The sequence below is a fragment of the Chiloscyllium punctatum genome, chromosome 9 (assembly GCF_047496795.1).
Source record: "Chiloscyllium punctatum isolate Juve2018m chromosome 9, sChiPun1.3, whole genome shotgun sequence".
Taxonomy (NCBI): Eukaryota; Metazoa; Chordata; class Chondrichthyes; order Orectolobiformes; family Hemiscylliidae; genus Chiloscyllium; species Chiloscyllium punctatum.
The window spans coordinates 65,645,802-65,789,980 of record NC_092747.1 but is presented as its reverse complement, the minus strand read 5'-3'; the positions used below and the strand labels follow the sequence as shown (position 1 = coordinate 65,789,980).

Genomic DNA, 144,179 nt, shown 5'->3' with positions numbered 1-144,179 from the left:
AAGAACTGTGTCTATGTATCATAAGATATTAATGATTGTAAAATACTGGTGACATTAATATGATTATATAGCATTAAAACAATTATTTTTGTAACATTTAATTGCATCAATCACTGGTTTGACAATGATACCAACTTATCCATGGTCTTTGCAAATCTGCTGCTTTCTTCCCTTAAAGCCATGCCCCTCATTGAGTATTATCAACAAAATTCAAGATGTGCTTATTTTTCAGGATGTGCTTACATAAATGGAAAATAAAAGAAGTCCCAATTCAAATCCTTGGAGCACAAACTGCTACATCCTGCTAATGTGAGAAATATATTATTTATCACTATCTTGCTTTCTCTGTGACTTCTAAAGATTTCAAGCCAATTCATTGTTAATTATTCAATATATACCATGCGAACCTGACTACACATTAGTGCAAAGGATGACAGTAAATTTCTTGCCCTAGTTTGTTGCATCATGTCAGCATAGATTGGGAATTGATTTATGTTAAGAGTATTGTCATGCAATTACTGTACTTTTGTTCTGCTATCATTTTCAAGACTGTGTAGAGTACAATTATAGATAAACTGTCAAACACTTTAGAAATGAACATTATTTTTTATGTTAAAAATAGACATCATGTACCAAGTTATTGGTCAATTAAAGAAACACAGAAGCCTATTGATCTAATTTTTTAAAATAATCTACTTATATGGCTAAGATTTATTTCTAAAATCAGTGTAAGTTAAGGTAAATGTCTTCATTGAAATACTATTCTTGACTTCTCAATAATTGTCAACTTTAGATATGTTAAAAAGAATAGATAAATATTTAAGTACCACCGAGATATATATTATATTTTTGGGCAAAATCTACTATCACTGTTTATATTACGGTATAGCTAAACCATGTGGGATGCCTTGGATAGATTCTCTGTCACTAACCCTTCTTATTGGCTAGATTCTCTACCATTAATCCTTCTTATTGGATAGATTCTCTATCACTAATTCTTCTTATTTGTCTAATCTATTGATGCCAATTTTTGCAGAGAAAGATAGGCTCGCTCTTGATGAACATTATTTTATTACATTGTACTTAATAGCTAGTCGCATTACATCTCAGAATGTGATTATCTCCCATGAGATATTTCATAATTAAGAGCTACGTTAGATGTAGAACAATTGTTATAACGTAACATGCTGAACACCGGTTAATTCTTCCCATTATATCCTGGTGGGTTGTGTTTATCTTGTAAAGTCAGTTAACCCTTTCAGGTCCTAACTGTCAATTCAACAACTTATAGCTGATTTAGACATTTATAACATTATTGGTGACATAAATGCATAATTGCTATGTTCTGGAATGATACTTTTCTCCTTTATAGCTGACATTGTCCTTGATGGATTCTGGATGAACAAACCAGTCAATCCAGTCTTGGTCATTCCTTCCAGAGATGTTTTGTATCATTCCTTTCAAAGATTTTTAATTCAGAACACTGAAAAAATTTGGGAATTGATAAAGAGAAATGAAGTTTGAATAAAGGAGATTTCATTTTGCTGCTGCCAAAAGAAACATTAATACTCCTCCTGATCTTTCACAAACTTCTTTTGAAATTTTTCCTTCAGCAACCGTACACACCCCTTTTATTTTGGTTAAACCATTCAACAATGCCTACCAGTTGGTGTGCATGATGGAGGCTGCAATACTTGGTACTTTAGAATTACAACCACATTCAAGCCAGTGGATACCTGAATATCGAGAATGCTGGAGAAACTCCGGGTCTGGCAGCATCTGTGAAGAGAAAAACAGAGTTAACATCTCAAGTCTATATATTCTTCAAAACTACATTTCAGCATTGGGAGTATTTTGCCTTTACTCACGACTCAGATATTTGTTGGTGGGAACAGGGTGGTTCATATTGTGCTGCCATTTCAATTTTACTCATTTTAATTCCAACTCATTAGAAGAACCCAATCAATTGAATAAAACCTAATAAAATAGAGCCTAATAAAATGGATGACAGCAAATGATTTTTCAATAAAAACATGGCATTTATATACTTGTGAATTTGTTTCCCTTGTGTTCTTTAGTGAGTATCTGTTTTTCTGTTAAATTGCAAACAAATTGGAAATGTGCCTGAGTCTTGATGGTCTCCGTAAAATGCTTCAGCCACATCTGCACAACTGTTCTTCTTATGCTGCCAACTACAGGGATTACAAGAGATTTTTTGGTGGAAAGCATGTGAACTCAAATGGCAACTGTTTCTTAAGGTGGCTTTTCAAAATAATCTTGAAAATTAGAAAAAAATTTTTTTTTTTGCTTTATTCAACACCAATACATGACCTCATGTTACCTTATATACAAGCAAGCAGTCAGGTTGTAATCTTTCTTTTCAAGCACCCAGTGTCAGCATCAAGAATTTCCAGATTAGGTTTATTAGACGTACTTTAACGTCCTACTCAGTCCCAACTTCAGAAAAAAAACTCTTATTTCTCCAGTAGTATCTTCCCCTTCCTGTACCAACAATCCTGGTGCTTCTGTGTGACTTTCTCAAATTATTACCAAAGCAGTATAATCTTAGTGATGTAAATATATACCTGTTTAAAGTTGTATTTGGGTGGTTTACTTTGTTTAATTCTGGAACTAGAAAGGGAGTATTTTCATCTCATCAATTCATAACATATTCAAACCAAATCGTGGAAGGAAAACCAATGTCCCTCCAATATGTAGGAATGCAACTCAAGAGTCAAAATTCCACATTTCTAATGCTATACCATCTTAACAGAATCTAACCAAGACTGGTTCTGTCAGCGCCTCACCCACACTGATCCTGTCAAGATTGACTGAAACTGATCCTTGCAATGTCTGCTCCAGGTTGGCTCAGACTGTTCCTACAAATTGTATATTCCAGGTGCAGAGTCAACATTCAAAAATGGCTCACAAGCACCAAACTTGATTCATTTGTTCAATCTGACATAGTTCTGTTTTTCCATGATTGCCAAACATTTGCCAACATGATAAAGGTTCTTAACATTTAAGCTGCCAAGGATAAATGACAGAGATCTGAACACAGCATATTCGTCAAATTTCTATCATTTTGAAATTCTGAAAATCATCCAATAGCTTGATTTTTTTATCTCTAGATGATGATGCAAAGTACTTAAAATTGTAAATGGATGTAGGATATGTAAGTGTTAACACTCTGATGAAAACAACACAATTATTCTTCTTTCTTCTAAAAAGAAGTATTGATAGAGAACTCTTCAGGGCAAGAAATTATGTAGTTGAATAGCAATGGGTAAGAGCAAGCAAGTAAAAGGTCTAAAAACTCAACAGTAATGTTTGTGAGATGAAAATGGAAGGCGTCAGCTTGATTTTTTTCTACTTAGTTTTTGCAGTATTTGGCTGAATGCCTTTAGCATTCAATTCAGTCTGGTTTTCGCTTTTCTCTTGCCCAGTGGGTTGCCAACAAAAGATCACAAGCTCCATAGGCAGATCTACATTATTAAAGCTGGTGTGAAAAATCTCACTCCATTCAGCTCAATAGAATTACCAACATTTGAATTATTAATAATCAGAGAGAAACATGAGAAACCTTTTTTTTTAACCATGAATTACGTTCAATTTTTATAAAAATCTTGTCCTGGAGGTCACCATAAAATGCATGGCTTCTTATAGAAGGTTTTTCTAAATTACAGGTTCTCTAATATGGAATATAGAAAAACTGCTGAAGGTACTCAGCAGTTCAGGTAGCATCTGTGGTGTCAGAGTTAACATTTCAGGTCAAGTTGACCTTTTATCAGAACTGAAGTAAGGTAAGATTATAATAGATTTTGAGCTGATGAAATTGGAATGGATAAGAAGAACAACCTGTGGTGGGCAGAAAACATTAAATAAAATATTTTGTGGTGCAAAGAGTCATAACGGGCCACTCAGAAGAGCCCATTACTAATAACATATCACAATACACGCCAGAAAAGGCATGCATTGCTATGTGTTATTCATCAAAATGCAACATGAAGGCATAAGGAGAGAAATTAGAGAAGACTAACCCACTTTTAAAAAAAGAATATTATAGAGGCAGAGATTAAGATTTTAAATTGATGAGGTGCTGTTCACTGAACTCGCATTGAGCTTGCTTCACTGGAATTTGTAGCAGACCCTGGAAAGAAAGCTCAATGAGAGAGCAATGTGGACATGACAAGTGACAGGAAGCTTGGCGTTGTGCTTGTGACTTTCAGTCTATATCTTTGTGATTTTTTAAAAATCAGTTTCTCGCATTGTATTTTGCTTTATAATAGATTTGTCTCATTGAGTAACAGGGGTTTCGTTCACGAATCAGCATGAAAGGTAAATGATCAAGTTTCTGATACTTTGGATGCTATTATGATTCCAAAGGGTGCCTTAAAGTCTTAGTGATCACCATCTGTAGTGGAAATTTGAGGCCTAAAAAAATCATTACTTTAAAAACAAAATGAATGTTACAGTTACAATGTCAGCTAATACTATCGGGTTTATGCTGACTTCCATGCATACTGATTCATTATATGCCAATTTAGACAGCACACACTTGCAGTTATCTTGGCAGTTTTTCAGTACTGGGATGACTGCCATCAATATGTTGCCAAAAAGTAAACTTTTTAAAAGTACACTCTGATCTCTTGTAAATATTGCACATTAAATATTCACTCTGTTGTGTTGTTAGTAACATATAATCATGAAAAGATGATATTACTATTTTTGATTTCTGACATGCTTGACCTTGGTTAAGCTGCTTTAAGAAAAGAATGTTACCCACCTTTGTTGGAACATTGGTCTGGCTGTGTGAACAGCTCTTCTTAAAGGGAAAAGAAAAAGGTCTTTTAGGTTTTTGTCAATGACTACAAGATCTGGAGCATATGGTTCATTTGGAAACTTGCAGCTATGACTTCCTTCAATTTTAGTTTTATGAAGTTATTCAAATCCAGTATATGGGAGAAGAGTTTGGGCCTGGAGGCAGGAAGGGAATTTAATTTGATGAGAAAGTTGTGTACCAGAATGATCCCACATTCCCATTTCTACCTGGATTAATTTCTACTTGGGAATACTCAAGACCTACATTTCCACCTGTGCTGAGACCTCCTCATTCTTGATTCCAATGCAACCAAAAGTCAACTGGCTACCAATCAGATGCCAGCTTTCCAGCAAAATCTGGTGGGTTTTCACAACTTGACAGACCATGGATTTCTCTCCTCCAATTTGTCTTGCTTTTAGACTTAGTCTGAAAACACGGAGATACCAGAACTCATATCTGTAATTGAAACAGAAGTTTTGTAAAACAGTCTGAGAAATATGGGTCAAGCTTCCTCAGATTAATCTATTCAACTGTAATCTGGATTTGGGTGATCTAATTAATAATCCTCTATTCCTCTTACTTCTACACATGTAGATATGTAAACTGAATAATTTAGTTTCATGAGCAGAAGTTTGTGTTACATACAGGAGAGGGGTGACAGGATTGCTCTTTTTGTTCCACATCTCAATCAACTATTATCAGATGTGCTTAAAAAAAAAGTGCTCCAATCCTTTGAGGGAGGATGTGTTCAAATTAAAAAGAAAACATTCATTTACTCAAAACCTAAAGTGTAAGTGCAACAGCATTCCTTCACTTATTATAATAACATCCACACACAAAAATAGATGTGGCATGCACTTAGATTAATGAGAAAAGTCCAAAATGTCAATGGAAACATTGCTATCTCCGGATTTCACCTTCTTATGATAAAGTGGTTTTCTTCATGCCCATTTTTACGAAATTTCAATTTTCAGACATCAAGTATGGCCAGGCGCTACTGTTTAAGAAGGGTGGTAAGGACAAGCCAGGGAACTACAGACCGGTGAGCCTGACGTCGGTGGTGGGCAAGTTGTTGGAGGGAATCCTGAGGACAGGATGTACATATATTTGGAAAGGCAAGGACTGATTGGTTAGGCCACTGTTGGAATATTGCATGCAATTCTGGTCTCCTTCCTATCGGAAAGATGTTGTGAAACTTGAACAGGTTCAGAAAAGGTTTACAAGGATGTTGCCAGGGTCAGAGGATTTGAGCTATAGGGAGAGGCTGAACAGGCTGGGGCTGTTTTCCCTGGAGTGTCGGAGGCTGAAGGGTAACCTATAAAGGTTTACAAAATTATGAGGGACATGGATAGGATAAATAGACAAAATCTTTTCCCTGGGCTTGGGGAGTCCAGAACTAGAGGGCATAGATTTAGAGTGAGAGGGGATAAATATAAAAGAGATCTAAGGGGCAACGTTTTCACTCAGAGGGTGGTACGTGTATGGGATCAGCTGCCAGAGGATGTGATGGAGGCTGGTACAATTGCAACATTTGGATGTTGCCAAAGAGGCATTTGGATGGGTTTATGAATAGGAAGGATTTGGAGGGATATGAGCCGGATGCTGGCAAGTGGGACTAGGTTGAGTTGGGATATCTGGTCGGCATGGATGGGTGGACCGAAGGGTCTGTTTCCATGTTGTACATCTCTATGACTATGACTCTATGACTATAACTGTTATATGTCAGTTTGTGCAACAATTAGACAAGGGGAACTGTTAAGTCCACAAGTTGCTTTCTAATATCTTTTCAAAAAAATGTCCCCAAAGGTCATATATACTTTAATAACTTCCCAGAGGCCTGTTCACATATGAGTCAGTCCCCGGCTGTACAGAAATCACTGAAGGTTGCCTGACACCAGCCACATCACTCTCCAATCCAGTGGTCGTATTGTCAAAAGTAAATTGCCACATTTTATGCTGATTGTCCAAAAAAAAGTAAAATGTCCGGCTTCTTCATAAGCTCACACTCATGGGCAGAATACTTGATTGGCCAAATATGAAACTTGTGAACTTGACAAAGGAGGAATATTCTCAGAGATAAAAGAACTTATGTAAGCCAGTAAAACATTGTTAATAGGTAGCTTACTCAAATCAAAGCAATTTAGCACTGATTGTAAAAATATTATTTTATTGTGTGGATTTTTCTATTGTTAGCTGCCTGTGAAGACTAAGGTATCACATCACCATCGATTGTTCATGGCCAGAATTAACACTACTATATGGACAAGGATCATTTAGTAGTGAATGTGATTTAAGGAATCAAACTGGACAATGTGACTCCCAGTGTAACCATTCCAACATTCATTTCTTGTAATGCGTTGGATGTGGCAGACAATTTTGGCTGCCAGCAAGTTTACTCCTTTGAATGCAACACGTTATGAAGGTTATGATACAAATATCTCACTTAAAACAATACTAAAAAGGAAAAATATGAAAAGATGCAAGGCAAGGTCAGGAAGTATTAGAATTAACAGATAAAGAGCATGCATTTATATGATTTGGAGTTGCTGGTGTTGGACTGGGGTGTACAAAGTTAAAAATCACACAACACCAGGTTATAGTCCAGCAGGTTTATTTGGAAGCACTAGCTTTCAGAAAGCTAGTGCATCCAAATAAACCTGTTGGACTATAACCTGGTGTTATGTGATTTTTAATTCTGCATTTATATAGCATGCTTATGAGCTTAGGATGACTCAAAGTGCTTTATAGCCAACAAATAAGTTTGGTAGTATCATCACTGAGATAATAACTAGATAGTCTGGCTTAGTGATGTTGCTTGAGGGATGAATACTGGCCACAAATCACAGAACCTCCCTGTTGTACTGCTCAATAATGCAATAGAATCTTTCATGTTTTTCTGAGAAGAGTTCAAACTTTCATCTAAATTTGTAGACAGCATCCTGTTGAAGAGATAAAGAAATAGAATGGTGATGTACACTTTTTTTTCAATTTATAGATGCACTGCTTAATTGCTTTTTGTCAAATATCAGAAAAGAAGGCAACTGGATGAGAATGCATTGTCTTAATGCCTGTTATCTATTGTGAATAACATTTGTCTTGTATGTTTCTGACTGTTAAACAATGGAATTCACTAGCTCTGGGCAGTTTGACAATGTGTTAAAATAGCTTATTTGTCTTTGTTTTCATTGATCTGGCTGTGCCAGATTATGTCCATGTCAACTTCACCATTCTCTTTTCTGGATAATCAGTTTGCAGCTGCAAAGTATTTTCTGATGTTCATGTTGTTGTTCTTATTCTTCTGCTTCAGTTTATTGATCCAATGAGTATTTTTTTCTTTCTACTCATTCTCATTTTGTGTTTTTCATATTCTTTTAAAATTGTTGCATAATAGTTTTATTTCCTTTCACCGTGATTGTTTATGTCTTATTGATAGGGTCAGGAGCCCTCTGGAACATTCATTAATCTTTGGGAAGTCTGCTTAACTGTCATTGTCACTCTTGTCTTTCAAACTGCCTTGCTATGAGTTTAGTTTTTAAGCTTTTGACTTTATCCAGCACTATAAAACTTAACATTTCATTTTCTTTTCCCACATTGATTGCACCAACATCAGACAATTTAGTTCAAAACAATCTCTCACAATTGCAAGAAAGCTTCGAATGCTTTCTATGTGTGTTTTCATTGTAGCTTTATGATAAACATGAGGGAATGTGTTGCCTTTTTAACTCAGTAGTTTGAACATTTGCAACAAAAATGAAAGAAATAAGTCTTAAATTTTCTTGTGTTATATAAATGCAAAAATAACCAAATTAATTAAAATGTTTATTGAGTTTATACGTTTATTTAAATATTCTTAGTTAAGATTCATTAGATGGTTAGTTTGTTTAATATTGCAGACATTGCTAACTGTGTTGTATTCTGAATTATTGTTCTAAGGATTTGGACATCATTGGCAAAGCCAACATACTTATCCAACATTAGTTGTTCTTGTTCCTTGATATTGAACACATAGCTGGCAATCACCTGTTAATCATGATTATTTAATGCACATTGAGCCCAGAGTTATAGCACAAATTCCGCACTCTAGCCCATAACTTGTTTGAAGACATCTGTGACAATTCGTTGCTTTGTATTTAAGCTAACCAATTAAAATATTGCAAATCAGTTAAAATTGTAAGTATATTCGTAGGGACAGTTGAAACCACCTTCCGAAGTTACTAGTTGCTTGTTTGAAAAGTGACATATACACATTTAACCTGAGTAATTATTTCTCAGAACATTTAATAACCACTTACTTGTGCCTCAATAATGATGCAGTAAACAATTTTAAACTTTATCGTAATGTTTCTTGATGAAGATTTTCAAGGGAAAAGGAGATGCTTTAGACATTATAAATGTATAATGAACTGTAGTAATAATAAAAAGCATAAAGCTCTATATTTGGACTTTGACTAGTGAATAGAGGGCCTGCAGGGGGTATGAGCAATGAACCAGAATGAATGTTGGAACTATGGGTAACCTGCTGAATTCCTCGGGTCACAAAGCAATTTACAGAAGTCATCTAATGTCATTAAGTTTATATCCAGACAGATTTGGACCCCATGGTCTATGATGCCCTGCTGATAGCAATATTAATAATGTAGTTACAGTCAGCAGGAGACAAGGAAAATGCAGAAAGTACAAAATACATCCTGAAAAACATGATGAAAGGAAGTATTCTAAAAGATGTTAGGTGGTCTCTTGCATAGCTTTATGACTTGTACAATTGTGAGGGACTTGTGAAGCTAGCCAGCCAATAACTACCATTTCAGGCATTCTCTGTGGGATATCCATTACTTTGCGTGTTGTCTTTTAGTTTAGCCACCAGCTGTTAAAGAACAGGTTGTGAAAATAAAAATAGGCAGTAGGTAGTCTGAAGCTAAGGATAGTCCTTTCCCATGTTAGGCTCTTGATTCTTTATTAAACTTTGGGCTGGAATTTTTTGAAACCTATTCAATGTGGCAACAAGACATAAATCATCCACTGAGCTTTGAAACAAGTTGAAAATATCACTCTGCAATGCTGAAAGCTTGTTGTATTATTGCACTCAACATGTTCGTCATGACAATGAGCTAAACAGAGAAACGTCGGTGAGATGGAAACCTGAATGTTAAATTCCTTACTAAACCTAAAAGGCTTCTTGCATAATTTTCCTCTTTAAACATATACATTTTCTATCTCTTCTGTATTTCCATACTGTGTGGCTGTCCATACAAAACATGAACAATGCATCATAAAACTATCCTGTATGAAGTATAGCAGTAAGTACTTGGTAAATCTTCAGGATTAGTAAGCACCATTTTTAAATTTCTAATGATTTCTTAGAAAAACACCCTTAATACTCTTTTACTAAGGAGATTAAATAGGTGGAGTAGAATCCATAATAGATGGATTAGGAGAAGCTTGATAGATCTGATTTTTTTTCTTGTTCTTTGCTTTTTTTATTTTGCTATCAAATGGCCTTTAAGGCAATTTAAATTTTGAATGCCCCATACTCCTAAAACAAATGGCATGAAATACGTGTAGATGATACTAAATAGAGATATCAAAATGAGTTTGATAGAAAGTTTACAAGAAAATCTGGTGAATATTTTATAACATTCTTTTGATAAAAGCAATTTTGCTATAAAGGCTGCATTTGACTCTTCATTGTTGAGTAGGGGATTGAATGATCCATGTCCTGAATGATAATGAAATTGCAGGTTTTAGACGAAGGAGACCATATGATTTCTTTGTTGAAATTATCTGAATCAGAATTATATTTTAAGCACAGAAGAAATTAATTATACAGGTGTGTAGTAAATGGTGCGCATGATAATGAATAGAGGTGGATGAATATTTGCTGCAGTAAAAGTCACCAAAAGTTCTCAATTTACTTTCCTCCACTCACCCTTACATCTTTCAGATAGACAGCATTTAAGTGAACTCTGACAATTGTTTCCAGATCCCCAATGAAATCAATGGCATTTTTTTGGACTATGTGATCGAGCAGTTTCAGAATCTGACAGTGATTTACTTCAGCCCAGTTGAGTGTGATTTTCTCTGATCTCGTTCTCGCCAATAAAATTTAAACATTTCCTTTGGTAATGTGTAAGGACAAATCCTCAAACTGACTGTATTACTGAACATTCAAATCAGTAGAAAGCACCACTTCCCCTATGTACATTCTTAATACAATTCTTGAGGGTTGCTACATAATGTCACTCAACTGATTCTGATACACACTTGCATGTATCAATGAAACCACAACTCTGGTGTCCGCCTCCGTTCTTACCAGTTTACCATTCAGTAATGGAATGGTCCAGTACTGCTTGGTGTCACCAGCAATGGCCAACATATTTAATAACAGCTCCTCTTTGGATTGAGTTTGAGCTATGCTCATGCCCTTTCTGTATTGTATAGATTTTCTTAGTACTCTTTAGGTTTCTGTATTTCTGCTGTATGTCTTTATGCTTCTTCCTCAAACACTGCCATTCAATGGGTCTTTTATTTTGCTGTTTCTGAATATAGCTTCTTTTTATCAGCAAATTTCTGCTCCATGACCTTTTTTTATGCTGATGACAGTTTTGAGTTAGTGCTTATCTCTCAGCTGCCATTTTGTGAACTCTCTTAGCCAACGTTTTGTGAACTCTTCCAATTGACGTCTTGTGAACTCTCATGCTCAAGTTTAATTGGTTGCTGCTTCAATCGAGACTGCTTTTTCTAGTGCTTTCTTTAAATCTAGGTTCCTTTCTGTCTGCAATCTCCTCTGAATTGCTTCACATTTTAAACCGCGCACCAGTCTGTCTCCGATAGCATCTGAACCTTTCAGCAATCACCAGTCGTTTTGGTGAAAACTGGTTCTGTAGGATTCCTATTATCTCTAAAGTTTCAGAACTGGCTTCTCTGGCCATACCAGACTATTCAGGAAATTTAAATTTCTCCTCCCCTACAATACTCAAGTATGGAGGGATAAGCATATCTCTTTCAATTTTGTTGGCTTGAACAAAATAATAGAATCTCTCTGAGCTGGAGTTCCAACTCTCTGTACTTTCATCAGATGGTCTTAAGCACTAAAATTTTATTTTTTTGTTTAGAAATGGAAGGGGCCTGAGTAGCACAATATTATTGTGTATTACATGATATAACAAGATATTCCTGAGACTGCCTGTTTCTTTCCGAGACTACACCTCTGGCTTAAGACATTTCCCTCCTTGTTGGATACTCATTACTCACAGTGTTCCTTCAAGGTGGAGCATATGGTGAGTGAACTTCTTCTATACTCTTGATGAATTCCATTTAATTCCCTCACTGACTGTACCTGCTTCAGTGTAATGATGGTGTCTTTTGATTTATTTTTTCCTTTTTATTGAAGTGCCTCTGAGATCTTTAGTTGGGACCACCATATTTTTTGACAAATCTGTGGATTGGCCCAGTGGCACCCAAATCAGTTTTTATCCTTGTCTGGTTTTCCCCCTTATGTATTATGCTTCAAGAAGGACCAGGAGGTCAAAGTGTTAACCCACAACAAGAGATGTTTATTACAGAGATGTTCACACTGCAAGCAGCAAGGTTAGACTAAGCTACCTCTTGCCCAAAATGACTGATGATATCATCATGATGTCACTGATCAGAGTCTCAAAGTGACAGTACACTATACTTGGAGAAAGTGAGGAATTCAGATGCTGGAGATTGGAGTCAAAAAGTGTGGGGCTGGAAAAGCACAGCCGATCAGGCAGCATCTGAGCAGCGGGAGGGTTGACATTTCGGGCAAAAGCCCTTCATCAGGAATGTGAGGGTGAGGTGCAGGAAGTGGAGGAAATGCGTTAGAGTACACTATACTTACCAAATACACAAGGGGGCTGAGAGATACGTGGCAGAGGAGTGGGGCAGGGTTAGGTAGCATGCAAGGCAATATGTGGATAAAAGTGGAGGGTGTTGGTGATAAGTTGGAGCAGAGGGTCGAGCAGATAGGTGGGAAGGAATGTGGCAGTGGAGGAGGCCCAGGACTTGCATGTCCTAAGCAGAGTGGGAGGGAGAGTTGAAGTGGTTGGCCACAGGGTGGTGGGGTTGTTGGGTGAATGTGTCCCGGAGGTGTTCCTTGAATTGTTCCATGAGTTGATATCCTATCTCCCTAGTGTAGAGGAGCCCATGCTGGGAGCAACAGACACAATAGGTGAGGTGTTTTTTGTGCAAGAAAATCTCTGCCAGATGTGGAGGATCCTTTGGGGCCTTGGATGGAGGTGAGGGGGGAGGTATGGGCACAAGTTTTACAGCTCTTGCAGTGGAAAGTGAAGGTGCTAAGAGTGGACAGTGGATTGTTGGGGCGTGAGGACCTAATGAGGGAATCACGGAGGGAATGGTCTCTGCGGAATGCTGATAAGGGTGGGGAGGGAAACATATCTCTGATGGTGGGGTCTGACTGTAGGTGGTGGATGATGCATTGTATCCGGAGACGGTGGGGTGGAAGGTGAGGACTGTTGGGGGGGGGGGGGGGGGGGGGGCGAGGTTCTATCCTTGCTGTGGTTGGAGGGATAGGGTTTAAGGGCAGAGGTGCAGGAAGTGCAAAAGCCCTAAAATCAGGAATGTGGGGGTGAGGTCAGGAAGTGCAGGAGATGTGCTGGAATACTCTATACTTACCAAATACACACCATCCCTCCTCCTGCACATCTGTGATTTATGAAATGACAACATTTATAATACTTAAAATTATGTACATAACAGTCAGTGAGTTAATTGTTCCAGATGATATTGATGTCTCAGGCCTCTCTTTGTTTTTCTCTTTGACATTAACCTCTGGTGTTTTAGGTGTAATAGGAACATGACCTGTTGTCGTTTCCTGAGATAACTGAGCATTCAGAAGTTCACACAATGTTGTTATATTATCCACTAAGGTAATTTCTCCCTCAGATGCCCATGTTACTGTCCATTCTCAGGTATATCCAAGTCTCTACTTGGTACTGTTATTGGTCGATCTTCAAAAAATGTTGTCTCTGGCACATTTTGTATCGTTGCCAAGAGTTTATCTGTTTGTCTTCTAAATGCTTCATTATCTCTTATCTGTGTGGGACCATTCCAGTCTGAGCTACAATGACCGCTAAATAGTATAATTCCTCATCGACATTTCTTGACTTTTTTGGAGTATGCAGTGTTTGCCAATGATACAATTAAGAAATAATGTGATTGGACACTTAACGTGACCGCCCGTGATATTGTCAAATGCACAACAGGAAGCAGTGCTTCTGAAGAAGCTTAATAGTTTCAAACTTCCATGATCTATCTTGGGGCATGGCATCACATTATCGAGATCAGTGGGAAATATTAGATTCCTAAGACCAGTACAGAGATCAATCAGGGAGGTGGTAGTCAGAGAAGGTGGGGATGGAGACCTCAGGCCGAGTTGGAGAACAGATTGCACAGATCCAGTTCTTGCTCCATGCTAGGCCTTGCAGCTGATCCCATCCAAGGGATGTTCCAAAGAAACATTGAAATTATGACAAGAACTGTGCACTTCAAAACTGACTTGGAAACCATAGCTATCACATCTTTCAGGTGCAGAGACAGCATGCAGTGCAACAGCCTCACCTGATAGTGAGTGTGAAATTTGTAGGTAGAAGCATTGTATCAAATTGAAACAGGAGTGGTTGTGTTAACCATTGTGTTTTCCCATGAGCATCTTGTTGAGGGTAGTAGCCAATTGCTGTTTCTTTGTGGGCTGAATATCCCTCATCATCAAACTCTTTCTATTCATTCTCAATTACACTTGTTATAGCTTGGTGTTTCTGACTTGATCAATAATCCAGTGGAAACAAAGAAGATGAGAATATAAGTGGTGTGAGGTCAAATGTATTAGGAGATATCCAGTTATCTTTGTAAAGTATAGATTTTGGCCATTATGAGCGGCACATTACAAGGTTGACTTTTTAAGATCTGGAGACATTGGAAGAAAGTGAGGACTGCAGATGCTGGAGATCAGAGTTGATATTGTGGTGCTGGAAAAGCACAGGAGGTCAGGCAGCACCCGAGGAGCAGGAAAATCGATGTTTTGGGCATAAGCCCTTCATCAGGTATAAGGTTTCCTGATGAAGGGCTTATGCCTGAAACATCGATTCTCCTGCTCCTTGGATGTTGCCTGACCTGCTGTGCTTTTCTATCTGGAGATATTGACTTTGTTCCAAATTCTTAAGCTGCATTGGAACTTAGGACTGTTTGAATAGCAGGGAGTCAGATGCCCTGTTACTCTCCTACACCTTTTTTTTTCTCTTTGTTTCTTCGACAGAAACATGAATGGGCAGGGAGCAGAGGGATACAGATCCTTGGAAAATAGACAACAGGTTTAGACAGAGGATCTGGATCAGCATAGGCTTGGAGGACCGAAAGCACTGTTCCTGTGCTGTAATGTTCTTTGTTCTTTTTTATGAAAACTCATGCCAGCCATCTCCAATTGATCGACATCATGTCTCTCTAGCAAAACTCTCATTTAGTATAACTCTGGGAGAACTGCCCTTATCACTAGGGGAGAAGAGGATAGGATACACATGGAGATTGCCAATTTCAGCAATAAAAATGTTTGCCTTCAAGTATGAGCAGCCATAAGCCATCCTTAAACCTGCCAGTGTTGTTGACATTGGAATGGCTAACAAAAATATCTCTAACCTCGTTTCAAAAATGGATGCTGTTGAGTTAGAGAAGACTCAGAGGATGCAGCTTGTTTTTATTCTCACCAAGTACAGGATGACTTTCAGCCAAGATGGTGATGAAATTGTGTATTGTGACATGATAAATCACAGGATTGTGACTAAAGATAACTGTCCAGAAAAGATTCCTTACTGCCGGATCCCTCTGCGTCACTGGAAGGGACTCCAAAATTCACTGCATAAGTCCAAGGTGTCCTCCAAGAGAGGTCAAGTCCATACACCTCCCTCATAGCCCTCAAGAGGAAGAAAAAAAGAAAAATGATGATCTGCATCAATTATCAGGCACTCAACACAGAGACTAATAAAGATGTTCACCCTCTAATGAGGATTGAGAAAGCATTGCAAGTTCTCAAAGGTGCAAAGTGTTTTTGTGGTCTTGATTTGGCCCATGTTTCTAACCAGTATTGATCACTGAACAAAACATTGAAAGGACATTGGTCCGAATAGAAGCCTGGAGACTACAAATACATAGATATAATGCCCTTGCTAGTTTGATGTGTGTAATGCATAAAACCTTTGACAACCTTAATTGTTAGTCCTTCCTCATGTACTTGGATGCTGTACTCATCTTTGGCTCTGTATTTGCAAAACAAGACACCATTTTAGGCCACCTGTCACAGTTTAATTTGAAACTCAAATCACCGAATTTTCAGTATTTTGTTATCAAGGAAGGCATTACTTGAGTTTCTTTGGTCTAGCTGGTTACTACAGGAGGTTTGTGCAAGGCTCTGAACAGTTGATTGATTTAATCCACAATTTGCTGAGAAAATCAGGAAATGCTGCATAATTCTTTTGAGATGGCCTCCTTGAGGCATGATACCTCATGGAGCATCACAAGGTGTTGGACACCAGCATGTGAGGATTCCTTTTGCACCCTCAAACAGAAGCTTGTCTTAGCATTCCTGACTACCTAGCTTCCAACTGGAAATTGATGACAGTTTCCTTATCCCAAAAACAGTGCTGTCAAAGATTCAAGGGCAGAGAAGAATGTTTTAACTTTTGCCAGACAGAGACTCAAATCAAATGAGAGAAGTGTAAAGAATTACTCTCATGAAACTCAAACTGAGGTGGGCTATTTCCCAGAGGTTTAGAGACATTTTGATCAGTGCTGGGTTTGATGTGATTACAGATCACAATCACTCAGCTACTTTTAACCATCTGCCAAGCTTGGAGCAACACAGACTCAATGAATTTGCACAGCTTTGTTTCCAGATCTGGTACAGATCAGGCAAAAGGAATACAAATGCTGATGCTGTTACCCCTGCTAATTGGTGTGAGCTGTGTCAAAGTCAAAGTCAGCATTCTGAGCCCGATCCCCTGTCACTAAATTCTGCAGAGAGTCACTGATGTATTGATGTGAGATACAAATGAGATCCAGACAGGCAGAATCTGGTGCAACTTCATCTTTGTTGTCCTCCTTTGAGATAGATGGCAGATAGCTTCAACTGATTAATGTGGACATTGGGAGATTGCACCATTATAGAAGGGCCAACATCTTCTAACCCAGTGCCAGCATTTGTGGGAATCAAAGAAGAGTTGAGGTGATGGAAGGAGGTCAGAGAGGAGGATGGAGTCCTCTATTGGTGGTTCATGACACAGAGAGAGGTGAAGGACACAATCATCCTGACAGCCTCAAGTGTCAGTGTTGATAGCACCAAATTATAGAAAATCAACTGTCCTGACCAGACAGTAGTGTTCCTGGTGTAAAAACAGAAATTTCTGGAAAAACCCGGGAGATCTGATAGAATCACTGGACCCAAACAGTTAACTCTGCTTTCTCTCCACAGATGCTGCCAGACCTGCTGAGGTTTTTCCAGAAATTTCTGTTTTTGTTTCTGATTTCCAGCACCTGCAGTTCTTTCAACATTTTTATTGAGTGGTGATACTGATCTGGGAGACGTGTTCATACCAATGATTACTGCTAAAATTGTGATTGATTTATTTTGGCCAAAGCAGGGAAATGACTTCACCCTAGCATCCTGGTCACCAAAAGACATCTTGAGGTCCATGTAATGGATTTTACAGTTCTTCCTCCTGTAATTTTACTCCTGTAGTAACAGGACTGAGCACATTCTTACACTCACAGATATCTTCAGCAAGTTCACGCAGGCCATTTCTGTGATCAAAGATCTCAACTATAGCCTGAATGCTGGTGCATGATTAGTTTGTACATTTGGTGTTGGATGTCAGATTTACCATGATCAGGAGAGCAAGATCCTACAGGAGCTTTGTAAGGACTATGACTTTGCAAAGAGCCATACAATCTACTATCATCCAGAACATAATAAGCAGTGCAAACAGTTCAACTGTACTCTGCACAATTGTCTGTGGACTTTGCCTCATGAACATAAACAGAGGTGGTCCGAGTGTCTTTTGGAGATGGTAAGTGATTATAATAGTACCCTGTGCTCATCAATGCACTGTTCTCCCCATTATCCCTTCATTGGACAAGACGCAGGCCTTCCCATGGATGATCTCCTTGGGTTCACCAGATCTTGTCATGGAAATGGCCAGGTCAATGAACAGATAGCCGAGCATCACATGAGGCTAAGCCAATCATTTATGATGGCACCAAGAGTACTGAGAGACAAACACTGAAAAGAAAACATTGACCAATCTCAAGTCTGACAGGTCTGACCTTCTAAGTGGGCCAAAAGTATACCTCTGAAATTGGAATATCAGGTTTTGGAGTAGGATAGAGGATGTGTGGAACTCTAAACCCCAAAGGGTCATCATGTAGCAGGTGCCCATACCTATGTTATTGAATTTATAGGTGAAGCACAGTCCCAGAAGATATTCCATAGAAGGGAATTGTTTGCAGACAGAGGTCTGGTGGATGATGTGGGGGCAAGCAGCTCACACAGCCATCTTTTGGAATCTGAAGGGCTGATGCATATTAGTTTGAATATAGCAAAGTTATCTCTGTGAATGGTGGAGTAATCAATGTGTTATGGTATGCAGCCTGTGTGGCCTCCTCCTTATCTGGGAAAGGACAGTGGAATCATCTGCTGGGAATTAAAGCAACTAGTCATTGATCAAATGATTCATGATCGTCCTAGCCAACAATATTGGTGATTCACCCACAGAGACTGGATTCCTTAGAAGCTAACAGATAAGAAACTGAGAAGGTCTTCTTTGAGGAATAGGTGGCAATGGGGAGTTAGGGCAACTTGAGTTGTTGAATGGCTTTTCTCTGGAAAAAAAGGGATGGGTGTGGCGGGCATAGGAACGATGATGGGAAGATGGAGCAGAGAGATAAAGGATTCCTTAACACAAAGTAAACCACATTCCTTATAAATGCTTCCATACTGTAACCACTTCCTTGTTTATCCCTAATTCTCCTTCATGTTTACAGTGACTTGATACCAGTGAGATAAAAAATCCTGCTTCATGCTCTTTGGGCTGTTTGTATGTTCAGTTCTCATGTTACAATCATATTGCTGCTTTTGAGAATTTTCTGTGTGCAAATTAGCTATTGCATTTCCTATGTTAGAACAATGGGTACATTTCAGAAATACTTAATTGACTGTATGTGTTTCAGATATCCAGTTATCATGAAAGGAGCAAGTCTTTCTTTTTGAAAAACTAGTTGCTTCAGCAACATTGCCTGATCAAGCAAGTGATGCTATTTCAGGAGCCTCAGAAACAAATGACAGAGGTGTTCTGTGCTGCCACAGAAAGACAACATTTTTATTTGTAGCACTTCTGTCAAAGTCAGACAACCTGTACCATCCCTTTAATATAAATGGTTGATAAAATAGAACAGAACATAGGCCTGATCACAGTACAAATTAATAACATAATACACCATAGAAATCTTCTAATTCCCCATTTAACAGAGAAAATATTCGAGTTGCTCAGTCATTCCTATTGTTACCATTGATCAAACACTGTTGAATGCATGGCGAATGAATCAAGGCATGAGCTATTACTCTCTAGAAACAAACAGTTCCATTAATTGGCATGTTTATTGGTAATAACTGCACTGCTGCTTAAACGTTTACCCTGTGAAATAACCTGCTGTGAAACAAATCTTAAAACATGGCACTGACTTTCATTCATGGTATTTTAAATTGTTACATCAGAAGAGATTTTTCATCGCATGCAGAATCAGACTTATTTTTGTGGCTTTGTTTATTGTAGGTAGAACTGATATTTACCAAGCCAGAATCTGCCAGGCAGTTAGGCATTGGTATACAAACTAACACTATTACCATAAAAATGATGATAAACCTTTAGCAATTGGAATACGTGCAGCTTTTGTTCTTCCACACAGATGTTGCTGCCGATATCTCTCTGTTACAGCTACAACTCCATGTGATGCATTCATATTTAAATAAACTGGGATAAAGAAACTGATTTATTTTAGAGATAAACTTAGTGCATTATTGTATTTCTGACACTGTCAGCTTAGATTAAATTGTCTGCCAGGTTTATTTACCAATTTTTGGGGAATGACAATGGACCATCCATGAATGCCCCACAAGGGAGTGGACAACAGTATATAAGCTTCCAAAAGGTGGAATAAATTGACATTAAAGAAAGCAGAAAAATAAAGAATTTAATTATTTTAAAGCCTTTTGTTGTATCAAGGTGTATGCATCCAAAGTAGCTAACAATGAAGCATGATTTTAGCATATCCCACCATGGTGATGTCATATGGAGCTCAGTTTTGGATCTTGAAGAAGGAAGACCTAATATCTGGTTCTTCCTCATTGTCTCTATAATTATGTCTATCACATCAGTATAAGTTAGATGTTGTTGATTTTATGCAATAAATTCCATCTTGTTGAAGAAACAAGCCTTTCTCACTGGACTATCAAATGCTCTCCTCTACCAGACCAAGCAAGGCCTGTTGAGTTATAGCATGAAAAAGAATGGTGGTAGTAAATCTAATAGATACCTCATACAACATGATCATCTAACAACCTGGTAGCAAGTGATGCAGACAGCATTTAGCTGTCTCCTACAAACACTATTAGAGATAAACAAAAAACTGCTGATGTTGGCATCCAAGGTAGACAAGCTGAAGGCTGGAAGAACATAGCAAGCTAGGCAGCATCAGGAGGTGAAGAAGTTGACACTTTAGGTGTAACCCTTCTTCAGGGCTGGGGGTGGGTATCAGGGGAGCAGCAAATAAAGGGGGGGGAGGGTGTTGGGTGGGGAGACGAGCAGGGTGGTGAGGTGGGGATAGGTGAGCACAGGTCGAGGGTAAGATCTGGTTGCTCAATGGGAAGTATGAACCTGGTTTTTTTAGATTAGATTAGATTACTTACAGTGTGGAAACAGGCCCTTCGGCCCAACAAGTCCACACCGCCCCGCCGAAGCGCAACCCACCCATACCCCTACATCTATATCTACATCTACCCCTTACCTAATGCTATGGACAATTTAGCATGGCCAATTCACCTGCCCTGCACATCTTTGGACTGTGGGAGGAAACCGGAGCACCTGGAGGAAACCCACGCAGACACAGGGAGAATGTGCAAACTCCACACAGTCAGTCGCCTGAGGCGGGAATTGAACCCGGGTCTCTGGCGCTGTGAGGCAGCAGTGCTAACCACTGTGCCACCGTGGATACTGCATTGAGAATGGAACTGAGGGGAAGGGGCTGGAAAGGGAGTTGGGGAATGGGACAGTAGATTATTTGAAATTGGAGAACTCAATGTTGTGTCCTCTAGGCTGTTGGCTGCCCAAGCGGGAGATGAGGTGTTGTTCCTCCAATTTATGGTCTGATTCACTGTGGCAATGAAGGAGGCCGAGGATGGTCTTGTCGGAAAGGGAGTGGGAAGGGGAATTAAAATGAGCAGTGACTGGGAATTCAGGTTGGCCCTGTGGGCCTGGCTGAGATGCTCGACAAAATGTTCCCTAAGTTCATGTTTGGTCTCACCGATGTACAGAAGACCATATCGGGAGCACCAGATACAGTAAACTATGTTGGAGGAGAGGCAGGTGAACCTCTGTCTCACCTGGATGGACTGTATGGGGCCCTAAATGGAGGTGAGGGTGGTGGTGTCCCAGCAGGTTTTGCATCTTTTACTGTTGCAGGGGAAGATCCCTGGGGGTTCAGGGTTTGGTGGAGAAAGTGGCGTGAACCAAGGATTGGCAAAGGGAACAGTCCTTGTGAAAGGCAGAGAGGGGTAGGGAGGAGAAGATGTTCCTGGTGGTAGGGTCTAACTGGAGTTGGCGGAAGTGTTTAAGGCTGATATGTTGGATGCAGAGACTGATGAGATGGTAGGTGAGGAAACGAGTAGTATAAGTCTGTTTGTGCAAACAGCAGCTTGAAGAGGCTGAGCAGTCTACAGCCCTAAGAAGAGACCTTTGTGGCAAGATTCAATAATACAGCGTCGACAGTTGATGATAAAAACACTGGAGAGATGTGCAGCAGCCAGTGTGAGCTAGGAACTCCATGGAAAATGAGAGCACAGGTCACATCAAGGTAATTGCAGGCTGCATTGACTCCAGGTGATCTGTAAGAGCAGTCCTCTGGCAAAGTTTAGGCAGCAAGTGAGTGGATATCGCAACTCTGATTTAAGTTGAAATCTCAGATAGGCAAAGGACATTTTTAAAACAAAACTCCTCATAGTTTACAGGTTGGAAAATCAGGAAGTACGTGATGTATTTACAGCTCAGGTTGAGCATTGCTACCATAGGAAGTTGACATCACAATGTGTAGCAATTGTAATAGACCATGAAAGGAATTTAAGTTGAGGTCATAGACCTGGAAAATATCAAAAATAGAATTAAACTGGTAAAGGGCCAATTTAGAAGCATAAGCAGAATGGAAGAAGAAATTTATAGATTATTCAGACTGCAGATCAATGACCTAAACCATGGTAAAGTTGGGAGCATCAATTTAAACAACACATGGAACATTAGCATAATCAGGGAAAAGCCATGAAAGTATGGGATTATTAGTTAGTGGCAAGAAGATTGGGATTCTTTTGGTAAAGCCATTAAGAGAATGGGAATTATTATTAAAGCTACACGTACCTGAATTTATTTAGTAAGGCTACTATGGAAATGGGGATTTTTTATTAAGGCTGTGATGAGTGGACTTCATCTTGAGAAGCATCAGAAAAGTTGGGAATCATCCATTTCACTCGCAGAAAGTGGGAAATCTCCATTTTGACCACAAAACTTTGGGAATTTCTTCCAATACAGAAATATACTGCAGTAGTGTTGCGAAACCACAGAATTAAGTCTTTGATACAAGGATAATAACATCATTTGATGACACGGCAGCAGAAAGAATATTGCCAGAAACATTAAATTTCAGAAATGGGCCAAATAGAATGCAAAATTGGATATCTTGATGAAAACAGAAATGCATCCAAGCTAGATACTGAATCAGAAGTTGAACAAATTAATATGTTTCTATACAGAATAGCAAGTATTGCTGATGATGTTATATCTCACTGAGATCTAAAACAAGCAACAGAATCGCAAAAATCTCTATCCTTAATTATGGGGGCAGCCTAACACATCAATACAAAAGGAAAGGCTGAAGCATTTGCAACTGTCTTCAACCAGAAGTGCCAAGTGGATGATGCAGCCCAGTCTCCTCTAAATGTCTCCAGCATCACAAATGTCAATCTTTAGCCAATTTGATTCACTCCACATGATATCAATAAATGGCTGAAAGCATTGGATACTATAAAGGCACTAGTCTGTAACAACTTTTCAGCAATGGTATTGCAGAGGTGTGCTCAATAATTTGCTGTGCATCTAGCCAAGGTGGTTCACTGCAGCTACAATACTAACATTTACCCAACAATGTGGAAAATTGTCCAAGTATATCCTGCACACAAAAAGAAGGACAAATCCAACCTGGCCAATTACTGCCCCAGCAGTCTACATTCAATCATCAATAAAGTGAAGGAAGGAGTGATCAACAATACTAACAATTGGTACATGCTTAGTAATAACCTCCTCACAATCATTTAGTTTGGCTTCTGACCTTATTGCAGCTTTGGCTCGAATATGGACAAATGATCTGAATTCCAGAGATGAGGTGAGAGTGACAGCCTTTGACCTCAAGGCTGGATTTTCATCAAGCATGACATGAAATAACTTGAGCAAAACTTGAATAAATTTGAATCAGGGAAACACTCTCCACTAGTTTGAATCATACATAGCCCAAAGGAAAATGATTATGGTTATTGAAAGTCAGTCACCTCAACTGCTTTATGTATCAGGAGTAGATAGAGCAACTACTGCATATGGAATGAGCAGCCAGGGGAAGTGGTTGAGGCAGGTACATTAACAACATTTAAAAGGCATTTGGACAAATTTACGGATAGGAAAGGTTTAGAAGGATATGGGCCAAGAGCAGGGAAATAGGGTTAGTGTGGACGGACATTTTGGTCAGCATGGACCAGTTTTGGCTGATGGACCTGTCTCCATGCTGTAGGACTCTGTGACTCTATCTCTCACAAGACATATAGGAAGGCAGATACTATTATGGCTTTGCACATTTGAGTTTGGTTGTAAGATTTTTCCAGGGGTAAATGCTTTAGCAATTCTGTTTGTCTCTTCACTAACAATTCTAGACTTTGTGCTTCTGAGATAAGTAAATTTAACCACAGCTTTTAGGGTTGTATCATTGGTAGTTGTAGAAGATGGTGTGGGTTGAATTTAATGTTGATTGGTGGACAATCTTCTTTTAGCTGATTGTTAGCCCATAGTATTTCTTCTTTATACATTACCTGCATTGTTTGGTAATGTGTGGGTTATTACTAAAGAAGTGCATTTTGGGATATAACTGGATGTGTGCCAAGGTATTGGTGACGTGTGCAAATATGAAATACCTCCAAGTGAATTTGATTGCACTTGGAGAAGGATTGCACTTGGCCTGCCTCACTCTCTTGGTCTCGCATGACCATTCTTGGTGACTACAACAGTCGAGGCAACTGGAGATACGGTCAACTGCAGTGGATGATCTGCTTCTGTGCCCATGCCAATGAGCTTTACAGCTGTCCATCCATTTGTGCTGCAATGCATTCAGTAACAGTAGGGATTATCATTCTTCAAGACAATTCTTTTTGTACACATGGAAAAGGACATTTGGAGATTGTCATTCTTCCTCCACATTGACGTCAGTCTGCATGCTACCCTTACATGGTTATCCTGCAAACTGATAGTGTTACTGAGCATTGTCACAAGCAAATAATAAGAGGCATAGGTAAGAGCTGGGTTTATGTGTAGGGCAAGGTTAACCATCAAGCTATGAAGTAAGGTGCAGCAGAAGGGGCTCCATTCATAGGTAATCATATTTTCTTCATGTTAGTGAGGCCACCAACGCATTTCACCAGATGCAACCTGCCATATCTGATTAAAATTTTAAACTCTGATGAAGTAAATAAATTGATTCCTGTTAGTTTAAAACTTCCACTCAATTGAGTCAGAATGTCATCAAATGAAGGCAAGAGTGACTGAAAGATTATCTACAATATAAAACAGGGTTTAAGGAAACCCACTCTGGCAGAAGGAATGATAAGGAGTGTTACAGGGGTCTGTGAGGGGGCCGCATATACTTAGCAAATGCTTAAAAATTTTAACTGAAAGTGTGAAATTCCGTTGCTGAAATTTAATGATGTTAATTTGGAGGAAGGTTTATAGACAATAACGTGGTAAAATGCAGGAAGATATACAGAAGCAGATTACAAATTGGACACAAAAGTGCCATGTTAAATTTAATACAGCAGAATTATAGATTATTTTTGTTTGAGAAATAAAAATTCCACGTTCATTGTAAGATTAAAACATAAAAGGGGAAGAGGAGAATAGAGATCTGGAAATACAGACTGATGAGGCCATAAAAAGTGCAGAGTAGGTACTGATGATTTTCAAGAAGATACAAAAGCACTGCTGTATTCATTTGGAATCATGGTTAGACGACATTTGGAATACTCTGTTCTTTCTGTCGACCAAAAAGAGAACATTGAAGAACTAGAAAAAACGCAAAATAGATTTAAAAGTTGCTGCCAAAAGTGAGAGATGCAGCAATCGACAAACCTTGAGTAGATGGAGGCTCTTTTCTCTGGAAAAGATACTCAGTGAAGATCTGAAAGCAATCATTAACATTATAAAGGGGTTCAATAGGATGTGGAGAAACCAGTCCCACTTCGGGATGAATGCAGAAGAAGTGGGCATAAATGCAAAATTGGTGAAATTAATGAGCTAATAGATGAAATAAAGAATTTTGGTGGATTTATTTACATGGACATTAGTGAAAAGCGGTAACTCACGACCACACAGTATGGTGGAAGTAGCTGGCATTGATGTATTTACAGGAGAACTAAAGTATATGAAGGAGACTAGAGGATTAAGCTAAGAAGGGCACAGGATAGAAAAGTTCTTAGAATGAGTGGAAATTTGTGTGGAATATAAACACCCATATGGACTGATTATGCAATAGTTTGATTTTGTTGTTACTTTCTTTGATATATGATCTTATCCATATAAAACACTAGAGGCAGCTTTAAGTAAAATCTTTAAGTCTAAATTTAGAACCTCTCACTATTAACATTGAATAGAAAACATTTTTCCTTGGTTGCTGGTAACCCTGTTATTTAGTCTGTTAATTATCTTTAACTTAATATTAAATGAAGTGATAATCTGTCAAAAATAAATTCATATGGATCACCATTAGTTCACTGGTTATTGCCGGCCAATTAATGTTTGGAATTCGAAAGCAAATACTTCAGGCCAACTAATGCAGCCTAGAATAAATTTGTATAAAGTAAGTATTTATATAAATGTTTTGGATGAGAATATTGGAGACGTGGTTAGTGAGTTTGCAGATGGCACCAAGTGAAGAAGGTTATATAAGATTACAAAAACTTGTTGATCAATTCGGACAATGGGCTGAGGAGTAGCAGATGGAGTTTAATCTGAATAAATGTGAGGTATATAATTTTGATATTATAAACTTATACAATTAATGGTAACGCCTTGGGAACAGAGTGACCTAAGAGTTCATGTACATAAGTCTTTGAGATTTGCTTCACAGGGTAGTGAAGAAGCCATTTAGCACCTTGCCTTCATTGCTGAGAACTTTGAATATAAGAGTTGGGATGTCATGTTGATGTTGTACAGGAAGTTGGTGAGGCCTCTTCTGAAAACTGTACAGTTTTGGTTGCCTTTTTATAGGACGGATATTATTAAACTGGAGAGGGTTCAGAAAAGATTTACCAGAATATTAAATAAAAGCCAAAGGAACTGTGAATGCTGTAAATCAGAGACAAAAACAGAAGCTGCTGGAAAAGCTCAGCAGGTCAGGCAGCAACTGTGAAGAGAAATCAAAGCTAACATTTCTGGTCCCGTGACCCATTCTATCTTCTGCATATAAAATGACATTTTCCTAGCTACCATCAGTTCTGGGGAAGTGTCAATGGACCCGAAATATTAAGTTTGATTTCTCTTCACAGATGCTGCCAGACCTGCTCAGATTTTCTGGCAACTTCTGTTTTTGTTTATCAGGTTGTTGCTGGGAATGAAGAGTTTGAGCTATAAAAGACTGGGGTTTTTTTCACTGGAGTGTTGGTGGTTGAGAGGTGACCTAACTAAGGTTTATAAAATCATGATGGGCATAGATAAGCAAATGACAAGGGTCTTTTTGCTAGGGTGGAGAGTTCAAAAGCAGGCGTCATATTTTTTTAGGTGAGAGGAGGAAGATTTAAAAAGGACATGAGGGAAATCCTTTTTGCACAGAAAGTGATTCGTATGTGAAATGAACTACCAGAGAAGGTGGTGGATGTGGGAACAATTACAACATTTAAAAGATATTTGGATAAGATCATGAATAAGAAAGGTTTGGAGGGCCAATCGCAGGCAGGTGGGATTAGTTTCCATGCTGTGTGACTCTATGCTCAACTTGCTCTAAGCTTGCCAGAGATTTTCTTCAATATTCAATATACAAACTTGAATTATTTGAAAAAAAAACATCATTACCTAAAGCATTGCACAAAAAACAGCTTACTAAAACCAGCTTCACTGCACAATACTAAACAGTAACAATAGGGAATCAGACAAGAGGCAGATTTTTATAACGAAGGCAACCTTAAACTTTAGGACTAAAGTGATGTCTGGCCATTGGAACGCAATGAAAAACAAATGCAGTATTGCCCTTCCCCCATGCATTCAACTTCATTCCGTTATCCCATACAGGATGAAATAAGGAATAATCTCCTTCCTCTGGTGTGTGGTCTGTTTTCTGCAGCTTCATGCAGACAGTACAGAGACACAGGGTCAGGGGATCAACAGAATACTAATAAGAAAGCTGATTGATTAAAGTGTCAGCTGAATAATGTGTTAGTTAATTAATGACTTCTGCCAGTTTAAAGGGCCCTTTTAAAGGAAGCTCCCGGTCTCACCACTCCTATTTTTGGAAGAAACCACCCCCGTAATACCAAGTTTTCCAAACAACTACAGAAGACTTCAAAGGCAAACATGACCACTGTTGTGTTTGGGCTGATTCATTCTTTCTTTTGCAGAGCAGCCAAGCTTGATTCCAAGGTTTAAAAATAGAAGAACATTATTGGACTGTTCTAGAATGAAACTTTAAGGAAAAATGCAATGTTTGTTTTAGTATTTTATTTGGTAATTTTAAAAAGTGAAGTATTATTTGAACCTGAATTTAAACATCAATCATGAACTATTGTGTAATGAATGAAAATACGGACAAAAATAAAAATCATCCACTATTAGTGACAATAACAATCCGCTATAGTGACAAAATCATCCACTATTGGTGACAATAACCCATTACCAAAAATTGCAGCAAAACATGTTGGAAAAGAACAATGCAAGTGGAAAAGGACATTTCTGGTCATATTATGAAAATTATCATGAACTAATTTTGAATATAGTACATCTAGGTTTGGTTTTGCATTGACTTTTCTTTATAATGCTGCATTCTGGTATTCTTTTTCCGTATTAAAAAAAGACCGAACAAAGTCTGCTCATTCTGAGGTGAAATTTAAAAGTTATATTGCTCTCTAAATTAGAGTGCAGTACAAGGCATGAAATACTGCTGCCGTAAGTGGTAGAACTAACAAACAGATTTCAACAGTATTCTATTTTCAGTTCTTATTGATACATATTGTCAGTTAAGAATTTCTCCTTTTAGCAGTTTGATCCATCACTAACTTGTACAATTAGAATGAATACAAAATCCAAGAGGCTACCTTTTCAAGATGAGTTTGAAACAAAACACATCAAATTGATAGAGAAATTTTGTATAACTTACTAAGTGAAAGCATATGACATGTCTAGTTACTGATTTATTGGTGACCTTATAGAGGTTTATAAGATCATGAGAGGCATGGATAGGATAAATAGGCAAGATCTTTTCCCTGGGGTGGGGGATTCCAGGACTAGAGGGCATAAATTTCAAGTGAGAGGGGAAAGGTATAAAAGGGACCTAAGGGGCAACCTTTTCATGGAGAGGGTGGTGTGAGTATGGAATCAGCTGCCAGAGAAAGTGATGGAGGTTGGTAGGATTACAACATTTAAAAGGCATCTGGATGGGTATATGAATAGGAAGGATTTAGAGGGATATGGGCCAAATGCTAGCAAATGGGACTAGATTACGATAGGTTATCTGGGCGGCATGGATGAGTTGGACCAAAGGGTCTGTTTCCATGCTGTACATCTTTGTGGCTGTATTGATTGCCACTATTTTCATCAATGTAAAAAACAATTTCTTCCCAGAACATCCCTACATTATCACCATATCTTTAGCTCTTCTTTTCATTCTTCCCTTTTTATCATGTACTGCTATTGGACTTTAAATCCTGAAGTTGACCCAATACAATATCTGCCAGGTGAAAATGCAGTTGAATAGGGAGCAGAAATTTTCATTTCTCTGCTAACCTTGCAGGGTGACTGTCAACAAATGTTGAGTTTCTAGCAAATCTTGAGAGATAATGAATATATATATATAATTTTTAAAACATTAAGGGATGTTTTTAAATGGTAATGAACATATTAATTTGTGTTACTTAAATGAGTTTAGAGGACCAAGATGAAAGATCAAAATCACACACCCCTCATACTGAACTCAATGGACTTGACAAGGCATATTCCTGCTCCTAAATTCTATGTTAATACTTGGAATTCATTGATCCTTGTAGTCTATGCAGTAAGCTTCAAAGAGAAATATGTGTGGACTCTCACGGTGTGCTATTTCTGTCAGGTGTCTTATGGGCAGCCATAGAGAAAAATCTATTACTTTCTCTTCATTTGGTAAACCTGTTTCATTGTAAAATTATATTTTAACATACTAAAGGTGCTATATGAATGTAATTTGCTGTGATGGCTGCATCATAACAAATTAATAGAAGTAAGAATAATCCTCATTATTTCTTAAGTAATCTTTTAAAAATTAAATTACAGTCTACTAAAAGGAGGTAAAAGCACTATATAAAGATTACACTGGAGAAACAAGTTAATATAAAGAGATAAATCAAAATAAATAAGTATTAAATGGAGCGAAAGTGAAAGAGTTTAGGAAATATAAAGAATAAAATAAAGCAAAGAGTTTGCTAACATATAATTTAAGGGAGATAAACAGGAATTAAAAGAGAAGCCTGTCTGGTTATAGAGTCATATAATCATAGACATGTACAGCTTTGGTCCAACTCGTCCATGCCGGCCAGGTAGCTGCTTTGTTATTCATCTGAAAACCTGTGCTGACCTAATGAGTTTATTATACTTCGTTCAAGATTGCAAAAGGGATCCTTGAGTAATCGGAAGTTGTAGCCACAATCAACATTTCCTCTAAGGTGCACAGCTGCTTACGGACACAGCAGCTCTAACATTCTGCATTTGGTGACTGGCATTCTGATTAAGATCACAGCAGATTTGGAAAGTCACTGCCACACACAGAATTCAGAGACCTGAACAAAAGAAAAGGAAGTAGAGGGAAATCTTGCCAAATCCAAAACTTTCCGTGTGGCTCTGCTACAAATGACAATTTCTTCCTTGGTATTCCAATAACGACATATAGGTGCTCTCCACTATGTACCAGCAACACTTTCACATCACATTAGAAATTAGAAGCTAACTTTTTTTCTCTTTATTTCCACTAAATTCTGTCCCTCTTCCAGGAAGCAGCTCATTCTTTATCTTCATAGAGCTCTTTAAATAAGAAAGTTATGCTTTAGTTATATTCCTTCCATATTTTCTGATTTATCTTACCATGCACAGCATTATACCTGGCCTCCTGCAAGTGGAGTCCCAACTGGATGAGCTGACCTTTGAATTTCTAACAGGGTCAGTAACCTCCAATTCTTAATCTGCATAAGTATTGGCTTGCTTCATTATACTAGCAGAGTGGGGTCTAAGGAATCTTCAGAGGTATCAAGAAAGTAATGTTCCTTTAACTTAAAGGATTAAACTGAGGAAAAAATTATTCCATTATAAATGACCACGATATAAGGATTGTTTGTCTCAAGATGTTATTCAGATATTTCTCTTGTATGAAGGTGTCAACCCTTAGTTACATAGATAAGTAGGATTTTGTTCAGCTTAGCTCACAACTGACATATAGGTTCCAAATGCTTTAGTTTTATTCAATTGAACTCAGTGTTCCATAACATAGGTGCCTAGTGTGCAATGGCATTCCCATTGTTACAGTTCACTTGATCCACCACTCAGCATTGACCTAATTAAAAGTTTTGCCAATATCTGTCATTTTTTAATGACAGTTTTTGAACTATCACCTTTGAATTGTTTAATTTGCCTACTCTGAGCAAAAATGAAACATTTCCTAACTATAAGAAAGAAATGAGCCAAGTGCTGGCAAATGGGACTAGATAAGGTTAAAATATCTGAACCAGGATATTCTGTAGTGAGGGGATTGTACAATCTGCACCCATGATGCATTGTCAATTTGAATTTTGACGGAGACCAGTAGTGGCTATAGTTGGGATACAGGGGCCCAATGAAAAAGTGAAACTGGACAGGGACTTAGAGTAATTTCAGGTAGTTTACACAGACATAAAGGAGGTAAGGTACTGTCTTTGGAATGGGTGGATGTCCCTAATGGTCACTGAGGTGGACAAATGAGTACCTTCTCCTCTTTTTGTCCAAAGATGAAAAGTCATGAACAAAGTGATGAGCTTTGAAAATCACTATAAAAAATATTACGACTTATGACATTCTTTTTTAGCAACTAACTTACTGCACATAGTTTAAAAATTATTCGCCTCTGTGCTGTTACATTTTGCCATTAAACAGTTCATCTTGGCAGTATCACATTCGTAACTATACAGTTAAAGGTACTTAACAGGCAGGAGGAGATCCATCTCTCTTCCGAATGAAAGTTAGTTCTGCTACTTTTAATCTGTTGTGAATTGTATGAAATCCCTATCTCATTTATTTTTATAGCTTTCGTTAAAAGATGGCACAACTGGTTCTGTCAGCGTAATGTTGTTAAGAAGCTGTTATTTTCCAACAGTCCCTTGGCCAAATGTCAATCAAGTTGAAATCCTGGCACAACTCTTTTTCACATGTGACTTCAATAGATCCTAATTCTCTTATTTAGAATCAGAAATCATGTAGTCAATATTCTATCAGCTTTTAAACACACCTGTCAGGGTGAAAGGGAAGGCTGGTAGGTACAGGGAATTCGATGATTAAGAAATTGAGGGTTTGGTTAAGAAAAAGAAGGAAGCATATGTCAGGTATAGACAGGATAGATCGAGTGAATCCTTAGAAGATTATAAAGAAAGTAGGAGTATACTAAAGAGGGAAATCAGGAGGGCAAAACAGGGACATGAGATAGCTTTGGCATATAGAATGAAGGAGAATCCAAAGGGTTTTTACAAATATATTAAGGACAAAAAGGTAACTAGGGAGAGAATAGGGCCCCTCAAAGATCAACAAGGCAGCCTTTGCGTGGAGCCACAGAAAATGGGGGAGATAGAAAATGAATATTTTGCATCAGTATTTATTATGGAAAAGGATATGGAAGATATAGACTGTAGGGAAATAGATGGTGACATCTTGCAAAATGTCCAAATTACAGAGGAGGAAGTGATGGATGTCTTGAAAAGGTTAAAAGTGGATAAGTCCCAGGGCCTGATCAGATTTACCCATCGATATCAGGTGTATCATTGATAGTCACTGGTGCCACTGTTTAAGAAGGGCGGTAAAGACAAGCCAGGGAACTATAGACAGGTGAGCCTGACCTTGTTGGTGGGCAAGTTGTTGGAGGGAATCCTGAGGGACAGAATGTATATGTATTTGGATAGGCAAGGACTGATTTGGGATAGTCAACATGGCTTTGTGTGTGGGAAATCATGTCTCACAAACTTGATTGAGTTTTTTGAAGAAGTAACAAAGAAGCTTGATGAGGGCAGAGCAGTAGATGTGATCTATTTGAACTTCAGTAAGGCATTCGAAAAGGTTCTCCATGGGAGACAGATTAGCAAGGTTAGATCTCATGGAATACAGGGAGAACTAGCCATTTGGATACAGAACTGGCTCAAAGGTAGAAGACAGAGGGTGGTGGTGGAGAGTTGTTTTTCAGACTGGAGGCCTATGACCAATGGAGTGCCACAAGGACCGGTGCTGGGTCCTCTACTTTTTTTCATTTACATAAATGATTTGGATGCGAGCATAAGAGGTACAGCTAGTAAATTTGCAGATGACACCAAAACTGGAGGTGTAGTGGACAGTGAAGAGGGTTACCTCAGATTACAACAGGATCTGGACCTGTTGGGTTGAGATGTGGCAGATGTGCCCTTTGCCTACTCTGAGCAAAAATGAAACATTTCCTAACTATAAGAAAGAAATGAGCCAAGTGCTGGCAAATGGGACTAGATAAGGTTAAAATATCTGATGGGCCAATGGGTTGAGAAGTGGCAGATGGAGTTTAATTCTGATAAATGCGAGGTGCTGCATTTTGGGAAAGCAAATCTTAGCAGGATTTATACACTTAATGGTAAGGTCTTACGGAGTGTTGCTAAAGAAAGAGACCTTGGAGTGTAGGTTCATAGCTCCTTGAAAGTGGAGTCGCAGGTAGATAGGATAGTGAAGAAGGCGTTTGGTATGCTTTCCTTTATTGGTCAGAGTATTGAGTACAGGAGTTGGGAGGTCATGTTGCGGCTGTACAGGACATTGGCTACGCCACTGTTGGAATATTGCGTGCAATTCTGGTCTCCTTCCTATCAGAAAGATGTTGTGAAACTTGAAAGAATTCAGAAAAGATTTACAAGGATGTTGCCAGGGTTGGAGGATCTGAGCTACAGGGAGAAGCTGAACAGTCTGGGGCTGTTTTCCCTGGAGCGTCGGAGGCTGAGGGGTGACCTTGTAGAGGTTTACAAAATTATGAGGGGCATGGATAGGATAAATAGACAAAGTATTTTCCCTGGTATCGGGGAGTCCAGAACTAGAGGGCATAGGTTTAGGGTGAGAGGGGAAAGATATAAAAGAGACCTAAGGGGCAGAGGGTGGTATGTGTATGGAATGAGCTGCCAGAGGATGTGGTGGAGGCTGGTAGAATTGCAACATTTAAGAGACATTTGGATGGGTATATTAATAGGAAGGGTTTGGAGGGATATGGGCCGGGTGCTGGCAGGTGGGACTAGATTGGGTTGGGATATCTGGTCGGCATGGATGGGTAGTAATATCTGAATTACTCTTGGTACCACAAGCTAGTGACAATAGGAATAGAAGGATAGATGAATGTGTGGCTGAGGAACTGGTACAGGGAGAAGGATTCTCATTTTTGGATCATTGGAATCTCCTCTGGGGTAAAAGTGACATGTATAAGAAGGACGGATTGTACCTGAATTGGAAGGGTAATATAACTGGCGGGCAAATTTGCTACATCTGCTCTAGAGGATTTAAACTAGCATGGTTGGGGGTTGGGTGGGGTGGTGGGGATGCTGGGAGATAATGAGGAAAGAAATCAGCCTGAGGCTGGTACAGTTGACAAAAGGAGTCCAAACAAACCACATCACTCCCATCTCCCTCCTCATTTATCCACTTCTTATCACCTCTATTATTTACAGTCTTGAAAAGTTCCAGTACATTTGTGATTTCCCTTCCATGAGTTCATGGAGATTCTGTCACTGTTTTATACGTTTTCTACTATGAAATTGTTTGAAATAGACTTGAACATTTTCCCTACTACCAATTTCAGGTTGACTGGTCTGTAATTCTCAATTTTCTCTCTACCTGCTGTTTTTTTAAAATAGTGTGATTACATAAACTATCCGCAAATCCGTGGGAACTGTTCAGAGTCTATCGAATCTTGAAAAATGGCCACCAATACATCCATTGTTCCAGGGACATTTCCTTAAGTACTCTGGGGTGTAGATTATTGGTCTTTGGGATTTATTAGTCTTTAATCCCTTCAATATCCCAACACCATTTCCTTCCTAATATTGATTCCCTTCAGTTCCTCTCTCTCATTAAACCCTGTCCTCCTTTGTGAATTCAGTACCAAAATATTGGTTTGTTCACTTTGTTCACTGTTATAACTAAACTTTTTCAAAGTGTACAAGATCTATATTTAATCATAATTAATAATAATAATAATAATAATAGTAATTTATTGTGATATGTATTTATGAAAATACAGTAAAATGTGTAAAAGTTGCCATTAGCTGGTGCCACTTTAATAGCGTCAAAGTCTGAGGGGTGACCATATAGAGGTTTATAAAATCATGAGAGGCATGGGTAAGGTAAATAGACAAGGCCTTTTTCCTGGGTTGGAGGAGTTCAAAATGAGAGGGCATAAAGTTAGGGTGAGAGGGGAAAGATTTAAAAGGGACCTAATGGGCAACCTTTTCATGCCAAGAGTGGTATGTGTATGGAATGAGTTGCCAGAGGAAGTGATGGAGGCTAGTACAACTTCAACATTTTAAAGGCATCTGGATGGATATATGAATATGAAAGGTTTAGAGGGATATGGGCCAAGTGTCGGCAAATGAGACTAGATTAATTTAGGATATCTGGTCAGCATGGAACAGTTGGACCAAAGAGTCTGTTTCTGTGTTGTACATCTCTATGACTCTATGACTCTCCGACATCAATTACAAAAAGAAGTAAGTCATACAAAGTTAGGACAAATTTCATCTTGATTTCCTAAGTGGCTACGGGATGCCGCCACATTCTCAGCCAGGAAAGCTGTCCCTGAGGCCACAACACCATGGAGGAAGCATGTTGAACAGCGCCCGCTCCTAACTGGACCCAGAATATCCCCTCTGCCAAAGCCGCCTCATCGGTTCCAATACTGCAGCCATCACCATAGTCAGGAAAGTATTCTAAGTCTTGAGAGCCAAGGCCCACCTCAACTTCCGAGAACCAATTGGCCAACCACATTAATTTCCAAGGATCAAGAGATCTTTCACTTGAAAGATGATTCACTTCGTTGCTGTTGAAAACACCACCAAAACGTCATGGGAATCTTCATTCTCTGTCTTCATCAATCTGTTTCTCTTCACATACTGATGGAAGGTTTTACAGTCAGTTTGTATATTTCCTGCAAGCTTACATTCATATTCTATTCTATGCTTCTTAATCAATCCCTTTGCTTTACTTTCCTGAAACCTAAATTCTCCCAATCCTCAGATCTTGTGCATTTTTCAGCCAATTTGTATGCTCCCTCACTGGATCTAATATTATTCCTAATTTCCCGAGTTAGCTATGGTCAGGCCCCCTTTCCTGTTTTAATTTTATGTGAGGTAGAAATGAATAATTGTTGCAGTTCCACCATGCACTCTTTAAATGTTTGCCATTGTCAATCCACCATTATGTTTTCAAGAAAGTTTACCAAATTATCACAGCTAGCTTGCACCTCATGCTACCGTAGTTTCCTTTGTTTAGAATCAGGATCCTAGTCTCAGAATCAACTACATTACTGTCCATCTTAATGAAGACTTTTATCATATTATGGTCACTCTTCCCCAAAGGACCTCGCATAGCGAGATTGCAAAATATTTCTTTCCAATTACACAATGCCTGGTATAGGATGGCTTAGTTTTCAAAATTGTTTCTTAATATATTGATCCAGAAAACCATCTCATTTACACTACAGGAATCATTCCTTTACAGAATTGTTACTTATTTGTTTTGCATAATCTAAATGCAGATTTAAGGTCACCTATAATCACAATTGTATCTTTATTGCTTGCATCTCAAATTTCCTGTTTGATACCTTCCTCAAAGTTAGCACTCCAGTTTTGGGGTCTATACCCACAGTATCAATATTAATTGTAGCCAATTCATTTTGACTTACAGTACTGAGTGGACTTTTCCCAGCATAGGCAATGGTGATAAATAAGGAAAAATATGGTAAGGATAAAAAAATCTGATCCTCTATATTGAGAAAAAGGGTGTTTCCCTAGACCTTTAAAAGACCAGTGAAGAATCTCACTAATAAAGAGTTGAGCACTTTGGAATTAAGTTTTCCAATACCTGAACAAAATGGACATGTGTGAATCACTTCAGAACAATATGGTAAATATGGAATGATGAAACTTTCGATTGCAAAACAAAGTGATTCTGCCATCATGATTTTATAGCAAGACAAGACAGGTCTCTTTCCTTGAGTGGAAAGAGACCTATCTGGAACTATTTGTGCCTAATGTGTCTCATTGGCATGCAGTTTTCTATCCTCTCATGCTCTAGATAGAAACTAGACAATAACAATTCCCAACATGAATTGACTATGTTTGGCCTGACTAAGCTGTGTACCTAGGTTCCAAGGGTTTAAGTGGGGAGATATTGAAGTTGATAAAATGGTATGGTTAGGAATGTGGGGAAGATCGAATTGATGGGGTTGTGTGGGAGGGTGAGAAAGAAAGGAATATAAATGTTGCAGGCATTGCATGGTTTGAGAGTCTGAGCCTGCAACACACAGTAAACCATGACTGGTGTTGACTTCTATCCTGTTCCAAATCACAAATGCGCACTGGAAATTGAAATGCTTGAGTATGCAGAGTAATTTTTTTCCCTTTGAGAGCAGGGGTTCACTTTTGTATGATGTGAAGCCCTTCAAAGTACAATAGCATTAAACATACGCCTACACAATACTGGCAAAAAACATTTGTTATCACATAATACTGGACATGGAACTCACACATTGTGCTACTGTGCCAACTAAACGTCTTGGCCACAAGCACTCTTGACCACATCCTTTATTTTTACTTTCAATTCTAGTAATGACTGTCTGACACAAGCATTGTTTTACAGTCTAGAAAAATTGATCTTAGCAAAATTGCCACACTAGCAATCACCTTCAAGGGCTCCAAAGCCTGTGCAATGTTTAGGAGCTACTCACTTCACACCTTGGGCCATACAAGGTGTCCACATCATTGTTTTATATGTAATGCTGCCTTTTCTGGGCACTGTGGGGTCAGACTTGGGAGGAAGAAGTGCTTGTTATTACTGCCACATACATAATCTGCTACTGCATGTGAATCAAAAGTGTTGAGCAACATATGTCTGAACCAAGCTTCCTCTTTGGGGGCCTCCATGTATCAATATTTGGAGGGGTCTGTTCAAATCTTATTTGTATGTGTAGCAACTGCTGAATGATCACATTTTGAAGAGCTGCTTTGTTTTGATGTCCACTTTGGCTCATTGGAATCTTCCCCAATAGATCCAAACACAGAAGCTGTGATCACTCCTGTTGCCGTGGATCTATTCAACCATTGGTCAAACAATTTCAGCCTTCTTAACATGTACATTTAAATCTATGTTTTTGTTATTAGTCTTTGTTACCTATTGAATGGCATTCATATCAAGGGGGAAGAAGACAAAAAAAAATTACTATCATAAAGGATGTCTCAGTGGTTAGCACTGCTGCCTCATAGCACCAGAGACCTGGGTTTGATTTCAGTCTCAGGTGACTGACTGTGTGGAGTTTGCACGTTCTCCCTGTGTCTACATGGGTTTCCTTTGGGTTCTCCGGTTTCTTCCCACTGTCCAAAGATATGCAGATCAGGTGAATTGGTCACGCTAAATTGCCCATAATGTTAGATGCATTAGTCAGAGGGAAATGGGTCTGGGAGGGTTACTCTTCAGAACGTCAGTGTAGACCTGTTGGGCCGAAGGACCTATTTCCAAACTGTAGTGAATCTAATCGAAAATAAAATCAGACAGAGTCAGCATGGCTTCACAAAGGGTTATAATTAAGCTTAAATAAGAAGGCAAATAGAATGTTCAGACCCTAAGATATAAAAGCATAAGTAGGCCATTCAGCCCATGTCTCTCCAATGCAGGTTCACCATCTACATGACACAAGCCAGCAACTTGCTGCAATTCTGTCCATTGCCCAGATGGATGTAGCTTCAACAGTAAGAAGCTTGACATCATTTAGACAAAGTAGCCTACCTACTTACTCAACCTTTAGTTTTTCTGTGTATGTGCATTATGAATGTGGCAATGGTAGTCCTACAAAGAGGCAACATGTGCTGTGGATATACTTTTGAGTCTAACTACAACCCTATCCATTCCATTTGTTGTTAGAACTAAGTCAGTGGACTGACAAAATACAGAAACATCTGAAAGACACACAGCATATTATGATTTAATGTGCAGGAAGCTGGATTTATCACTTTTAGGGAATGGAAGTCTTTCCCACTAATATCAATAAGCAAGGCTTCCGTATAGTCTGGTTGCCACATTATACGAAGGACATAATTGTGTTAGAGTAAGTAAAGAGGAGATTTACAAGAATGTTGTCATGGCTTGAAAATCGCAAATATGCGGAAAGTTTGGATAGGCCATAAGACTGCAAGACATAGGAGCAGAATTGGGCCATTTGGCCAATTGAGTCTGCGTCACCATTTGATCATGGCTAACATTTTTTTCTACCCCATTCTCCTACCTTCTCCTGTAAATCTTGATCCTTTACTGATCAAGAGCCTATGCAGGCAAATGTTGTTTCCTTTAGAACAGAGGAACATAAAGTGTGACCTAATTGAGGATTACAAACTGATGGGGGACTTGGATAGAATGTACAGGGACCCAGTTCCCCAGGCACAGAGGTCAATTACTAAATGGTAGGATTTAAGGTTATTGGTAGAAAGATTAGAGGATGCATGAGAAACTTTTCTTACCTAGAGGGCAGCGAGTGTCTGGATTGCTGCCCAATTTGGCAGTTGAGGCAGAAACCCTCAACTCATTTAAAAGAAACCTGGATCTGCATCTGAAGTGCTGTAACTTTTAAGGGTATGAACCAAGTGGCAAGTGGGAGGACAATGGATAGCTAATTTATCCAGCTGACATAGGCATGATGCACTGAATGGTCTCTTTCTCTGTGCTGGAACTTTCCTATGACCTTATGGTTAGAATCAGAAATGCAACTCATGTTTCAATGAATAAGCCCCACAAACCTGAAGAAAATAAAATGTATTAGTTTGGAAACATTGTACAAACTTAACTACCCTATTGCATCTTGCTTGTAGACTTGGTTGCAGCTGTCAAAACACATTCAAAGTTTGATAACTGCAACATAATTTCTTGACAAATGGACTGCTGGAGACATAGAGGTGGGATGAACAGCATGGAAGCAGAGCTTTCAAATCAACTCATCCATGCTGACCAGGTATCCTAGATTAATCTAGTCCAATTTGCCAACATTTGGCTTACATCCCTCTAAACCCTTCCTATTCATATATGCATCCAGATGCCTTTTAAATGTTCTAAATGTACCAGTTTCCACAACTTCCTCTGGCAGCTCATCCTGTACAAGCATCACCCTCAGCATGAAAAAGTTGTTCCTTATGTCCTTTTTAAATCTTTCCCCTCTCACCCTAAATCTGTGCCCTCTAGTTTTGAACTCCCCTAACCTGGAGAGAAGACCTTGACGATTCACCTTGTCCATGCTCCTCCTGATCTTATAAAACTCCATAAGGCCACACACATGTTGTGAAGTGTCATTGATCACCATATTTCATCAGTAGGTTTTGGTGATTGGCACCCTGGTGAATTCCATGAAGGATGTTGTCTGTACTCTGTTGTGTTTTTAGAGGTGTTGTTGCCAGCACTCTGGTTTCACGAACATTACTATAACAGGGTAACCCGTGTGTTTCAGAATTACTTCTGCAAGGGCTGTGTTACTTTTTAGGCATTTACTTTTGGAACATTGGAGGGAGTATTGGCTTGAGCACCATGCCTCTGTTTTATCTATCGTCTGGGAATGCTCAAGTACCCAATCACAAATAATAAATTGACCAGGAAGATTTCATAAACAGAAAATCACAATTCTGATATTCATTTTATTACTGGCGTTTCAGGACGTTAAGTTATGGGTAGCCACCACAACCGCACTTGACAAGTGGTGCTGACATTGCTCCCCAATTTCACTTCATTTATTTGTTAAAATCATAAAGTTACTGGATCGGCATATTTGATTTTATTTATTTGATTTATTTACTGTCACGTGTGAAGGGAATCTGAGACCACTATCATCGCTGTCGCGCCCAGATATACTGTATTGGAGTTTCCGATAATGTCTTGGAGCGTGGATTGGAACACCAAAGTACTTGAAATCCCAACATATGTCTCGCGAAAAAGGGTTGATGCAGCCAAAAGTGGGCTGCGGACGTTCATTAAGTGGCTGTGTGAAGAAAGAGTGTGAGAGAGAAACCCACAAAATGTCTCACCTGTTGATGTGAAAGGGGCTTCATACATCAACCCTTCAGAGGTTGGGTGGGGAGGACACACCAGAATTTGGGGGGGGGGGGGGGGGTGGAGGGGGAAGGGAGGCGGTGCACATCAAAACCGACTGGACTGTGATCTCTTGTTACTGCAAAAGTGGAACTCACAGCCCCTTGCTCTTTAACAAGTCATTTCCCCAGAGACACCGCAGAAGTGTTTATGTATTTCTTTTCCAAGAATTCACAGGAAGTTGAGAAAAAAAGTTCCAACTCAATTGGAATGTGCCAGTCGTGCTGAAAGTTCTCATGTGTATCAGCCTAGGTTGAGTGTTATTGTGCCGTGAAGGTCACAGTCAAAGGAATATCCTTTAGCTACCTCGTAACAACGTCAAAGAACTATCGCACTCTGAACTGCTGGAAGTCAACTAGGTAAAAGTCAGACAAAAGGAAACAGGACAAGAAAACTACGCACTCTCTCCTCACCCTGAATGCTGGAATTCATTCCCCATCAAAAGGAATCAATACTACTAAATCTGAAACAAATCTGCAAAACTAAGGATCATATTCAACTATCAATGTCAATTCTACCTACAATCTCCACTGCAACAGCCACAATATTCAACTATCTGCTCTCCACAATTCCGAGACTGATCAGCATAACATTTCTTTTTACCTGTTATTTCTATTCTGCATTTAGTATTTTATGTCCGTATGTCTTCTTGCATTTAGTAATTAATAAACTCATTTTTTTGTTACTTCAAGGAAGCCTGGTTAAATAGTAAATTTAAATTGTAAGCTAATTTGGGTATGTAAGAAAGTTATCCAAGGGAAAGGATCCATTTTTATATTAACCCCATTGTGACCAACTGAGTGGTGAAGGAAGGAGAAATAATTACCCCTCCTCATCCGCGGGTTTAATTATTTGGGGGTATCCCGTTTGGAACTGTAATAAATTGGGGAACCTTGTCTGGGGGCCTGGGTATAAAATTAAGCTCACGGGCAAGAAACATTGGTCCGAAATAGTGTTTTCACCCTCTTCACTCATGCAAATTTTGTATACTTTTCCGGTCGTGATCCCTGCCTGACCCATGTAATTTTGGGCTTTTTAAAAAAAAAGTCTATGTGTAGTGTTGAGCTGAAGGTTTACAAATGCAACTAAATATTTTACTCTTTCTCAAGGCACACCATAAACCCTGTGTAGTCGTTAAGATCAATGAAGTATCCTGATGTAGATTCAAAATGTAATTACAATTGATCATTGATATAATGAACTTCTCTCTATTTCCTATTTTAGATTGACTTTTTCACACTTTTTCTTTAAACATATCAGATATGCTGTTTGCTCTCCTTCTTAACCAAAGCTCACGTACTTGGCCATGTCAGCTGTTCAGTAAAGCAACATTTTTGTTCGACATGTTTTCTGGAATTAGTTCATCAACAATCGCAATCTGAATTTCTGCGCAATGATTTTCCCTAAAAATATCAATTAGCACCAAAGTTCATTTAAATTGGTTAAATAAACTTTTAACAATCGGATCATAATTTTATGTGGTTGCCTGTTTTATACAATAACTCAAATCAATGTTCTTGAAAAGTCGATTCCCTCATTAACAGAAATCTCTCAGAATCAGTTATGTCCTAAACATTTTAATATTGACCAATGTAAAACTGTCACAGAGGGGGCAGATGACCAGGGCTGCATACTATAACCTGAAATACTTGGTTTGCTTAATAAAATGTGCATGGCTGGGAAGGGTGGTTCGAATTGATAACAATTGATACTGATAAAAGAGGAGGTGGTTTAAACTTTGTACCTGCGGGTAACTATCAAGGATGCCTATGTCCTTAAATGATGTCGCTAGTCGCTTAATAGCGCGTTTTTTCTGAATTGGAAAACTTCAAGCCTCCTGTAGCATTTGGCAGTTGTCTATAAGTGTCAGCCACCTCTGGCCCACCAAAACAATAGAGAGTGTACTTTGAATTTAAAAACAGCCAAAATGTCAGATATTTCTCTGATGATGTCATTTTCATTGGACCAAATTGATGGGAAACCACTAAGGCACCAGAAAGTGGCAAGGACGTGTTTGACATAGTCAACAACATAAAGAAAGAATTTATTTACACTGCGGTTAAATAAATATTCGAAACATAGGCTAAACTCTCGATTGGTACTCCCAGCAGTTTCTCTGAAACAATATTTATTTATTACTGAAAAAAGCCCTGATAATCCATACCTATACATATCGATTATGTTCAACGTTCGCGTTTAGTTTAAATTAATATTGTATATTGATCGATGTTAAACCGATGGTTATATTTTAGCCAACCTTGTCACAAATAACATACTCTAAAGAAAATCCTCAATGTAAACGGGATCCCAAAAATTGCTCATAAAATCGTTCTTTGTACTGAAAAGAAGCGCGTTTTATACTGTTGCTAAGGTTCTTATTGTTTTCTCTCGCGGTTTTTGTGTTGGAAGGTCAGCCTTTCTATGAGGCTCTTTCAGTAGCTTCGCTGTATTGGGCTGAGATAATTAGATCAGTGCTATCAGTTTCACTGTCCTTTTTCTCGCTATTATTTACATAAGAAAGCAAGTTTATGCTGGTTGCAGTTTTCCATTAAATGCTCCACTTTTTCCACAGTGAATGATTCAGTACATCACCTTGCCATGTCCTGGCAAGGATACCCAGACTCTTGGGAAAAACAAATCGCTGCTGTCTCCTAACTAGAACTGTTTACATAATGTTATCACCCAAAGGAGAGTGTCCACTGGGCATGCCATAGCCGTCGGGCGATTAGATCACATTTACAGGATTTCGCCCAGCACACAACAGAAAATGAGCATTAAAAATGACAGCAACCGCACTTTAACACCATGCACATGGCATTCAAATCCAGCGTGTTCCAGTATTTTGTATAAATTGAAAATTAAGTGAAAAAAGAAAACGTTTAAGGTCAAATTTCTTTCTGGCAGATTGAGCTCGAACTGGACATTTCCTTTAATTTAATAGCTCCAGAAGCTTTTTCAGTTAAATCGACTGTTCATTATTTAGCACCATTTACGAAGCTGTGTGGTGAGTTTTAATGAATCCTTGGCACAAAGCGTCCTTTCAGACGAGGGAAGAATAGACTCTATTTAGACCCTTACGGTTGTACGTCAAAGGCTAACCATAATACTTGTCAAGCTGGGAAAAATTCCCACTGATATGGGAATGTGTATTTTGAGCCTGCGGCTAAGGAATCGACTCTTAAGAAATAGCAGGTATGCAGACTTCCAATCTGCAACACAGTGGCACCTGCTGAAGGTAACAGCGAGCAGGAGGCTAACACTTGACACGGTCTTGAGTATTGCCCACACCTTTCTGATAAACTTGGAATCGGATGTTCTCATTCCCCGAATACTGTTGCCTGAAATTTATTTAAAGTTGTCTTGACAATAATAAAAACTATTCTCCTGAACTTTGCAATGCCTACCAAATGCAAGAGGATGTTATTTTAAATGTACTTTACCAGTTCCTTTTTTTTGACATATTAGTAACTGGCTTCCAATAATTATTTGTTAACAATTATTAGGACGCATTCGTCACCGTCACGATACTTTTAGTGAATAGAAATTGCTTTCAATTGCATCAGAGGTGTGGTGTGATTTTATAAGTTTGTTTAGAACTGAACACACCCTAATATTGTATTTTGGGAGAATTTACGAGGCAATTCCGAGAAAGTGCAGAGAGGGGGAGTGATTCAAGACAGACTGAGAGAACACTGAAATTTTCATAAATTGTCACAAAGCACCACCCCCCCCCCCCCCCCACTCTATCCCACCCAAGCATTGAAGAGTAATTTAGAATACGGGGACGTCCAAAATTAATATTTTACATATAAAGCCAATCTATTTTGACTCGAGCCGCTTTATTTTCTCTGCTCCCGAGGCTGAAGTTTGGTGGTGCTGAACTTTATACTGCAGTAATGAAGTGCTTCTTCAAACCGTGTCCAACCTCCTTAAGCTGTCCGATTTAATGAATTCACAGCTCTATAATAGGATCTGAGTCGCTTTTGACTCACTGATTCGAGTGACGGGAAACGGATATTCTTTGCAGCCGGAGCCTATAGCGAAGCACATTCATTAAAACACTGTTCACAGGGTTGGGGCGGGGACGGCTGAGACCATGCGATGATGTATTGCTCAGTTTCTTTGGAACAATCTTTAAGGGAGTGAACAGCGGGCTGGATTGAGGCTGGAGAGAGCGCGGCGGTTTCCCAAGGATTTGCTTGTGCTTTTGCCCTCCTCGGGGCCTTGGGCTGAAGTGAGTGAGAGCCGGTGCATGCTCACGTTGGAGCACTTCCCCGCAGCGGTTCCTGGAGGATGAGCTGGAAAACCTAGCACTGGGCCACTGCTAACACCGGGAGGCAAAGGGCGCGGGAGATGGCTGTGCAGGCTGCCATCATGAATCCTCACTTCATCCATTTCTGCTTCCCCGGTTCCTCGGTGGAGTACGAGGTGGAGAGTGCTTACAGCGGGGCCCTGCTGGGAGAGGTGGGCAGCTCCGGGGAGTTGAAGGAAACCACCAGCGCCCTCCTCAACTTCATCGACTCAGCCTCCAGCAACATCAAGCTGGCTTTAGACAAGCCGGTCAAATCCAAGCGGAAAGTCAACCACAGAAAGTATTTGCAGAAGCAGATTAAGAGGTGCACCGGGATGATCTCCGGCGGCAGTACCAGTTCAGGAGGGGGCCAGGAGGCGGCTAGTAAGAGACAAGTGTCTCTGTCCTCCTCCTCCTCCAGCGGCGGCGGTAGTACCGGCCATTTCCAGTGCAAGCCGCCGCCCAAGAAGGACGCCTCCCAGTCAAGCCTCCAAAGCAAGTCCCTGGCGGCGCTGTTTGACTCGGTCCGGGATCTCCGGCGATCGGCGGCGGGTGACCGGGCCCTGGTGGCGGCTGCAGCCGCCGGGAGCAGCAGGAAGGTCCCGCTGAGGAACCGCAACTTGCCGCCGTCTTTCTTCACCGAGCCGGCCAACGTGAAGATCACCTCCACCTCCGGGATGTCCCTCAAGGACCTGGAGAGGGGCAACCCCGAGGCCGCCGAGTTCTTCGAGCTGCTCGGGCCGGATTACAGCAACATGATCTCCGGGCAGGAGCCCTTCCTGGGCTCGGCTCTGCGGATCCAGCCGGAAGGCAACTGCGAGCTCGCCTCGTACGATTCATACCGCGGCCTGGGCTCCCTGGGCGGCAGCTTGGCCCACTTCCCGGAGCCCTGGCTCCCCTGCAGCGCCGCCAAGAAGAGCCCCACTGGCGGCTGCACCCTCGCCGTTAGCGAAGGGGCTCGGACACTGCCCGTACAGACACCGTTATATCCCAACAACCAAGCCGTAAACTCTTCACCCATGGAGGAGCCCCCGGTCAGTCTAGCCAGCTTCCCGCAGTTTTTCCCGGAATGTTCACTCCCGCAGGTCCCCTACGAATACAGCCCGGGATATAACTGCAGCAGACAAAACTTCCCGAGTCTTTAATCATCCCCGTTTTCCAGTCACTACAAAGTCTCTTGAACTGGGCTCCGTTGTATTTGACCAGTATTACAGGTGAATTGTTCAGAAAGGGAGATCGGTAAAAGGCCCTTTTTTTTGTACTTTCCAATACGAATCCGCAATGTGCATTCACTCGAGCTATACCTTACTTTAGAATTAAGGCACGGTGCGTTCAATTCCGTCGCGACGAAGATGACACTTTTCCACTGTGTTTTACACGAGGGGACCAGCTAATAGCGAGTATCCTGGTTGCTAACATATTTTAGGGCAAACACAATGGCTGGTTATTATTCCGTGTTAGTTTAGATCACGAAATCGTGTAAAATGTGAGCAGGCGTGCTGTAATGGGGTATGAAGCTTGTGCTGAATTGCAAAACGGGTCCTTCCAACTTCCAATGTTGCATGAAAGTCGACAAGAAAAATAATCTTTTACTTCAAGTTTGGCGTTGTTGTCTTTCAAACGGTGTTTAGATGCAATTGCACTTTGTGGATTGAAAGATTTGACTAAGTCTGTATTTGATTCAGCGAACAGTTCTGTACGTGACAACGGACGACAAGTCCCGCACTGCCAGTACACAAACATAATAATAAGGTATATTGTAGTCAAAAAATCTGTTTAAAAGGATATAATTTTGAACGTGTACACCAAAACATCGGGTAGCTAAACCCAACCTGCTGCGTTAGATTAATGGATACTAAGGAAATGCGACACAGTTAACATTGAACCATAATTGCATTTGGTTTTGGAACAAATAAACGTTTTTAGAATTTGTTTTGTATAGTTATGGAAGGCCCACTCTGTTAATGTAAAACATCCGTATTAACCGTCAATATTTTGTTTGTCTATGTCTCGGTTTCCATTTTATAAATCTAAATTCCTGGCACCCTGCTGACAACAATATTAGTTTGCCGATGTTATCTTTGTTCAGTCCCCAAAGAGACAAACAACTCTGTCAAGAATTGTTCACCAGGATATTCATCTTCTCCTCGTACCTGCTGTGATTTGGTCTTAGTGTCCTGTCTTTTTAGAAACCCCCTGATCTGTGTTACTTCGCGCGAAAGATACTAATTCCAGCTACGTCTCGAGTGAAAGGTCAACAGACAAAATAAAGCTGGTCTTTATTTTCGGAAACCATCTGGTCTAGTTTGAAGTTTGTTTTCTTTTCCCGAGTGGTGAAGGTGGCGGGGGATGTGGAGAAAAGTCAGAAAAAAAACTCGAGGAAATGACAAACCTGGTGGTGAAAAGATAATTCCCTACGTTTCCCAGGCACTGCTCTGTATTATCCAACAAACAACTTTTGGTTAAGTAATGCTCGCCAATCAGATTGTCCAAATGCAGCTTCTTCAATATTTTCGTTTCTACTATGATCTTTCCTTTTTGTGGTGTGACCCTAACTATATAACAAAACAATGCATTTACATGTTTATCTCTGGGGGGAGAAGGGAGGGGGAAGAAAAAGGAACTCATGCCTGTACATTGTCCCACAAAGATTTATCAATGACCCTGAACTGTGTTAAAGACTTTATAAAGTTATGTAGGCATTGCCCACTAACAAAGCTGGTTTTCTGCATAAGTCATATGTCTTCACCAGAAAGCATCCAGCTTAACCAAAACAACAAACAAAATTACAAGTAAAGACTAATTATTGAAATTTCACCATGTGTCCATAAAATAACCTACAATCCCATTTGAGGCCAAATACGAAATTTTGAAAGATAATTTTAAGCATTATAAAACTTTATTTATGATACTGGAAAGGAGTTAGACTGAAAAAAAATTAAGTTAAATCCCTATTTGGCTTAACATCAATGATTGGATTTTTGTTTTGTTTTATGGAAAGGAACATGAATTTGGTTTCTTGGATGTCTCACTTTTCAAGCAAATAGTCTTTGCAAGATGTTGCAGAACATTACTGACATTAGTGCAATATTGCAATGTATTTAAAACATGGTACATATCTTCATTCTTTTGCTAATTTTCTCCTTTGTCATATTTTAAAACTTCATCAATTAGATTGTGAAATCCAAAATGTATCAATGGTTGATTGGCATCACCTTGAAAAATGACAAGTCCTGTTAAAACTTATTTAACAGTTTCATTTTGTACTTCCTAAAGAATGGTTTTGATCATTGAATTATACTTGAGGATTTTTTGTTTTCTCCAGGAATGTTCATTTACTTAAGTTAGGCTTTTCATGAGAAATCCACTTTATTCATCACCATTAGTATCCAAACTGCTGACACATTCTGGACAAATCCCCAATGTTCTGTTAATGACTAAAGCTTGCTACAAAACATCTTCCATTGCCCTCTGTAAAGTCAGTACTTTCCTTGGTGTGGTTGCTTCCAAGTTATATAGCTTTTTTTTTAAATGCTGCTGAATATTGCTATCTAATATTGCAGCATTCTGAAAAAAGATTTATGAGGGGAATAAAATGTTTACCAGGCAATGTGGCATATGGTGAACGAATGACATTAAATTCCCACGTAATACAAATTAAATTAATTGCAAGGAGGCAGTGAAAAACTCATTTTCCCAGACAATGCAGTTGTTACAGCAAAGAGAAGCATCCCCCTCTTGCATACCAAAACCATGCCCCCATTGCTACACTATTTTTGTTTTAGTTTCATCTCAGCAGTTTTGTAAAAAAGAAAGTTGAACTTCATTTTTGGAAATGCAGCTTTGAGTTCTTATGTTTATAAACAAACACCAAATTATTTTTAAGACTGTATGGGAGTTTTAAAACACTGGAAATATTAACCAGAATAACACCTACCAATAGCAGAATGTTCAGGATTGCCGTTACGTGCAACTCTGCCAAGATTGGAGTTAAGTTTTAATGAGATTCTAGTCTAGAAAATAATTTTCCATCAGTGCCAAAAAGATTAACAGCAGGCATACAGAAATTATTAAAATGAAAGGAAAAATGAGACCCAGCTTGAATGAGTACCTAAATAGAAAAGGTTTGAAATTTAGCTTTCCAATTAATAATTGCCTCTTGTTGGTATAGAAAAAAAGCTGTTCTTCCTTTGAATGCTTGTGCTTGGGGCAAGTCATGACTTGATGAATCCCAAATTCCATTGGAACATTATGACTCTGATGTTAACAACAGTAACTTCACCTATGCATTCATCAATACCTTCACGATAGCTTTATTATTTTTGGAGAACAAACTAACATATTTGCACATCAATTTTGCAAGAAACTGCCATAACCTTGATCCTTAATTTTTATTACTCCCTGTTAAAATTCAATTAGAGTTCACACCTTCATGTCACCGCAATACTAAAATACATTTCAGTTTTCATTGTAATTGCATTTAGTGCATTTTGATCAATTCATACTTTGTTCCTCCATCCCCATAGGATATTTAAATTACCTTTCATCCACCTGCCCCCCCTCCCCCACTATGATTTTAAAGCCCTTTTTCCTCTAACAACCTGCCTGGGCATACTTCCATTTCAAATCAGCAAAAGGTGTCTGGAATGTAGTGTGGGAGATTGGAAGGCAAAGTTAACATTTAGATGCTATGTGCTAGCACAGGGCAGAAAAAGCTGTTAGGAATTCATCTGTGTTTTGTGACTTAAGTGTTTAGAGAATTTGTATCACCTGGAAGGAAATCAACCTAAAGTGAAACTCAAGGGAGAGGATGTGACCCAAGTATAAGCTGGCTCCACTTTTATCCATAAACTGGGAAATAATAAAAGTAGGAGGTAATTTTAGTTAATTACTTTTATTCCTTTCATTTCTCATTGTTACTCTGCATCCAGATGTCCCAAACCATTATTTTTCCCTTTGGTGGCTCCAGGAAGAAATCTTCAAAGTATTTCTATAGTTTATTTTCTAATTTTAGTGCAGAAAGTGCATCCAACAAATGTACATCAGTTTCACAATCAATATTTTAGGCATTCAATTTTCAATTCAAAATTCTTGTCCGGATGTAAGGATATGAACAAAGAGCTACTGAGTATATTGTCTATCCTTCGTGGGAACCAGTGTTTGACTAATTTATAGGCATTCTTTGAAGAAGTAACAAGCAGGGCAGATAATGTAGAACTAGGAGACATAATGTATCTGGATTTCCAACAGTTTTTAAATAAGGTGGCACATAAATAATTTCTGCCAAAGAAGAGCTCATTGTGTTTGAGTAGCTATTAATTTGCATAGATGATTAGTTCACATGAAACACAGCCTGTTAAATTATCATTTTTGGCTTGCCAATCTATAGCTAGTAGAGTGGCTCGGGGATCACTGGTAGAGCCTCAACTATTTAAAATCCGTGTTAAATACTTGGACGAAGGGACTGAGTGTGTAATTGCTAGTTTTTCAAATTAACCCATATAATTTGGAAATCAAGTTCTGAAGAAGTCATAAAAAGAATATATATATAATATACATAAGGTGAATGAGTGGGCAAACATTAGGCAGATGAGCATACTATGGAAAAAAAATGTAGCTTGTTCACTTTGGCTAGAAAAGTAGAATATTACTTATGCGGAGAGAAATTGCAAAAATCTGTGATACAGAGGGAACTGTATGTTGTTATATACAAATCACCGGAATACAGGAACAATAGGCAAATAGAAGGCAAATAGAACACTAGTCTGAAATGCAACTGGGATGGACTATAAAAGATGAGAAGTTCTGATATAATTGTACCGGGCTTAGTAAGAATCTATCACTTAGCTGATTCATCGGATTGTCTTGTAAGGTAGATTTGAGCAGGTTAGTTAGTTAGTTGATACATGGAAAGCCATCTTCTTGAAATGCATGGGGGTGAGGGGGGCCTTAGCAAAGTGGGAGGATGTTTCCTCTTCTTAAAGCTAACGGATACACTTTTAAACTATGGGAGCTTCCATTTAAGTCAGATAATGAACAGGCATTTCTTCTCTCAGATGGTTATTAGACTTTGAAATTCTTAAGCCCAGAAAGCAGAGGATGCTAGGGCATTGAATACATTTACGACTGGCTTAGATAGTTTTTTGATTGACGAGGAAAGCAGGAAAATGGAGTGAAAATCGCATTCAGATCTGCCATGATTTTAATTTTAAATCCTTTTCTTATGATCTTTTGGCCTGTCACTTTTGCCTGTTGTATACTAACAATTTTAATGCCTTGGTAAATGTGGCATTTGGAATACCGCTGTACAGTGCTTGTACAGGTGCCACAACATCTCAAAAACAAAGGCTCAAAGTTATGGAATGGGTTGGGAAATGAATGGATAGGTCTACATTAGTAGTGGTGCCACTTCGATAAACCTAGCAATTAACAAAAATTTCGTAAGCACTCTGACTGCATTTATCATCATTCTTTGTCTGACAGCAACACCTATTCTTCAAACATGAACAATAATAACACTGGGATTGTGCCACCAAATTTGAAACTTGGCTGATCCCAGAAAAATGAGAGTTTGAGTGATAGGTCAGACAACACTGTTGGAAATCCATGTTAATATGTCAGGAGAGTTTCATAGACTGAAGAATCTTAAACCACAGCAACTGAAGCAAATAGGGAGTGGATGCTGTTAAATCTGCTTCAGTAGGTTTACGGTACAATTTTCCTGGGCTTTCTGCCATTCACTCAAATCAGGAATAGCTTATCTCTCCTCTTATAAACAGATTGACAGAAATTTGCCAATGGTTTCTAGTTGTCAAAGGCTATATTACCCTACAATCTGTAATGTCATGGCATAGCATATCTCCTACTCTATCATTACCCACCCATTCAAGGGTTCAATCTAGTTCAGTGAAGAGTGCAGCAGGAAGGAATGGCAGGAGGATAATCAGGCAGTGTTAAAAGTGAAGCTACAACAGAGGATTATTTGTAAGTCAAAAGCAGGATCAGCAAGTGATAGATGGAGTGAAACTTTACCAGAATAAAAAGCTTGATGATGCTGGATAACTAAACAAATCACTGGAACAGCGGTCTCTGTGAATATCCCTCTTCTCATCATGGGGTGCTCAGCACATCAGTGCAGAAAATAATGCTGAAAAATTGCAATAATCTTCAGCCAGAAGTGTTGAGTGGATGATCAATATTGGCCTCCTCCAGTGGTCCCTAACATCACAGAGGCCAGTCTATAGTTAATTTGGTTTAGTCTATATAGTATCAAGTAATAGCTGAAAACACAGGAAAGTACAAAGGCTATGGGATCTAACGGTATTCTAGTACTGAAGATTTGTCTTCTTTAGTCTTCCAGAATTATATGAAACTCTAGCCAATCTGTTGCAGCACAGTTACAACTCTGGCATCTACCCTGCAATGTGAAAAATTGTCCAGGTATGTCCTGTCCAAAAGAAAAGGACCAATTCACCGCAGCCAATTACCATCCTATCACTCTACTCTCAGCAATATGCTGGAAGCTGTCATTAACAGTGCAATTAAGCAGCATTTACTCAACATTAACCTGCTCATTGATGCACAGTTTGGGTCCTGCCAGACCTAGTCAGCCCCTGGTCTCACTATGACCTTGGTCCAAAAGAGCTGAAAAGAAAGTGGTTACACTCTAGAAGGGAAGGGAAAGTGATAGGCCTTGACATCAAGGAAGATTTGACTGAGTATGGTATGAAGGAACCTTGGCGTGGCTGGAGTAAATGGTATTCAGAACAAAAGTCTTGCAGGTTGGAGTCATACAGAGCACAAAGAAGATGGCATAATTGTTGGTGGTTAATCATCATGGGGCATCATTGTTGGAGTTTCTCAGATAGTGTCCTAATTCCAAACATCTTCAACTGCTTTCTAAATGACCTTCCTCCATCTTAAGATTAGGTTAGGGATGTTTGCTGATGAGGCTGATGAATTTTAGCACCATGGGTAACTCTTCAGATACTGATGTAGTCATTTGGACTTGTGCTAATGAGTGGCAAGAAACATTCACACCACATAAGTGCTAAGTGATGACTATCATCATCGAGACAGAATCCAACCATGGCACATTGACATTTCTGGAGGTTACCATTGACAAGAAACTGAACTGGTTCAGCCATATAAATTATGTGGCTATAAGAGTAGGTCAGAATCTGGTAATTTTATGGACAGTAACTCATCACCTGACTCCTCAAATCCTGTTTACCAACTACAAGGATATTAGGGACGATGTTCCATTGTGCTATTTTGTTTATCAGCAGAATTTCTAACTTCCTGATTAGTTATTTATGAGAAATACGCCTTATCATGGGGGCTTTTAAGCCACATTCAATCTAATGGGGGAAGGGGAATTGTACGTGAAACCACAGCAGTCTCAGCAAATCAGCAACAACAGAAGCTCCACCTAACAAATGGAAATAAAAGGTGTTGTTTGGGGAATGTAAGCATTGCTCATAGGAGCTCAAATTTAAAATAGCGGATCTACAGATCTGCCGCTTTTCTGGATCTCTGAAGAGTGTTGTATTAGGAAGCTATTACTTACCATCAGGCTTTTCTAGATGCCTGTTGTCTATTGCACCACACTGCCATGCTATCCCTGTGGCTCTGAAGATCATTATAGTCTTTAATTTCTTTGCCAATGCTAGGATGTTACAGGGGGTGATCATCTACATGTCTCAGCCTATCATGCATAACTACAGTAAACAGATCAGCATTGCAGACGCAACTTGCATTTATGGCTTTGGGCCAGAATTTGCACCTAACAACAGCACTTGCTATTCATTGCACTTATAGCTGTCCACTGACTTTTTGTAGATTTTTACACATTGATTTATGGCTGTGAGTATCAAAAATAACAAAGTGTCCTCTATGGGGGATATGGAAACAGGGCACAAGCAAAGTCGTGTCTCATCTAGGTGGTGCCAGTTAAAATATTTAATTCAATAATAAATCATGCATAGAAAGCAAAACAAATAGTAGTAAAGGAACATTTAAAGAGTGCCAAAGGGGATGGAATGAAAAATTAACAAAAATGTAATTTCGATATTAATTATCTCACCAGCAGAGCTTATTATCTGGAAGAATAAGACTTCAATGCAAACATTTTAAGACGTTAAACAGTGAAACAGTTGTTCAGCTGTAAGTTATGACTTACCATATTGTGAAAAATGCACTTTCATTTTAATAGACAAGCCCTACCTTTCTTCTGCTGCATTTACTGTATATTAGCATGTATACCTAATAAAATCATGATCTTCCATGTATGTGAATGCTGAGTCTCTTGATGAGGTACTAATGTAGTGAAATTTGTGTGGAAGATATTTGTACTTACTGATTTTCACTTTTGGCTAATTGGGCTGTAGAGAGAGACATTGAATGGGAAGCATGAACTTTGTTTAAAGAATCAGGTTCCAAGAGGGATCTCAAAGCAATGAGAAATCCATGCAAGAAATTCCATAGTGTAGGGCCTGTCGAGCTGAATGTTGCTGATGGAAAGAAAGGGGCGATATACAATGGTCAGAGTTTTGGAAATACAAAGATCTCAGGAACTTGTAGAGCCACGACTGTTCTTGTCGTGGTATGATTCTTCCCACCAAATTACACCTTTGCCTGTCCATATACCTCACTGGTGTCTGTCCCTTCTTTAAACATCCCACCTTATTGGGAACACATGTATCTAGAAACAGAGGGCAGCTAGTTAGCCTCTTGAACCTTTTCTGTCATGCTATGGGGTGAATGCTTATCTATGACCTAATGCCATATATCAACCTTTGCCCCATATCCTTTAATACCCCTGGACAACAAAAATCTATTGGTCTCAGATTTAAAATGAATAATTTATTTTACAATCAGTTATATTTCATTCCTAGGCTTGCCTTACCTTATAATCATGTATCCATGATTGTTAACTTACCATACTAAGTTTAAATTGTAATTCATTTATTTTTTGTCTCATGTGCACAGCACTTCTATAATTAGTGCTTATTTGGATCAGACACTCTGACCTATCTTGGCTGATACAGTACTGAAATTCAGAGAAAGAGCTTGACATTACAGAGGCACTGGATGTTGGATGTTATGGGTGTCAAAGAAAACATGTCTACTGTCACTGTACATGCGAAACGTGATTTTGAATCTTGTTGGCAGTGGGCAGCATGTAGATGTGAAATAAGAGGGGGCAAAAGATAAGTCCTTAGAGAAGTCGAATAGGGGTGGAAATGGATATTATTATAGAAGATATTCTGGATATCATTGAATACATAAAGGTGGAACCAGGCAAACACTGACCCTTGTACCTAAATAAATGAAGAGAGACAACACCTTCCTAATTGATAATAAGGATCAATATGAGGGAGGTCAGCATTTTTCACCAGTGGCTGGCTTCTCTCACATCCAACGCATCTATACACCTTTTTTAATTCATTAATGGGATGAGGGCATCATTGGCTAGACCAGCATTTATTGCCCATCCTTTGACAGTTAACCACATTGTTGAGGGTCTCGAGTCACGTGTCGGCCTGACCAGGTTAGGATGGCAATTTCCTTCCCTAAAGGGCACAATGGGTAATAAGGTCATAGTCATCATTAGTTTCTTAATTCCAGATTTTTATTGAATTCAAATTCTATCATCTGCCACAGCACATTTTGAATCTGGATTAACAGTACTATGATAATACCATTAAGCCATCACTTCCCCTGTTGTCAATTAGTCGGGGGGAAAGTGAGGACTGCAGATGCTGGAGATCACAGCTGAAAATGTGTTGCTAGAAAGGCGCAGCAGGTCAGGCAACAGGTCAGGTGCAGCTGCATGACCTGCTATGCCTTACTAGAAACTAGTCAACATATTCGTGAATACAGAAGGTAATGTGTACATATTTGCCGAGACAACTAATGATGCTTCCACCTGTCATATCCAATATATAACTCATCCAAAATGTGACAATTTGCTTCTCCTATTAGTACTCCCTTTGCCTTTTGCTCTGGTGCACCTTTACCATCTGTTCCACTTGCTCCTCTTTTTTTCTACAGCTTAAATCCATCTTTTGCCCAGCCATCTTCGGGAAGAGCCACATTCCACTTGAAATGTGAATAATGTTTTGGTCTCCACAAGTGTTACTAGACCTGTTGAGTTTCTGTGGCATTTCTGTTTCGATAGCTGAGAAAGAAGTGTTGCTTACATATGTGGTGCATAACAGTCTTCCTCAACACCACCGAACTAGAACAATGCAGGATTGATCCAAGTAATAGAACTACCAAAACTTATAATGAAGAACACCAGAGGGTTCCCAAACATTGATTCATGTATCTGGACTGATGTGAAGCTATCTCTAATATGCTTGACAGGTACTGGTATGCTATGTCCTTCACAATCTAGCCATTGGAGCACAGAGGCTCAGTGGTTAGCATTGCTGCCTCAGAGTGCCAGGAACCCAGATTTGATTCCTTGGATGACTGTCTAGTGTTGAGTTTGCACATTCACCCCATGTCTGCGTGGATTTCCTCCGGATGATCTGGTTTCCTCTCACACTCCAAAGATATGCAGTTTAGATGAATTGGCCATGGTAAATGTACAGGCTTAGTGGATTAGCAATGGGAAACGCAGGGTTGTATGTCTGTGAGTCTGGATGGGATGCTATTTGAAGGATTAGTGTGGACTCAATGGGCCAAATGTTCTGCTTCCACTGTAGGGATTCTATAATAGAAATGGCTATATTTAGAGAAGGCAGGACAACATTGGTAATCACTGAATACATGGCTCAATGCTTGGAAGAAGTAGGCGAAAGATGGCTACCTCAATACCTTGCAACCAGAAATGACCAAAGTAGTTAAAATCACAGTGATTTTGCAAACTGGTTTTTTTTATGCAGAACAGGGAAGTTCTATCGGTATTTATTCCACAACCAACATCACTAACACTCATTATCTGGTCATTTTCCTATTTCTGTTTTGTGGTACCTTACTGTACACAATTGGTTTTCACAGTTCCGACGTTACAACAGTAACCACACCTTGAAAAAGTAATCAATCTTTTGTAAAGCACTTTGGGAAGTCCTGCAGTTTTGAAAAGTGTCACATAAATGCAGGTGTTTTTATTCATTCTGTTTAAACTCTTTGTTAACTTTGCCTCTTCTGATTTTGGGATTGTGTCTAAGATTATGTCAAAGAATTTGTGGGAATTTAATAACTGTAAAAATTATTTAATATTCATGTTTTTTAGAACCTTGAAATGCTCTCAAATCTCACCATCCCATTCTCTGAGAAGCAGTACAAACATTTCCAGATTTTTTTTCATTTCTTATAGCTCAAGTGTTTAATCTTTGTTACAGCATCTTGCTTGCCTTCTTTAATGCTATTATACATTAGGGAGATGACTTCAAGAAGTCATTTGTAAAAAAAACATAATACACTTGTAATTACTGATCCTACTACCATTTGTAAATTTCCTTTTTCCATTCTTATTTCTTTGTATTTAGGAAAACAGTATCACACTTGCTATTTGCCACTTGAGTCCTCAACCTGTTCAGTTCCACTTGTTCCCAATTCATTACAGCTCTTCCTCACCCACTTATGAATTACAGACCACTGGAGATATAAGTATAAAAGGCAGTTGGATTAATTTATTGTATTAATTTTGTTTCCAGCTCCACCATGTTGGTTTCATTTCTCTAGGTCCTTTACTTTTTTCTCATTAAATGTTTCTCTAATTTCCTTTGGAACATTGTGATCATTTAGCTTCTGCTCCCAGCTTCTGTGTGACAGCAAGTGTAATGTCTTCCCTCAAACATTCTAGCAGAAAAATGTAAAAGTTCCGGATCCATTGTTACTGATGCAATACATAATCATGTACCGTTCGCCCTCAAAATCTAGGTCTAACATATAATGATTGGCTGAGGATCCTGGGATTGTATTCATTAGAGTTTAGAAGGTTGAGGAGAGATCTAATAGAAACTTACAAGATAATGCATGGCTTAGAAAGGGTGGATGCTGAGAAATTGTTTCCGTTAGGCGGGGAGACGAGGACCCGTGGGCACTTAAAATTAGAATGGGTCAATTTAGAATGGAAACGAGGAGACATTTCTTCAGCCAGGGAGTGGTGGGCCTGTGGAATTCATTGTCATGGAGTATAGTGGAGGCAGGACATTGGGTGTCTTCAAGGCAGAAATTGATAAATTCTTGATCTCGCAGGAAATAAGGGCTATGGGGAGAGAGAGGGTAAATGGAATTGTAATGCCCATCAGCCATGATTAAATGGTGGAGTGAACTTGGTGGGCCGAATGGCCTTGTTTCCACTCCTTTGTCTTATGGTCTTATGGTCTTATGTGTTGTGCTTCAAGACTTGTAATTTGACCAATTGAATTGCATCCAAAATACCTGGCACTTGTCCCTAAAACAAGAAAAAGTTAGGGTCTAGGTTATCTTTTAGATTAGATTACTTACAGTGTGGAAACAGGCCCTTCGGCCCAACAAGTCCACACCAACCCGCTGAAGCGTAACCCACCCAGTCCCCTACATTTACCCCTTTACCTAACACTACGGGCAATTTAGCATGGCCAATTCACCTGACCCGCACATCTTTGGACTGTGGGAGGAAACTGGAGCACCTGGAGGAAACCCACGCAGACACGGGGAGAATGTGCAAACTCCACACAGTCAGTGTCGGGAATTGAAGCTGTGAGGCAGCAGTGCTAACCACCGTGCCGCTTCTTAATATATTTTGAGGGGGTTAGGTCAGTCCCATTACTACAGGAGTCAACAACTGTAAAATCCATTGCAAGGACCTCAAGAAGTCTCTTGTCCACCAGGGATCCCATACATCTTTGCTGCTTGGTCAAAATACATGTCTCACAATTTCAGTGGTAATCATCAATATGGGCAGGCTTCCCAGACTAGTAACTCCACTGTCAGAGCAGGGCACTTGATCTTCTGTCATTTAATGTCCTGATTGTTCATGGACTGCTACCAACAGTGACACTTGAAGCTGTTGGAAAGGGTGTGTTGCTTCACCTCTCTTCCCTTGTCATGAATTGGCTGATAGAGGATTACATCTTCCTGACTCCTTTCTATCACCTCAGCTGTTTTTGTGCCTGTTGGGACTCCCTCAACAGCTGGCACTGCATTGTGTGGATGTTGGGCCTTCCAATAATGGTGCAACCTACCAATATCCACATTAATCAACTGAAATTTTGAGATCCTCTTTCAAGATAATTTTCAAAGGTAAAATCATACCAGGCTCTACATATATGGATGTGGTGTTTGGACCTCACTCATAAATACCTTGGTGATAGTCCGCTGAATCTTAGTCCAAATGTCCCAGTTCATCGGGGAGGGATTGCTGCCTTTGATTTCAGGCATGAGAAAGGGCATGTCAACCACAGCCCCTTCCAGACAGGCAGGGGCTGGATCCCTCCTGTGGTTGGTCTAAACACATCAGTATTCCTTTTGCCTGATCTATACTGGATTTGGAATTGAAACAGCATGTGTTCAATGGCCCATTAGGTCATTAGGAATGTTTGAAAGTAGCCGAGTAGGTTCTGGTGTGTAATCACTTACAAACTTTCCAATGATTTGAATGTCTATGAATGTCCAGGAAATAACCCATTTCAAAATGAACAGCTTGAATCCATACTGGAGCAATATTCCATATTCCTCTTATTCAGCTCGAGACTCTACCTGAGAGAGATGATTGTTCTTTTCTGGTCTTGAACCTGTGACAGGCTAATGAAACTGGCATCAGTTTCCAGTATGAAAATAAATGGGAATCTGGTTAGCCAAGGACAGGTATGAAGCTATCCTCTGTTTGAGGGTGCAAAAGAGTCTTCACATGCTTCCAACCCCTGTGATGCTGTGTGAAATATCACATCTCAAACATCATTTCCCACTCCTTATCAAATAATAGAGAGGGATGGCCAACTGTGCACACCCTTGCATAAAACTCCTGTCATAGCCAGCGAGACCAAGAAGCCCACAGAGGTCCCTTCTCATCTTAGGCCAAGACTGATCCTCCAATGCTTGGACTTTCTCATTGTCATGTGCAATGCCTTGCTTGGTACCATGCTTTACTCTAGAAAAGTTGGCACTTCTCTGGTTTGACTTTCAAGTTAAATCACAACCAGAGGGTCGAAGACTGTACCTAGTTTTACAAGGATCTCCTTGAATGTTGAACAAAGGTGAGTATGTCATCTAGATAAACGAGGTGGGATTGGAAACTAAGGGTGCCAAAAACTTTATCCATTGCATTTGTGAAACTATGAAGGGGGCTTCTTAAAATTCAAATGGCATTTTTATGCATTCATAAAGTCCCCACATTACTTTTCAGAATACTGTTTCATTCAATGATGGGTAGCTGGTTATAACTGTGGGCCAAGTCGAGACTCCAGAAACACTTTGCACCTATGAGAACTTTCAAAGTTGCATTAATCACAAAGTCATAGAGTTGTGCAGCACGGAAACAGATCCTTCAGTCTAACTTGTCCAAGCTGACCAGATACCCTAAATTAATCTAGATCCATTTGCCAGCATTTGGACAATATCCCTCTAAACCCTTTCTATTTATGTACCCATCCAGATGCATTTTAAATGTTGTAATTTTACCAGCCTCAACAATTTCCTCTGGCAGCTCATTCCATACATGCACCACTCTCTGCTTGAGAAAGTTACCCTTTAGGTCCTTTTTATATCTTTCCCCTCTCATCTTAAACTTATGCCCTCTAGTTTTGGACTCCTCTACCCAGGGGAGTCCAAAAGATTTTGGCTATTCACCTTATCCATGCCCCTCATGATTTTATAAACCTCAATAAGGTTACCCCTCAGCCTCTGAAGCTCCAGGGAAAACAGCTCTAGCCTATTCAACCTTTCCCTATAGTTCAAAGCCTCCAACTCTAGCGACACTGTTGTAAATCATTTCCTCACCCTTTTGAGTTTAATATCTTTTTTATAGCAGGGAGACCAGAACTGAATGCAGCATTCCAAAAACAGCCGAACCAATGTCCCATACAGTTGCAACATGACCTCTCAACTCCTATACTCAATGCTCTGACCAATAAAGGAAAGCATAGCAAACGCCTCCTTCACTATCCTGTCTACCTGCGACTTTACTTTCAATTACTATGAACCTGCACTCCAAGGTCTCTTTATTTAGCAACACTCCCCAGGACGTTACCATTAAGTGCATAAGTCCTGTCCTGATTTGCCTTTCCAAAATGCAGCACCTCATATTTGTCTAAATTAACTCTATCTGTCACTCCTTGGTCCATTGGCCCATCTGATGAAGGTCCCATTGCACTCTGAGGTAACCTTAATCACTGACCACTACACCACCTATTTTGGTGTCATCTGCAAAATTTCTAACCATGCCTCCAATGCTCACATCCAAATCATTTATATAAATGACAAAACACAATGGAGCTAGTAGTGAATCTTGTGGTACACTGCTGATCACAGGCCTCCAGTCTGAAAAACAACCCTCCACCGCCACCCTTTGGCTCCGACCTTTAAGTTAGTTTTGTATCCAAATGGTAGCTCTCCCTGGATTCTACATGATCTAACCTTGCTAACTAATCTTTCACGCGGAACCTTCTTGAACACCTTGTTTAAGTCCATATAGCCAATGTCCACTGTTCTGCCCTCATCAAACTTCTTTGTCACTTCTTCAAAAAACTCAATCAAGTTGGTGAGATGCAATTTCCCATGCACAAAGCCATTTCGACTACCCATAATCAGCCCTTGCCTTTCCAAATACACCCTATCCCTCATAGTCCCGTCCGACAATTAACCTACCACTAATGTCAGACTCACTGGTCTATAGTTCCCTGGCTTTTCCTTACCACCTTTATTAAAAAACGTTACCATATTAGCCACCCTCCAGTCTCCACCTCATCCGTTGCTTTTGATGATACAAAAATCTCAGTGAGGGGCCCAGCAATCACTTCCCTAGCTTCCCATAAAGGTCTGGGGTATACTTAATCAGATCCTGGGGATTTATTCACCTTTATGCATCTTAAGACGTTCAGCACCTCCTCTGTAATATAGATACTTTTCAAGATATCACTGTTTATTTCTTCAAGTTCTCTCACTCCCAAATCCTTCTCCACAGTAAATACTGATGCAAAACACTCAATTATTATCTCCCCCATCACCTGCGGTTCCACATGTAGGCAGCCTTGTTGATGTTTAAGGGCCCTATTCTCTCCTTAGTTACTCTTTTGCCCTTAACATATTTGTAGAATCTTTTTTGATTCTCATGTCTATTTGTCAAAGTTTTCTTATGACCCCTTTTTGCCCTTCTGATTTCCCTCATGAATATAATCCTACTGCAATTATACTCCTCAAGGGATTCACTCTACCATATGCCTCCTTCTTGACCAGACCCTCAACTTCTCTAGTCATCCAGCATGCTCTACACCTACCAGCCTTGTCCATCACACTAACAGGAACATACTACTTTTTTTTTTAGATTACTTTAGATTACTTAGATTACTTACAGTGTGGAAACAGGCCCTCCGGCCCAACAAGTCCACACCGCCCCGCCGAAGCGTAACCCACCCATACCCCTACATCTACATCTACCCCTTACCTAACACTACGGGCAATTTAGCATGGCCAATTCACCTGACCTGCACATCTTTGGACTGTGGGAGGAAACCGGAGCACCCGGAGGAAACCCACGCAGACACGGGGAGAACGTGCAGACTCCACACAGTCAGTCGCCTGAGGCGGGAATTGAACCCGGGTCTCCGGCGCTGCGAGGCAGCAGTGCTAACCACTGTGCCACCGTGCCGCCCCTACTTCTGGACTCTTGTTATCTTACTTTTGAAGGCCCCCCATATTCCAACCAGCCCTTTGTCTGTGAATAGCCTCTCCCAAGCAATTTCTGAAAGTTGTTGTCAAACTATCAAAATAGGCTTTACTCCAGTTTATAACTTTAATTTTTAGATCAGGTCTATCCTTTTACATAACTATTTTAAAACGAGTAGAATTATGATTACTGGCCCCAAAGTGCTACCCTACTGACACCTCAGTCACTTGCCCAGCCTTATTTCCCAAAAAGCTCAAGTTTTTCTCCTCTGCTAGTAAGTACATCCACATACTGAAAAAGGAAGTTTTATTGTACAAACTTCACAAATTCCTCTCCATCCAAACCCTTAACATTATGGCAGTCCCAGACTATGTTTGGAAAGTTAAAATCCCCTATTAATACAACTCTAGAATTCTTACAAATATCTGAGATCTTCTGACAGATTTGCTTCTTAATTTCCCACTGACTATTGGGGGCCTATACTGCAATTTCGTATTTCTCAGTTCCACCAAAGTAACTTCAAAGGGCGTACTCTCCGGACCTCCCTAACGACAGCCATAATTTTATCCCTAACCAAATATACCACTCTCTCTCCTATCTTGCCTCCCTTTCCATCCCTCCTATAGTATCTATACCCTGTAACATTAAGCTGCCAGTCCTGCCCTTCCCTGAGCTACGTTTCTATAATAGCCATGAAATCTCAGTCCAATGTTCCCAACCATGCCCTAGGTCATCTTAACTGTCAGGCTTCTTGTATTGAAATAAATGAGTTTAATTCTGAGTTTTTTGAAAAGTTTTGTAGCTCATGTTGTGGACGATTCATAAATTCATTCGCCGAGCTGGTGTGTTGTCCCGCAGACGTTTCGTCTTCTTGCTTGGTAACATTGTCAGTGCAGTTTCAATAGGGTGTTGGTGGTCTGTCCTGCCTAGTGTTTATGTGTCTCTGTTTTTTAGTACTTTCGGTTTAGTGTCTGAGTGGTTTGCAGATGGGGTCCAGTTCAATGTGTCTATTGAGTTTTTAGTACTTACGGTTCTGTGTCTGAGTGATTTGTATGTGGGTTCCGGTTCAGTGTGTTTATTGATTGAGTTCCAGTTGGAGTGCCAAGCTTTAAGGAATTTCCTCACGTGTTTCTGTTGTGCTTGTATTAGGATGGTTACATTGTCCCAGTTGAATTCATATCCTTCATTGTCTGTGTGGTTGGAAATGAGAGAGTACGGGTCATGACTGGTAGTGGTGAGCTGATATTTGTGCACTCGTATGGTCAGTTCTTTTCCTATTTTGCAGGGTAACTTGTAAATGATGTTGGTCCTGTTGGATGTGGAGGTGTAGGATCTTTAATCTTTGTGAGGAGTTGGTGAAAGGTGTTCACTGGTTTCTGGGCCATTAAGATTCCCAGGGATCTGAGTAATTGGGTCGTTATTTCTGATATGTCTTTGATGTACGGTATGGTCACCATCATGTCTTGTCATGTAGTATTTTCTTCTTTAGGTTTCTGGCATAAGTACCCACAAACGAAGCTGTATTAGAACACTATACAAATGGGCAAGGACATACTGCTGCAATCCAAAACTCCAGAAGGCAGAACAGGAACACCTATTCAAGGGATTTAAATGAAGCAGGTACTCCAAGAGCACTATCCTCCAGTACTTAAACAACAAACCTAAAGAAGAAAATACTACATGACCAGACACGATAGTGACCATACATCAAAGACATATCAGAAATAACTGTCAGACTATATAGACCCTTAGAAATCTTAGTGGCTCACAAACCAGTGAACACCTTTCATCAGCCCCTCACAAAGGTTAAGGAACTGACACCCACATCTAACAGGACAGACTTTATCTACAAGATATCCTGCGAGGACTGTGAAAAACTTTACATTGGATAAACAGGATAAAAACTGACTATACAAGAGCACTGTACCTGTTTGTATTCTGTAGCAATTTGTTCCAGATGTCTCTTCAACTTGTGGTCTATAGCCCTGTTCGCACCAATAGTTACCTCCCTGATGGTTACCCCTTTCCAGGTCTCAGAAATACAATCATTCATCATGATCTAGATAATGTGATCCCATGCCTCAAAGAAAGATCACTGGGATTTGTGACATTTCAACCTCCTCAACTTTATCTGAATGTTCTTTTTCCTCACTGTTGCTGGGTGGTTCTTCAGTATCCTGTCCCTGGTGCACCAGCTTCACCAACTCCTGCATAGGTTCAGGTTACCATGAAGGACTCTCCTTTTCAATTTCTTACCTCACCTGAAGTGTAGTGACCCTGAGGTCAAATCACCATGAGTCATCTCTCTCTAATGATAAAGCAGCCCTATGGTCTGTTAAGACTATGGTGATTTTATCTTACCATTTGCTCCATCTCAGCACCTGTTAATCTTGTCCATCATGAAATAATGCTTTTGCAGTGGAAGTCTGCCTACTGTGCCATAAAAGTAACAAGAAACTTTAACACACAAACGGGTCAAAGATCATGAAGCAGGAATTCTTTATTCTGCTGGCATCAGGTCATTGCAAACGTGAAGGGAAATTAAATTTAAAAAAAGGATTTCCAGTATTTACTTGGAATGAAGCCTATGGTTTACTTTGAGTTGAAGATTCCTTTTACTGTCTGCTTCTTCTGCTCCCAAGTAACCTTTTCCCTCTCAAGTCAGTCCAGCTGTCTTCCCTCAACATCGCCATCTCCTGTTGGAGATCCTAGCTGAATTGCTTGAGCTCTCCCGCTTACCACTCCTCAGCGTTGCCACTGCTGCTGGAGATCCTGGTACACACATTTTCCATTGCTTCAACTTTGTCCCTGTAATAGAATGTCCCAAAGCTCAGCACAGTCTTCTGTTGCTGAATCATTATCCTTGAACACATGCATCATCTTTAACATGCCCGAAACGTCGATTCTCCTGCTCCTTGGATGCTACCTGACCTGCTGCGCTTTACCAGCAACACATTTTCAGCTCTGATCTCCAGCATCTGCAGTCCTCACTTTTTCCTATCATCGTTAACATTTCAGGTTTGGTATTTTCTCAGCATTGAAAGCTGAAAGATGAACAACATCTTAATTAGACTGAAACAAAGTGTTTAAGTGAATTGCAGACAGAGAAAATAAAGCAAATACTTGGAGGAAATAGCATGGGAATAGTCAACTCACTAGATAAGCATACGATTCTTAAATGACTGGAAATTCTTTATATCATGGGGTTGGTTCATTTTTATGTTTGCAAATCCAGACTACAATATACCATACACTTCTGAAAATACATAAATGCCACTAAAAGAACATTTATTTACAAGATATTAAGTTATTAAGATTGTTAACAGGCCAATAGACTGAGATTTTATGTTGCTCATGCCTTTTCTGGTTGATGTATGGCAAAAACATTTGGAAGGGACTATGCCATTTATATGGAGGTTTTGTTCAGGTGAATAAAAAGGCTGAAAACAGGTGTATGGCTGACTTTAGCAGAGCAGTCTGCTGGAGAAAGTGGAAAGTTTTATCAGAGTTGTACGTCACTTCAGTAATCGTTTTGAGCTATCACTGGGAGGTATTGTCAGGAAGGGCACCCAAAGCCTGGTGTAAAGTGAGTTTCCTACACCACTATATCGGAACCTGGAATCAATGTCCTAATGTCAAATCTGAGGGATGTTCCCTTTCCAGTGAGGAGGAGAGGAGAAGGAGCAGGCAATCTGGGCAAAGACATGTCTGTCCTGTGCTCCTGGAGATTGTGTAACCTGTTGCTGAGTGAGCATCTGTAAAAGGGGCACAACAATAGCAGGCAGTCAGAGGGAAGAGAATGCATTATCTGCCAACATAAAAACACAGAAAAGGATGGTACACATTGAAATGTTAAAGTGCCAGTGACTGTGAGGACCCAGTCTTTCCAGGGAGAGCATTACATCAAGCTGCAACCTGCTGACTGGGGAGAGTGCAAAAATTGTCTTGTTGGTCACCAGATTCCTATAGGATTGTAAGTCACATGATTTGCATAGTCCTGCATTTGTTGTTGCAAAAAATACGACTGCAGTCTGTGGAAATCTGTGGAATGAGCTGAAAAGGGAGTACAACAAGAGCCATCTTTCTACTGTTGGTTTGCTCAAAATGAGAGTCCACCTTTTGAACAGTCAGTGCTTTTTGACACTCTCCTTCTCGGGTGTCACTTATTGTCATAGCATGCTATGATTTGCACAACCTGGAAAAGGAGGAGAGTGGGTGAAGTCTCATTCTCTGATGGAGGTTCTGAGGTGGAGCCTGATGAAGAGGAGGATAAATCATGTCGGCCAGCTAATAATGGGAAAATTTAATGAGAAATCTGTAACTTGATTAATAAGGCAATCTTGACTACAATCACCTTCTCTTGGTATCACCCACTCACCTGCACCAGGCTGTCTCTGTATATGCCAGTGTAGAGAAGCCAAATAAAGCCTCTGTGAATGGCTCACATTAACTGAAATTCCCATAAGAGCATATAGTCAATCTAGATCATAATCTTCAGAGTATAAAAATTAAGCACTGACACAGCCAGAGCCAAATGTTCAAAGAAAGTTATTTATTGCCTAAATAAATGGCAAAAGAAATTTTAAACTCAAACAAAACTAAGCAATCACTTTGTACCCCATCTGTGATGATCATGTTTCTTTCTTAAAACTTTTCCAGGCACTATGGCATGATGCTCTCTCCTGTGTTGGGCTGAAGCCAAAAAGGCCCCAACATGGTACAGTAATCACGTTCTGGACAGTGGCATTTTGAGGTCATCATGTCAATGGCAGAGAGGCAGAAGTGTGTCTACCTGCTGCAGGAGTGCATTGAGTGGTAGCCACCAATGGTGAAATAATGGAAATAATATTCAATAGACAGAGCTAAGTAATCCTTCAGCAAAAAGATCTGTAGTCCTTCCACGTCCAGTCGTGAATGGTAGTGGAAAGTTAAGCGGCTAATGCAAGGTGATAGCTACACAAATATGCTAGTCCTCACTGATGGACTGCACAGCACATGCTGCAAAAGATAACACCTGTAGCATCTTTAGCCACAACTGCTGAGATGACCAAGCTTTTGCTCATCAGCTCTAATAGCTCTTTAAATGGTTTGGCATTATATTTGTCTTATGATGTACCTATGGAACATCTGGGATGTTTTATTATGTCAATGGTGCTACATAAACATAAGCTGTTGTTGTAGTCATAAAAGGCCGCAATAGCAACTTGAAGTAATGAAGACTCAGCACAAAATCCCTTGACTTGTGACTTCCCACATTTCCTTTATCATTGAAATTAATTGCTTAGACTGTTTCAGTGAATCAGAATGTTTCTACGTGCAATTAATATCAACCATGATCCAACCAATTTGAAATGGTCGACTGGTCAATCAGGTACTGCAGCGAAGCCATCAGCACTGGTTTGCTGCATATTTAAAATGTCACTCCTGTCTTGTCGCTGCTACACATTCGGTTCCTTTAAACCATGCCAGCTACCCAACTATCCAAATCTACTACTATCTCCAATGTGAACCTCAAACAGCTGCTGCTGCTTTCCATTCACCTAGTGTCCTCAATGTTACCTCGTGGCACACTCTCCGCACTGGCTGCAATCTTCCTTTTCAATCCCTGTCTTGTCATTGATGCCCAGCTTCATCTCCTGAACTATGAGTTTTCTGATTAACCTGTTCAAGGACATTGTCACACCACCTCTGCAGCAAGTGGGACTTGAAGCCAGGCCTCCTGCTCCAAGGGTAGGGACACTATTCCTGTGCTGTATGAGGGTCATACCTAGAACATACCTTTTAGCTTTTTTAAAATGTTTAGCCTATTTTCCTATCAACCTGCTTAGGGATGTTATTGCATACCTCTGGAGCAGATGGGACTTTAACCCTAGTCTCCCAATCTAGGGGCAGCAACATACCACTGCCCCACAAGAGCCCTCTTCCTGACCTCCTACTGTTCCCTAACTCATTCTCCTCACCTACCGCTACTTTGTAACTCCTTCAAACTGTTACAGTCTTCCAGAGGTTAACTAGAAAGTTAACCTAAGTCCCTTAACTGTTCTTCTGGACATAGAAAATCTGGAGCCACTATTCATTGAAAAATAGGGAATTCATTCAGTACCATGTCCAACATTAATACTTCAGCTAAAACAAATTCATCATCATTGCATTGTTATTTGTGGCATTTGCTTAAATGGGTGCCAGGTGGTGTTTGAGGGGATGGGTAAGGTATATGGTAGCAGGTGGAAGGATGAAAGTATAAAGTGGCAGATGGGTAAAAGGATAAGGTGTAAGGAGGGCAGGTGAGTGGGGTATGGTGAGGTGAGGTGAGAATGCAAGGTGGCAGATGGGTAAGGGTTTGGGGGTCAGGTGTTTGAGGGGTTAGGCCGGTTCAGGAGGTTAGATCAGTGGGGTTGTATATCAGTGATGGGGTTTGTTGGTTGGCAGAATAGTCTGACAAGTCAAAGTGTAGTCGGGTGAAGTCAGAGGGATTGGGTCTGTGGGGTATGTGAGGTGTAGGTAGGTTGAGGGGGTACCCAGGTCAGGTCAGATTGGAGTGGGTTGGTTTCATGGGTCTGGGATGTGATAAGGGTGTCGTGTTTGATGGGGTAGGGTTGGAGCAATAATAGTGGGGTTAGAGTGGTCTTGCAGTTAGTCATGAGGGTTAATGGGGCTGATATCAGTTGTATCATTAACGAGCGGTTAGAACTGGTTTAAATTCTGCTAACATTTCCTGGGTAACTATCTAAGCAGGTAAATTATCCTCTCTGATGTCTCTTAGTCTAACTCCGAATTGGAAATGTTTTGCAGGACGTTCCAGATGCGCCGGAATTTGGCTACTCTTTTGGGGTATGTTCTATCTCTGATTTTGTAGACCGGAAGATCTTGGCTATTATTTTAGCTCCAGTCTTCGGAGATTGTTTTAAATGCTTTGCTGCCTTTTTAACATTGTTTGAATACTCTTTGCCTTCCAAACAACATACTAAATTTCAAAAATTTTCATTTGGGTTTCAAAATCAACACAAATTGATATAATTGCTGGGATATCATTGTACAATTCACTTGATGCTGTCCAGGTAATAATTTATATCAGAATAGCACCATCTAGTGCTCAATAGCTATGGCTGCCTAGTTATTGATTATCATCAAGACAGCGATTTGTAGGTTTTCGGATACCTAAAGAAATCAAAGGGTATTGAGCAAGTCTAGGAAGGGTCATTTGAAGTATATGATGAAGCAGGACCTCACTGAAGTTATGAATGGCTTATTCCTGTTCCCTATTATTATGTTCTTAGATTTGTCTTCTGTCAAAAAGCTGATTTGGAGACGCCAGTGTTGGACTGGGGTGTACAAAGTTAAAAATCACACAACACCAGGTTATAGTCCAAGAGGTTTATTTGGAAGCACACTAGCTTTCGGAGCACTACTGAAATGTAACTGAAATTTCAGTTACATCACACTGTAAACTTTTGCTATAGATTCCGTGTCTTACAATCGTATTTTCCACAACCACCTGATGAAGGAGCAGCCATCTGAAAGCTAGTGTGCTTCCAAATAAACCTGTTGGATTATAACCTGGTGTTGTGTGATTTTTAACTGTCTAAAAACTGTGGCTTTAAACCCACTTCGCAAATGAGCTGCAAAAGCAGATTGTTCCTCCACATGAAGTCAAATACCACATGATTAAAATATGTAAAGAAAAAATAACAAGTATGAATTGTGCTCAAAGAAATTCTTTTTAGTAATAGGGTAAGGTATGTTTATAAAATATAGGAACCAAAGTAGACTATTCAGTGTCTTGAGCCTGAGCTGCAAAATAAATCCTTAAATTCTAAAATAACAGTAACATGAAATCACCACACGGTAGTTCACAGAGATGTGATCAGGTAATTACTGACACCAGAGTCAAAGAAAGAAATATTATGAGGGATGACCAAAGCTTTGTTAAAGGTACGTTATAGAGAAGATTTTGAAAGAGGAAAATGATACAGAGAATAGGAGAGACTTAGAGAGGGAATTCTGCAGTATAGGGTGGAGATAGCTGAAGGCACAATTAGAGGAGGAAGTGAGTGCAAAATGGACAAGGCTAGAATTACAGTAATGCAGATTTCTTCAAGCATTTTCATATTGGAAGAGATCACAGGGAGGGACCAAAGTCATGAACAGATTTGAACATGCGATTGAAAATTTGAAAATCGTTGTAGTGTGGAAAGCAGAGTTCTAATATAAAAAATAATGACATCATGGTTGAACAGAACATACTGTGGGTTGGGATACAGGCAGCAGGGTTTTTCAATGACCTTAAGTTAATGGCAATTTTAAAAGTTGAATCCACTTTAAGGAAAATGGAACTGGAAGTGACCATGAAGATGTCAATTGTTGGAAATACACAATTGGCTCAATAATGCTTTTTTAGGGAAGAAAAGGAAATCTGTCTTCGTTACATAATTTTGTCTAATAACGACTCTAGTTCCAGATCAAAGTGGTTGCCTATGAGATATCTACTGAAGTGACCTAGTATACAATTCAGTTGTGCTAAACTGATATAAATACAGACAGCAGCACTTTAAGAAGAAATACTAACATTACGTTTTCAGAGCAACTGAGGATGCTGATCTTGCCAGTAACGTCTTCATTCTGAGATTGAATTGAAAAAAAGTCTCTCAGTGAGTGAGTTATATCATAATATATCACTGTAGGCTATCAACTTTGTTCTACAATGGGGCAAACATATAGATCCACTGTCAAATGTGGATCTTCAATCAGATGATGAAGATGATGCAGAACCTTCAATCAAGGCTCTCAGCAATTGTTCATTGAATACATCTTCAGCTAAATAATTTTGTTACTTCTCTTGCATTACTTTTGTTCCAGTGTTCAACAAACTACTTCCAGTAAAGAGAACAATGAAATGCATGCCAGGACATCGAAAGGTCAACGATAACTATAGGAAAAATCTGCACATTAGCATTAAAAATGATTTTATCATTTTACTAGCTAACTATAATGCAGGCAGATCAATTAGCACAAAAATGTGAAACCATACTACTAGATTTAAATGATCGCTTACTTTTCTTCTCCCCATAGGACAGTTTCATTTTGAAAAAATTGAATGCTGCTGAAACTGAAATGAGGGTTCAGAAGATTCTTGTGCTTGGTGACTTATAGGAGCATAATGAAATAACAGAAAGCCAAATTTCACTTTGATGAAATCATCAAGTCATTGCTTGAGTTGGGCATTGATGAGTTAGTTAGGGAGCAAACAGTCGATGCTCTCAGCAAAAGCCAACTCACATGGCAACTAAAGACCTGTTTTGAGCAACTGCCACCTTGCTCATATGCGGCGAATGTAACTGATCAAATATTTTGCCACAACTGCAGACATTTTCATACAACTGTAGCCAGCTGATCAGAAAGACATGACGTCACAATGACACAGAGTGCAGAATGAAGATCAGTCATTCTCCCAACAACAGATCAGCAACAATGATTACCATGGCAACACCACTTGCTGTGTGAATGCATTCCTTAAAAAAGGAATTCAAGTGTCTTTGTGAGAAATTTGTGCCAGCCATTAAACATACATCAGAGCAGTGACCAGCAAAGGAGAAGTAAGAAGGGGTACATTAGGTAGCTAGACAGCGGCCATAACTCACACATGGGTTTACTGAACATGATGCTTCAGTAAAGATGATTGCTGGAGGACAAGTTTTACCCCTTGAAGAAATGGCTTGTGGTGCCAGTGAGGATTCCTAGGACAGAGGTAGAGATACAATGATAGTCAATATACAGCCAGGGCCACCATTGACAGACACTTGGTCTCCAGAAGACGGGATTTGTAAGCAACTATAGATCAGGAGGAACACAAGACGGGATTTTTAAGCAACTATAGATCAGGAGGAACACAGCAGTCCACTCCATCCAGGTCCCTTATGGTTATTCTGATTTATGCGACAATCTAGTACTGCAGAGGGGGATGCTTCTGGTGGAAAAAAAAACTAAAAGAGATGAATCTACCACTGCATTGAGATCCATAAGATCTTGGGGGAATCACCACACAGAGAAATTCAAGGGCCTGTAAGACAGTGCTGTAAGAAACAAACTCAATAAAATTTTAGACGAGACCACCAAAACTTGAAACAAGGCAATTTATTCTATGATCTTGCAAGAAAGGGCATCAAATGCAGAAGCAAATGAGCAAATTAGAACTTAGGTTAGTGTACAGTTATACCCTTTGAGCTGAGTGAGGTCCTAATTACCCAATCTCTCTTACTGTACCAGACCACTGCCCAGCTGCGCTCCACCCTTATTACTTCCCCCTTCCCCAGGTTGGCAACCTTCCTCTCTGTAAATGCTGACACATACATTTATTTTGTCAAGATCTGGTTTAACATTTTGTATCAGTTCTGCTGGTACATTCCATCCTCGGACATTTCATTCACTTGTATCATTTTGTATAGCTCAAGCATTTCGGTTATCTCAGCTTTTTGCTGAAAGCATAATTTTACAAAAAGAACTTTTTGTTATAGTAATTACACACCAAAGTTAGTATTTAATTAACCACAATTATACACTGAAAAGTCCCTAAATACCTGCAGGGTTAATAGTTCTCTTGCTGTATCCCTTTTCTGTATGCTTTTTCTATATCTGCAAAAACAACACTTTACCCCATTTCTAACAGTGCCTAGATACCTGCAAGAAAGCTGAGCCTTATGACTGCAGAGGTCTCAATAGGTCACATACTTGGGACCTCAGGACAACATTTACTCTGATTACATTTCTGCTATCATAAGTTCAGACTTGGAGGTATTTACTGAAGATTGTATAATTTTCAGCACCATTCATGAGTCATCAGATACTAAAGCAATTGTACCCACATGGAGCAAGACCTGGGTGACATCCAGGCTTGACCAAGAAGTGACAAATAACATTTGTGTCACACAAATGCATCGTAAATGACCATCTCAAACAAAAGAGATGTGGATGACACTATGGCTTTAAGAGGTGCATTTAGTTCTAGTTCCATTTACGAAGAGAGGTTGAGACAGATGTGATAAGCAGTCTGTTAGCAACCAATAAAGCTTGTGAGGCCTTGTGTTTTTTCTAAAAAATGGAACAATAAAAGTATCATGAAGGTCTTCTACAGAGCTAGAATTTTAGTTTAACTTCCAGTAGTTGCTGGGTTCTTGAATCTGGATGTAAAAGTTGTTAAACCTTTTTTTGTTACAGCTAAGAGCTTGAGTTCTGTTCCTGCTGTGAGAATTGCATGTGAGACAATCTGTTTTACTGAATTTGCCTTTGCTGAGCTCTGATGAAGAGTCATCTATACTCAAAATGTTAGCTTAGTCCCTCTCCATGGATGTTGCCTGAGCTGTTATGATTTCCAGAATTTTTTTGTTTTCAGTACAGATTCCAGCTCCTAGCAATTTGCTGCTACCTTGCCTTTGCCAAGGGTGTGTTTATGGTATGTTACTATATTGGAACACTTATTGTTTAGCAGTTGAATAATTTTTAATTCTGTTAGGTTTTCCAATAGAGATACATTATTCCTATTTTTCTTTCTTTTGTTTATATTTTAACAATAGTGTAAGAAGAAAGTGTGTTTTGTTTCACGCCTGGTAGTTTGATGAATCAAATTGCACCCAGAACACAACACCTTATATTTGCCTTTAAAATGAGACAAATTTGGTGTCTAAGCTATCTTCTTAATATACTTTGTGGGTGTTGGGGGTGGGGAAGTTGCTCTAGTCCATAATAAACTGGGGGCTCTTGTTGGCATCAAAAACTCAAATTCCAAGTTGGGTTTAGGATTTCTTTCTCCTTTATTCATTCACAGGATGAGGGTGTCACTGGCTAGACAACATTTATTACCCAGAGGGCAATTAAGAATTGACAACATTTTTGTGGGTCTGAAGTCACATGTGGACCAGACCAAGTAAGGATGGCAGTTTCCTTCCCTAAAGGATATGAGTGAATTGGATGTGTTTTTCCTGAGAATTGACAATGAATTCAGGTCATCATTGGAACAAGCCAGATGTTTATCGAATGCAAATTCCACCATCTGCCATGCTAAGGATTTGAATCTGTGTCCCCAGAACCTTGTCTGGGTCTCTGGATTAACAATCTGCCATTTTACCACTAGGCCATTGCCTCCTGATGATCATTGAACTCAAAGAAAGTAAGTGGTGAGTGTTGGTGCTCGCTTTTTGGGTGTTACATTAGTTTGGTTTGAAAAGGGTGTGCCTTGTGTAGTGATGATTCTTTCAGTCACTAAGAGTTTCCTGGGGGTAGAAGACATCACTTCGGGGGTTTTACAGAAAGTGAGCAAGGCAAAACGTTTGGTATTGGCAGACAAGCTGGAACTAGGGTTGCCTGTGTGAAAAGGGCAGCAACAATTTGACATTTACGATTGCCAGAAATGCCATCAGAATGATTAGGTTAGATTACTTACTTACAGTGTGGAAACAGGCCCTTCGGCCCAACAAGTCCACACCGACCCGTCAAAGCGCACCCACCCAGACCCCTACATTTACCCCTGCACCTAACACTAGGGGCAATTTAGCATGGCCAATTCACCTAACCTGCACATTTTTGGACTGTGGGAGGAAACCAGAGCACCCGCAGGAACCCACACAGACACAGGGAGCATGTGCAAACTCCACACATTCAGTCGCCTGAGGCAGGAATTGAACCCAGGTCTCTTGCGCTGTGAGGCAGCAGTGCTAACCACTGTGCCACCATGCCACCCATATGAATCTTTGGAATCTTTGGAAATGGCTAAAATTCAATTGCAAATGAAGCAGCTTGAATTAGAGGCAGAAAGAAAAATCGAAAAGGAAATGAATCTGTTTGAATTACAATTGAAAGCAGAAGAAAAAGAAAAGGAAAGGAAGACCCTAGTAGAAGAAAGGAAGAAATAGAGGGTTTTTGAACTTCAGAGGTTGGAACTGAAAACTCAAGGTCAACCTAAAATGACAGAGGTAGAGGTGAATGGTAGGAGTAGTGATGAGGACAGTGATGGAGAGCAATCCCCTCACCAAAGATCTGATAGGGATCTGTTTAACTATGTTCAAGTGTTGCCCAACTTCGATGAGAAAGACATGGAAGCCTTTTTCATTTCATTGGAGAAAGTGGCTAAACAAATGAAATGGCTGGTGACCAAGTGGATATCATTGATCCAAACAAAGTTGATGGGTAGAGCTAATGAGGTATTTGCATCATTATCAGATGAAGTATGGGGGATTATGAGGAGATGAATAAAACCCTTTTACTTGCATATAAGATAGTACCAGAAGCCTACAGACAACATTTTAGGAATCTAAGGAGGAACCTGGTCAAATGTACTTTGGGTTTGAAAGGATCAAACAAAGTAACTTTGATAGGTTGATAAGTACACTGAAAATGAATGAGACATACAACTCTTTAAAGAGACGATTATTTTAGAGGAGTTCAAAAATTCACTTCCTGAAATGGTGAAGACTCATGTGGAAGAGCAAAGAGTTAAAACTGCAAGATTAGCAATGAAAATGGCAGATGATTATGAGTTGGTTCACAAATCAAAGCTGGGTTCCAACATCAATTTCAGTCTGTGAGGGATAGAAATTGGGGAAAAGAGAAATCCTCAGTTGGTAAGGGAAAAGGAGATCTCATTGAAGGTAGTAAAGATAGTTTACCAGAGGGTAAAGAGGAAACCAATGAAGGATAAAGAGAAGTAAAAAAGCTCATTTGTTTTCACTGTAATACAGTAGTCTATATCAAGTTACAGTGTTGATGGTTTAGAAAAAGCGCTGGGAAGATGGAGGTGGAAAAACAAGACAAGCCCGTGAGGTTTGGTGAAGTGGTAAAAGAAAGTAGAGTGGAAGCTAAAAACTGTAAAAGAATGTATACACTGATCAGGGATTGGTTAATAATAAAGTATGAGATCTTTTAAAAGAATTTACTTATGTGGGTAATATTTATTCACGTATGCCAGGAGAAGCAGGCAAAGAAATTAACATTTTAGGCGATACAGGAGAAAGTCAATCTTTGATGATGAGAGGTGAGGAGTATTGTCAGAAAAGGTGGTAATATGTGGAATTCATGGTGAGAAGAGCAGTGTTTAAAGTGCAGTTGGAAAGTTCAGTGAAAAGTGGTGAAGAGTTGATCGGAATAATAGAGAGATTCTTGGATCTGGAAATACAGTTTGTCCTTGGTAATGATATAGCTGGATCCCAGGTGGGGCTCATGGCTGCTCTAAATGAAAATCCAGTGGAAAATCAGGCAACTGATGTGTTATAGGAAGTATATCCTGGGATTCAGCCACAGATGGAAGCAAGAGGAGAAATCAAAGAATAAAAATAAGGAATTTGAAGTTCAATTGTCAGAAACTATGATTGATCAAATGGTTGAGAAAAAAAAAGCAAGAACAGATGGAGGACGAAGTGGATATTTTTATTTCAGAGACGGGAGCTGAATTACATCAGCAAGATGAAAGCTACAGCAGTTGGATCAAACAGCATACACAGAAGTGGAATCTGAGTGTATCCCAGAATGTTACTATCTTAAAAATGAAATCTTGATGAGGAAATGGAGACTATTGCATATTTAAGCAGATGAAAAATGGGCAGAGGTTCATCAAGTTGTATTAACGGTGGGTTTCAGAAAGGGGGTGTTGCGGGTAGCACATAAATTACTAGTAGGAGGTCATTTGGAAGTAAAGAAAACTCAAGCCAAAACACAAAGCCTTTTTTTTTGGCCTGGACTGCATAAATATCTGGTTGAAGTTTGCCAGACATGTCAATGTCAGGTAATTTGAAAACTTCGCACAGTGATAAAAGTAGCACCCTTAATACCCTTCCTGCATTTGAGGAATCTTTTACAAGAGTCTTAACTTATTGTGTAGGACCCCTACATAAAAGAAAAGGTTGGAATCAGTATTTGTTAACCATAATGGATGTATCTACAGGATTTCCAGAGGCCATTTCATTACTTGGTATCACAGCTAAAAGAAATGCAAAAGATCTACTCAAAGTTTTTACTCGATATGGACTACCTACAGAGACAGGTAGAACAATCAGATCAAGGATCAAATTTTACATCAAAATTATTCAAAGAATTTATGGATATCTTGGTAATACAACAATTCAAATCCACTATATACCATCCAGAATTGCAGGGAGCATTACAATGATGTAACATCAAACTTTAAAGAGCATGTTGAGGGCTTATAGTCAAAACTATCCAGAGGATTGGGATAAAGGAATTCCATGTGTACTTCTTGCATTTATGGGTGCACTTAATTAATCTACCAAATCTAGTCCATTTGAATTATGTTTTGGGAATGAGGTGAGAGGACCACTGAAATTAATTAAGGGGAAATTGGTGAGTCAGAGTTCAGAGACCAAACATTTGGACTATGTGTCAAATTTTAGGGATAGATTACATTGAGTGATAGAGTTGACTAGATAGCATTTAAAAGTAACATAGCATGTGATGAAACAGGAAGCAGACAATAAATCAAAAATTCACAGTTTTGCTCATGGAGGTAAAGTGTTAGTGTTATTTCCAGTTGTAGGTGAACCTTTAAAGTTAGAGTTTAGTGGGCCTTATCACTTCAAAAGGAAATTGAGTGAGGTGAATTATTTGATAAGAATGCCAGATAGGAAGAAATCTCACAGAGTGTGTCATGTAAATATGCTCAAAAGGCCTTTTGATTGGGAAGGAAAGCAAGAGGAGAATGTGTTACTGTTTACAACACAGAGTGAAGAGCCAAGTTCAGATGATTCTGAATTGGATATTCCACAAATTAAATTGGACAATGAGGAAGTTCTGTAAGGTGGAGCAAAAATCCTCACCAGCTTGTGGATATACCCTGGGCTAAAACCCTCTGAACTTCGGACATAAGTTTGTGGAAAGTACATTGGGCTAAAATTCACTGAACATTTGGACTCAAGAAGCTATGGGCCTCAATGAAACAGGGAAGGCTGTCAGATTGGGTAACACGCCAGCCCACGTTCAGCTGTCTAGAACAGAGGTTAGCTTATAAAACTGAGGGAAGACTTCCATTTGAGTCACAGCTTAAATGATGGAAGTCAGACTGCAGAACAAAACAATTTCAGACCTTCTGGAGCCTATAGAGGTACAAAGCCATTCAGCTTTCAATCAGTGTTTGGGCACAGGAATACTGAACAGTCCACACCATTGTGCTACATGTAAACCTGTTTTGCCTTTGGCTGAAAGAGCTTTCACACTACTAGTTAAACTTTTAATGAACAGCTATTCAAGGGAAATACTGGACATTAAAAAAAATCATTTACAACCCATCCAGTAATCAGGAAGCTCATTCAGCCCTGAAAGGAGGAACAATAGCCTGGCAATTGAAACCTGGTGGGAGATAAATGGCCTGCAATTGGATACAACAAGGGGAGCCCCGATCTCTAAACCAGAGGGAGGAAAGAAAGAAGACATGCCGATTCCAGCCACATGATCCTTGCAACCACTGAATACCACCCACCAACCATGAATGTTCACCTGACAACTGAAGGTGACCGAAAGCCTCTGGTGAGCTAAGACACCGACTGGAGTAGCACCAGCAACATCCACCACCATCCAGGATAACAGAAACATCTGCACTCATGGTATGTAGCAGAGTCCAGCTATGGCAAGAGACTACTGACAAGAGCAAGCCAAGCCTGTATTCTATTCCATGGGTAAGCTCAAGGTTAACAAGACCCTCTGTCCCAGCTTGGTTAGTTAAGATGGGGATGGTGGGTTTTGGGGCTCAAGCTGCAGGACAGTCCCAGGGAAAAGCAGCAGGATAGGGCTCTGAGATTAGCGAATTTTGTTTTCTTCTCTCTTTATCTCTTTCTCTCTTTTCTCTGTTACCCAACAGTTAGCAAATACTCATTGTGATTTTAAATCCACGGTATCAAGTTTGGGCTGCAAGGGTTGACTGGGGTTCAAGTTAACTGTCGGTCAAATCTCAGACATCCGATTTAGACCTATAAAAGAGGGGTTTTGAAATATTAACTTTTCCCTATTGCTGCACAAATATTCAATTTGCTTATTATCAATAAAATTAGAGTTTCCTTTGCTGCTGAAGCATCTGCCTCCTGTGTTTCCAACCACACCACATTCTGCTACATAAGCCCAGTGTGAGAACCAGGGAGTTGGTGTACAATAAGCCAGGTAGTACTCTCTACAGTTCTTAAAATTTGGGATCAATTAATGAGTTATCTTTCAGACGAAAATTGAAATGGCTGAAAGAGTTATTACAATCACATGGGGAGATATGCAGAAATAAGCTGGAAGTACTAATCTTAACTACACATAGAGTCAAGGAGATGTACAGCATAGAAACAAAGCCTTCTGTCAACTCGTCCATGCAGACCAAATACCCCAACCTAATCTAGTCCCACTTGCCAGCACCCTGCCCATATCCCTCCAAACCTTTCCAATTCATATACCCATTTAAATGTTGCAATTGTACTAGCCTCCATCACTTCTTCTGGCAGCTCATTCTATACGTGTACCACCCTCTTTGCCCCTTAGTCTCTTTTAAATCTTTCCTCTCTCACCCTAAACCTATGGCCTCCAGTTCTGGACTCCCCCACCCCAGGGAAAAGACTTGTCTATTTATCCTTTCCATGCTTGTCATGATTTTATAAACCTCTATACGGTCACTCCTCAGCCTCCGACGCTCCAGGGAAAACAACCCCAGCCTATTCAACCTCTCCCTCTAGCACAAATCCTTCAGCCCTGGCAATAATGTTGTAAATCTTTTCTGAATCCTTTCAAGTTTCACAACATCCTTCCAATAGGAAGGAAACCAGAATTGCATGCAATATTCCAAAAGTGGCCAAACCAAGATTTAGGTATAGAATATAATGTTCCAATTAAGCAACATTCTTATAGACTTAACACTGTAAAGTTGGCATAGGTTCATAACGAGCATGAAATCACGCTCAGAGATGACAATCAAAATGAGTTGTAGGGAATGGAGATTACCCATTGAAATGGTGCCAAAACGTAATGGTACCCAACGATTTCTGAGGAGGGAGGTGTGATGATACTATGGCTTTAGGAGGTGTACTTTGTCCTAGGTTGTTTTATGAAGAGACATTGAGACAGGAGTGACGAGTTGTCTGTTCCAAGCCAATAAAATAAACAACAATATGAGGCCTTGGGTTTTTTTTAAGTTGGAATGATAGATGCAGCAGGGGTGGGGTCAAGTTCCCAGTGAAACAGGATTTTAGTTTAACTTTCAATGTTGCTGGTGTCTTGAAACCAGATGTGGAAGCTGTTCTCTTCTGTTACAGTTAAAAGCTTGGGTTCTCTGCATGCTGTTAGAATTGCATGTGAGACAATCAACTTTTCTGAATTTGCTTTTTCTGAGAGTGTGTTTATGGGATGTTACTATATCAGAACAGTTGCTGTTTAGTAGTTAAATAATCTCCAATTCTGTCAAGTTTTCCAATAGAGTTAAGTTATTCCAATTCTTCTTTCTGTTTGTATTTTAGCTATAATGTAAGAATAAAGTATGTTTTGCATCAAACCTGGTAGTTTGACCAATCAAATTGCATCCATAACACAAAACTTTACACTTGCCTTTAAAAATAAGAAAATGTTGGGGCCGAGCCTACTTCTTAATACATTTTGAGGGGTTTGGTCTGGTCTATAACAGTGAATCTAACCATTTATCCTTAGTGTTAAGTGCATTACCATATTTGAAATCCCCACTATCAACAAGGTTACAATTGACAAAAACTGGACTGCACAAACTATATAAACACTGTGACTTTAAGGGCAGGTCAGAGGCTAGGAATCTTGCGGCAAATAACTCAGCTCCTGTCTCCCAAACACCATTTACACCCCTCCACTATTTACAAAGCACAAAGCAAAGTGTGATTGAATACTCTCCACTTGCCTGGATGGTGCAGCTCCAATAACATTCAACACGCCATACAGACCAAAGCAGCTGCTTGAATAGTACCCTATCCATAAGGATTGCCTCTCAACCTTCTATACTCCAGAAGGCAAATCCCAGCTTATCCAGTCCTTGTTTATAACTCAAACCTTCCCTGTCCAGCAACATCCTGATAAATCTCTTCTGAACCCTCTCCAGCTTAATAATACGTTTCCTATAACTGGACGACCGGAACTAGACACAGTATTGCAGCTGTACAAAACTCTGGTGCGACTGCACTTGGAGCATTGCTTGCAGTTCTCGTCACATTATAGGAAGGAGGTGAAAGCTTTGGAAAGGGTTCAGAAGAGATTTACTAGGATGTTGCCTGGTATGGAGGGAAGGTCTAACGAGGAAAGCTTGAGGGACTTGAGGCTGTTTTCATTAGAGATGAGAAGGTTGAGAGGTGACTTAATTGAGATGTATAAGATAATCAGAGGGTTAGAAAGGGTGGACAGTGAGAGCCTTTTCCCTAGGATGGTGATGGCTAGCATGAGGGGCCATAGCTTCAGATTGAGGGGTGATAGATGTAGGACAGATGTCAGAGGTAATTTCTTTACTCAGAGAGTAGTTAGGGGCATAGAACACACTGCTTGCAACAGTTGCAGACTTGCCAACTTTACGGACATTTAAATAGTCATTGGAAAGGCATGTGGATGAGAATGGTGTAGTGTAGGTTAGATGGGCTTTCAGATTGTTTTCACAGGGTGGCTCAACATTGAGGACCAAAGGGCCTGTACTGCACTGTAATGTTCTATGTTCTCTATTCCAAGAGTCCTCACCAATGTCCTCAACATGACTTCTCAATTCCTGTAATCAAAGAACTGAGCAATGAGGGCAAGCATGCCAAATGTCTTTTTAACTCCCCTGTCAATACATAATGCAAACTTCAAAGAATAATGTCCATGAACCCCAAGGTTTCTCTGTTCTACAACTACACGACCCAAAGCCCTAACATTAATTGTATAAGCCCTATCCTTGTTTGTTGTATCAAAATGTAATACTTCGCATTTATCCAGACTGAACTCCATCTGCCATTTTTCAGCCCCTTGACCCATTTGGTCAAGATCCCGTTGTATTCTTCGAAAATCACGAGGGACTATGTCAGAGTGCCTTCACAGTCACTGATTCAAAATTCTGGACATCCATATGATGAGCACTATGATGAGCTACAAACTCAGTCCACCTCTGTACCTCCCATGGATAACAGCAGTTCAACAATGCAACTCGTCACCATCTTCTCAAGAGCAATTCGAGATAGACAATGAATGACAGCATAGCACATGATGCCCACATCATGAATTTGTAATGGGGAATTGAGAAGCTTAATATTTAATTCATATCTGTATTCACTGAAGAAGATACAAGAAATCTCTCAGAATTAGAGATTTAAGGGACTAGGGAGAATGAGGGACTGAAAGCAATCAATATTAATAAGAAGGTTATGTCAGTTAAATTAATAGGACTGAAGATTAACAGGTCTCTGGGATCTATTATGCTAGATCACCGAGTGTTGAAAGAAATAGCTGTGGAAATAATGGATGCATTGGCAAGCATCTTGAAATGTTTAATAGAGTCTGGAATGATTGCTGCATATTAAAAGGAAACAAATATCACCTCACTCTGAGTAGAGAGGAAGAGTGAAAATAGGGAACTACAGAGCTATTAGCCTCACACCTGTAGTACAGGACCTTCCGCCCTCAATATTGCGCCACCCTGTGAAACCAATCTGAAGGATATCTAACCTACATCGTTCCATTCTTGGCCATACACCTATCCAATGACCATTTAAATATTAGAATTTGTAACAAATCATGTAATAAATGGATGCTTGAATAATAAAGATCTGATTGATCACAGTCAGAAAGGAAATTATGTTTGATGACCCTGTTAAATTATTTGGCAATGTTACTAACAACAGTTGATAAAGGGGGAGTTAGTGAATATGGTATACTTAGATTATCAGAAAATGTTTGTTAAAGTTCCCCAAAGGAGACTGGTTAACAAAATTAAAGTACATGGAAAAAGAGGTAATGTACTGGCATGGATTAAGGCTTGGCCAAAATATTGAAATCAGATAGCAGGAAGAAATGGAGCAACCTTAAAATGGCAGCCTCTAACCCATAGGGTATTGCAAGCATCAGTACTTGGGCCCAAGCTGTTTGAAGGCCAACATTCATGTGCAGCAAGCTAGTGGGAAGGCTAATGGTATGTTAAATTTGACCATAAGAGGATTTCAGCACAAGAATAGCAAAGTTTCAACTGTATAGAAACTTAATCGATTATACCTTCGTGCAGTTTTGGTCTCCCTACCTCAGAAAGGATATTATTGTCAGAGATGAGCTGTAGCAACTGTTCACCAGATGTATTTCTAAGATGGCAGGACTCTCCTATGAAGAGAGAGTGGACAAACTGTGTTTGAACTCTCTACCTTTTCAAAGAATGAAAGATGGCATCAAATTGAAACCTACGACATACTTAAAGTGATAGTCAAGATACAATGTTTTCCTTTGTTGGTGAATCAAGAACCAGAAAATATAATTTAAACGTAAGAGGGAAGCCACATAGCACATGGATGAAGAGGATTTCTTTACTCAGAGGGTAGTGAATCTTTGGAATTTTCTCAGAAAACTGTGGAAGCTCAGTGATTGATATGTTTAAAGTAGAGATTGACACATTTCTAAATGTCTGAGACATAAAGGGATGTTAGGAATAATGTAGGAAAAGGTCTTTGAAGTGGATAATCAGCTGTGATTGGACTAAATGGCAGAGGACGATGGGCTGAATGGCCTACTCCTGCTGTGTGAAGAAAGGTTATCAGGATATGCAGGAATATTTAATTGAAGTTAAAATCAAATTAGATCAACCATGAACTTATTGAATGGCGGAGCAGATTCGAAGTGCTGAGTGGTCTATGCTTGTTCCTTGTTTGTGTGTTCATATGTTCCTAACTGGGTGGCATAGCCTCCGAATACGATGCTAATAATTTATAATGATGAGGAGAAACTTGTTTGCTAAAGCAGCTGTGAATAATTTTCTACCTAACTGAGTCATGGATTTGCCATCACTAAGTATAGTTAAGATGACATCAACAACTTTTTGACCTGTTAGGAAATCAAGGGTCATAGAGCCAATTAGTAATACTAAGTCATTCAATTCAGTCCTAGCTGATCGTGAGGAGATGGAGGGAAACTGGAGTTGAGACAAAGGTCAGCTGTAATCACATTGAATGGCAGAAGAATGTTGAGTACTGCATGGTTCGAGGGTTGGTTAGCTCAATTAGCTGGATAGCTGATTTGTAGATTCAGAATAATGGCACTTTGCTAACTCAATTTCCATACTGGTTGGGATACCAAGAAAGACTCTTCTCCTCAACCTCTACCCTTGTCTGAGGTGTGCTGACCCTCACATTAAACCACCACCAGTTGTCTCTCTCTAATAAGATAGCAGCCCTAAGATCTGGTAAAACTATGCAACTTCATTATTTTACTCCTACTTCTTATGTTCTTGCTTTCAGAACATGCTCTATCCAGAATACATCTCACCTTTAAGCTGTATTTTTATTTCTGAAGTACATTATTAAATAGAATAGGCTGTTCATTGTGTCAAATTTATCATGTTGCTTTATTCCAGAAGAGGATACTCCGTAATCCAAGATGGAGGATGGGAATATTTGAGGCTGTTAGAGCTGGATATTTTTGGGTATTTTCAACGTTGGAGTTGATTTCCTCAAAGTTTTCGAGAAGTAATTACCCAGGAATAGTAAGAAAGGAGTTCAGTCTGAGACTGGTGCAGTTGGGAAAAGGAGTAAGTCAAACAGTCAGGGACAGAGCAGGAAGCAAGGTAGAATTTATCTGCATTTATTTCAATGTGAGAGGTCTGACAGGTAAGGCAGATGGGTAAAAATAAGAACTGCAAATGCTGGCAACCAGATTCTAGATTAAAGTGGTGCTGGAAAAACACAGCAGTTCAGGCAGCATCCGAGGAGCAGGAAAATCGATGTTTCGGGCGAAAGCCCTTCATCGGGAATAGAAGCAGAGTGCCTGCAAGGTGGAGAGATAAATGAGAGGAAGGTGAGGGTGGGGAAGTAAGGCAGATGAACTAAGGGCATAGTTGGGAACATGGGACTGGGATATCAGGGTGATTACAGAAATGTGGCTCAAGGATGGAAAGGACTGGCAGCTTAGTATTCCAGGATAAAAATGTTATAGAAAGGATAGAAATGGAGGCAAAAGAGGAGGGGTGTGGCATTTTTGATCAGGGATAACATTATGGCAGTACTTAGGGAGAATATTCCTGGGAGTACGTCCAGGGAAGTTATTTAGGTGGAACTAAAAGGTGGAAAAATAAGAAAGGGATTATCACCTTATTGGGATTGTACTGTAGACCCTCCAATTGTCAGCAGGAAAGTAAGAAGCAAATTTGTAAGGAGATCTCAATTATCTGTAAGAATAGTAGGGTGGTAATGGGGAGGGGATTTTAACTTTCTAAGCATAGACTGTGACTGCTGTAGTGTTGGCCGCTTGATTGGAGAGTAATTTGTGAAGTATGTACAAGAAAATTTTCTGATTCTGTATGTGGATGTACCCACTAGAGAAGGTACAAAACTTTGGAAAGAAGGTTGGGCAGGTGACGGAGATGATAGTGGGGGAGCACTTTGGGGCTGGAGAAGGATAGACCAGATCTAAAAGTTAGGATTCTAAATTGGATGAAGGCCAATTTTGATGGTATTAGGCAAGAACTATCAAAAGTTGATTGGGGTTAGATATTTGTGGATAAAGGCACGGCTGATAAGTGGGAAGCCTTCAAAAGTGAGATAACAAGATTCCAGAGACAGTACATTCCTGTTAGAGTGGAAGGCAAGGCTGGTAGTTGTAGGGAGTACTGGATGATGAGAGAAATTAAGTTTTTGGTAAAGAAAAGGAAGGAAGCATATGTCAGGTGTAGACAGTAGGGAGTGAGTGAATCCCTAGAAGAGTATAAAGGCAATAGAAGTATACTTCAGAAGGAAATCAGGAGGTCAAAAAGGGGACATGAGATAGCTTTGGTAAATAGGATTAAGGAGAATCCAAAGGTATTCTACAAATACATTAAGAACAAAAGGGTAATTAGGGAGACAATAGGGCCCCTTATAGATCAGCAAGGCTGCCTATGTGTGGAACTGCAGGCGATGGGGGAAATACCAAATGAAAATTTCACATCAGTGTTTACTGTGGAGAAGGTTAGGGAAGCTAGAGAACTTGGGGAATTCAATAGAAACATTTTGAAAAATGTCCATATTACAAAGTTAAAAATCATGCAACACCAGCTTATAGTCCAACAGGTTTATTCGGAAGTACAAGCTTTTGGAGCTAGCTAGTGGAGTAGGATCTTAGGACTCAGAATTTATAGCAAAAAAATCATAGTGTCATGCGCTGATGCAATGTATTGAACAAACCTATATTGCTGTTAAGTTCTTCATCTTTTACAATGGGCTGCAGGCTTTGATTAATTATTTCATGTTATCTCGGGAATGTGACTTGGAAGAAGTTCTGGGATTTACATATAAATGGAGTAGGATCATAGGACACAGAATGTATAGCAAAAGATCACAGTGTCAATACTGGTGCAATGTATTGAACAAACCTAGGTTGCTGTTAAGTCCTTCATCTTTTACAATGGGCTGCAGGTTTCGATTCATTAATTCAAGTTATCTCGGGAATGTGACTTGGAAGAAGTTCTGGGATTTACATATCGATGAATTGAAACCTGCAGCCCATTCTCAAAGATGAAAAACTTAACAGCAATCTAGGTTTGTTCAATATATTTCATCAGTTTATGACACTTCTGAAATAAATTCTATGTCCTATGATCCTACTCCACTAGCTACCTGATGAAGGAGCAGTGCTCCGAAAGCTTATCCTTCTAAATAAACCTGTTCAACTATAACCTGGTATTGTGTGATTTTTAACTTTGTCTACCCCAGGCCAACACTGCCATTTCCACTTCATATTACAGAGGAGGAGATGCTGAATGTCTTCAAATGCACAAAGGCAGATAAATCCCCAGAATCTGATTGGGTGTACCCTAGAACTTTGTGGGAATTAAAATTAGAATCCTGATAGTGTTGGAACAGGCCCTTCAGCCCAACAAGTCCACACTGAGCCTCCGAACAGTAACCCACCCAGACCCATTTCCTTACATTTAACCCCTGACTAATGCATCTAAACTACACATCCTTGAATACTTTGGATAATTTAGCTTAGTCAATTCACCTATTGTGCACATCTTTGAATTGTGACAGGAAGCCGGAGCACCCAGTGGAAACCCACGCAGACACAGGGAGAATGTGCAAACTCCACACAGACAGTTGCCCAAGGCAGGAATCGTGTCTGAGTCCCCGGTGCTGTGAAGCAGCAGTGTGAACCACTGAGCCACCATGCCCCCCAAGGAAGCTAGGGAAGTAACTGCTGGGCTGCTTGTTGAGATATTTGTATCATCGATAGCCAAATGTGACGTGCCAGAAGTCTGATGATTAACTAATGTAGTGCCACTATTTAAGAAAGGTGGAGAGAAAAAGCAAGGGAAGAATAGATCCGCAAGACTGACATCAGTGATGGGCAAGTTGGTGGAGGGGACCCTGAGGGATGGGATGTACATGTATTTGGAAAGGCAAGACTGTTTAGGGATAGTCAATGTGGCTTTAGCATGAGAAATCATGTCTCACTAATTTAATTGAGTTGTTTTAGGAAGTAACAAAGAGGATTGATGAAGGCAGAGCAGTGAATGTGATCTATATGGACTTCAGTAAGGCGTTCAACAAGGTTCTGGTTAGCAAGGTTTGCAAGGGCCGCACGGTGGCTAGCACTGCTGCCTCACGGTGACAGAGACCAGAGTCCGATTCCAGCCTCAGGCAACTGTCTGTGTGGAGTTGGCACATTCTCCCCATGTTTATGTGGGTTTCCTCCCACAATCCAAAGGTGTGCAGATTTGGTGAATTGGCTGTGCTAATTTGCCCATTGTGTTCAGGGATGTGTAGGTTAGGTTCATTAGTCAGGGGTAAATGTAAAGTAATTGGGTAGGGGGATGGGGCTGGATGGGTTATTCTTTGGAGGGTCAGTATGGACCTGTTCAGCTGAAGGGCCTGTTTGCACACTGTAGAGATTCTATGAATCACATAGAATCAGGGGAAAACTAGCCATTTGGGTAGAAGACAGCTTGAAGGTCGAAGACAGAAGGTAGTGTTGGAGGGTTGCTTTTCAGACTAGAGGCCTGTGACCAGGGGTGTGCCTCGAGGATTGGTGCTGGGTCTACTGCTATTCATTATTTATATAAATGATTTAGATGTGAACACAGGAGGTATGGTTAGTAAGTTTGTAGATGACATCAAAACTGGATGTGTAGTGGACAGCAAAAAAGGTTACCTCAGAGTACGAAGGGATCTTGATCAATAAGCCAGTGGGCTGAGGAGTGACTGATAGTGTTTAACTTGGATAAATGAGATGCTACATTTTGGAAAGGCAAATTAGGGCAGATCTTTTATATTTAATGGTGACATCCTACGAAGTGTTGCTGAACAAAATAATCTTAGAGTGCAGGTTCAAAATTCCTTGAAAGTAGAGTCACAGGTCGACAGGATACTGAAGAAGGTGAAAGTGAGGACTGCAGATGCTGGAGACTAGAGTCAAGAGTGTGGTGCTGGAAAAGCACAGCAGGCCAGGCAGCATCCAAGGAGCAGGAGGATTGACATTTCAGTGAAAACCCATCATCAGGAATGAAGCTGGGAGTGTCAGGGTGGAGAGATAAAGGGGAGGGGGTGTGGGGTTGGGGGAAAGGTATCTGAGCGTGTGATTGTGAATGGAGGTGAGTGTGGAGCAGATAGGTGGAAAGGAAGATGGACGAGGGCAGTGCTGAGCCTGAAGGTTGGAACTGGAATAAGGTGGTGGGAGGTGGTGGAATAAGGTGAAATGAGGGAACTGGTGAAATCCACACTGATGTGGTGGGGTTGGAGGATCCCGAGGCAGAAGATGAGGCAGTCTTGCTCCAAGCATTGGGTGGTAAGTGTGTGGTGATAGAGGAGGCCCAGGACCTGCATGTCCTCAGCGGAGGGGGAGGGGGAGTTGAAATATTTGGTCACAGGGCAGTGGGGACGGTTGGTGCAGGTGTCCTGGAGATGTTCTCTGAAGTGCTCTGTGGAAAGGTGTCCTGTCTCCCCAGTGTAGAGGAGACTGCATTGGGATAAACGGATACAGTAAATGACATGTGGAAGTGCAGGTGAAACTCTGATGGGTGTGGAAGACTCCTTTGGGGCCTTGGACAGAGGTGAGGGAGGAGGTGTGGGCACAGGTTTTGCAATTCCTGTGGGTGGCAGGGGAAGGTGCCGGGAGGGGAGAGTGGGTTGTTGGGGGGGAGGCTTGGACCTGATGAGGAAGTCATGGAGGGAGTGGTCTTTACGGAAAGTGGATAGGGGTGGGGAGGGAAATATATCTCTGGTGGTGGGTTCTGTTTGTAGGTGGTGGAAATGGCGGAGGATGATGCTATGCATATGGAGGTTGGTGGGGTGGAAGGTGAGGACCAGGGGGATTCTGTTATTGTTGCAGTTGGAGGGGTGGGGTTCAAGTGCTGGAGGGCATCATCAAACATGTGGGAGGGGAAATTGCGGTCTTTAAGGAAGGAGGCCATCTGGTGTGTTCTGTGGTGGAACTGGTCCTCCTGGGAGCAGATGCAGCAAAGGCGAAGGAATTGGGAATGAGGGATTGCGTTTTTACAGGAGACAGGGGAGGAGGAGGTGTAATCCAGGTAACTGTGGGAGTCAGTGGGTTTATAGAAAATATCAGTGTTGAGTTGGTCACCATTGATGGATTTGTTCAGGAAAGGGAGGTAAAGATGTGTATCCCAGACGGGACCCCTTGGCTTCGAGATCAGTCAAAAAAATCAATGGAATGCAGTCTGTATAAAGCAAGGTTTAAAAAGAGAGGCAGCCTGACACAATTCTGTCCAGCAACACAGAGATTAAAACTTCTGTGCTCTGTGGTGAAATTGCGCAATTACAATTGAACAATAAGCATTCTTTATGTTTTTTAAGAGACAGTACAGCCTTAATTACAAGAAAAGACCAATCAACTGTAATTTAGTGACATGATTGACAGCAGACTAATTCAATGCTAATTCCTGGGAAAGGGTTCCTGTTTTACGTAAATCGTCATCTTTTGCTAGCAGTTCAAAGTTAGTTGGAATGGTCAATTAAAATTAATGGTCAATTCCTGAAGAAGGGCTGATGCCTGAAACGTCGATTCTCCTGTTCCTTGGATGCTGCCTGACCTGCTGCGCTTTTTCAGCAACACATTTTCAGCTATGGTCAATTAATGTGTCAGGATTCATTTTATGAAAACTCCTTTGTTTGCCTTATCTTCTATTCCAGGTAATTCAGCAAAGCAGCAGTACAGGTTCACAACGTTAAATCATAACTTGAAGCCATTTTGTTGTGTTATTTTAAATTGAAAAACCATTTTGTTGTTAATAAAAATCCACATATATTTGTTGCTTCTGACAACAGTCTGGATTCAAATTTTGAATCCTCAGAGGGAGGTGTTAGAGATGGTCAAAATGAATTTAAGGTTGGGGTGGAAAGTGTTGGTGAAGTTGATAAACTGTTCAACCTCCTCGTGGGAGTACGAGGTGGTGCTGATACAGTCATCAAAGTAGCAGGGAAAAAGGTGGGGAGTGGTGCCGGTGTAACTGTGGAAGGTAGACTATTCCACGATACCTACAAAGAGACAGGCATAGCTGGTGCCCTTGCGGGTGCCCATGGCTACCCTTTTCATCTGGAGGAAGTGGGAGGATTTGAAGGAGAAATTATTGAGGGTGACGACCAGTTCAACCAAACAAATTAGAGTGTCAGTGGAAGGATACTGAAGAAGGCATTTGGTATCCTTACTTTAATTGGTCAATGACATTGAGTATAGGAGTTATTAGGTCATGTTGCGGCTGTACAGACATTGGTTAGGTTACTTTTGGAATACTACATGCAATTCTGGTCTCCCTGCTATAAGAAAGATGTTGTGAAATTTGAAAGAGTTCAGAAAAGATTGAGAAGGATGTTGCCAGGGTTGGAGGATTTAAGCTATAAATTGAAGGTGATTAGGCTGGGATTATTTTCCCTGGAGCGTCGGAGGCTGAGGGGTGTCCTTATAGAGGTTTATAAAATCATGAGGGTCATGGATAAGGTGAATATCCAAAGTCTTTCCCTCAGGGTAGCCAAGCTTAGGTACTAGGCATTAGTCAATAGACATTAGGTGCAGGAGTAGGCCATTCTGCCCTTCGAGCCAGCACTACCATTCATTATGATCATGGCTGATCATCCTCAATCAGTATCCTGTTCCTGTCTTATCCCTACAACCCTTGATTCCACTATCCTTAAGAGCTCTATCCAACTCACAGGTTTAAGATGCTTCTAAGGGCTCCTGCATCAAATCTTCCAGATACCTTATGTTTGTTTGGATTAAATTCCATTCGCCATTTCCCTACCCAGGTCTACAGCTCACCTATAACCTGCTATATCCTCTGGCAATCCTCCTCACTATCGGCAGCTCTCCCAATCTTTGTGTCATCTGCAAACTCCCTAACCAGACCACCTACATTTTCCTCCAAATCATTTATATATAAGGTATATAAACCAGGGTGGGGGAGTCCAAAACTCGAGGGCATAGGTTTCAGGGAAAGGGACCTAGGGGATAACTCCTGCATGCAGAGGGTGGTGTGTGTATGGAATTAAGTGCCAGAAGAAGTGGTGGAGGCTGGTACAATTACAATATGAAAAAGGCGTCTGGATGGGAATATGAATAGGAAGGGTTTAAACAGATATTGGCCAAATGCTGGCAAATTGAACTATATTAATTAAAGATATCTGGTTGGACCGAAGGGTCGACTTTCATGTTGTACAGCTATATGACCATGACTCTATTAATTATGTTAAACATCACACAACACCAGGTTATAGTCCAAGGAATTTATTTGGAAGCAGTAACATTTGGAGCACTGCTCCTTCATCTGGTGGTTCTGGAGAATAAGACCATAAAACAAAGAATTTGTAGCAAAAGATTACAGTGTCATGCAACTGAAATGATATATTGAACAAACCTGGATTGTTGTTCAGTCTTTTATCTTTTAGAACGGGTTGCAGGTTTTAGTTCATTAATATGTAAATCCCAGAACTTATTTTAAGTCACCTTCTCAAAATAACTTAATGTTTTATAACAAAAGCTGACAATGCATTAAAGGTGTGAAGTTAGCCTGTTTGTATCCCAATCTTGAGTCAGACTGCTTCTATTTTCAAAGTGGAATTTATAAAATATTACATGTATTAACTGCCTGCAGATTGTGCATTTTTTGAGCAAAGTAGAATGTATCCACAAATATAATTCTGCAAATACAAATTCACCCCATAGACTTATACACATGTGCGCATGCATGAGAGAGAGAGAGACTGTGAGTGCACATGAGAGAGTAAGTATTTGTGTGCATGAATGCTTGGTAAAGTGTGTGTGTGATGGATTATAAGCTGTAAGAGGGTGAGTGCATGCGTGGGTGTGATTATGGGGGATGTATGTGTGTGTATATGAGAGAGTGTGTGTATATGAGAGAGTGTGTGTATGAGACAGGGTCTGTGTGAGTGTGTGAGTATGTAAGAGTGTGTGTGTGTGTGAAAGAGTGCATAGTATAGTGGGGTCACTTGTAGTGTGACATGAACCCAAGGTCCTGGTTGAGGCCATCCCCATGGGTACCAACTTTGGCTATCAGCTTCTGCTTGGCCACTTTGCGTTGTTGCCTGTCCCAAAGTCTGCCTTGGAGGATGGTCACCTGAAGATCTGAGACCGAATGTCCCTGATCGCTGAGGTATTCCCCTGTCTGGCGATTGTTGCGCAGTATCCATTCATCTGTTGTCATAACGTCTGCTTGGCCTCTGCAATGTACAATGCTTCGGAGCATCCTTTCCTGCAGCATATAAGATAGGCAATGTTGGTCGAGTCACATGAGTGGGTGGTGTCCCCACAGGTAATGGTGGTATCTTTGTCAACACTCTGACACTTCTTGCAGTGGTTGCCATGACAGGGTTGTATGGTGTTGTTGTTGATGTTGTCCTGAAGACTCGGCAGTTTGCTGTGAACAATCTTCCACAAATTATGATGAGGCAGTATGTTTGCAAAGATTATTTTGGTGTACTTAAGGTTTTGTTTTACATGGTTGGGTTAACAGCCTAGAATTCCAGATTACTTTAACCTAAAGTAATTCACTTCAGGTTGATTACCTTCAGTAAACTTTCCTACAAAATATTTCTATTTGATTATTTCAGCAACATTATTGCTAAAATTATACAAAACAAATTGTGTAAGTATAATATTTTCTTCAACGTTTTTAGCCACTTCTAATTTACAAGACCATAAGACATAGGAGTTGAAGTAAGGCCATTCAGCCCATCAAGTCCACTCTGCCGTTCAATCATGGCTGATGGGCATTTCAACTCTGCATTCTCCCCGTAGCCCTTAATTCCTTGTGACATGAAGAATTTATCAATCTCTGCCTTGAAGACATTTAGCGTCCCGGCCTCCACTGCACGCTGCGGCAATGAATTCCACAGGCCCATCACTCTCTGGCTGAAGAAATGTCTCCGCATTTCTGTTCTGAATTTACCCCCTCTAATTCTAAGGCTGTGTCCACGAGTCCTAGTCTCCTCACCTAACGGAAACAATTTCCTAGTGTCCACCCTTTCCAAGCCAAGTATTGTCTTGTAAGTTTCTATTAGATCTCCCCTTAATCTTCTAAACTCCAATGAATACGATCCCAGGATCCTCAGCCATTCCTCGTATGTTAGACCTACCATTCCAGGCATCATCCATGTGAATCTCCGCTGGACACGCTCTAGTGCCAGTATGTCCTTCCTGAGGTGTGGGGACCAAAACTGGACACAGTACTCCAAATGGGGCTGAACCAGAGCTTTATAAAGTCTCAGTAGCACAACGGTGCTTTTATATTCCAACCCTCTTGAGTTAAATGACAACATTGCATTCGCTTTCTTAATCACGGACTCAACCTGCATGTTTACCTTTAGAGAATCCTCGACTAGCACTCCCAGATCCCTTTGTACTTTGGCTTTACGAATTTTCTCACTGCTTAGAAGGTAGTCCATGCTTGTATTCTTTTTTCCAAAGTGCAAGACCTCGCATTTGCTCACATTGAATTCCATCAGCCATTTCCTGGACCACTCTCCCAAACTGTCTCGATCCTTCTGCAGCCTCCCCACTTCCTCAGTACTACCTGCCTGTCCACCTAACTTTGTATCATCGGCAAACTTCACTAGAATGCCCCCAGTCCCTTCATCCAGATCATTAATATACAAAGTGAACAACTGCGGCCCCAACACTGAATCCTGTGGGACACCGCTTGTCATCGGCTGCCATTCTGAAAAAGAACCTTTTATCCCAACTCTCTGCCTTCTATCAGACAGCCAATCCTCAATCCACACCAGTAGCCCACCTTGAACACCATGGGCCCTCACCTTGCTCAGCAGCCTCCCATGTGGCACCTTATCAAAGGCCTTTTGGAAGTCGAGATATCCACATCTAGACTGGGTTTCCCTGGTCTAACCTACTTGTCACCTCTTCAAAGAATTCCAACAGGTTTGTCAGGCACGGCCTCCCCTTACTAAATCCATGTTGACTTGTTCTAATCCGACCCTGCTCTTCCAAGAATTTAGAAACCTCATCCTTAATGATGGATTCTAGAATTTTACCAACAACCAAGGTTAGGCTAATTGGCCTATAATTTTCCATCTTTTGTCTTGATCCTTTCTTGAACAAGGGGGTTACAACAGCGATCTTCCAATCATCCGGGACTTTCCCTGACTCCAGTGACTTTTGAAAGATCTCAACCAACGCCTCCGCTATTTCCTCAGCCACCTCCCTCAGAACTCTAGGATGTAGCCCATTGGGACCAGGAGATTTATCAATTTTAAGACCTTTTAGCTTTTCTAGCACTTTCTCTTTTGTAATGGCAACCATACTCAACTCAGCCCCCTGACTCCCTTTAATTGTTGGGATATTACTCCTGTCTTCTACTGTGAAGACTGACGCAAAGTACTTATTAAGTTCTCCAGCTATTTCCTTATCTCCCATCACTAGGCTTCCAGCATCAGTTTGAAGTGGCCCAATGTCTACTTTAGCCTGTTGTTTGTTTCTTATGTATTGAAAGAAACTTTTACTATCATTTCTAATATTACTGGCTAGCCTACCTTCATATTTGATCCTCTCTTTTCTTATTTCTCTCTTTGTTATCCTCTGTTTGTTTTTGTAGCCTTCCCAACCTTCTGATTTCCCAGTGCTCTTGGCCACTTTATAGGATCTCTCTTTTTCTTTAATACATTTCCTGACTTCCTTTGTCAGTCATGGCTGTCTAATCCCTCCCCGGATAATCTTTCTTTTCTTGGAGATGAACCTCTGTACTGTGTCCTCAATTTTACCCACAAACTCCTGCTATTTTTGCTCTACTGTCTTCCCCGCTAGGCTCTGCTTCCAGTCTATCTTCGTCAGTTCCTCTCTCATACCCTCATAATTACCTTTATTTAACTGAAACACCATTATATCCGATTTTGCCTTCTCTCTTTCAAACTGCAGACTGAACTCTACCATATTATGATCGCTGCTTCCTAAGTGTTCCCTTACTTTAAGATTTTTTATGAAGTCTGGTTCATTACATAGCACTAGGCCCAGAATAGCCTGCTCCCTTGTGGGCCCCATGACAATCTGTTCCAAAAAGCCATCCTGTAAGCATTCCATGAATTCCCTTTCTTTGGATCCACTGGCAACATTATTTACCCAGTCCACCTGCATATTGAAGTCTCCCATGATCACCGTGACCTTGCCTTTCTGACATGCCTTCACTATTTCTCGGTACATGTTGCGCCCCTGGTCCTGACCACTGTTAGGAGGTCTGTACATGACTCCCATTATGGTTTTTTTGCCTTTGTGGTTCCTCAATTCCACCCACACAGACTCCACATTATCCGATGCTATGTCATTCAGTGCCATAGATTTAATTTTGTTCTTAACTAACAAGGCAACCCTGCCCCCTCTGCCCATCTCCCTGTCTTTTCGATAAGTTGAAAATCCTTGGATGTTTAATTGCCAGTCCTGACCCCCCTGTAACCAAGTCTCTGTGATGCCTACCACATCATAATCATTCACGATGATCTGTGCCATTAGTTCGTCTGCTTTGTTACGAATGCTACGAGCATTCAGGTAAAGTGCCTTAATGCTAACTTTCTTATCATTAGAGATATTGAAAGTCATAAGATGTCCTAAGTTATCCTTCCTTTTTGCTGCATTCCCAGTCTGCCTCAAGTTTAAATCTGCCTGCACACATGCTATCCTGCTGCTTATCTTTCCATTTAACTCCATACTCCCTGTCACTTTCACTTTCCCTTCCCCCTAGCTCAAAAGTTTAAAGTCCTACTGACCACCCTATTTATCCTCTTCACTAGAACATTGGTACCTGATCGGTTCAGGTGGAGACTGTCCCAACGGTACAGATCCCCCCGGTTCCAAAACTGACGCCAATGCCCCATGAAGTGGAATCCCTCTTTCCCACACCAATCCCTTAGCCATGTGTTTACTTCCCTAATTTTCTTATCCCTATGCCAATTGGCACGTGGCTCGGGCAGTAATCCGGAGATTATGACCCTTGAGGACCTGTACTTCAATTTCTTTCCTAGTGCTTGATAATCCCCAAACAGGTCCTCCACCCTAGCTTTGCCTATGCTGTTAGTCCCAACGTGGACCACAACAACTGGATCCTCCCCCTCCCGCTCCAATATCCTTTCAAGCCGGTCGGAGAGGTCCCACACCCTGGCACCGGGTAGGCAACACACCATGCGAGACTCCCGATCCGGCTTGCAAAGGATACTATCTGTCCTCCTAATTATAGAATCCCCTATAACAACTACTTGTCTTTTTGCTCCCCCCTCTTGAATGGCCTTCTGCACCTTCTGCTGCATTTTGAGTGGGAGCAGCGGCCGAGGAAAAACGAACCCGGGAGACTACAGCTAAGTGTACAGTCATGGCAGCGCAGGCGGTGGAATGTTCCTCCTGCAGGATGTTTGAGGTAGGGGTGACCACCGATACCCCTGCCGACTTCGTGTGCAGGAAATGCAGTCAGATCCTGATCCTCACCGAACGAGTTAGGGAACTGGAACTGGAGCTGGATGAGCTGAGGATTATTCGAGAGGCTGAGAGGGTGATCGATAGAAGCTACAGGGACATAGTTACGCCAGAGAACAGAGGTAGCTGGGTAACAGTTAGAGGTGGGAAGGGGAAGAAACAGGCAGTGCAGGGTTCCCCTGTGGTCGTTCCCCTAAAAAATAAGTATGCAGCTTTGGAAACTGTTGGGGGGGACAGCCTTGCAGGTGTAAGCTGCAGTGAAGGGGTCTGTGGCTCTGAGATTCAGAAGGGAAAGGGGGAGAAGAGGAGAGCGCTAGTTATAGGGGACTCTCTAGTTAGAGGGACGGACAGGCGGTTCTGTGGACATGGGCGAGACTCTCGGATGGTTTGTTGCCTCCCAGGTGCTAGGGTCCGAGACGTCTCGGACCGTGTCTTCAGAATCCTTAAGGGGGAGGGTGTGCAGCCAGAAGTCGTGGTACACATTGGCACCAACGACATAGGTAGGAAGAGGGGTGGGGAGGTCATTCAAGAGCTCAAGGAGTTAGGCTGGAAGCTAAAAGCTAGGACAGACAGAGTCGTCATCTCTGGGTTGTTGCCGGTGCCACGTGACAGAGAGGCAAAGAATAGGGAGAGAGTGCAGTTGAACACGTGGCTGCAAGGATGGTGTAGGAGGGAGGGCTTCAGATATTTGGACAATTGGACTGCATTCTGGGGAAGGTGGGACCTGTATAAACAGGACGGGTTGCACCTGAACCAGAAGGGCACCAATATCCTGGGGGGTAGGTTTGCTAGCACTCTTCGGGGGGGGTTTAAACTAATTTGGCAGGGGGATGGGATCCGGACTTGTAGTCCAGCAAGTAAGCTAGCTGTGTGTCAGGATGTTCAAGACTGTAGGGAGGCTGTGGAGAAGGTAGCACTGACAGGGACTACTTGCGGACACGGAGATGGGCTCAAGTGCGTATACTTCAATGCAAGGAGTATCAGAAATAAGGTGGGTGAACTTAAGGCGTGGATCGGTACCTGGGACTACGATGTTGTGGCCATCATGGAAACATGGATAGATGAGGGACAGGAATGGCTGTTGGAGGTTCCTGGTTACAGATGTTTCAGTAAGATTAGGGAGGGTGGTAAAAAAGGAGGGGGGGTGGCATTGCTAATTAGAAATGGTATAACGACTGCAGAAAGGAAGTTTGAGGGGGATCTGCCTCTGGAGGTAGTATGGGCTGAAGTCAGAAATAGGAAAGGTGCAGTCACCTTGTTGGGTGTTTATTATAGGCCCCCCAATAGCAGCAGAGATGTGGAGAAACAGATTGGGAAACAGATTTTGGAAAGGTGCAGAAGCCACAGGGTCGTAGTCATGGGCGACTTCAACTTCCCAAATATTGATTGGAAGCTCTTTAGATCAAGTAGATTGGATGGGGCGGTGTTTGTGCAGTGTGTCCAGGAAGCTTTTCTAACGCAGTATGTAGATTGTCCAACCAGAGGGGAGGCCATATTGGATTTGGTACTCGGTAATGAACCGGGACAAGTGGTGGGCTTGTTAGTGGGTGAACATTTTGGTGATAGCGACCACAATTCTGTGACTTTCACCTTGGTTATGGAGAGAGATAGGTGCGCACAACAAGGAAGTTTTTACAATTGGGGGAAGGGAAATTACGATGCTGTAAGACAGGATTTGAGGAGCATACGTTGGGAGCATAGGCTGTCAGGGAAGGATGTGGTGGAAATATGGGACTTTTTCAAGGAGCAGATACGACGTGTCCTTGATATGTATGTACCGATCAGGCAGGAAAGAAATGGTCGTGTGAGGGAGCCTTGGTTGACGAGGGAGGTTGAATGTCTAGTAAAGAGGAAGAAGGAGGCTTACATAAGGTTGAGGAAACAAGGTTCAGACAGAGCAGTGGAGGGATACAGGATAGCCAGAAGGGACCTGAAGAAAGGGATTAGGAGAGCTAAGAGAGGGCATGAAAAATCCCTGGCGGATAGGATCAAGGATAACCCCAAGGCATTCTATGCGTATGTGAGAAACCTGAGAATGACGAGAACGAGGGTAGGTCCGATCAAGGACAGTGGTGGGAGACTGTGTATTGAGTCGGAAGAGATAGGAGAGGTCTTGAACAAGTACTTCTCTTCAGTATTTACGAACGAGAGGGACCGTATTGTTGAAGAGGAGAGTGTGAAACGGACTGATAAGCTAGAAGAGATACCTGTTAGGAAGGAAGATGTGTTGGACATTTTGAACAACTTGAGGATAGACAAGTCCCCCGGGCCTGACGGGATATATCCTAGGATTATGTGGGAAGCAAGAGAGGAAATTGCAGTACCGTTGGCAATGATCTTCTCGTCTTCACTGGCAACTGGGGTGGTACCAGGGGACTGGAGAGTAGCGAATGTTGTGCCCCTGTTCAAAAAAGGGAATAGGGATAACCCCGGGAATTACAGGCCAGTTAGTCTTACTTCTGTGGTAGGCAAAGTAATGGAAAGGGTACTGAGGGATAGGATTTACGAGTATCTGGAAAGACACTGCTTGATTAGGGACAGCCAGCACGGATTTGTGAAGGGTAGGTCTTGCCTTACAAGTCTTATTGAATTCTTCGAGGAGGTGACCAAGCATGTGGATGAGGGTAGAGCAGTGGATGTAGTGTACATGGATTTTAGTAAGGCATTTGATAAGGTTCCCCATGGTAGGCTTATGCGGAAAGTCAGGAGGCATGGGATAGAGGGAAATTTGGCCAATTGGATAGAAAACTGGCTAACCGGTCGAAGTCAGAGAGTGGTGGTAGATGGTAAATATTCAGCATGGAGTCCAGTTACAAGTGGAGTTCCGCAGGGATCAGTTCTGGGTCCTCTGCTGTTTGTAATTTTTATTAATGACTTAGAGGAGGGAGTCGAAGGGTGGGTCAGTAAATTTGCAGATGATACAAAGATAGGTGGAGTTGTGGACAGTGAGGAGGGCTGTTGTCGGCTGCAGAGGGACTTAGATATGATGCAGAGCTGGGCTGAGGAGTGGCAGATGGAGTTCAACCCTGCCAAGTGTGAGGTTGTCCATTTTGGAAGAACAAATAAGAATGCGGAATACAGGGTTAATGGTAGGGTTCTTGGTCAGGTGGAGGAACAGAGGGATCTTGGGGTCTATGTACATAGATCTTTGAAGGTTGCCACTCAGGTGGATAGAGTTTGTAAGAAGGCCTATGGAGTATTATCGTTCATTAGCAGAGGGATTGAATTCAAGAGTCGTGAGGTGATGTTGCAGCTGTACAGGACTTTGGTTAGGCCACATTTGGAGTACTGTGTGCAGTTCTGGTCACCTCACTTTAGGAAAGATGTGGAAGCTTTGGAGAGGGTGCAGAGAAGATTTACCAGGATGTTGCCTGGAATGGAGAGTAGGTCGTACGAGGATAGGTTGAGAGTTCTCGGCCTTTTCTCGTTGGAACGGCGAAGGATGAGGGGTGACTTGATCGAGGTTTATAAGATGATCAGAGGAATAGATAGAGTAGACAGTCAGAAACTTTTTCCCCGGGTACAACAGAGTGTTACAAGGGGACATAAATTTAAGGTGAAGGGTGGAAGGTTTAGGGGAGATGTCAGGGGTGGGTTCTTTACCCAGAGAGTGGTGGGGGCATGGAATGCGCTGCCCGAGGGAGTGGTAGAGTCAGATTCATTGGCGATCTTTAAGCGGCATTTGGATAGGTACATGGATGGGTGCTTAATCTAGGATAGAAGTTCGGCACAACATCGTGGGCCGAAGGGCCTGTTCTGTGCTGTATTGTTCTATGTTCTATGTTCTATGTTCTATGGTGCCTTGGTCAGTTGGCTCATCCTGTCCAGAGCCTTTTTCCTCATCTGTACAGGGAGCAAGAATCTCATACCTGTTGGACAAGCTCAAGGGCTGAGGCTCCTGCACTCCTGAACTCAGATTCCCCCTACCTGCCTCACTTACAGTCACACTCTGATGTCCCTGATCACTAACTGAATGTGAATTACTTAATCTCCCAGGTGTGACTGCCTCCTGAAACAAAGCATCCAGGTAACTCTCCCCCTCCCGGATGTGCCGCAGTGTTTGAAGCTCAGATTCCAGATCATCAACTCTGATCCGGAGTTCTTCCAGCAACCAACACTTGCTGCAGACGTGGTCACTGCCATTCACAATGGGATCAGCCAGCTCCCACATTATACAGCTACAGCACATCACCTTCCCAGCCATCTCTGCTTAGTTAATTACTTTATTACTTTGTATAAATTTGAGTTAAAATACTTTCTGATACCTCTCTGCTATAGTCTTTTTCTAAAAACCAATTAATAGATAAACCAAAAAAGTAAATTTTTAACCAGTCACCGATAAAGAAATAGAAAATACTTACCTTAACAAACCAGAGTCCTTATTAACTAGTTTAGAGGAGGGTGGGTGGGAGACACTACAGTTGTAGAGTCTCGGGTTTAGCCGCCTTCCTGATTTATATACTCACTGCTTTCCTTCCCGGCTGCCCCTCTGGTCGTCGTCACTTCCCCCTGCTGCTCCCGTTCCTTCTGTGAAGAGAAAAAAACACCGCTGCCCGCTACCGGTAAGTAATTTTAAAACAAACTGTCTTTACCTTAGCTGCAGTCTTCCGGGTTCGTTTAACCTCAGCTGCTGCTCGCACTCAAAATGACCATTATACATGCATGATGTCATGGAATTGGCAGAATTTGCTACTTAATCATCACACAAAATCATTTTTAGAAGTCCTACAAAGGAGCATGACAAAATCCTGAAGCTGCTGTTTTAGCTCTGAGCCATCATGTGAAGGAGCATGTGTTGGACTGGGGTGGACAAATTTAGGGTGGCACAGTGGCTCAGTGGTTCTCACAGCACCAGGGGCCCGGGTTTGATTCCTGCCTTGGGCAACTGTCTGTGTGGAGTTTACACATTCTCCCCATGTCTGCGTGGGTTTCCTCATCCAGTTGTTGTTCCTCATCCAGGATCCAGTTGTTGTGGTCCACGTTGGGACTAACAACATAGGCAAAGCTAGGGTGGAGGACCTGTTTGGGGATTATCAAACACTAGGAAACCTGCATATCCAAAGATGTGCAGTTTAGGTGAATTGGCCATGCTAAATTGCCCAGTGTTAGGTACATTAGTCAGGGTAAATATAGGGTAGGAGTGGGTTACTCTTCGGAGGGTTGATGTGGACCTGTTGGACCAAAGGGCTTGTTTCCATACTGTTGGGAATCTAATCTAAAAAAAACACACAACACTAGGTTATAGTCTAACAGGTTTATTTGGAAGCACTAGCTTTCAGAGCACTGCTCCTTCAACACCATCTGATGAAGGGGCAGCGCTCTGAAAGCTAGTGCTTCCAAGTAAACCTGTTGGACTATAATCTGGTGTTGTATGATTTTTAATTTAGTTTAGAGCATAATTTCACCTGCTGTTGGCTTTCATTCTGTGTACCAGTAGGTGGTGCTCAAGTTCTGTTTATACATTGCAGTTTCTCTGGTATTGATGTGACAAAATTCTGTAAGGCTGAGCTCTTGAATCTGATATAAGTGAGCATGTAATCTGTCATCCAAAATACATTAATTGTATGATAAATGCATACGGCATCATGATTGCCTTGTTCAAAATTCCTGCCACAACTTGAAAATTCAAATTAAAATCATTAAATAGCTTTGCTATCCTTTAGGCCATGATGGATTTTACTCTTAACAATTTCTACTCCATCTATGTTTTCTGAAATTGATATTTTCAATTAAATGTAGTAATACTGAAGTAACAAAACTATAGTGGTTTCAAGCTAATACAGACAAATGAGGTTGACGGTCAAATATTGACTTATCTTTGACACACACTACCATTTGACAAAGGTGTTTAATTATCATTTGACTACCTGTATCTGAGAAAATAAATTAAATTAAAGAATGATTTCATAGTTCAGTGGTGATGCTAAATAGTAAATTAATAATCACGTCTTTTTGTGAATGAATAGCCTTTCTTCTAACTGAATAGAAATAGGCAAACATAATTGTATTTACTATTACACTTGAGGAGCCCAGAAACTATTACACTAAATTAAAATTGAGACAAAAGTGCATTGGTTTAAACCTGCCTTCAAAGTCATGACATGATGTACATACTATTACTTTTAAAAGCAAAATTTTCCAACTTAACATGCACAGATAAAATAAATAAGTGAGGCAGAATATCATGCACCATATGCTTCTCAGATACAAATAGCTTTTGAAATAAAAAAATGGAAATGTCAGTAATGAAATGGATGTACAAAATGTATATTTGTTTGGAATAAATTTTGCAATCAAAATGCCATAAATTGCTTGGATTTTTTTTCATACATTACTACTAATGCTAAACATTCTTCAACACTTTTCTGTGAAACCACATGCAGATACTAGACTTGACTGATAGAAAACTGATAACTGGCTTTTCAGCAATTTGTGCATGAAAAGTATTGTCAAATTTGATGTCATCCTGCAATTTTTTTCTCCTTTATGATTATATGAGATTGTAGAAATTTGAAAAGGCAGGGGAAAATGGAGGATTTACAGCATTCTGTTTTAAAGTCCAAGCAATTAAGTCTCAAGCAGTGCAGAAAACAGCTTTTGAGATGTACTTATTGACGTGTAGATTTTGTCATACTGTGACATTTTAAGATAAATTGCTGCAGCAGTAATTAAGGCTGCTGCAGGTGAGTTGGCATGTATTATACAATGATAAAAGACCTGAGTAAAGGGCAAGTGGACTAGATTGGCCAAGACAGAACAATCTATAGAACCTCAGTATTCTGTTTCTGCACGTTGATTTCTCAGTTAAAATTACCTTTGGAGCAGTGTTGAAGATTATTAATGTGAAACATTTAAAACTTTCTAAGTGCAGATGTAAATGTAAAAAGGTTCTTTAATTGCCACTTTTGATATGAATGTGTTGAACATGATTTGAATATTCAGTATGAGTCCCCACATCCTTTTAAGCAATTTGGAACCTTTCTTTTCATTTATTTTCTATACCCTGTAATAAATTGCAAGAAATGACACAAAAATGTTAAAAAAAAGATAAATTTACAATTGCAGTCCCTGTCAGATTCAATGCATACAGTGTTAAAAACACAGTAAGAGATGACAAGGTGGAGCTTAGCTAAAGGATTTCTGTATTTTCTAATTTTTTTTTCTGTCTTCTTTCCTGAGGGTATGATCTCCTTGTAAGAGATAGATTGAATGCTTGGAACCTCACAGTACCCCACCTAATGTTTTTATTAATGTCAGCAGGCTCTGGACAGAAGGGAAAATGTTCATACAAATATTTGCAATATAAGTTGCTGGACTTGGATTAAAATCCTGAACCAGAGATCAAAGTTCATGACTCCTAACTCTATTGTGGAGGGGAACTGTCGCAACACTGACAGGAGCTAACTCAGGGTTGTGCCACAACCACACTCCAGGTGTGTCTTTAGAGTCATTCATGAGTTAAGAAATCCTATAAGCTAATATGTAGCCCCTTCTAGTTATTGACTATTTCAATTTAGAAATATCCAGCAACATAGCTTTATACTTTACATAAGTTACATTATTATACAATTACTGCAGGAAGTTACAACATTGAAAAGTGATAAAGTTGTGAGTAAAATGCAGTTACAACCATTGAAAGCAAATAATGGTACAAGTTACATATTATAATAATAGAGATGAGTCTGTACTATTATTGCAAGCCTAACTTGCTTGAAGATTCCTTTCCTTCAGTGAAGGGTCTGAAAACCTAAAGTCTGATTAAGCAGCTATGGTGGCTTCTGCAGTTGAATAGTTAAAGATTATTTCCATGAGTGATCTGAATAGAATCAGTCCTGAAAGTGAATGGAGGCTCCTTTGTTTTTTTTTAAATAGGATTCCAGGCTTTGGCTTTTTGTGGACTGGATTAGTACAGCAGTTTGCACACCTCTGTTCTGGGAAGCAACGACTTTCAAGATGTTTCTTTCAAGGTGTTCTGATAATGCACTACATGATGGCTATTTTAGCCAACTTTATCACAATAAAGCAAAGGTCTGCAAATGTTAATTTTCAATGATCATTGTTTCACTGGCAAAGTCATTGGCATTTCTTGTGGTGTATCTCATGTCTCCTGCTCGAGACTACTGAAGCATTTGTGATCTCAGACCTTTTGTGCATTCAGTGGATGGAGCTGGAATCTTTGAATTATTTAGTGACCTTTTGTCTTAGATGACCACAGACTAATTTTTTTTTAGCTACAGTTGAATCCAAAAGAGAAGTCATGTGGATCCTGGGGGAATTTTCTAAAACTCATTACATCTATTTTAAAGGTAGATTAGCTTTCTTCACAAAATACATGCAATAGGAACATATTGATGACATACCCTCCCATTTTTAGGGAAATAAAGGAATTTGTTTTAATAGAACTATAATGTGTAAACAAAAGATAGGAAATACATACATGTTTTTCAACACAACACTGAGAGAGCTGATGAAATTGTCTCCCCACATACATTTTTAAGTAAGCTTATATCAGAAGATTCCCTTTCACCTCTTTTTATCTATCCTTATAACGCTTTACATTGATTTTAACTTTTGAACATCACACTATTTACTGCCTGTGGTTTCATCATTGCTGATTCCTGCAAAGAAAGTACCAGAGAAGTCTCTAGTTGTCTCAACTATTGCTCCTTTAGCTGGAAGTATTTTTTATTCACTTCCCAAACGTAACCTTTTTAAATTCTGTTCAAGGTAAAATTTGCAATGGCCTCTTTCTGTTTCAACAGCTCATTCCCTTCTCTGGTCAAATTCCTTTATCTTGTTACCAAAATGTCATACAGATGCTTTACATGTTCCTCAAACACATTGATAATCTTGTCTAATTTGTTCTTTCGCCATCTTTAGATCATTCAGTTTCTCTTGATCCCTTTTGTATCAGATAAATTTAACTATTTTTGTGCAATTTGATTCCTTGATGTTTTGAGCTTTTGATGTTTTTCTCCAATACTTTGGAGTCTACCTTTGATCTGCAAATTATTTTATCACCATTAATTTATTTAATTCCCATCCTTTTCTGTAATTGGCCTTCTGAGCTAAGTATATTTGCCTGATTGTGCAGCTTTATTTGGATACATAACACTGACAGGTTTGGTTGATCATTTATCTGTCACTTTTCACTTACTGGGCCTAGTCTCAATATTCTTAACTATTAAATGACTTCCCTCAGGCTCTTTGTTTAAATGGTGCATCATCCTGTAGGATTTCTATATCCTTTTCAACTTTATAGATCCAGGCTGAAACTATTTGGTTTGTTAGACCTTAATGGCCTGTTCCTGGAGGTAACAGGTAGAAGAATGGGAAAGCCGATCCTCAAAGTTAACAAGAAAAGAATGGAGAAAGCAGGAACACTTCCTGTCTCTTTTAATTGTGGTAAACTAGGTCATATAATTGAAACAAAAAGAAGTAAGAATTCAACTTCTTACATGAACAAACTAATTCAATTTTTGGAAATTGTAACAGTCTTGCTAGCTTTTTGACCATCATGTTGTCTTGTTTCTTACTTGAGAAATCTTCTATTCTTCCTGTTTATCCTGTCTGCAGGTGTAATCAATGTCCTGGAGCATGTTAACTTCCTTTACTATTTCTTTAGAACCACAAAGGACCATTTTCTGTTTACGCATGAGATTGTCATAGATTTCTGTGCCTTCCCTAACACTTGCCAAAATGGTGACCAGGACATGGGCTGTGTTAAAAGATTACCAGTGACTTTCTTAATATTCCAACAATGTTCTATTCTTCACCTGATGAAGGAACAGCGCACCGAAAGCTTGTGATTTTAAATAAAGCTGTTGGACTATAACCTGGTGTCACGCAACTTCTGATCTTGTCGACCCTAATCCAACACCAGAACTTCCACAATATTCCATTATCTGAGGAAGGGTCACTGGACCTGAAACACTAACTTTGATTTCTCTTCACAGATGCTGCCAGACCTGCTGAGCTTTTCCAGCAACTTCTTTTTTTCAATTATATGACCTAGTTTACCACAATTAAAAGAGACAAGAAGCATTCCTGCCCTTCTCCATTCTTTTCTTATTAACTTTGGAGATTGGATTTCCCATTCTTCTCAATTTGCTTTTCCTTTAAGGCTGAGTTTTTCTTCCGCTGCCTCCTAAAAATATCAGTCAAGTATCTTTTTGAGGAAGAAGCAGAAAGCCTTTAGATCATCCTGGTGGGAAATGGATAAGTAGAAGGATTGCACATCTTAGAGAAGATGGCTAGGACCATAAACTGGACATTGTGGAACCCCAAAAGTGTCATAAGAATCACGAATGTAAGTGGGAAGACACTGAATGAAGGGCAAATATTAGAGACAAGATAGGAAGAAGTAAGTTCAGTAGTGCAGTGACAGACTAAAATGGTGAGGCTTCCAGGGGAGTCCTGCTTGTGGACTTTGGGAAGAAGGTCAAGGTAGTGTGCGGTTGAGGAATTATGAAGTAAGAAACTGTGGAGTAGAGATCTCCAGAGGAGATGAGGTCAGTGACATTCTTAGAAACTATAGCCTGGTGTTCAATGGCACAGTCATGATAGAAGCATAGACATAGAAGGTAAGAGCATGAGTAAGCCATTTTACCCCTGGTGCCTGCTCTGCCATTCAATATGATCATAGCTGATAACTGAGCTCAATACCCCAATCCTGCCCCATAACTCCCCTAGCTTATCCCTTGATCTCTTTAGCCACAAGAACTGTATTTATCTCCTTCTTGAAAACACTCTCTGTGGTAGTGAATTCCACAGGCTGACCGCTCTCTGGGTGAAGAAATTTCTCCTCATTTCAGTCCTAAAAGATTTGATCCTTATCCTTAAACTATGACTCTTGGTTCTGGACTTCTCCATCATCAAGAATGTCCTTTCTGTATCAAACCTGTCTAGTCCTGTTAGAATTTTATGAGTTTGTATGAGATGCCCCCCCCCCCCATTCTTCTAAACTCCTGTGAATACGATCCTAGCAGACTCAATCTCTCCTCATAGTCCTGTCATCCAGGAATTAGTTTGGTAACCCTTCACTGCACTCCTTGTATACTTAGAACATCTCTCCTCAGAAAAGGAAACCAAAACTGCACACAATATTCTTGGGCTGCACCAATACCCTGCATAACTGTAGCAAGACATTCTTGTTCCTGGACTCAAACCCTTTTGCTATGAAGGCCAACATTCCATTTGCCTTCTTTTACTGCTTGCAGTAGCTGTGCTTGTTTTCAGCATATAACTCTATGACTGGTGCTTAAGGACACCCAGCTCTTATTGAACATTCCCTTCTCAATTTCCTGCACTCAAATAATAATCTGCCTGCTGATTTTTTGCAACCAGTGTGGATAACCTCACATTCATCCACATCCCACTGCATGTGCCATGCATTTGCCCACTATCTTAGACTGTCCAAATCACATTGCAACACCTCTGCATCTTCCTCACCGCTCAGCCTTCTACCCAGCTTTGTGTCATCGGCAAACTTTGAGATATTGCATGTAGTTCCCTCAACTAAATCATTAACATATATCTTCAAAGTTTGTGAGAAGATTTGTTGTGGGCGCTCGTTGTTGTGGTTCTGTTCGCCGAGCTGGGAATTTGTGTTGCAGACGTTTCGTCCCCTGTCTAGGTGACATCCTCAGTGCTTGGGAGCCTCCTGTGAAGCGCTTCTGTGATCTTTCCTCCGGCATTTATAGTGTTTTGTCTCTGCCGCTTCCGGTTGTCAGTTTCAGCTGTCCGTTACAGTGGTCGGTATATTGGGTTCAGGTCGAAGTGTTTGTTGATTGAATCTGTGGATGAGTGCCATGCCTCTAGGAATTCCCTGGCTGTTCTCTGTTTGGCTTGTCCTATAATAGTAGTGTTGTCCCAGTCGAACTCATGTTGCTTGTCATCTGCATGTGTGGCTACTAAGGAATCCACACATCCCTTAATAATTTAGCTTAACAAAAGAAAATCTTGGATTTAGAATTAAGAACTGACATATCTCAAAACACAAGACCAATACACAACTGTCAGGGCAGGGAATTTATTTGATCTACCCTCCAGCAACCAAGATGCAAATTGGAGAGTTGGACAGACTACTGCCTTTTCTGGATGGGATAAAGAGACCAAGGAGTATAAGTGCATAGTTCCTTGAAAGTTGAGTCACAGGTAGATAAAATGGTGAAGGTGGTCAGTGCATTGAGTATACGAGTTGGGATTCATGTTGCAGCTGTCCGGGATGTTGCTGAGGTCACTTTTAGAATACTGTGTTCAATTCCAACCTCCCTGCTATAGGAAAGATGTTGTTAAACTTGAAAGGGTTCAGAAAAGGTTTACAAGGATTTTGCCAGGATTGGAGGGATGGAGCCATCGGGAGAGGCTGAACAGGCTTAGGCTTTTTGTCGGTACCATTGGAGGCTGAAGAGTTTAATATATAAAATAAGATATAAGATGAATAGCCAAGGTCTTTGTCCTAGATGAGGGAGTCCAAAACTAGAGGACATAGGTTTAAGATGAGAGGAGAAAGACTTACAAGGGACCCGAGGGGCAACTTTTTCACACAGAAGGTGGAGCATGTGTGGAACGAACTGCCAGAGGAGATGGTGAAGTGGGTACAATTGCAACATTTAAAAGACATCTGGATGAGTACATGAATAGGAAAGGATTAGAGAGTTATGGGCTAAATGCTGGCAAATGAATCTCTATCATTTTAGGACATCTAGTTGGCATGGATGAGTTGGACCGAAGGGCATGTTTCCATGCTGTTTAACTCTATGCCTCTACGACTCTAAATGTAAATTTAAGAGGTAGCTTGAGAACAAACAAACAAGAACGCTGTGTATATGCCTACACAATAGTCTGTTTCAGCCGAGCTCAGACTTTTAGACACTCGGACATTCTATGGTTGGAAAACTGGACAAAGGAGCAGCATTAGATTCATTTTGTAGGGAATCATTTCTAGCCTTACATTGTCATATTTCAAAGTCATGGTTTAAAATGAGTTCCTCACAAGTGAAGCTTTTGGAGACATTCCTATTAAACTCAGAGCAAATGCTTCTCTGGCTACTCTTATTCTCTAGTCTTATTCAGCAGAGATCAGATTGAGTTTGGAAGTTATTACATGCTGAGACAGCCCTCAATTGAGCATTGCCAGGACACGTTTACAAGAAATTGAGTTGATTTAATGTTGTTTTTCTGTTGATGCTGTACAGAAACAGAATTTAGTACAGAGCCATTTTTCTATATGTTTCTGGCAGGTGTTGCAATTATACTATCTGCCAGCTCCGTGGATATATTGGACTATACCTGTTGGAAATGATTTACTTAGAGTATGTGCTTAGAGTCTATACTTAGAGTAAATGCCAAGCTTTTGTTGTCCATAAGGTTGGTTGTAGAGGCTGGGGTTCGGTAGCTCAGTTAGTTTGATGGTTGGTTTGCAATGCAATAAGGTTACAATGAAGAACTGACCTTTTGAATTCTCCCTTCATTTGAGGTGTGGTGACCCTCAGATTAAACTAACACCAGTTGTCCCTCTCTAATGTGACAGTAGCTCTGTGGTCCAGTAGAACTATGGTGACTTTACCTTTATGGGTAGAGTTCTGGGACATGGTTTAACATGTTTTAACAATTGTTCACTGAGTGTGCATACTATGTATTTTCTAAATAAATGTTCTGTGCATCATTGGCCACAATGTTGCTACATTTGGAATAATTTATTTGAGTTCTGTGGTGATACAATTGTTATAAAACAATGTAAGTTCATTGTGTACTCAGGAGTACCAGACAGTCCTTTCTCTATTCGATTAGCACTCTTGGTTTATAGATGTCGGCCTACTTTCTGCAGTCTGTTGTCTGTTGCTGATTCTGACTTCAACACCTGCCATGTAACATGACTCATATTGTAGTGCTTGAAAATAGCTCAGTTGCATGAAAGCTGTGAATGTATGAAATTATGCTGCTAGTTCTTTGATTGTAGGAAGTTAGTACTTCTCTGGAGTGATTGCTTTGTTGACAACATAAAACTTGGGGTGCATAGTCCAAGTTTGCTTGCTTTGCATTTTGTAATAACTACATTTAACATATACTATATCGAGTTGATTCATTCAATGATATAATCTCCTTCAGTGTTCTTCTTCTCCTGTGGCATTTTGGCATGGATTACAAAGGGCAATTGTTGCAATTTTGGCAGAGTTGATGCGTTGACATGAAAAGCCTGATGGTACATCCTAATTTCTCCAAATTTGATAAATAAGCAAAAGATTGCATTGTGTCTAGTTTGTATCAAAGACCATGTTCATATATTTTTCTGGTGCAGTTTTCAGGTTTGCAACCAAGCTTATCAAAAAGATTTATCCCCCTCTAAGGTTTCTGCCTTTAGCGACATAGAATGTGAACCTGCCTGTATGATATTTTTGTAGTGTACTGAGAGAGTGATTTTCCCAAAGCTGGAATACAAGAGTTATCATAAACTTGAAAAACATTTGTCATAGGAGTGCAAGAAGGTTACAAAAAAATAACTAGGGTAGAATTAGTCACTCTGCAACAACATTTATCAGAAACGCTACTGAAATGCCCATGATACTGAATGAGCAACCATTCAAGTAATTTGATGCTTTATTGTCCATTACGGTATATCTATGTTTAACCCTACTCTCAAGAAACAGCCAGTATTTTGAGAAGCAATAAACTACTCTATTTTCCCAAACAACTGCATACAATAGTGAAGTAATTTTGTTTACAAATATACCTTTCCCTCCGGTTGGACATGGTGTTGTGAATTAATTGGTATCTCCACTATTTGAGCTGAATAAGTGACAATTGTCTTGTTTGATGATTTGAAATTCCTGTTTTAGTCTTCCCTCTGGACTTCATGTTCTGTCACCGTCACTTTCATAATTTTTCATTGTAAGATACAATTTTAATTTCTTGAAAAGCGATGGAAGTTGTATTCACAGTCTTCCAACATTTAATAATTCTGCTGGTCGTGATTTATAATTTGATAGAGCCAAATCCATATCATGATAATGGAAAAAGACTGAGTGATTTCACCCTATATATGCCTCTCATGATCTTATACACTGCTATAAGATTCCCCCCTCAGTCTCCTATGCTCTAAAAAGAAAAGTCCAAGCTTGTCCAATCTCTCCCTACAACTCAGATTGTTGAGACCTGGAAACGTCCTTGTAACTGGAAGACTAGAGGGTAGAAACTGTTGTGCCCTTATTCAAGAAGGGCTGCAAAGAAAAACCTGGGAACTATTGACCAGTAAGCTTAACATATGTGGTAGGTAGGTGACTTGAGAAGATTCTGAGAAATAAGATATACATGTGTTTGGAAAGGTAGGGTTTGATAAGGAATAGTGCCTCACAAATTTGTTAGTTGTTTGATGAAGTGACCAGGAAAGTTGACAAGAACAGGGTGGTAGATGTAATCTATATGGATTTCAGTAAAGCCTTTGATAAGGTTCCACATGGTAGGCTGTTCTGGAAAGTTAGATTGCATGGAATCCAGGGGGAGCTGGCAAATTGGACACAATGGCCTGATGATAGGAAGCAGCAGGTAATGGTGGAAGGACACTTGTCAGATTGGAGGCTTGTGACTAGTGGAGTGCCTCAGGGTTCAGTGCTGGGCCTGTTGCTGTTTGTTACCTATGTCAAAGATTTGGATGAGAATGTACAAGGCATGATTAGTAAGTTTTCATATGACATTAAAATAAGAGGTTTCGTGGACAGTGAGGAAAGCTATCAGAAATTGCAGCAGGACCTTGATCAGTGGGGGAGGTGGGCTGAGAAATGGCATACAGAGTTTAATATCAAGAAGTGTGAGGTGATGCATTTTGGAAAGTCAAGTCAAGGTAGGAATTTCCTGGTGAATTGTAGGGCCTTAAGGAGTGTAGAGGAACAGAGGGACCTTGAAATTCAGGTACACAATTCTCTGCAAGTGGTAGACTCACAGGTAGACAGGGCAGTGAAGGCAGCTTTTGGCACACTGGCCTTTATCAGTCAGGGCACTGGGTATAGAAGTTAGGAAGTTATGTTGCAGTTGTTCATGGTAAGCTCCAGGGACTGTTGCTGGGAGACCTTGGAGAGCAGCTTCATAGTTCCTTGAAAGTAGCGTTGCAGGTAGGTAGGATAGTGAAGAAGGCGTTTGGTATGCTTTCCTTTATTGGTCAGAGTATTGAGTACCGGAGTTGGGAGGTCATGTTGCAGCTGTAAAGGACAGTGGTTAGGGCAATTTTGGAATATTGTGTGCAATTCTGGTCTCCTTCCTAGCGGAAGGATGTTTTAGATTAGATTTGATTCCCTACAGTATGGAAACAGGCCCTTCGGCCCAACAAGGCCACACTGATCCTCTGAAGAGTAACCCACCCAGACCCAGTTCCCTCTGACTAACGCACCTAACACTATGGGCAATTTAGAATGGCCATTTCATTTAACCTGCACATCTTTGGACTATGAGAAGAAATCAGAGCACCTGGAGGAAACCCACGCAGACACGGGGAGAATGTGCACACTCCACACAGTCAGTCACCCAAGGTTGGACTTGAACCTGGGTCCCTGGTGCTGTGAGGCAGCAGCGCCAACCACTGAGCCACCGTACCGCCCCAAGCAAGAAGATCTTGCTATAGGGAGAGGCTGAATAGGCTGAGGCTGTTTTCCCTAGAGCATTGGAGGCTGAGGGGTGACCTTATAGAAGTTTATAAAATCATGAGGGGCATGGATAGGATAAAGAGACAAGGTCTTTTCGCTGGGGTGGGGGAGTCCAGAACTAGAGGACATGGGTTCTGGGTGGGATAGATATAAAAGAGACCTAAGGTACAACCTTTTAATGCAGAGGGTGGTGCATGTCTGGAATGAGCCACCAGAAGAAGTGGTGGAGGCTGATGCAATTATAGCATTTAAAAGGCATTTGGATGGGTATATGAACAGGAAAGGTTTAGAGGAATATAGACTAAGTGCTGGCAAATGGAACCAGATTAGGTTGGGCTATCTGGTCGGCATTGACAAATTGGACCAAATGGTCTGTTTCCGTGCTCTATGACTCTATGACTGTGTGACATTGGTGAGGCCGCACTTGGAAAATTGTGTTCAGTTCTGGTCACCTTGCTATAGAAAAGATGTTATTAAACTGGAAAGAGTGCAGAAGAAATTTCCAAGGATGTTGCCTGGACTCAGTGGTCTGAGTTATCGGGAGAGGTTGGACAAGCTAGGACTTTTATCGTTAGAATGTAGAAGACTGAGGGGGTTTTTATAGAAGTGTACAAGATCATGAGAGACACGGATAGGGTGAATGCACTCAGTCCTTTTCCTAGGGTTGGGGAATAGAGGACTTGAAGGCATCAGTTTATGGTTAGAGGGGAAAGAATGAAAGGGAACATGAAGGGTAACTTTTTTACACAGAGGGTGGTACGCATTTGGAATGAACTACCCGGCAGAAGTGTTGAGGCAAGTACATTAACAACATTTAAAAGACATTTAGACAACTACATGGATATGAAAGGTTTAGAAGGATATGGGCCAAGTGCGGGGAAATGGGGTTAGCGTGGATGGACATTTTGGTCAGCATGGACCAGTTTGGGCCAAAGGGCCTGTCTCCATCCTGTAGGATTCAATGATCCTTCTTCTGGAGTTCTGCTAAGATTCTAACTCTTCATTCTGCTTCACCATTTGTTTGTTGATTATAAAATAAACATGTCATATGAATGAATCAATAATATCTGGCAAATTGCTCAATTGTGAACTGCAATCCATTATCAGATGCTATCATGTTTGAAATATTGAGCATAGAATAAATTAGTTTCAATCAATTTATCACCATCTCTGCTGTGATACTGTGTAAATCATTTGTCTCAATCCAACTTGAACAATAGTCAATGATAAGGATATAAATTTTTCCTTTAAACTCAAACAAGTCTAGTCCTCCCTTTCCCAAGGCCTCAGCAGAAATGATGATGGTGATAAAGGTTCTTTCCATTGTTGGCTGTTGAATGTGCAAGTTCTTCAGTTTCCAATCATTTCCACAATTTATTGATTGAAGAATGTGCAGCAAACTGACTCTTGAACTCTTGCCCTGTATTTTGATATTCCTGGATGATCTTGAATGCAAAACTATAATTTATGAATGCTTTAGGTGTTCCGTAAAGACCATATGACACAGGAGCATTTATAGCTTATATAGTCCATTGAATGTGCTCTGCCATTCAATAAGAGCAAGATAATCCATGACTCCAGTTCCTTGCTGTTTCTCCATAAACCTTGATTCTCTTACTGACTAAAAATCTGTCACCCTTGAATATACTTAATGACCCAACTGCTACAGCCCCATGCAGTAAAGAATTCCACTGATTCATTAGCCTTTCAGAGAAGAAAGTCTTTCTCATCTCTTTCAGACACCAGGGAACAAATGCAGATGGTATGACTGCTTTCAAGAATACTTCTTTTCAGACTATAAGCATCGTTTCTGGTCGTCTTCCATTTTAACTGGCAAACTTGTTTCCATTCTGGCCTTTCTGTCCACTGCTTCCTACAGTTTTGCAGTGATATTTATCAGAAGATTGATGAACAACACCTCACTTTACCCTTCACAGCTTTCTTGACATGAGATTGAATTCAACAATTTCAGACCACCTACACCCAGTGAGCCGTTTGTCATGCTTCCATTCACACCGCCTCTGGGCACTTTGTTTTCTCTTTGAAGTCCTCCATTATTACTCTCTTTGATTTTGTGGCATTAATACCTTTCACCTTTACTTCCATCTTGCACATCTCACTTGCTTGAAAACAATTACAATATTTATAGTAATAATAATTATATTGTAGTTATAATTATAATAATAATGGTGGCTCAGTGGTTAGCACTGCTGACTCACAGTGCCAGGGACCCAGGTTCAATTCCAGCCTCGGGTGACTGTCTGTGTGGAGTTTGCACATTGTCTGCGTGGGTTTCCTCCAGGTGCTCTGGTTTCCTCCCACAGTCCAAAGATGTGCCAGTCAGGTGAATTGGCCGCGCTAAATTGCCCACAGTGTTAGGTGCATTAGTCAGAGGGAAATGGGTCTGGCTGGGTTACTCTTTGGAGGGTTGGTGTGGACTGGTTGGGCAGAAGGGCCTGTTTCCACACTGTAAGTAACCTAAAATCTTGCTTATGACACTGGGTAAACACTGCTGCTTAATTTAAAACCAGCAACACAGATTTATCCTGTGCAGTAATCTGTAAGAACTATCTAAAGCAAAAATTAACAACTTTATTTCTTAAAGTAAAACAGAGAATAATTAACTAACCATTATAGGGGAACCTTGATTATTCGAACGAGATGGACGGGCACTATTTTGTTCGGACGATTGATAATTCGGTTAATCGATTCCATACCTTTCCTCTGGGGTTCGGGGTTTTCTGTAAAGTCTGCTCTCTGTTCAGGAGATAAGGCAATATCACAGCGTGCGTGCGTGCCCACCCACCCTGCCAATACTGTCCAACACTGTCCCCCGGCCCACCGCGCAATCCAATCCAAAGCCACCCCATGCCTGTCCCCCAATCCTATCCAACACCTCCCCCGCCAACCCCCAATCCAGTCCAATACCTTTCCTGCCCACCCCAATCCCATCCAACACCTCCTTCTCCCACCCCCAATCCCGTCCAACACCACCCCATGCCTGCCCCCCAATCCCGTCCAACACCGCCTACCACCCACTCCCAATCCCATCTAACACCGCCTCCCGCTCACCCCCAATCCTGTTCAACATCGCCTCCCGCCCACCCCTAATCCCATCCAACACCTTCCCCGCCCATCCCCAATCCCGTCCAACACTGCCTCCCACCCACCCCCCCATCCCGTCCAACACCACCCCATTGCCCACCCCCCAAAACCCCATCCAATACCGCCCGTACCCCAAACCCCATCCAACGCTGCCCACCGCCTGCCTCCATGCCCCCAACAGTGGCCCCGTGCACCCCACGCACCCCTCCCCGCACCCCACTCCCCCACCCCCGGCTGTCCCGTCCCCTCTCTGGGGCAGCCAGACAGGAGAACAACAACAAAACTGCTGCTGCCTTATGGGGGGGCGTGAGTCTCCAAATAGCACACACTCAGAAAACTTTTATTGCAACTTTTTCACAGGTTCCACCTTTGCCCTGTACAGGACAATGTTGGAGACATTATCTGGGGAAGGGGGTTTAGGGTACACACCTGTGTACAACTCCAGGGAAAGTATGGGAAGAGAGTGAGAGAGAGAGAGAAAGAAGGTGGGAGGTCAGTCATTTAGAGACAGTGCCTGCGCTCCCAGCAGTCCAGGACTGTTCTAGGCAGCACTTTTAATCACTATTAACAATAGATGCGATCAGTGTTAGACACACGTCTTTGATGTAGTGTTTCTTTAGGGACCTCGAGATTTCCTTCAGATAATTTGATTTTCGGATAATTGGTATTCTGATAATCGAGATTCCTCTGTATTTACAATTTCTTGCTCTAACCTATCTTTTACCTTCCCTTCTAGAATACCAGTGCGATAATACCCCTGATTATGATTCACAAAACTACACTTCCTAGCCCAAATCCAGGCAGCTTTCGTGCTTCTATTTGGATCTTCCTATATCTTCTTTTCTTCTTCTTAGGAATTTCTGTGTCACAGATTACTGCTCGAAAAGATAATTTTAAGATCAGTCAGGGAGGGGGTGAGTGCAGTGTTGTGTTCTCCTCTCAACTGTACAATTTTCCCCGGACTTATACCCCAAAAGCATCGGATTGTGTCACTGGCTTTTAAGATTGTAAATATACTCAATTCAAACTGGATTGGAGTTTGATATTTTTCAGGGTATAATTTAAACTGTTTGGCTGAATTCAAATTTGTGTTATTGACTTTTAGCAATTTGGTGCTGTTTGTTCTGAATCAAATGTTATTTAGTAAATTCTCCAACACTCACTGTACTTGCCAAGTCCTTCACTCTCTTAAAGCTACACCCACATCTTCATAACACCTCCCCCTTAAGAAAAAACTGAACTATGATAATGAAAAAAAGGCTTCATTTCTTTCCCTACTTTTAAAACACATTACCTAACATATAGATAACTTTAATATAAGTTCACCTTAACTTTTACCCATATACCTGTAAATGTATAACATTAAATAAAGACAAATCTCATCTAAACTCTATCAGTTTAATACACGATAACACATCTGTGATTACATTCTTCCGACCCGCAATGTGTACGATATTTAAATTAAAAGTCTGTAACATAAGACTCCAACGAAATAGTCACATATTCTTATCGTTAAAACTTTCTAAGAATGGAATGTGATCCGTGTACACAACGTTTTTAGACACGTTGTTCGTGGCATACACAGTAAAATGTTGTAAGGCCAATACCAAGCTCAATCGTTCCTTTTCAATTGTGGAGTATTTCTGCTGGTGGATGTTGATCTTCTTTGAAAAGTAACCAACTGGCAGTTCAATCCCATCCTCATCTTCCCGTAGGAGTACAGCTCCAACTCCTATGTCACTAGCATTGATGGTGACTTTAAAACGTTTTGAAAAATTTGGTGTAGCTAAAACTGGTTTAGTGGTTAATATCGATTTCAAATGGTCGAATGCCTCCTGGCATTGTTCTGTCCACCGAAACTTTGTGTTCTTCCTCAGCAAATCAGTTAACTGTGCCACTACACTGCTGAAGTTTGGAACAAACTTCCGATTGAATCCGCTGAGTCCTAAGAATCAAAGCACCTCTTTCTTTGAGGTTGGTCGTGGAAATTCCTCGATGGCCTTCGCCTTTGCATTCTGTGGGGTCAACCTTCTATAACTGATATTATGTCCCAAGAACGTCACCTCTGCCTTCGCGAATTCTGTTTTATTTACGTTTATCACCAGTTTTGCTTCTCATAGTCGTTCAAAGAGCTCTGCCAGCTGTACCATGTGATCTTTCCAGGACTTATTAAAAATCACTTCATCGTCCAAATAGACTGCACAGTTTGTTAACCCAGCCACAGCTCTCTTCATGAGTCTTTGGAATGTGGCATCACTTTAAACTGATATCGTCCATTTGGGGTTACAAATGCAGAAATGTCTTTCACCAACTCTGATAAAGATACCTGTCAGTAAGTCCTACTTGGTGATGTAACTGGTTTGTCCAATTTTGTCAATACAGTCCTCCAATCTAGGAATTGGATATGAGTCTGATTTTGTGACAGTGTTGACCTTCCAAAAATCCGTGCAGAATCATTGAGTCCTGTCCGGTTTCAGAACTAAGATGATTGGCGCACTCCACTTGCTTTGTCTTGGTTCAATGATGTTCTCGTTGAGCATGGCCTCCACCTTCATCTGGACCCATCTGGCTTTGAAAGGATTAAGCTGATGGGGGTGCATCGGAGCAGTATTCCTTACGTCTACTTCATATACAATAGCATTACTCCTCCCCAACTGATTCTTACATATGTCCTTATATTGCAGTAACAAATCTTTCAACTGCATTCTATGCTCCTGAGACAGATAACTTACAAATCTATTCCACTCCTCAAGGACTTCATTTTTAAATCTATTTTGAGGCTCCTCAAAATCCACATTATCTGGATTTGATTCCTGACTCTGCAGGGCAGTAACTAACATCTGTTTCTCCAGTTCTTTCTCTCTAGTGTAGTACATTTTCAACATGTTCACAATACATACCCGAAACTTTTATTTCCTATCTGGCATCCTTATTAAATAGTTCACCTGACTCAACTTTTTCTCAATTTGATATGGACCACAAAATCTGGTGTTGATGGGATCTTCTATCACTGGAACAGTACTAACACATCACCCCCTCAGGAAAACCTCAGAGTCTCAGAGCTTTTATCTGCCACCTGCTTCATTCTGTACTTTGCCCTCTTTAGGTGCTGATTAGCTAACTCACCTACTCGATTTAATCTCTCCCTCACCTCCAATATATAATCTAAGTGCGTGATCTCCGACTTTGTCCTGTCAATTTTTCTTTAATTAATTTCAAAGGGCCTCTCACTTCATGACCGAATATTAACTCCAAGGGAGTAAACTGAGTAGATTCGTTTGGGCCATCTCTGATGGCAAACAATATGAATGGGATACCTTTATCCCAATCATGTGGGTAATCCTGACAGTATGCTCTCAACAGTCTTCAAGGTCTGATGGCACCTTTCTAAAGCTCCCTGGGATTCAGGATGATGCGCACCGGATTTAAAGTGCTGTATACCTAAGTTATCCATAAACTCCTTAAACAGCCTAGCAGTAAAATTTGATCCTTGGTCAGACTGAATCTCTCTGGGTAGCCCATACTGTGTGAAGAAAGCTACCTTTTTGCCTAGATACTCTGTAATGGAATTGCCTCTGGAAATCTGGTGGATACATCCATTATGGTTACCAAGTACTGGTTTTCCCACTTTTAGTTCTTGGGAGGGGACCTACACGATCAATTATAACCCACGTGAAAGATTCTTCAAATGTGGGAATTGGCAACAAAGGTGCTGGTTTCATTACCGCCTGCTGTTTACCCACCATTTGGCTACTATGACACTTACAGCCAAAGTTAACCACATCCTTGTACATTCTAGCCCAATAAAAATATTTTTGTACCTTAGCCTGAGTCCTTCGTACCCCTAGGTGACCTCCTACAGGTAGTTCATGTGCTACCTGTAACACCACCTGTCTGTATGCTACAGGCAACACAATCTGGTGCATTTTGGTCCGTTTCTCCTCTGCAGTAACCTGCCATGGTCTCCACTTCCACCTTACGATTCTATCAATCAGATAATAACCCTCCAGAATATTCTCTGCTTCCTTTTCAGAGTATGCATCCACATATATATCTTTTATTGTCTTGACTTGCAACAGTTGCAAGTCTCAGCCTTTCAGAACTAAACACTTCTGTCTGACCCTCTGCCTGTTTAGGTTTTCCTGCACCATTACATCAAACAGTGTGTCTGCTAACTGAACCTCAACTCCTTCATCTTTCTCTTGACTTTTCACTTTGTGCCGAGAGTTATGATAGAGGGATCTGGTTACTACACAGTCTGGGAAAATACCAGAATATTTTTGTTTACACTCAGTTTCTTGGTCTTCCTTGGGCTTCTCCACAACAAAGGGTGTCACTCCCACCTTGGATCCTACCAATGGGTTCCCAATAACAACCTGAATTCCTGGAACTGACACTCTTTCAATCACTCCCACTGTAACTTCCCCAGTCTTAAGTTGGCACTCCAACCTGATCTTACGCTAAATTTCTGTCCATCTATCCCACAAATTAATAAATTCTCACGTCACAGATCAGAAAGAGGGAACATTTGCTCATCCCTTACTATCAGTGACCGGTTTGATCCTGTATCTCTCAAAATTATAACTTTTGTCCGTCCAGCCCCCCTCCGCCCCCGTTCTTTTTGATTAAACTTCACCCACGGAGGTGAATTCTCTGTAGAGGTCAGGTGCTACCTCCTTACCTAGCCCCTGCCTAGGCTGTGAACTCTCCTGCAGCTCCTCGGCTCTTCTTGGGGTCTCCTCTACTACCTTCTCTCATGCCACTGGCTTAGCTTCTTTTACCACATCTTTTCCATAGTGCCTTTCTTTAATGACCAGCACTGTGACTTTACGTATCCCACTTTACCACAGTGGAAACACCTGAGGCCTTTCACCGCCTTTTCACCTTCTTTGGCTTTTCTTTTTGATTCTCTACACTTTGGAAACAGGCCCTTCAGCCTAACCAGTCCACACCAACCCTCCGAAGAGTAACCCACCCAGACCCATTTCACTCTAACCAATGCACCTAACACTATGGCCAATTCACCTGACCTGCACATCTTTGGACTGTGGGAGGAAAACGGAGCACCCGGAGGAAACCCACGCAGACATGGGGAGAACGTGCAAACTCCACACAGACAGTCACCTGAGGCCGGAATCAAACCTGGGACTCTGGTGCTGTGAGGCAGCAGTGCTAACCACTGAGCCACCATGCGGCTTCTTTTTTATCCTGTGGAAAATTCTTACCAGTGTTCTCTACTCTTGGTTTAGTAGTGTAGGATCTCCCTTTCTCCCAACTTCTAGCACTCACAGGACGAAAGTCTGGCTGGAACCTTGTCTGATGCTCCAACATGTGCTCATCTGCTAATTCTGCTGCCCTTCTCACTTCCTGAACTTTCTGTTCCTCCTCATGAATACTTACCATCTCTGGAAGTGGGTTTTTAATCTCCTCCAGCAGAATAATCTCTCTGAGAGCATCAAATGTCCTATCTATTTTCAAAGCACGCACCCATTGATCGAAATGACTATGTCTAAATTTTTCGAACTCAACAGAAGTCTGACTTGGCTCCTTCTTTGTGTTTCTGAACTGTTATCTATATGCTTCTGTTACCAATTCATAAACAATTAAAATAGCCTGTTAACCTCTTCATAATCTCTTGACACCTCATTTGACATTGCAGCATGTACCTCACTAGCTCTGCTTACCAGTTTAATCTGAACTACCATTACACATAAATCCTTGGACCACTCCATCTGCCTAGCCAATTTTTCAAATTAAATTAAAAAAGGCTTCAATATCACTACCTTAATTTCCATCCTGTTAACTTGACTTTGTTGACTAAGTCGCAATGTTTTAAGTTCAAATTCTCTCTCTCCTTTTCTCTCTTCTCTCTCTCTTTCACCCTTTCTTCTCTCTGTCTCTTTGCTCAGTCAATAACCTTCTTTCTCTCTCTTTTTCCTCACTGTTTCTCTTTCTCTCTCTTTCTCTTTTTCTCTTTCTCTCTCTCTCTTTCCTCTCTCTCTGTTAATCTTCTAACTCCATTTACCTCAATTGTAAATGAAGTTTTTCTACCTCTACTATATTTGTCTGTTTCTCTGACACACCTAAGTGTTTGAGTAATTCCCTAACAATTTCAGCTTTACTTTTGTCCTTGGTTAAAAGCAAATCTAACTTCTTTGCTAATTCTAAAAGTATGGCATTTTTCTTTCCTTTTAAACTTTCTTGGCAAATCTGAGAATCATCTTCAAATCCCAGAACCTCTTAGCAATTTTAAGAGTCCTTTTTCTCACTTTTAATTTAATTAACCACAAGTCACTGAAATTAAACAAATTGTCTCACCTACCTTTTATTTAAAGATCTAGGACACTAACCTGCAAGTGTTTAAATCTGCTGGGATTTTTTGTAACCACAAATCTAATCAATTTCCCCCCACCGTCTTATACCCCAAAAGCACCGGGATAGTACCACTGGTTTTTAAGATGGTCAATATACTCAATTCAAATTGGATTGGAGTTTGATATTTTTTGGGGTATAATTTAAACTGATTGGCCGAATTCGAATTTGTGTTTTTGTTTCATAGCAATTCAGCGAATGCTGTTTGTTCTGAACCAAAAGTTACTTTGTAAGTTCTCCAGCACTCGCTGTACTTACCCAGTTCATCACTTTCTTAAAGGTACACCCACATCTTCATAACAATCTCAAATCTTTAACTTTTCTTGAAGTAATCACTGCAACCATGATCTTATCAAATGGAAGAACAGGATTAAAGGGGATACCCTAGTTTCTAATCCATACATTCATATTGATGACTTTATTAATTCTGTTTTCTTTCCACATATGCTGCCTGACCTGCTGAGTATTTACAGCATTTGCTGTTAGGATTTAAAGTTTTCAAGCAGTATTTTGTTTCATAAGTTTCTGTCGGTAATGGGGTAGGAGATGTCTGGAATAATTTAGTATTTTTATTTGTGATGGAACATAATTCTTCATATAAATGTTATCTTTGGAAAGCAGTTTGAATAATTTGTCTGTAGATTTTCCAGATAACTTTTATGATTAGGACGAAATTTTGTAGAAATTTCCCTCAAGTGATTTCATGTTTCCCTGCTTTATGAAAGTAGAGCGTTCCTATGAAAGCTTTCGTAAGCCGAAATAGCATAAAGCAAAGAAGCATGAATTTTTTATATGGAAAAATTTCACCTTTGTATGTATAAGTGAAAATCCTCTTCGGATTTCTTTTGGTTAGCAAAATCGGATAGTAGTGTAGGTCTTTCGTAAAAGTGAATTAGCGTAAAACGAACTTTCGAAACTGGGGGATACCTGTATCTGAATGTAATATGGATCTGGATACAAGAGATTATGTATGATCCATGAAATCAATAGCCTCAAAATACTGAAGATCTGTTAGATTATAACCTGGTGTTGTGGGATTTTTTAACAATTTACTGAAGAGCATTGGTCTATGCAGTGCTTTTGTTAGATTAGAATTAAAGCACCAATGGTTTGCAATGTCAATGCTTATGGAAAAATGCACCATCCCTTCCTCTGGCAGCTCATTCCATGCATGTAGCACACTCTGAGTGAAAAGGTTGCCCCTTAGCCTCTTTTATATCTTTCCCCTCTCACCCTAAACCTATGCTCTCTGGTTCTGGACCCAGGGAAGAGACCTTGTCTATTTATCCTGTCCATGCTCCTCATGATTTTATAAACCTCGATAAGGTCACCCCTCAACTTCTGACGCTCCAGGGAAAACAGCCCCAGCCTATTCAATATCTCCCTATAGCTCAAATCTTCCAATCCTGATAACACACTTGTAAATCTTTTCTGAATCCTTTCAAGTTTTGCAACATTCTTCCAATAGGAGGGAGACCAGAATTGTACTTAATATTCCAAAAGTTGCCGAACCAAAGTCCTGTAAGCTGCAACATGACCTCCCAACCCCTGTATTGAATACTCTGACCGATAAAGGAAAGCATACCAAACGCCTTTTTTCACTATCCTTATCTACCTGCGACTGCACATTCAAAGAGCTATGAACCTAGTCTCCAAGGTCTCTTTGTTCGGCAACGACCTTATCATTATGTATACGTCCTGCTAAGATTTGCTTTCCCAAAATGTAGCATCTTGCATTTATCTAAATTAAACTCCATCTGCCACTCCTCAGCCCATTGGCTCATCTGATCAAGATCCTGTTGTAATCTGAGGTAACCTAAGAAGGGCTTATGCCCGAAACATCGATTCTCTTGCTCCTCGGATGCTGTCTCGCCTGCTGTGTTTTTCCAGCATCACATTTTTCAATTCTGGTCTCCAGCATCTGCAGTCCTCATTTTCTCCTAACCTCTTCGCTGTCCACTACACCTCCAATTTTGGTGTCATCTGCAAACTTACTAACTATACCTCTTATACTCACATCCAAATCATTTATATAAATGACAAAAAATAGTGAACCCAGCCCTGATCGTTATGGCACTCCACTGGTTACAGTCTGAAAAACATCCCTCCACCAACCTCTGTCTTATACCTTTGTGCCAGTTCTGTATCCAAATGGCTAGTTTTCCCTGTATTCCATGAGATCTAACCTTGCTAACCAGTCTTCCATGGGAAATCTTATCGAACGCCTTACTGTAGTCCATACAGATCGTGTCCACTGCTCTGCCCTCATCAGTCCTCTGTTACTTCTTCAAAACACTCTATCAAGTTTGTGAGACATGATTTCCCATGCACAAAGCCATGTTGACTATCCCTAATTAGTCCTTGTCTTTCCAAATACATGTACATCCTGTCCCTCAGGTTTCCCTCCAACAACTTGCCCTCCACCAAGGTCAGGCCCACTGGTCTATAATTCTCTGGCTTGTCCGTACCACCCTTCTTAATCAGTGGCACCATGTTAGCCAATCTCCAGTCTTCTGGCACCTCACATGTGACTATCAAAGATACAAATATCTCATCAAGAGGCCCAGCAATCACTTCTCTAGCTTCCCACAGAGTTATACTAGACACCTCAACAGGTGTTGGGGATTTATCCACTTCTTTGTGTCTCAAGAGATGCAGCACTTCCTCCTCTGTAATATGGACATTTTTCAAGATGTCACCATCTACTTCCTTACAGTCTATGTCTTCCATGTCCTTCTCTGATTGAAAATATTTGTTAAGTATCTCCCCCATCTCCTGCAGCTCCACACAAAGGTTGCCTTGCTGATCTTTGAGGGGCCCTATTCCCTCCCTAGTTACCCTTTGTCCTTAATACATTGATAAAAACCCTTTGGATTCTCCTTAATTTTATATGCCAAAGCTATCTCATGTCCCCTTTTTATCCTCTTGATTTCCCTCTTAAGTAGGCTCCTACTACCTTTATACTCTTCGAAGGATTTATTCGATCTATCTTGTCTATACCTGACATATGCTTCCTTCTTTTTCTTAACTAAACCCTCAATTTCTTCAGTCATCCAGCTTTCCCTACACCTTTCCTTTCACCTAACAGGAATCTCGTCATCTCATTTCTGAAGGCTTCCCATTTTCCAGCCGTCCCTTTACCTGCAAAGATCTGCCCTCCATCAGTTTTTGAAAATTCCTGCCTGATACTGTCAAAATTATCCTTCCTCCAAATTAGAACTTCAACTTTTAGATCTGGTCTATCCTGTTCCATCACTATTTTAATTGTGGAATTCACAATCCCCAAAACCCCAAAATTTCTTTTAATAAAATAAAACATTTGAATTATTCAATAAAAGATTCAAAGGATTTGAATGCTGTGTTTTGCATTGCACTTTTAGAATGACTAGGAGAAAGTGAGGACTGCAGATGCTGGAGATCAGAGCTTAAAAATGTGTTGCTGGAAAAGCGCAGCAGGTCAGGCAGCATCCAAGGAACAGGAGAATCGACGTTTCGGGCATAAGCCCTTCTTCAGGAATGAGGAGGGTGTGCCAAGCAGGCTAAGATAAAAGGTAGGGAGAAAGGACTTGGGGGAGGGGTGTTGGGAGTACGATAGGTGGAAGAAGGTTAAGGTGAGGGTGATAGGCCGGAGAGGGGGTGGGGGCGGAGAGGTCGAGAAGATTGCAGGTCAAGAAGACGGTGCTGAGTCTGAGGGTTGGGACTGAGAAAAGGTGGGAGGAGGGGAAATGAGAAAGCTGGAGTAATCTGCATTCATCCCTTGTGGTTGGAGGGTTCCTAGGCGGAAGATGAGACTCTCTTCCTCCAGGCGTTGTGTTGCCATGGTCTGGCAATGGAGGAGGCCAAGGACCTGCATGTCCTTGGCGGAGTGGGAGGGAGAATTAAAGTGTTCAGCCACGGGGCAGTTGGGTTGGTTGGTGCAGGTGTCCCAGAGATGTTCTCTGAAACATTCCGCAAGTAGGCGGCCTGTCTCCCCAATGTATAGGAGGCCACATCGGGTGCAGTGGATGCAGTAAATGACGTGTGTGGAGATGCAGGTGAATTTCTGACAGATATGGAAGGATCCCTAGGGGCCTTGGAGGGAAGTGAGGGGGGAGGTGTGGGCACAAGTTTTGCATTTCTTGCGGTTGCAGGGGAAGGTGCCGGGAGTGGAGGTTGGGTTGGTGGGGGTGTGGATCTGACGAGGTAGTCGCGGAGGGAGTGGTCTTTCTGGAATGCTGATAGGGGAGGGGAGGGAAATATATCCTTGGTGGTGGGGTCTGTTTGGAGGTGGCGGAAATGACGATGGATGATACAATGTATCTGGAGGTTGGTGGGGTGGTAGGTGAGGACCAGTGGGGTTCTGTCCTGGTGGCGATTGGAGGGGAGGGGCTCAAGGGCAGAGGAGCGGGAAGTGGAGGAGATGTGGTGGAGAGCATCGTTAACCACGTCTGAGGGGAAATTGCGGTCTTTGAAGAAGGAGGCCATCTGGGTTGTTTGGTATTGGAATTGGTCCTCCTGGGAGCAGATGCGGCGGAGGCGAAGGAATTGGGAATATTGGATGGCGTTTTTACAGGGGGCAGGGTGGGAGGAGGTGTAATCTAGGTAGCTGTGGGAGTCAGTCGGTTTATAGTAAATGTCTGTGTTGAGTCGGTTGTCTGAGATAGAAATGGAGAGGTCTAGGAAAGGGAGGGAGGAGTCTAAGATGGTCCAGGTAAATTTGAGGTCGGGGTGGAAGGTGTTAGTAAAGTGGATGAACTGTTCAACCTCTTCGTGGAAGCACGAGGTAGCGCCGATACAGTCATCGATGTAGCGGAGGAAAAGGTGGGGAGTGGTGCCAGTGTAGCTGCAAAAGATGGACTGTTCCACATATCCAATGAAGGGGCAGGCATACCTGGGGCCCATGCGGGTGCCCATGGCTACTCTTTTGGTTTGGTGGAAGTGGGACGATTGGGAAGAGAAGTTGTTCAGAGTGAGGACCAGTTCAGTCAGTCGAAGGAGGGTGTCAGTGGAAGGGTACTGGTTGGTTTGGCGGGAAAGGAAGAAGCGGAGGGCTTTGAGTCCTTCGTGATGGGGGATGGAGGTGTACAGGGACTAGATGTCCATGGTGAGGATAAGGCGTTGGGGGCCGGGGAAGCAAAAATCATGGAGGAGGTGGAGGGCGTGGGTGGTGTCCCGAACGTAGGTGGGGAGTTCTCGGACTAAGGGGACAGGACCGTGTCAAGGTATGCAGAAATTAGTTTGGTGTGCCAGGAGCAGGCTGAGACAATGGGTCGGCTGGGGCAGTCAGGTTTGTGGATTTTGGGCAGGAGGTAGAAACGGGCGGTGCTGGGTTGTGGGACTATGAGGTTGGAGGTGGTGGATGGGAGATCCCCTGAGGTGATGAGGTTATGGATGGTCTGGGAGATGATGGTTTGGTGGTGGGAGGTGGGGTCATGGTCAAGAGGGCAGTAGGAGGAGGTGTCCGCGAGCTGGCGTTTAGCCTCAGCAATGTAAAGATCGGTGCGCCAAACTACCGCTGCGCCTCCCTTGTCTGCCGGTTTGATGGTGAGGTTGGGGTTGGAGCGGAGGGAGTGGAGGGCTGCACGTTGTGAGGGTGAGAGGTTGGAGTGGGTGAGGGGGTGGACATGTTGAGACGGTCAATGTCACGGTGGCAGTTGGCTATGAAGAGATCGAGGGCAGGTAAGAGGCCTGCACGGGGTGTCCAGGTGGATGGGGTGTATTGGAGGTGGGAGAAGGGGTCGTCAGAGGGTGGGCGGGAGTCCTGGTTGAAGAAGTAGGCGCGGAGGTGAAGGAGGCGAAAGAAATGCTCGATGTCTCGCCGCGTGTTGAATTCGTTAATCCGGGAGCATAGGGGGATGAAGGTGAGGCCTCTGCTGAGGACTGATCTTTCATCCTCAGAGAGTGGGAGGTCTGGAGAGATGGTGAAAACACGGCAGGGCCTGGAGCTAGGACCTGGTGTGGGACTGGAGCTGGGAGTGGGGGTGGGTTTACGTGTGGGGGGAAGGTTAGGCATGGGGCGGAGTTAGGCCTGGGGGAGGAGATCGGGGTGGGGGCGGGGTTAGGTGGAGGTCGGGGGTGGAGACGCATGCGGCGTGGTCGTTGTGCAGGCGAGTGACGTCACTGGGGGCGGAAGTAGATGCGGTGATGGCAACTCTGGGGGCGGAAGTGGCTGCGGCGAATGCAGAAATGGTGTTGTTCCCGGTGGTTGTGGACACCGCGGAGGCTGCGAATCTGTCGGCGATGGTCTTCCTGGCGATCGTGGAGGCAATTGTCTGGGCAGCGATCGCGGAGGCTGCATGGTCGGTGGAGGCGGAAGTGACGTCATGGTTCACGGCGGCGGTTGCTGCAGCGGCCGCGTGGTTAATGGCGCCCGAGCGCTTCCGGAGGCCAATGGAAGATTCTGGAACAGTTCAGGAATCTGGAGTGTGGGGGTAAGTACACAAAAGTTTTTGGTACTTACTATCTTTTAGAATGACGTTTTTCTGTGATCAAAGTCATTTTATTGTGGAAGTTGGCTGACCAACACAAGAACTGTTCATGTTTAGGAACTTCACCATAATGGACAGGCAAGCTTTGAGGGAAACTGCTTCAGGGCATGATTTAAAAATCAATTAAATAGGATCTCTGAGATTTAAAAAAATAAACAACATCAATCAAAACTGTTACAGCTCTAATGGCAGAAATGTGTTGGTGATTAAGCCTCACTACTCATTGAGATGTACCACAAACGTAAATGTTTATTTAGTCACTAAAGTGGTTGTTATGAAGGCGAGACTAACCCCCTCTGATAATCAAAACTGCAACACTCAGAGAGGAGCAGCTCACTTGTAATCTGATAAAGAAATGTGACAAGAGGTATACCCAATCTCTCACCAGGACCTCCTCAGTCTGTTATAAAGGAGTGGTTAAATGAAATGAAATCCTTTCACTCATTCTACAATTAACTAAGTAACAGTTTATTTATCTAGCTCCAATAGTGAAGAAATCAACAGAATTCCAAAAAACTGAACAATTACTCTTTAACTACTATTTATTCCTGAAATGAACTAAATTCTATTGGAATGCTGTTTCAATAACACAGGTACCACTTGCATAAATCTAAGTAATAAGAACAATAAATTAATTCTTAGTCTCTCAACGTTCACACAGAATGGATCCTCCTGAACTTTTTGTATTTTTTTCCATCATTTCCCTCTATCCAAAAGGCCTTCTCAGTCATTTCTGATGTCAAGAATATTTGCTAAATGTGCCGTGTGCCTTTATGAATAGATAGAGTCATAGAGTCATAGAGATGTACAGCACAGAAACTGAGCCTTCAGTCCAACTCACCCATGCCGACCAGCTTTCCTAATCTAATCTAGTTCAATTTGCCAGCACTTTGCCCATATCCCTGGAAACCCTTCCTATTCATTTCCCATCCAGATACATTTTAAATGCTGTAATTGTACCAACCTCCACCAATTCCTCTGGGAGCTCGTTCCATACACACGCCACCCTCTGTGTGAAAAGGTTGCATTTAGGTCCCTTTTAAATGTTTCCCCTCTCACCATAAACCTATGCTCTCTAGGCTGGATTCCCCCGCCCCATGGAAAATGCCTTGTCTTTTTTTTCTATCCATGGTCCTCTATAAAGTCACCCCTTAGCCTTCGACGCTTCATGGAAAACAGGCCCAGCCTATTCACTCTCTTCCTATAGCTCAAATCCTCCAACCCTGGCAACATTCTTGTTGAGGAAGGTCTGTCTGCTGAGTTAGTATGGGTGGAAGTCAGGAACAGCAAGGGAGTAGCCACCTCATTGGGGGTTTTCTACAGACCACCTAACAGCAGTAGAGAGATTGAAGAACGCATAGGTGGGCAGATTCTGGAGAATTGCAGAGGTTGTTGTTATGGGTGATTTCAACTTTCCCAAAATCGACTGGAACCTCCTAAGTGCAGATGGTTTGGATGGAGCCGTTTTTGTCAGGTGTGTTCAGGAGGGTTTCCTTACTCAGTATGTAGACAGACCGATGAGGGTAGAGGCCATTTTGGATTTGGTGCTCGGCAATGAACCAAGACAGGTGTCAGATCTCGTGGTGGGAGAACACTTTGATGACAGTGATCACAACTGCCTAACACTTAACATAGCCTTAGAGAGGGAAAGGAGCAGTTACTGAGGGAAGATATTTAATTGAGGAAAAGCAATTTATGACGCTATCAGACAGGAGTTGGGAAGTATAGACTGGGAGCAATTGTTCCACAGAAAGGGCACAGCAAACATGTGGAGACTGTTTAAGGAGTGATGTGAGTGTTGTGAGTGATGCATGGATTTATTCCTCTGAGACAGGTAAGAAGGGATAATAGTAAGGAACCTTGGATGACAAGAACAGAGGAGCTTCTCGTCAAAAGGAAGAAGGCAGCTTACGTAAGATGGAGGAAGCAAGGATCTAGCACAGCTTTAGAGGATTACAGGCTTTCTAGAAAGGAGCTCAGAAATGGACTGAGGAGAACCAGGATGGGGCACGAGAAAGGCCTGGCAAATAGGATTAGGGAGAACCCAAAGGCATTTTACTCATACGTGAGGAATAAGACAATGATCAGGGAGAAGGTAGGGCTGATCATGGATAGTGCCGGGAACTTGTGCGTGGAGTCTGAGCAGATAGGGGAAGCCCTAAATGAATACTTTGCCTCAGTTTTCTCTAAGAAAAGGGACCTTGTTCTGAATGAGAACTTTGAGGAGCTGGGATACAGGCTTGACCAGATCAAGATTGATGAAGTTGATGTGCTGGAAAGTTTGGAAAACATTAAGATTAATAAGACCCCAGGGCCAGACCAGATTTATCCCAGGCTGCTCCAGGAAGCAAGAAAGGAGGTTGCTAAGCCGCTGGCGAAGATCTTTGCCTCCTCACTCTCCACAGGAGTCGTAACGGAGGATTGGAAGGAGATGAATGTTGTTCCTCTTTTCAAGAAGGGTAATAGGGAAATCCCTGGCAATTACAGACCAGTCAGTCTTACGTCTATGGTCAGCAAAGTTTTGGAAAGAATTCTGAGGGATAGGATCTATGACTATTTGGCAAAGCATGGCGTGATTGAAGGCAATCAGCATGGCTTTGTGAGGGGCAGGTCATGCCTCACAAATCTTATTGAGTTCTTCAAGGAGGTGACAAGACAGGTCAATGAAGGTCGAGCAGTGGATGTGGTGTATATGGACTTCAGCAAGGCATTTGATAAGGTTCCCCATGGTAGGCTCATTCATAAAGTCAGGAAGTAAGGGATACAGGGAGATTTGGCTATCTGGATTCAGAATTGGCTGGCTGACAGAAGGCAGAGAGTGGTTGTAGATGGAAAGTATTCTGCCTGGAGGTCAGTGTTGAGTGGGGTCCTGCAGGGCTCTGTTCTTGGACCTCTGCTCTTTGTAGTTTTTATGAATGACTTAGACAAGGAGGTTGAGGGGTGGGTTCGTAAATTTGCAGATGACACAAAGTTGATAGTATTGAGGGCTATTGCAGGCTGCAGCGTGACATAGACAGGTGCAGAGCTGGGCTGAGAAATGGCAGATGGAGTTCAACCTGGATAAATGCGAAGTGATGCATTTTGAAAGGTCGAACTCGAATGCTGGATATAGGATTAAAGACAGGATTCTTGATAGTGTGGAGGAACAGAGGGATCTGGGTGTGCAAGTACATAGATCCCTCAAAGTTGCCACCCAGGTGGATAGGGTTGTTAAGAAAGCATATGGTGTTTTGGCTTTCATTAACAGGGGGATTGAGTTTAAGAGCCCCGAGGTTTTGCTACAGCTCTACAAGTCCCTGGTGAGACCACACATGGAATATTGTGTCCAGTTCTAGTAGCTCTACTATAGGAAAGATACAGAGGCTCTGGATAGGGTGCAAAGAAGGTTTACCAGGATGCTGCCTGGACTGGAGGGCTTGCCTTATGAAGAGAGGTTGAAAAAGCTCTGACTTTTCTCTCTGGAGAGAAGGAGGAAGAGAGGTGACCTGATCGAGGTGTACAAAATAATGAGAGGAATAGACAGGGTCAATGGCCAGAGACCTTTTCCCAGGGCAGGATTGATGGGTACAAGGGGTCATAATTTTAAGATATTAGCGGAAACATTGAGGAGACATCAGAGTAGGTTCTTTATGCAGAGGGTTGTGAATGCATGGAATTGTTGCCACCTGTGGTGGTAGAAGCAGAGTCATCGGGGATATTTAAGTGACTGCTGGACAGGCACATGGACAGCAGTGAGTTGAGGGATACGTTAAGATTAAACCTTGGCACAACATCGTGGGCCAAAGGGCCTGTTCTGTGCTGTACTTTTCTATATTCTATGTTCTTTGTTCTAAATCTTTTCTGAACACTATTAAGTTTCACAACATCCTTCTGATAGGAAGGAGACCAGAATTGCACAATTCCAAAAGTTGCCGAACCAATGTCTTGTACAGCTGCAGCATGACCTCCCAACTCCTATACTCTATGGTCTGACCAATAAAGGAAAGCATACCAAATGCCTTCTTCATTATCCTATTTAACTGTGACTCTACTTTCAAGGAACTATGAACCTGCACTCCAAGGTCTCTTCTTTCAGCAACAGTCCACACGACTTTCCCATTAACTGTATAAGTCCTGCTAAGATTTACTTTTCCAAAATGCAGCACCTTGCATTTATCTAAATTAAATTCCAATTGCAACTGCTCAGCCCATTGGCCCATCTGATCAAGATCCTGTTGTACTCTGAGGTAAACTTTTTTAATGTCCACTACACCTCCTTTTGGTATCATCTGCAAACATACTAACTATACCTCCTATGTTCACATCCAAATCATTGATATAAATGATGAAAAGCAGTGGACCCAGCACTGATCCTTGTCGCACTCCACTGGTCACAGACCTCTAGTTTGAAAGGCAACACTCCAGTACCACTCTCTGTCTTTTACTTTCAAGCCAGTTCTGTATCCAAATGACTAGTTCTTCCTGTATTCCATGAGATCTAACATTGCTAACCAGTCTACCTTGAGGAACCTTGTCGAACGCCTTCCGGAAGTCCATATAGATCATGTCAACAGCTCTGCTCCCATCAATCTTCTTTGTTACTTCTTCAAAAAACTCAATCAAGTTCGTGAGACATGATTTCCCACGCACAAAGCAATGCTGACTATCCCTGATCAGTCCTTGCCTTTCCAAATATAGAGGAACCTCAATTATTCTCATTTTCTGTTTTTTTCAGTGGCAGCAGCAGCTCAAAGGGCGGGAACTTGGACCAGGGGCCTGCTGGGAGCAGTGAATCACTGATTTGAACCTTTAAAAACATAGCTTGAGGGCGGGAGTCCTCCATTTCTGTTTTTTTCAGCGGCAGCAGCAACCCGAAGGGTGGGAGCTTGGACCAGGGGCCTGCTGGGAGCGGTGAGTCACTGATTTAAGTTTTTATATTGGAAATCAGAGAGCAGAGGTTTCTGGGAAAGGAGAGACTTCTTTTTATTTCCGTCCAGCTATATAAGTTAGTGTCTTCTAAACCAGAGACCCTACCTTTGTAGGGCCTCCCACCTAACCACCTCCCCTCACCTTAAAGACCAGGGACACATCAGGTGAGCTCCTCTTCTCTTTTATGTTGTGATAAGGGGACTAGTAGGGATGGCAGTGCAGGGAGAGCAATGTTCCTCCTGCATGATGTTTAAGGTGAGGGACAACATTAGTGTCCTATCCAAGTACATCTGCAGGAAATGCACCCAACCCTCGCTCCTCCAAGACTATGTTAAGGAACTGGAGCGGGAGCTGGATGAACTTAGGATCATTCGGGGGACAGAGGCTGCGATAGATAGGAGTTACAGAGAAGTAGTTACTCCTAGGCATGAAGAAAGCTGGGTGACTGTTAGAAAGGGGAGCAAACAGTCAATGGAGGGATCCCCTGTGGTCGTTCCCCTGAAAAACATATATACCGTTTTGGATACTGTTGAGGGGGAAGACTTACCAGGGGTATGCAGTGGGGCCCAGGTCTCTGGCACAGAGCCTGTCCCTGTTGCACAGAAGGGAAGGAGGGAAAGGAGGAGAGTGTTAGTCATTGGGGACTCAATAGTTAGAGGCTCAGATAGAAGGTTTGTAGGGAACGAACGATACTCGCGGTTGGTGTGTTGCCTCCCAGATGCCAGGATCCGTGATGTCTCGGATCGTATCTTTGGTGTCTTGAAAGGAAAGGGTGACCAGCCTCAAGTCATGGTCTATGTAGGTACCAACAACAAACGTAGAAAGAGGGATAGGGATGTAAGGCAGGATTTCAGGGAGCTAGGGTGGAAGCTGAGAGCTAGAACAAACAGAGTTGTTACCTCTGGTTTGTTACCCTTGCCACGTGATAATGAGGCAAGGAATAGGGAGAGATATCAGCTAAACACGTGGCTGCAGGGATGGTGCAGGAGGGAGGGTTTCAGGTTCTTGGGTAATTGGGGCTCATTCTACAAATCAGATAGGTACTAATATCCTGGGTGGGAAATTTGCTGGTGCTATTTGGGTGAGTTTAAACTTGCTCAGCAGGGGGGTGGGAACTGGAGGTGTAGTTGCAGTGCACAGGAGGATGAGAGTACGAATGACAGCGACAGGATTTCAGGATCACAGGAATGTGCTGGCAGACAGTAAGCTGATTTGAAGTGTGTCTACTTCAATGCCAGAAGTATCTGAAATAAGGTAAGTGAGCTTGCAGCATGGATAGGTACCTGGGACTTCGATGTTGTGGCCATTTCAGAGACATGGATAGAGTAGAGTGAGGAATGGATATTGCAAGTTCCAGGGTTTTGATCTTTCATTAAGAACAGGCAAGGTGGTAAAAGAGGGGGAGGTGTGGCCATGTTAGTCAAGGATAGTATAACAGTGGCTGAAAGCACTTTTGACGAGGACTCATCTACTGAGGTAGTGTGGGCTGAGGTTAGAAACAGGAGAAGAGAGGTCACACTGCTTGGAGTTTTTTATAGGACTCCGCAGAGTTCCAGGGAGGTGGGAGAGAGGATTAGCAAAATTATTCTGGGCAGGTGTGAAAGGAACAGGGTGGTCATTATGGGGGACTTTACCTTCCCCAACATTGACTGGAAATGCTATAACTCTAGTACGTCGGATGGATCAGTTTTTGTCCGATGTGTACAGGAGGGTTTCCTGACACAATATGTCGAAGGGCCGACAAGAGGGGAGGCCACACTGGATCTGGTGCTTGGTAATGAACCAGGTCAGGTGTTTGATTTAGTTGTAGGTGAGCATTTTGGAGAGAGTGACCATAATTCAGTTAAGTTTAGTTTAGTAATGGAAAGGGATAGGTACATGCCGCAGGTCAAGAGTTACCGATGGGGCAAGGGCAGTTATAATGTGATTAGGTAAGAATTAAGATGCATAGAATGGGGTAGCAAATTGCAGGGGATGCAGACAATGGAAATGTGGAGCTGGTTTAAGGAACAGATATTGCATGTCCTTGATAGGTATGTCCCTGTCAGGCAGGGAGGAAGTGATAAAGTAAGGGAACCATGGTTTACTACAGAAATTGCATCTCTTGTTAAGCAGAAGAAGGAGGCTTATGTGTTGATGAGGCAAGATGGTTCCAATGAGGTGATGGAGAGTTACAGATCAGCTAGGAAGGATTTAAAGAGAGAGTTAAGAAGAGCAAAGAGAGAGCACAAGCAGTTTTTAGCAAATAGAATAAAGGAGAACCCTAAAGCTTTCTATAGGCATGTGAGGAATAAGAGGATGATTAGGGTAGGAATAGGGCCAGTCAAAGACAGATGTGGGAAGTTGAGTGTGGACCCTGTGGAGATTGGAGAGGTGCTAAGCGAACATTTCTCATCGGTTTTCACTCAGGAAAAGGAGAATATTGTAGAGGAGAAGAATGAGGTACGAGGTATTAGACTAGAAAGGGATTAGTTACAAACAGGAACTAAGAGGTATCAATTCTAGAAGGAGTGAAAATAGGCAGGTCCTTTGGGCCGGTTGGGATCTAACTGAGGATTCTCTGAGAAGCTAGGGAGGAGATAGCAGAGCCTTTGGCTTTGATATTTGAGTCATATTTTTCTGCAGGTTTAGTACCAGAGGACTGGAGGATTGCAAATGTTATGCCTTTGTTCAAGAAGGACAGTAGAGATGACCCAGGTAATTATAGACCAGTGAGCCTTACTTCTGTTGTAGGAAAAGTTTTGGAAAGGATTATAAGAGATGAGATTTATAATCATCTAGCAAGCGACAATTTGATTTCAGATAGTCAACACAGTTTTGTCAAGGGCAGGTCGAGTCTCACAAACCTTACTCAGTTTTTTGAGAAGGTGACCAAGCATGTAGATAAAGGTAGGGCAGTTGATGTGGTATACATGGACTTCAGTAAAGCCTTTGATAAGATTCCATGTGGTAGGCTGTTGGAGAAAGTGCAGAGGCATGGGATTGAGGGTGATTTAGCAGTTTGGATTAGAAACTGGCTTTCTGAAAGAAAGCAATGAGCGGTGATTGATGGAAAATATTCAGCCTGGAGTCAGGTTACTAGTGGTGTGGCACAAGGATCTGTTTTGGGACCACTGCTGTTTGTCATTTTTATAAATGACTTAGACGCAGGCATAGGTGGATGGATTAGTAAATTTGCAGACGACACTAAAGTCGGTGGAGTAGTGGACAGTTTGGAAGAATGTTACAGATTGCAGAGGGACTTAGATAAACTGCAGAATTGGGCTGAGAGGTGGCAAATGGAGCTCAATGCAGCTAAATGTGAGATGACACACGTTGGGAATAATAACAGGAAGGCAGGGTACTGATTCAATGGAAAGATTCTTGGTAGTGTGGGATCTTGGAGTCCATGTACATACATCCCTGAAAGTTGCCACCCAGGTTGATAGTGCTGTTAAGAAGGCAGATAGTGTGTTCGGTTTCATTTATAGAGGGATTGAGTTCCGGAGCTGCAATATCATGCTGCAACTATACAAAACGCTAGTGCAGCCACACTTGGAATACTGTGTACAGTTCTGGTCGCCATATTTCGGGAAGGATGGGGAAGCATTGGAAAAGGTGCAGAGAAGATTTACTAGGCTGTTGCCTGATCTGGAGGGAAGGTCTTGTGAGGAAAGGCTGAGACTTGGGTCTGTTCTCATTGAAAGGAAGAAGGCTAAGAGAGGATTTGATAGAGACACACAAAATGATCAGAAGATTAGATAGGGTAGACAGTGAAAGTCTTTTACATTAGATTAGATTACTTACAGTGTGGAAACAGGCCCTTTGGCCCAACAAGTCCACACCGCCCCGCCGAAGCGCAACCCACCCATACCCTTACATCTACCCCTAACACTACGGGCAATTTAGCATGGCCAATTCACCTGACCTGCACATCTTTGGACTGTGGGAGGAAACCGGAGCACCCGGAGGAAACCCATGCAGACACGGGGAGAACGTGCAAACTCCACACAGTCAGTCGCCTGAGGCGGAAATTGAACCCGGGTCTCTGGCGCTGTGAGGCAGCAGTGCTAACCACTGTGCCACCGTGCCGCCCACTAGGATGATGACGTCAGCTTGTACGAGGGGGCATAACTACAAATTGAGGGGTGATAGATTTAAGGCAGGTTCTTTATTCAGAGAGTGGTAAGGGTGTGGAATGCCCTATCTGCCAATGTAGTTAACTCAGCTACATTAGGGAGATTTACTCAATCCTTGGATAAGCACATGGATGATGATGGGATAGTGTAGGGGGACGAGCTGAGAATAGTTCACGGGTCGGCGCAACATTGAGGGCTGAAGGGCCTGTTCTGCATTGTATTGTTCTATGTTCTATCCGAATATCAATTATCCGAATTTCAGATTATCCGAAGAAGATCTCAAGGTCCCGATAGAAACATTACATCAAAGATGTGTTTCCAACACTGATTGCGTCTTTTGTTTACAATAGTTAAAAATGAATTTGGCTTACTGAAATGCTGCCGAGAACAGTCCTGGACGTCGATGGGAGCTCAGGCACTGTCTCTGAATGACTGACCACCCACCCTCTCTTTCCACACTTTCCCTGAACTTCTACACAGGGGTGTACCCTGAACCCCCCTCCCCCAGATAATCGCTCCAACATTGTCCTGTAAAGGGCAAAGGTGGAACCTGTCAAGAAGGTGCAGTAAAAAGTTTTGTGTGTGTGTATGTGTGTATGCGTGCTATTTGGAGACTCATCCCCCAAAGGCAGCAGCAGTTTTACTGTTGGTGTCTGGTCTGGCTGCCCTGGAGGTGGGTTCGGGGCAGACGGGGGTGGGTGCGCACAGAGGCTGGGGTGGGGGGTGCAGGGGGTTCAGGAGACACTGTGGGCGCCGGTGCAGCTGTGTCAAATTGGGGGCGGGGACATGAACGGGGGTCGGATGGTGGGTGGGCGGATGTTGGACGGGTTTTGGAAGTGACCTGAGGGACAAGGGTGGGAATGGACAGAGGCACAGTGCTGGAGGCGGACGGGGGGCTGGGTGGAGGGCAGGGTGGGGGCGTACGGGGTTGGGGAGGTGGAAGGGGGGGGGGCGGAGTGGACAGAGGGTGTGTTTGGACAAGGTTGGGGTGCAGAATGGTGGGGTGGGGTTGGACGGGTTGCCAGGTGGATGGCGGGGTTGGCAGGGGTGCGGGGTTGGCAGGGGCAGAAGTTGGGGGGGGGGTCTTGTGCACGGTGTGCTGCTGCCTAGTCTCCTGAACGGGGAGCAGACTAAACAGAAAACTGAGCCACAGAGGAAAGGCATTGAATCAATTTACCAAATAATCAATTATCCGAACGAAATAGTGCCCGCCCAACTCATTCGGATAATCAAGGTTCCTCTGAAAAAGTAAATCCCATCCCTCAGGATTCCCTCCAACAACTTGCCCACCACCAATGTCAGGCTCACTGGTCTATAGTTCTCTGGCTTATCCTTTCCTCCTTTCTTAAACAGTGAAACCACGTTAACCAACCTCCAGAGTCCGGCACCTCACCTGTTACTATCGGCAATACAAATATCTCAGCAAGGGGCCCAGCAATCACTTCCCTAGCTTCCCATAGAGTTATAGAGGCCACCTGATCGGGTCCTGAGGTATTTATACACTCTTATGCATTTCAAAACATCCAGCACCTCCTCCTCTGTAATATGGACATTTTTCAAGACGTCACCTTCTATTTCCCCACTTTCTATATTGTCCATGCCCTTCTCCACAGTAAACGCTGATGCAAAATATTTGTTTAGTATCTCTCCCATCTCCTACAGTTCCACAAATAGGCTGCCTTGCAAATCTTTGTTTTCTTAGTTATTCTTTTATCCTTAATGTATTTATAAAATTTCTTTGGATTCCCTATTTGCCACAGCTATCTCATTTTGCCCTCCTGATTTTCCTCTAAAGTATATTCCTACTGTATTTACACTCTCCTAAGGATTCACTCGATCTTTGCTGTCTTTCCCTGACATTTGCTTCCTTCATTTTCTGAAGCAAAACCTCAATTTCTCTTGTCATCCAGCATTCCCTACACCTTCCAGCCTTTCCTTTTACCTAACAGGAATACAGAGGAACCTCGACTATCCGAATACCAATTATCTGATAATCGGATTATCCGAAGGAGATCTCGAGGTCCCGACAGAAACATTACAACAAAGAGGTGTGTCCAACACTGATAGCATCTTTTCATTTAGTGATTAGAAGTGCTGCCGAGAACAGTCCTGGACTAATGGGAATGCAGGTATCATCTCTAAATGACTGACCTCTCTCTCTCTCTGGGAAACTTTCAGTATATAGACCCCCATCTCTTCCAAATAAAATGTGAAACAATAAAAGCTGTAAAAATCTCTTCTCTTACCTCTCTTAAAAATTTTGTTTGTCCTCATGAAATCATCTGACCTGTATAAAACCAGTAGGTAAACAAATACATATGTTAACCTTTTGACATATCTTTGAACGAAGTCACACAGTAAGCTGTCTTGAAGCCAAAAATTTTACAACTTCTTCCATCTCTTTCAGCTTCTTTCACATAGTAATTTTTAAGGACTGTATATTCCCAACAATGCCTGCAGGAGCCAAGGTGTGGAGGTGCTGGCTTTGGATTGGGGTGGACAAAGTTAAACCTCCACCAGGTCATAGTCCAACAGGTTTATTTGGAAGTACAAGCTTTCAGAGCACTGCTCCTGCATCAGGTAGCTAATGAGGCAGGATCATAGGACACAGAATTTATAGCAAAATATCAATGTGCCATAGCGGAATCAGTGGTTAGCACTTCTGCCTCACAGTGCCAGGGACCTGGGTTCAATTCCAGCTTCGGGTGACTGTGTGGAGTTTGCACATTCTACCCGTGTCTGTGTGGTTTCCTTCCACAGTGCAAAGATGTGCAGATTAGGTGAATTGGCCATGCTAAATTGTCCATAGTGTTCAGGGATGTGTAGGTTCAGTGTATTAATCAGGGTTAAATATAGGATAATAGGGTAGGGAAATTTCAAGTCACAGTCCTGACATAACTAAAGGTTTTATTAAAAAAAAGGTGACATATCAGCTCTCCCACACACAGTCTGTCTCTAAGTATCTCCCTTGCTCTCATACACATAGTCAAATGTGCACACATGTAAGTCGATGGGGTGAATTTGCATTTGCAGATTTGTATTTGCAGACACATTCTATTTTGTTCAAAAAGCACACAATCTTTAGGCAGTCAGTCTATGTGACCTTTTATAAATTCCTACTTTGGAAATAGAACCAGTCTGACTCAATCTTGGGATACGGCCAGACGAACTTCACACTTTTAACGTATAGCCTGAGCTGAGATGTCACCTTTTTAAAATAAAAGTTAAAAATCACACAACACCAAGTTATAGTCCGACAGGTTTAATTGGAAGCACACTAGCTTTCGGAGCGACGCTCTTTCATCAGGTGATAGTGGAGTCCTTAAGTTATCTTGGAAGTGTGACTTGAAAGATGTTCTGGATTTACATATTAATCACTTGAAACCTGCATCCCCATTCCAAGTGATTAAGGGCTTAAAAGCAATTTAGGTTTGTTCAATATCTTGCATCAATTGTATGACACGTTGATCTTTTACTATAAATTCTGTGTCCTCTGGTCCTGCCCCACTAGCTACCTGACAAAGGAGCAGCGCTCCAAAATCTTGTACTTCCAAGTAAAGCTGTTGGACTATAAAAACCTGGTGTGATTTTTAACTTTGCAAGAGCCATGTTACAAATCTTCATCTTTTAGAGAAGTAGAAAAAAATTGGCATGCACAGAATGCTGTCATCACTTCACAAAACCCCTTCTTGAAAGTCCTTCAGCTGCCTCTCATCACGACAAAATATTTAACATCTTGTCTTTGCAGACATTCCTCCTGATTTCAAATGTAGGGGCAAAATCCAATCCCACAGAGACATCTTTTCCATTTGTTCGTTGTCATTAAGCCGAAATGAGAAACAAAAATGATGAGCAGTGGAATCATATTTATAACATTTTGGCTTTTGTTGGGCACTGTGGCTCAGTGGTAAGCACTGCTGCTTTACCTGCCAGGGACCTGAGTTGGATCTCCCCATCTCAGGCAACGGCCTGTTTGGAGTTTGCACATTCTCCCTATGTGGGTGTGGGTTTAGTCTGATTTCCTCTCACAGACCAAAATGTGCAGGTTAGGTGGATTGGCTGTGCTAAGTTGCCCATAGTGTCCAGGATGTGTATGGTAGGTGGATTAACCCTGGA

The 144,179-nt window shown here is 41.2% G+C and overlaps 1 protein-coding gene across 1 annotated transcript; it reads left to right on the top strand.

The window, feature by feature from the left end:
• The first annotated feature begins 45,120 nt into the window (after positions 1–45,120).
• fam181b (family with sequence similarity 181 member B) lies at positions 45,121–47,812 on the top strand. Its single transcript, XM_072577682.1, has one exon. It carries the CDS (start codon positions 45,583–45,585, stop codon positions 46,663–46,665), a length of 1,083 nt encoding a protein of 360 aa, XP_072433783.1. The 5' UTR covers positions 45,121–45,582; the 3' UTR covers positions 46,666–47,812.
• The last annotated feature ends 96,367 nt before the right edge of the window (positions 47,813–144,179 follow it).

What these genes read in the sequence shown, in the direction of transcription:
- fam181b (XM_072577682.1), top strand. Translation starts at nt 45,583, where the DNA reads ATGGCTGTGCAGGCTGCCATCATGAATCCTCACTTCATCCATTTCTGC.